The 144,179-nt window shown below is 40.5% G+C and overlaps 3 protein-coding genes across 9 annotated transcripts in view; 1 reads left to right on the top strand and 2 right to left on the bottom strand.

Moving 5' to 3' along the window:
* Positions 1 to 43,882: 43,882 nt before the first annotated feature.
* Positions 43,883 to 44,164, bottom strand: LOC111146483 (the record flags this gene model as incomplete). Its single annotated transcript, XM_022502037.1, has 1 exon — positions 43,883 to 44,164. A coding segment is annotated over one exon (282 nt), but the record flags the coding sequence as incomplete, so codon positions are not given.
* A 449-nt stretch (positions 44,165 to 44,613) lies between these two features.
* On the top strand, positions 44,614 to 117,542 carry LOC111146611 (syntabulin). Of its 4 annotated transcripts, none has more exons than XM_022502243.1 (7): positions 44,614 to 44,652; positions 46,412 to 46,616; positions 69,207 to 69,404; positions 106,379 to 106,481; positions 112,616 to 112,819; positions 114,277 to 114,426; positions 115,962 to 117,542. In XM_022502243.1, the coding sequence occupies exons 1-7, from the start codon at positions 44,629 to 44,631 to the stop codon at positions 117,064 to 117,066; spliced, it is 1,989 nt and encodes a 662-aa protein (XP_022357951.1). In that variant the 5' UTR covers positions 44,614 to 44,628; the 3' UTR covers positions 117,067 to 117,542. The 4 variants fall into 4 exon arrangements, with proteins under 4 accessions (XP_022357951.1, XP_022357949.1, XP_022357948.1 ...); XM_022502241.1 differs by having other exon boundaries at positions 44,629 to 44,652; positions 46,415 to 46,616; XM_022502240.1 differs by lacking the exon at positions 44,614 to 44,652 and having other exon boundaries at positions 46,183 to 46,616.
* Positions 117,543 to 127,036: 9,494 nt separating this feature from the next.
* LOC111146723 (estrogen receptor binding site associated, antigen, 9) overlaps positions 127,037 to 144,179 on the bottom strand; it is an 18,703-nt gene continuing 1,560 nt past the window's right edge. For 3 of the 4 annotated variants that reach the window (XM_022502396.1, XM_022502395.1, XM_022502398.1), the window contains exons 2-7: positions 140,774 to 140,871; positions 137,674 to 137,752; positions 136,785 to 136,943; positions 134,913 to 135,020; positions 130,505 to 130,596; positions 127,037 to 127,570 (exon numbers count right to left, since the gene is read on the bottom strand). In XM_022502396.1, the coding sequence (XP_022358104.1) occupies positions 127,450 to 127,570; positions 130,505 to 130,596; positions 134,913 to 135,020; positions 136,785 to 136,943; positions 137,674 to 137,752; positions 140,774 to 140,856 (642 nt within the window). In that variant the 5' untranslated portion in view covers positions 140,857 to 140,871 and the 3' untranslated portion in view covers positions 127,037 to 127,449. Of the gene's footprint in view, positions 127,571 to 130,504; positions 130,597 to 134,912; positions 135,021 to 136,784; positions 136,944 to 137,673; positions 137,753 to 140,773; positions 140,872 to 141,300; positions 141,334 to 144,179 lie in introns of those variants that run through there. The other variant, XM_022502397.1, reaches the window with a different exon arrangement.

The following is a 144,179-nucleotide window of genomic DNA, read 5'->3' on the forward strand; positions in this document are numbered from 1 at the left end:
TCTGTACGCTGAAACATGAATTCCATAAACCCCATCAAGTTGGTGATGATGTTCTATGTCTATATCCGTATCTATGCAGGTGTGTATAAGCATACTGTGCAAAATACACTGATGCTTTAACATTGTTCAATAGCTTTTGAGCATCCTTTCTAACTATAGCTGAATGACAGTAAAATGCCCTAATCACACCCTATGCTCATATATGCATCACCAACAAGCTGGGGGGCTGCCCAAATCCCTTCAGACCTGTATCTTAGACACTTGTTCACTTACTACATATCTTCCTTTTATAAATTACCTTGATAACCTACTGTCCTGACTTACCTCGCATGAAATTGTTGAAGACATTCATTTTAATTTGATATGAACCTTTGCCTTTGCATGAAATCATGGCACTGTCCATGAGTAACTATATTTTTAGCGGACAATTACATCATGTGGCTATATATGAGGTAATACTGTAAAGCTGTTAAAATAATTGTGGAGCAGAATAATACACAACATTATGAATGATATTCTGTGGAAAAATTAAGTTGCAAAACAGGAAATCCCAGTTTAACATAAAATATGTACACATACACCATACATATGTTTACATACATATATTCTTTAAGGGGCATCTGGGTGGCTCAGTCTGTTAAGCATCTGCTGTGGCTCAGCATCATGTTAAGTCATGATCTCAGAGTCCTGGGATTGAGCCCCACGTCAGGCTCCCTGCTTGATGGGGAGGCTGCTTCTCCCTCTCCCTCTGACCCTTCTCCCTCTGCCTCTCCTCCATCCCGCCTCCCCCAACTTGTGCACATGTGCTGTCTCAAATAAATAAAATCATTAAAAACATTAAAATAAAAAATAAAATACATATATTCCTTGAAAATGTAGGAATATTTGTCATAATGGCTACCTCAGATAAGATAATAAGTAATTATTATTTTTCTGGGTTTTTTACATTTATGTATTTTTAAAATTTTCTATAATGTGGTACTTTGTGATCAGAAAAAGGTATTATTTAACAAGACAGTGTATTCAGTATGTTTCTATTTTATTTTAAAAGTTATATGGGGATAACATGCACACAAATATTACTAGTATTTATCTTTGAGTGAGAGCTTACAAATGACTGTTTTCTTCTTGGTGCCTTTCTTCTTTTTTAATTTTCTATAACAACATGTATGATTTTACTTTTGAAAGTAAAACAGACCTACAAAGAAAATCTAGAGCTGGATTAACAGAAATTATTCTCTAAAGGTAGAACATTAAGTCATTGTAAAATCTGGATATTTGGGGGCATTAAATGCCTTTTCTTATCACAGATGGCACCTTGAAAAACACTATACCTGAACTCAATCATCTCTAACCTCATTATTTCTTCGTCTAAAAGAACTTTTATCCAAGAACAACTTCCTTTGGCACAGTACAGCAACAGTTACCAGAGTAATAAATATAAAGTACTGTGAAAACAAAGATAAATTTTCTAACACCCCATAAAAATTTTAAATTAAGCAAAAAATAGACTGTCGGAGAATTTCGATAAGAAAATATAAATTGAGTGATGGTTTTATGTATATATCGTCAAATAGAAATATGAAGCCATCATCATTTAAGTTCAGCTCTGAAGTTGGGGTTATTTGGACAAATAATACACTAATGAAAACCCATTTCTGCAGAGGAGCGGGTAGTCTCCTCATCACAACAGTTCCTGAAATGAATTTGAGGCACACATTTGGGGCTTAATAAAAGGAATAATAGCGTGGTCATGAACACTTTCATTTTAAAATGGTAGACGTGACTCTAGCCTCAAAATGAGAAAAAAGATTCCCTACCCCTTTGACAGGACACTGTTGCTATGGTGACAGTCCCCTAGCCTATGGCTGAGCAGCTCTGGGTGGCTTTAGCTTGAGTGGACAAGCTAAGACATATTTAAATCACCTTGCTCACACAGCAACCTGACCAAGAAAGCCCTTTACATAGAAACAAATTATCCGCCACCGCCCCCCCATTTTTTTCTTTTAACCCCATGGCTTGGACGCAGTCTCTGTGTTGAAGACTCTCAAATGTTTCTCTCCAGCCTGGACCTCTTCCTTGAGCTCAGACCTCCATTCCACAGCACCATGTGGATGCCTGATCATGATTTGACATTTCATATGCCCAAAACAGAACCCAATCATTTCTCCCATCTCCACTACAACCACCATCACAACCACATTTTGCCCCATCCTCCCCCATCCACTCAGTTATTCAGATCAAAAACCTTGGCATCATTACCACATTGCCTATTTCAACTTCTTTTAAACATTTGTCAGTGCCTGTCTGTTCACACACCTTTTATCTGATCCTGTCTATTAGAATATCAGTTCTTTCAGGGCAGGAATGCAATCTGTTTTGTTCTGATATATAGTAGGTACTCAATAGTGTCTGATATATAGTAGGTACTCAATGACTCTGCCTATTCCTATGATATCACTTTCTTATTTTAGAATTTCCAACAATATTTTTTAGGATGTGCTGTGACTATGGACAATGTACATGGGGGGTGGTGATGGCATTTGTTTCTTCATTTACAAATGGGGGAAACTAAATAAGCTGTAATTTTCCCATTTATGCTAAAATTTCATGACTCTATGATCGAAGTTCACTTGACATAAAATATTCACTTCCTATTCAATTCACCATGGGATTTCCATTTAGCTTTTTTCTTACTGACATATACAATAATGTATACATAATCATAGTTCTCAAAACACTTTTGTTTTCTTTATTTCCTTTGATACCTAAACGTTGGACCCTTACATTTATTATTTCTGTTTTTTTTTATTTGTTTTATAAATAACTATAAGCTCAGAGGGGGTATATGAATTAACCAAATTCACCACGCATTTTATTTCACTTAACCAATCTGTATTGGTTAATACTTTAAATGTTTTTATAGTCATGGTGTATATGTAGGAGTTATAATAAATGATCTTTCTCCAAATTTTTTTCAATAAATATTAATCATCACATAATTCAAGACAGTGTAACATAGTTTTCAAGTCTCCCAACGGTTTGGATTAGACTCCAGCCCCGCCCTTTCTGTAAGAAAAGAGAAAGCTTCAAGCATGTTTTAGCTGAGTGGAGAAGTGAGGACCAGCTCTACTCCCTGTCATCCTGCAGTAGCATCTAACACTTTTCCCGTTTGACTTGTTCCTTTGAGTAAAGGCATTGCCTCCAGAAAGCCCCTGCAGTTAAACAGGAATACAGAATAATCAGAAATACTTGCGTTCAAATCCCCACTCTATCTACCACCTCTGTCACTGTAAACAAGTCATGGGCCTCCTTTTCTGCATCAGTAATGTGTACTAACTACTTCTTAAGAAAAGTGTAAAATTAAATTAAATGATGTAAGTTGGTGCCAGGTATACAGTACACACTCAGAAAATGAGAACTCCTCCTTATCTGGGTTACTTGGAGAAATAATGTATCAATCTAATCACATTTTCACAAATAAACCTTAAGGAAATGGAAAGAGGAAAAGGAAAACCAAGATAGGCCTAGAATACAGTATTGGGTAAATGTTACAAACAACTAAATTAATTATAGACAGGTACTAGCTATACATATTTTTATAAAAACAGTGAAAAAATAGACTTCAAATAGTCTTAGCACAAGAAAATTACACTTTAGCCCCAGGGGGAAAAAAAAGCTTACATTTTTCTGTCAATATTTTAAGTGAATGTATTTTCCTATAATTTGGGAGTTTCTTATAGGACCATGTAGCTTCTGGGCACCCATTGAATCCTCCCACCTGTGAGCTAGTTTTTTAATATCCTCATTTCTAGAGAAATGAAAGGAGAATTTTCTCTAGTCTAATTCAAATCTAGGATCTGGGAAGAAACGACTGGGTAAGGAAGAGGATTTTTTTTTTTCCTTTTTTTTTAGTAGCCATGAAGAATGCCCTGGCTTGCATACTTACGAGTTTTGAAGAGGACTTCTGTGCCAGACAAAAGAAACAGAGAACTCAAGAACTGAAAAGCATGATTAATGTAACATCTCAAAAGCTGCATTAGATTATCTTTTAAGGTCTCCTTGATCTCCAAGACTCTATAGACATCTCCATTTAAACGTTCCTTCTAAAATGAATTCTACACAGTTTCTACAATTATCTTGTATTCTTGCAATATATCTGGGAAAGCTTGAGTTAAGTAGTTGGTGGTTTGATAACTGTCTAGAGATATTTCTTGTGTTTTTGCCTTCAGAAGGTCAACTTACAGAAGATGATTATGGAGAATATATACTGACAATGAGGAGAAACTAAGTTCTTATGGACAATTTTGTTCCATGGCAGCCAGTACTGGGCCTACTCTGACGAAATCCATTCCTGACAGGATTTTCCTTTCTCTTCTTCCCATCTTGCAGTCCACTTGAGACTTCCCACTCAGAAACTCCACATCAGTACCATATCCACCCCTCCTTCTTCCCCACTTTCCCACTCCTTTCCCCACCCTCGATCCTTCCATTTTACCTCATGTGCATATACATACACACTCCCTATGATCTGAAGGCTTCAGAATAAAAATCTAATAACATTTCCTTCCAAATAAGTGGGAATCCCTGTTTTAAAGGAAGTTGTAAACCTGCAAGGGCATGAGACTGGTTATCTTTAACCCGATAGTCCTGTTTTTCCATGGCACTTTCCAGGCACTTCCCTTTTTAGCTTCAAAACAATCTTAGAAAGAACTGAGAGGAATTCAGTGGGAAGAATGCAGGAATGTCTGATGCAGAGGACCTAGAAGACTGGATTGTGAGGAGAAGGAAGAGAAAAAAAAAACAAATTTCTAGGACCCTGTCCCAAAAGACCATAAACCAAGAAAGTGAATAAAATGCTGGTACAGACAGCAGTTTTGAGGAGAAGCTATAGGGACAAATTTATCTCTGTTGAAGGTCAAAGGAGGCTTACATCACTGATAGGACCTTGAATGGAGGCGAAGAGGGTGGGATCACAAGGTACAAACAACCACCTAGTAAAGTCAAGATTGGGTAAAAGAAAATTCCTGTTGGGATGAGGTTCCATTATGCTATGAATCTTCATTTTTCAAGAAAGAGGGTCTTTCCAAGACTTAGAAAATATAAGAGAGAAGAAATCTTAAAGTCTGAGCCTTATGATCAGACAGAAATAGAAGATAAACCAAAGGAAAATGAGCTGAGACAACAAAATAAAATGTTTCATGCACTTCACATTAGCCAAGTAACGTGAGACTGCGTTTCAACTGAACAGAGTTCTCTCACACATATTTAGAAGTCTACGCTGATATGTGCTAACCTCTAGGGACTATGGTGAGTAGGGGAGCCAGGGAAAGGAGAAGGCAGTCAGGGTAAGGACCACTGGCATGCTACTCTCCAGAAGCACTCTTCTGGGAAGAAAGCTCCCTTTAGGGGTAAAAATGAAGACTGATCTAAGAGTAAACAAATAACATATCCAGAAACTCACCAAGAAGGGCCCTTAGCCAAACTGTGGTGGCTGCCCTTTGACCCTCAGCTATGGTAAGGGCAAAATGATAAATCGGTTTCATCATGAGACTTTAGTAAAGCTGCATGTTCTGGATGGGGCTCCATGGGGGCTCTGGCAATTCTGAGCAAAGTATCTTCCCGCCAATTTCTTCAAACTACCTTCCCAGAAAAGCAGGTAGAGGGGCTGATGAATTAGTTTTGCATTTGTACTAAAAAATCAGAACGGTTTTCTTCCCGGTCTTAAGGTTTCCTTCAGCCTCTCCTAAAGTCAGTACAAATTCTATGTATATTGCGCTTGTTATTAAAGATGTCTGGAGTGGTTGTTTGTTTGTTTGTTTTGTTTTTTGTTTGTTTTTAACCCAGTCAATATTACCTCTTTAGAGTTAGAAAATGAATAGCCACGTTTATCCCCAGAATCAGGAAATTCAAGAGACACCTTGTTTAGAAGAGGCGTCCAAGGTCACTGGCGAAGTCGGAAAGAGCCATGGCTTCAGGAAAGTCTCCGTCCCCAGTTTTGAGCAGTGTCTCCTTAGCCTTCCCCAGACGACAGGCTGTGGTCGCGAGAGGAATTTTCCCGGGAGAGACTGTCCTAAAGGGGAGCTCGGGTCCACGCTGCGGCGTTCAGTGGTTTGCGTCTCCACCCGGGGCCAGGACACTGTTTACTGGGGTGGGCGAGGAGCGCGAGGCGGAGGCCGGCCCCAGGCTCGCCGCTGCTCCCGGATCCCGGCGGGCGCGAGAAGGGGGTTGTGCAAGCGGACCCTCTGGCCCGCAGCCCTTCCCTTCAACCCGCGGGAACCCGGAGCCTCCGAAGTGCGCCGCCCGCCGCCCCAGGTGGCTCGGGAAAGAGCTGCGACACCATCCGCTCGCCTCGGGAGACCCGGACAGAGCCCGCACGTCGCGAACCCCGGAAGCAAGCCCCCCGCGGCCCCCGCGCGCGGCCCTCACGGCGCCCACGTCGCGGCGCCCCTCCTCCCGGCCCCGACCCTTTCGGTCCCCGCCCTTCCCCTCACGACGTCCGCGGCTCCTGCGGCGGCCGAACCGGCTGCTGAGGCCCAGGCACCGCGGGTCCCGAGAGCGCGGGAGGCCCAGGCACCACGTGTCCCGCCCGGGCTGGCGCGGGCGGAGCGGGCCGGGCCCGGCTCCCGGAGCCTGAGCGCGCGCCGGCGGCTCCACCGGGTCGCTTGCGCACCCGACCCCGGGCCAGCCGGGCCCCGGCCTCCAGGGCGCGCGTGGATGCCTCCCCCTGGACGGCGCGATGGGCCCCTTCCGGGAGAGAGAGGGTAAGACCGGGCGTCGGCGCGGGTTCCAGTGTCAGTGATCGTGAGCGACTAGTCCTCTTGGGTCCAAGGAGAGCGGAGAAGGATACTCCAGACCAGCGTGGGTGAGGAGGGGTTATCAGGGCGCTCGGGGACCCACAGGAGGAGATCGTGGAAAATGGAGACTCTCAGCAGAGGGATGGAGGTGACAATGTCCCAGTTTCATTGGTCATTGAGGTGGTTGGTCTAGACTCCTCGTCACAGCAGGCAAGGTTGACCAGGCCGTAGGTTTTGGATCTCCTCTTTAATAGTCGTCCTCGAGAGTGGAGCTTGGAAACGGTGCCTTTCAATAAGGAAGATTCAGTGAAGAATTATTGTTATCCAGAAAGAAAGCCTCGGTAGATCTCTCAAAAGACATGGGTGGCCCAAAGTCCCCAGACGACACTTTACAGGTTTCTGGTTCCTTGGGGGATTTTTTTCATGCAAATTATTCGAAGTGAAGAGGGAGGACGGAATTTTCTTCAGTATGTTGTTGAAGGACTCCTCTGATGCGCTCAACATGTCCTCATGCAGGAAGGCATCAACAGGTTCAAATTAAGATGAGTAAATTGTAGAGAAAGAGATCGGTAAGCTTAACATGGTGCATGGGAAGAGATTCCTAAAGCTTTAAATGGAAGGAGTCGCTTGGGGAAAACGGCTTTCCAGGTATTTTTATCCTGTTCTGAAATGTGAAGCAAGGAGTGATCTCTGAGAAAGCAGGAAACTCCACTGCTAGGTTCCTTGCAGGTCCTCTGGCCCTGATCCCAGACCCTGGGCAGCAGAAGCAATGACCTGCTTGTGTCTCAAACTCCTTTCTCAGAAAAGGGCCAAATGTGAACCTCAAGGTTCAGAATCTTCAACTTGAAGTTTCTGCTGCGGCACTGCCTACCCAGATGCATTGCCAGGCACATTTTAGGGATGTTTGCTTCCTCTTCCCTAAAGGATGCTCTTGGGAGCAAAGGGAGTCAAGTAATCCCAATGCCAGGTTTTCTCCACCTGTACATTTGGAAGAATGGTAGCCCATCCCCTTGAGAGATGGGTCCAAATCAGATCATGTTTTTATTTGCTTCAGATTTTAGAGGAGCAGTATATTTTCATAATGCAGCTTTTGGTTAGTTGTTTGGCAGTGACACTATTTTAGTGCAGAATACATTTAAATACATTCAATCTTTGTTGAGCTCCACATATTTAAATCATGATTTCTTTACTTTGTTTGCATTTAATAATCTTTAAAATAATATCATGATTGAGAATAATCACAGGTGTTCTTAAATGCTGGTCCTCTAAAAAAAAAATCAGAGTCCAAATCTTCATTTTTGTAGATGAGCTACTGAGTCTATAGAGAGTAAGTGAGTTGTCTAAGGACATAAACTAACCAGTAGCAAACTTAGAACCAGCCACCTCCTAACACCCAGTCCTGTGGTTTCCCCATATTTTACTAAAAATATGTAAGAGATAAGCATTAATAAGTAATTTTACAGACTAGTGATTGGCAGGTCTTAGAGATGGGGTGAAGAGGTCTGTGATTACAAAGAAGTGTCACGAAGGAGATCCTTGGGATAATGGAATAGCTGTATATCTTGATATGAATAGTGTAGTTATGTGAATCTGCAAATGTGATAAAATATCAGCTGTGTACACACATTGGACTAACGTCAGCCTCCTAGATTTCATTTTATACTGTGGTTATGTAAAACACAGTCACTGGGGGAAACTGGGTGAAGGATAACAACATGTGGCTTACAAAGGCATTCTTCAGGGCTATGATTCTTTTTTATTTAAATAATCTTCTTGCAAGCATTAAAAGGATTGGTTGTTTTGTTTTTAACTTTGTTTCTCAAGAAATACTAGCATGCCTCGTGGACAGTTGGAAAATATCTTCCTAGACCTTACCTACCGCAAAATCCATATTTGAATGTTCAGTTTTTGACTATGACTGAATTGATAAAAGGAGAAATTAACTAAGTCACAACCTAAATCCCCCAGTTATTTCTGACCCTTTGTTTCAAGAAAAGCTAAGTTATTTACACAGACAGATCAGATTATTTTCAATACATGGTAATTTAAAAAAAAATATTTTCTTGGGGTGCCTGGCTGGTTCAGTAGGTAGAGCACATGACTCTTGATCTCAGGGATGTAGGTTCAAGCCCTATGTTGGGTGTAGAGATTACTTAAAAATAAAATCTTTAAAAATATTTTTTCTTTACCTTATTATCAATATAAATAGAAAAGCAAGAAGTTAGATTAGGAGAGAATCATGTATAGGTCTATCACTAAGCCACCTCATTTTAGAATTACAGTCTGCCACAGGATGAAGAGTAAACGAAGATAAGATGTTTTCCTTAAGGAGGATAATACTGTTGTAGGAACAGTCACTGCCAAGTGACAGATGATTTCATCCTCTTCATTCTTCATCCTCTAAATTATTTAAGAGTTTGAAAGCCAATCAAAGATAATGTAGGATGTTTGGGCTGCTGAGTCAGCAAAGTATTCAACATGTTAGTGCATGAGGAATACAACTATGTATAGATACATATTGTTGACTCTGTATTCCATCTGGGTTATCATTTTGCCTCAGCAAAGTGGCAATTGTGTAATGAATAGTTTAGAAAGAAAATGTAAGTGAATGAATAAATACATTAGGTTAAAAACACTTATTTGTCACAGTGTAATGTGCTGTTCACCCTAAAGTAATTTCGTGTTCTATGCTGAATGCATAGGAAAATTCCAATATAAAGTTAGCCCACCAAGAGCACATTTATAGAGTGCTTATATAATTTAATGTCCATACTGGGGCAAATAGAGAATGCAAACTCCATAAAACAGAGATTTTTGTTCCTGTTGTATTCCCAGCACTTAGAGCAATGTTTGGCAATAATAGGTTTTTAATAAATATTTTCAAACAAATAAGTGAATAAAAGAATACATGTATATATCACATAAGCATATTAAAATTTATGAAAAAATATTAGCATTAAATTCAAAATTCAGCCATAGGTTATTTTTCCATATGATTTTGTGAATTGCTAAATTGTGGTTAAGGTGAATTCTTCTAGTATAAGGGCAGTCCATTTCATCATTGGGAAGATCTAATTATCCTTATATTGAGATCAAATTTGAACTCAACTAACTGGAATGTCTGTATTGTCACCCAACCAGAAATTCTTAATAATGATGTCATGTGAAACCTTGCCAGATTCCTCACTGAGGTCCATATGTTTTGCCACGTGTCCCAAGTTGGCAGCCTATGGGCGAGATTCAGTCTGCAAATATATTGTGTTTTGTCTTAAAAGCCAGGGGCGTATTCACTAGTAGAAGTTTGCAGTTTGAATTTTTTTTTTTAATCAAGAGGATTTGCAAAGAAATCCCGTATTTCTGATTTCCCTAGAAAATAAATAATAAAGTTAGAGCTGAGTAGTGGTAGCTGAGCACAATCTCTTTTCTTCACAGTGCCCATTACCATTCTACCTGATAGTACACTGGGTCATTTAGCTTGTATGTGTTAATTACTTTAACTAAGAAAGCCTCTAAATTTGTGACTTCTGTCCTATTTCTCAGGTTTACTAGTCTTAATCCCATCAGAAAAAAAAGAAGAAGAGGAAGAAGAAGAAGAAGCTAGGTTTGCCCCAGTTTGGAGCCCAAGCTGATTTCTAAGTAATACATTTGCTATCCTAAGAGCTCGCAGACCATCTTTTTATTAATTTGTGCCAGAATGTTGCCTGATGTTTCACTCAGTCTCACCAATGTTTTAGAGACTCTTTAATTTTTAAAACTCAGAATTATATGCTTTTTTTCTAGATTTGTACCCTTTGGGGATCTCCAAGATTCTTGAAAGACATTAACAGTATTATCATAATCCTATTTGTAAAAAGTGAGATTATAAAGCCTGGGACATAATTTGTCTGTCAAACGAATTAAATACCTTCAGAGAAACTAGTAACATCACTTGGCCTGAGATTTACTCTCTTTTGCCAAGTTTTATTCTATCCTTTTTAGTTTGGAGATCATTTTGCATGATAGAGAAGTAAAAGAGTAGCTACAAAGTTACATCTTCTCTTAATCATCCATTAATAATAAATGAACTGCAACAAGTAGTGATTTTATGCTTTTTTTCCTCCAAAAATAATTGAAATGAATATTGTTTTCATTCTTAATATTTTTGAAAGTCAGATTTCAAAATTAGGTTCTGGTCTTTCTGATACTATGAACCATAGTTTTGCTGCATCAAACGTTCCTGGGATCAGAACTGTGCGTTTTTCATTTTTTTGCATTAATAATACTACTTATTATTATAATATTTAACTCATATTTTAAAGTGATTGAACATCACTCTTTTGTGTGATACATGGTGATAATGTGAAGGAGAGATTACAAAATAATGTATATTTAAAACTACATATAAAAATGCTCTGAAAAAAACCTCTCTAAGTTGAATTAGTAAGATGAACACAGAAGGGGAAGAAAGGGACAAGTTATCTATTTGTCTAAAACTATGGAATAAAATATGAACTTAATCTCAAAAGTGCACATATTTTCTTCCCTGGAGAAAACTGCAAACCTTTGGTGACCCAACCAAAGACAGTTACCTGAGTTTAAAACCATAAAAATCCATTTAAGTTCAACTTACTAATAGTGAGCATTACTTTCCCAAGGGCATAGCTGACATCTTTTGTAGTACAAATGAAGAATGAGGTAGAAGGTAATATTAACCTGTCCTCTCCTTTCTTCCTTGGTTTAACCTGTGCCCAGGGAAACTCAATTCATAATTTCTTCAATTTCACACCATTAATACGCATTAGTTAACTCTAAAAGGTAAAGTATAATAGTCTGAGTGAGTTGGAGCCATTAAACCTAATGACACTTAAATGCATTCATCATAGTGATGCATGTCTTTAGAAGGGCCATTATGTTTTTCCATAAGATAGAAGGGGTTTGAAAGTATAAACTTTATATTATCTAGCTGAATATTATTTTGTATTCATTTGATTCTTAAAACATTTTAAAATGGAAGATGGCTACTATAAAGTTATTTCATATATTTTAACCTAAGGGCAATGTTCCTGTAGGTCCCAAGAGTAAGGCTGAGAGGTTTGGGTCCTTTGTCCATGGTGCTGAAACCGGCTTTTCCCTCGGTGGCCCCACTACAGGGTCAGATAGAGCCAGGCAAAAGGATTGATGTTTGTCCCAATTAATGACTTATAAGAATTCAAATAAGGGTTAGAAATGAGTGTATTTTTCAGCTTTATAATCAGCATAGTAAGAAAATTTGTACCATAGGTTTGTGTATTTGAATAATGTGCAACATGGAGGCTGAAATAACAAACATTTGTTTTTAACTCATTTGAAGTACAGCTTGGGAATTTTCACAACTTTGCTCCTACACACCCTTATTTATTAGGATACACCAACATCAGTAATATTTAACAGTTGTCAATTTCTATTTGTTTTCTCAACACTTTTCATTTTAGCTTTTCTTAGGCCCATAATAATGCTTTCTCTTTGATTTGCTTTATATTCCTCCAGTACAATGAAAAACAGCATTAAAAATTATTTGAAATTAAACTTCTTACTTTAAATATGCCATGTTACCACATGAATAAGTTACATTGTTAGGTTTTGTTTCCTCTTCATGGCTTTAACTTTCTCATAGCAATTTTTTATCCCATTATGCCTTTTTTATCCCTTGATCTATATTTCACTGCCCTGAGGAATTTTTTTTTCTTTTTATACTACCTGCTTTTATCTGCCAAAGAAAATTTTGCACACCAAGGAGAAGAAAGAGGTAAAAAAAAAAATCGAAGACACATTCTTTGCTACCTTAGTGGATATTTACAAAAAGTGGAAAATTTATTTTCTCAATGTCCCCAGTATATCTTCAAGGAGATGAGGTACTATTCATGTTACCACAGATTTCCAACTGTTCAGATTTGCTAGTACACAAGAGAGGTTCCATCCCTGGGACTTATTTTTTTTTCCTTCTCAGGATATTTAAACTGGAATCTTTGTCAGACTGCATTGGTGTTCCCTGAACAAGCAGGAATATAAAGTACAACTTTAGCATTAGCATCCTACTTAGAGCAAAGGGAGGTGACCAGAAGCACCACCTGCCAGTCTCTGGTTTACCTTTAGGGGTAGCCACAGCCATTTTAACTCTGAGGTTCATTTAAACAAGTCTCCAACCATTGGCTTCATAACTGAAGCCTATATTTGCCTGAGCCAGTGGTTTTTTTGTTTGTTTGTTTTGGTTTTTTAAGTACTTCCCCTTCTCAATAGGTAAGTTTGCTTCTGATGATGAGAGAGGACTCTCCGTTTTGTGAAGGGGTTATATTTTTGTCAGAGATTTGTTGTAAAAATTAGGGAAGATGTGGTTAACTAAACTGCATTTTATAAAATGTTACTGATTTTTTTCAGAAAAACCTAGTTTTGGAGGTGGAAGACATCTGGAGGAAATTTGAGTTTCCAGATGAGCATTTAAACAGCAAAGACTTTATATTGCTTGATTTATAATTACTGTAAAAAAAATTACAAATCAATTTGTCATTTTGGTAGAGGGAAGCACTCCTTTTATCAAACCATTTAAAGCCATACTTCTGTGTTATAAACTGTGAGTATCTCTGATCTGGTTGACAAGGAAAGAAGTGCTAACTAACTACAGTGGCATTTGGCCATTCCCACACTTGCCAACTAGATAGCTGTTGAGTGAGTAATTGAGTTTCAGTGAGTTTCTATCCAGAGTTTATTCCAGACTCGATAATTTTATACTGCAGACTTTGCTTTAGAACATAACTGAAAAATAATGCTCTTGTTCTAGAAGTGTTTTAATTAAATTAATTTGAGTGGAATTTGTTAGTCGTTTAGAGGTTGTTCAAATCGAATGCTTCTAGTAGCCTATGAGAGTTTAGGCCTGCTCTCCTGGGTAGGAACTGTCACAGATTAGGACTGAAGTGTTCCATCAGCCATTACGTAGAAGTGCTGTATTATTTATTGCTAAACTATCTAGTATGTAGATTTTCAAAAGTAGCTGCCATGAATTTAATAGTCTAGTTTACAACTTGATGGAGACTCTTTCAGGTGAGTTTAAGTGTAGCTGCTTTCTTCGGGGGTCCAATCCATGTTGGATGCCAGTTAAACCCCCACCTCAGCAAAGCAGAAAAGGGTTGCTGCCTGCTGCCTTATGGCAGCTTTCTCTCCATTAAGGTGTATACTGTTTTTGCAGAAGTTCCGAAAGCTATCCCAAAGTGATGGTGATTATTGTTACAGTCTGAGGGATCTCATTGCTAACTAATAACAGAGAGCTGTCCTTAATTCCCCACACTCACCTGGTGTCCCCAAACTCATCTTATTTGAGGTCACATGGAGGAAAGAGCAAAGCAATTGTGAAAAACAGTGCCCTTGTTGTGGATGGAAACGAAGAGCAAGGTTTTCTAACCTTAGCTTCACATTACAATCACATGATGGGTTGTGGGCATCAATATTTTTTTAGTTTCCCAAGTAACTCTTAGATTTAGTCAAGGTTGAGAACCACTGCCTAAGAAAGAATCATTTCCCTGCATAATTTTTAAAAGGCCTTTACAACTGATCTCTTCTCTACCCCAGACAACAATATCAGATAGGAGAGTGGTTTATTTACTTGTAGGAAAAGTAGGGAGGTATCAAGGTTAATCCAGCAATCTTGAGTTGGAGGGAATGATGAAATGGAATTCATAGGGGTGCAAACATATTTTGCTTTAGGGGTGCCTGGGTGACTGAGTTAGCTAAGTGTCTGCCTTTGGTCAGGTCATGGTCTTAGGGTCCTGAGATTTAGCCCTGTGGCAGGCTCCCTACTCAGTGGAGAACCTGACTCTCCCTCTCCCTCTGTCCCTCCCCCCCACTTATGCTATCTCTCTCTCTCTCTCTCTCTTGCTCTCACTCTATCTCAAATAAATAAATAAAATTTTAAAAATACATATTTAGCTTTAAGATGTAAAGCCAGATGTCTTATCTAAATGCTGATGTATATGGAGTCATGTATGGAAAAGTAAAATGTAAAAGGGTGTTCAGTTTTACTTTATCTCAAAAAATAAAAAAAATTTATTTTAAAATAAATGAGATATTTACTATATCTCAACATATCTATAACTAAATATGAAAAGTAGTGTTTGAGTTATTCAGCAATGCTTATCACACTTCTCGTGTCCCTGAGACATGTCTCATCCTGAAGTTTGGGCAACACTCAAAACAGTTTCCTCATCTAGAAAAAATGGCTAGATTACTACTTTACTTAGAGGATTACTGGCTCAATGCATGTCCAGATGTCTAGCATGATGCCTGATGCACAGTTGAGGCTAGACCTAAGTTAGTTTTCCCTTTCCTTCTTCAGCCAATTAATTTTAACATTAAAACAGTCCATGTAAACCTTCAGGCAATGGGTATGAACAAGCTATTATGTCCCATTATGTTATGTTTATTCCTGTTTTGTCTTTTAAAATGGATTAATTCAGAGCTTTGCCTGGAATATGATGTGTATGTCTTTTAATTCATTTCAAAATATTTAAGGAATTCAAAGTAACTAAGAAATCATGCATAATATGCAAGGTTTATTAATTTGCCTAAATGTTAAGTGACTAAAAAAAAAATCCTTATTTTTAAATGCTGCAGAAATCATTTAAAATTGAGTTGTCTCATATTGTTAATGGTAAACTTGTCAGGGATTAATTTCTATATATTATTTTTAAAGCGTCTTCAATTCTTTTAGTTTTGTTAACATTGTCATTTATTGACAGTTCTTTCAGAAGCTTCCAACTCAAATCTGAACTCATATTTATGCATACCACTTGCCTCTTTCTAACCAAATACATATTTTTGCTTATTTCTTTATCTCCCTTAACAGAGAGAGAGAGAGAGAATGAGAGAGAGAAAGAGAGAGAGACTTTTCTACAATGTATACTCTAGGATCTTAGCCAGTTTACATGTTGATAACTGACTCCTGCCAAAGCAATCCACTGAATGCCAAACTGACACATTCTTAATTATACAAAAAATCCCATTTCCTGTTGGGTGCCATGTCCAACCTCAATTTATTAAGAAAATATTTAAGTCATTTTTAATCTGACAACCTTTGGACACCAAGCTATAAATCTCAAGACACAAATTACTTATGCTTTTTCTATTTCAGTTGAATTCTTGCTAATTTATAGTTTGTGTGTGAAGACCCTGATGCTGGGCCATGAACTTGGAGTTAGACAATTCCCACTGATACTAAGACCCCAGATTCTGAGTTGCTCAACCACAGTTTATTAAATGCACAGCAACCTTAAAATTACGTTTGTTTGTTGTGTTCTTTCTAATAACGATAATCAACTACATGATAATTTATTAATGTCAGCAAATAACTGAGAAAATAACTGAGAATCTATATCAAGTATACGCAGAAATGAGGTGTAGTAAAAAATGAATAAAATTCATTCTTATCGTTTTTTATATTTCATTTATTGCTGAGATTAAGTAGATGGCTCAGGGAAAATATAATCTAATACTAAGGAAAAAGATTTTCATTCCTATTCTTACATTACATAGTATATTTTAGCACCCACTTTATTCATTCATTTTGACTTTATAAATGAGTTTTTCAAAAGGTTTACACTAATAACTCCTTTTTAATTCAAGGGGAGGAGGAACATTCTATACTCATTTTTATAATGAAATATTTATAAAGTACCCACAGCATCTTCAATGCATATTAATTAACTCATAGGCCTAAGCAAGAAGAATGAGTCCAATTTATATAAGGAAAATAAATAAGTGACACGAGTCCTTCCAAAATAAATGAGATTGTTTTGTTTTCATATTTCAGAAAATAATATTTCTAAAACACATAGAGCAAAACCAGTTTAAAACTTTTCAAATGTTGGAATTACTCAAAGTATTTTAGGGCAAAGTGCTCTTGGCCTTATTGATGTGGCCAAAAATTAAATTCCAGTCCAGTCCAGTCCAACTGGAACGCACCAGAGCATTATTTTAAGAATATTTCTAGGAAGGCCATCTGCTGTCTTCTTGAGTTTCCTTCTAGCCTCCACTGAAAGACACCCTTGAGTTTTAGGCTGAGTGTACTTCTCAGAGGACACATCTGAGAGAATTCTCCATGTGTATATATTCCTTCTATCGCTAATGCTATGAATAATGAATAAGAAGCTTATGAAATATGCACTCACATAACCTTCCTCTCTTTAAAAAAAAAATACTATGCTGTACCCATAATGAGGAGAAAACCTAAGAAACCTGAGATAAAATTTATCTTGAACTTATATGACTTCACCATAAAGAATGGTTTTCTGCATATAAATTTGAATCCTCTCTGTCAAAAAGAATTATTATGGGGGAAAAAAACCAACATTACATATTTGAAGTCAGGAATTTCATACCTCATTACTATACTGTGAATCGAAAAGAGCAAGTAGCTCCATCTAGAAGATTTATAATTTGAGAGGTGTTCTCTAAGTCGGTCCTTTAAAAAGAACCTGTAGATGCTTTTATCCCTTAGAATACAAAGAGGAGCAATTCTGTATTGAGATTCCCTTTGATATCTACATAAACTAAACCAATCTCTCTCTTTCTCTGTGTCTCTCCCCCCATCTCTCTCCCTGTCTTTCCCTTCTTTAGAGAAAAATAGAATAAAAGAAAATTATGTTACATCCAGAATGATATTATATATAAGAAAGGGAGGGAATGAAAGAGGAAGGGAGAAGAAAAGAAAGGAAGGAATCAGGGTTGTTTGGTAAAAACTGATATCCTGGCAGAGATAAGGCAAAAGTTTTTTAATTTAAAATATTATTTGAAGATATATTTAGGAGCACCTGGGTGGCTCAGTCAGTTAAGCACTGGACTCTTGATTTCGGATTAGGTCATGATCTCAGGTCCTGTATTCCAGCCCCAAGTCAGGGCCCCCACTCAGAGGGGGGAGCCTGCTTGTCTCCCTCTTCCTCTGTGCCCCCACTCTCTCTCTCAAATAAATACATTTTTTTAAAAAGATATATTTAAACACTTATGATAGAAGTGAACTACCATTTATATACTCATTCAGTAGTACTCACAAAACAAAAAGATAATTACACAATATGCTCTTTTAAAATGGTATTATAGGAAAAACATCATCATAAGGATCAAGAGGCATTTAGAAATTAAATGAGCCAGTGTACATGAAAATGATTAAGATATATAAGATTAAGGCATATAAGATAATATGTTTAAAGTTATATTTTTCTGGGATTTTCTTTTTGTAAATACAAAAAGTCTGAATTTTAAAATTTCCTTAAAAATGCTACCTTTTTCATGTTCAGTTTTGATGTTTTTATTGGTATACTGTCTCTCTCTCTCTCTCTCTCTCTATATATATATATAGGTATAGATATGTAATAGACAATAACAGAATCTAATTTCTACATCATGGAATTTAATGTATTTATTAGAGTTCTGTTCAAAATCCTATTATCACTAATCTTTCCTTCATTTGGCTTAAGCCAATTAATCCTCTACATTTATACTGAAAATAAAAGTACCTGTGATGAACAGTCCATCATTAATAAGGGCTTGGACAGCGTAAGCATGCATGAATTTCCCATGTTTTACATACATAACTAGGATCCAGGCTCAGTCAATAGTACTTACAAAAAGACAGTTGTAATCAAGGCATAAGCACTGATTTAAGCTAACAAATACATGTCCTTCACATGGAAACTTTAAAATCAATGGATGTGCCCTTCTCTGTTATAAATAACATAGCTTCTGACTGCCTTGCATTTTCTTGGACAGACTGGGGAAGAGGAGTGGGATGAGGAAAGAATAACCCCAGAGGAACTATTCGTTAGTAGAATCTCTAACTTGCACTCCAGAAATTAAAACATAGTGTTTGAATAAAACCTTACATGGTATTAAATCAGAAATGACAACAAGATGTTTTCCACTTGAAATTCAACACACTGATATGTTTTATATAATAATACTCTATAAATGTAATTGATTGAATCAGATTTTATAGGCATTTATGCCAGGGCCAATAATTATCTTCAATTTCAGAGATCACTGGCTTCACAGAGTAGTTAAATAAGTCAGGGAAATAAGCCTGCATTTCTCCTACCTGGTAAAAATTTTGCTGTTTTCAATGTCTCTCCTTTCATAGGCACCCAAATATTTGACATGTGATGAATCTCAGTCCATTTGTACCTAAAGTCTAATGTAATTGAGTTGAATACACGTACTTATTATTTCCTCACAAAATACATATAATCAAAATGAAGGGGAATTTCAAGTTATAAATTATTGAGCTTGAGCTATCAGCATAATCTTTTTCACTGTGACTCTTTTGGAAGACTCCCCTATTTGAAAATAAAACCACATTTATCATTCAGTGTTGCCCTGACTCAGTCATCTTGAGAACCCCTAAAATGTATTCAGCTTTGCCATCAATGGTCTGAAAAAGAGGATACTATTTAGCTGCTTAAAATGATACCTTGAGGAATATGTTTTTTGGCTTCACTTTTCTTGTCAAAAATTATGGAGTGAAACCCCGTTAAAATCACCTCTTACCCCCTGTTCTCCTCACACATGTCCGTGCGTACAAAAGGGACACGGTCACACTGTCTGCTGGGTTGAGGTTTGAAAGAAAGCATGCAAGGTAAATAACAGCAACAACAATAATAATAAAATTCAAATGATCTTTGAAAATTCTTCAAATTGTTCGTAAGTTCATTATTCATCCAATTTCCTTCTAGCATCACTTTTTGTTAGTTCAATACCAGGTGGCTTGGTTGGCTTATAATTAGAAGCCTTGTAGAAAACTATTCGTATCTCTAAACCATTAGAAACACACATGGCTCCATGAGATGTGAGAAGGAGAAAAATAACAGATTCACATCTCCTATTTTTAAAAAAAGGTCTTTTACAGTTTGATACCATTTTTATAAAGCCCCAAAACAAGCGATATTAACATATTGCTTATATTTTTAGGCCTAGGTTGACTCCCAGGCCTAAGCTGGAAAATGCTTCACTATTAAAAATCTCTCTCTAGGGGCGCCTGGGTGGCTCAGTGGGTTAAGCCTCTGCCTTCGGCTCAGGTCATGATCTCAGGGTCCTGGGATCGAGCCCCGCATCGGGCTCCACGCTCAGCGGGGAGCCTGCTTCCCCCTCTCTCTCTGCCTGCCTCTCTGCCTACTTGTGATGTCTCTCTGTCAAATAAAAAAAAAAAATCTCTCTCTCCCTCTCTCTGAACTTGAATAGTTGAATTTGATTTGTGTAAATGAGAATATGACAAGACTTGACTGTTTTGCCAAAAAGTCCATTAGCCTTCTGGAATTACAAGGCTCATGGTGTCCAGCCAGCTCTCATTAAGAGTTGCCCAGGAAGCAGCAACACACACACACGATGAACTTGAGCCTTGGCATTAAAAAGAAAAGAATTTGAATTTCTACCAGGTACATTAGTTTGGACAAGTTACTTCAACACTTAGAACTTCGGTTTCCTTAATTATCAAATGTAGGTCGTAATACCCACCTCAAGCCACTGGTAAGGGTTAAATGAGAGAATTTTTATTAAGCCTACTACAGTGTCTACCAATATATGGTATCTATTAATATTATCAGTGATTAGGATGGTTCTTTAAGGTTGGGGTTTTTTTTGTTTGTTTTTAACTGATGAAGTTCTAGAACCTAGGTGAGGTTTGGTGGGCTGAGGTCCGGAGCCGATGACTAAGAAAGAATTCTTGAGACATCTTTGGTGCAAAATGGTGGTTTATTAAAGCACGGGGACAGGACCCATGGGCAGGAAGAGCTGCTGCCCTGTTATCCTGAGGAGTTGCTGATCATATACACAGGAGTTGGGTAGGTGAGAACAAAGCGGGTGATGTTAGTCTCTAAGGAATTTTGGAAGCAAGGTCTCCAGGACCTTGAGGGGCTAGCTATTGTTGGGAGAAAGGTTATTTATTACTAGTAGTAAAAATCTTCTTGTGAGACCCTTTAGATGTATATCAGTGGGCCATATGCTTGGGAATGATTCTTGACACTATCTTGGAGATCTAGAGATAAAGTTTCACATTTCTCCTATCAAGTGTCCTTGTTAGTGAGATTTGGGTTTAGAAGAAATTTAACTTTATTTAGGGCTTGAGGAACTGAGTTATTTGCCTCTGGAAATTGTGCTATTGATAAGGTAACTTCTTTGTAGATCTCTAGGACATTTGTAAACCAAGGGAGACTCCTGTCTTGTAGGATTGTGATTTCTACAAGTTAACTATTTGTTTCTCATTAATGGCAGTCAGGGGTGCCTGAGGAATGTCACACACATTACCGAGGGGAGGGGAGCGGGTGGAGAGGGGGTGCAAGGTGCCAGCTTTTGCTTTGTCCTCAGCCAGCCTCCTGCTCCCTCATCATAACTATTACTTTTTTTTTTTAAACAAACCACCAGAGGGTAGTAGAGAACAAATAGTTTGTATACATTGTTCCAGGTGCTGTCTCCTTGAAATTGCCATGTTCTTGTCCTCATAATACATCTGCCTGCCTGTCCTTTCATTTCAAAGTAAATGTATAAGCTTGAAAACGTGAAATATGCTTTTACTATTCTTAAATATCCAAATTTTACATATGACGAGGAATAGGCTGTAGTAAGCATAAGATGCTTCATTCCTGAACTATTTTAAAGGAGATAGAGAAATATACTTCTGGCTTTGAAGTGTTTTATTCATACTTGGTATTTTATATAGCTGGAAAGGTTTTGGGTACTAATTAAAACATGAATTACTGCATCTTCTTTGTGGTATTACTGAAGAATACCAAATTAATGGTAGCGAAGTTTTAGTGCTTTTCTTGTTTATTTAAGGAGTACAGGTCATTATGAAAACAATTTCAATATATACCCTTGAAATATATCTAAGGAGTTTTAAGCTGCTACGTTTTTTCACTGTTGCATATAACAATTGACTGTATATGAAAGTCAATGTATCATCATGATATATGATATATTAATATACCAATATGATATCATGATGATATGCCAATTCCTGGTAAGAATGAGGTTGGGTATTTAGACTTAAATTAGAAGGTAGGCTAAAACAAGATCATTGAGATTGAGAAGGTGGGACACGAGAGAACAGTATGTGAAACTAATGTATTTTCCAAAGTTGCAAGTTCTCAGGAAAAGCAGATGTAGATAATAATATATTAATGGGTTTGTACTGATGCTAGAGCTCTAGTATAATTTTAAGTCTATATTTTTCAGACTTTGAAGAGCGCAGTGCTTCTCCATCAAGGAGAGTTTTGTCCCCCAGGGGACACTTGGCAGTGTCTGGAGAAATTTCCGATTTGTCAGGACTGGGGTGAGGGCAGGTGTGGGGGTTGTGCTGCTGGCATCTGGTGAGTGGTGGCTGGAGACGCATGACGCAGGGCACAGGACAGCCCCCCACAACAAAGAACTACCCAGCCCAATATGTTCATAGTGCTGATGCTCAGAAACCCTGGAGTAAAGCCATGAACTTTCAAAGACTATGCTGTGTTGTTGGGGCTATTTTCCATTTCTATTCCGTGTCTGCTTTGGTCGTTTAGAGAAGAGCTCTGGGCCCCGAAGCACGGCAGTTGCCTTGGAGCTCATCTTCCCTTTTTAAAGCAGCAGATTTTCTAGAGCTTCCATTTAAAGAATGTGCCATATTCACTCAGTGTCTGACGGGGATTAAATGTGCTTTTGGAAACTTCGCAAGAAATGTACAAGCTCTCAGTAGAGAGAATTTGTAGAAAACAAAAACAGAAGAGCAGGTTTCTAGTTTTTCTTCCCCCAAATGGCCTTAGTGGTTTCAAAAATGGGAAGTGTGATTAACACTGCTTTGTATTTTAAGTCGAAGCATTTGGAAGCATGGGTATAATGCTTTCAGGAGATGAAATCTTCAGTTACATGATCACTTATTTAGAAATATGATGAAGTGTGAAGAAATTGTACCAGCAGGAAGAATCATTTAAAATTCTAAAAACCTGAAAAACAGTTTCATAGAACATGTATATGGTTACAAATCAGCTGGCATGTATGGTAGAGACTTAGGGTTTAACTGTCACAAATCCACTAACTTTTCTTGACTTATTAATAGTTCAGAGAGCCAAAAGAGAACAAGAAGGTAATTTATTTACCTTAATTAGCTGATTTGGAGAGAACATTGAGCTTTTCACTTTTAATCTATAATGACACCTAAATTGCCTATATCAAATCCAGCTAAAAAATACAACATAAATTTCAAAAACCAAGAAAGCAAATGCGTCATACTAATTTAAAGAGTTTAAAACTTGACAGTCATGGTCAGTGGTATTAGAAAACTATCCAAATTAACTGTTTAATCCAATTTATCCAAATAGGTAGATCTGTTCTATGCAATATTATAGTGTTGGATATGTGGCCCAAACCAGAAAAATCCCAATAATTTTTATGTTGATTGCATGTTGATATGACAGTATTTTGGATATGTTGGGTTGAATAAAATATATTGTTAAGTTAACCTCTTTCTTTTAATTTTCTTAATGTTGCTGGTAGAAAATTTAAAAGTATGTTTATAGCTCATTATTTTTATTGGACAGCACTGGCCTAGACCCTTCAGGTTTTAATTAAGTAGTTACTTTCATCTTTGATCAAGCAAGCATTTTAGAAATTATGGTCATGTGAGAGAAAATGTATACCTAGTTTGCTAATCATTCTATGTATCATCATTTACATAGTGTTGACCTCCCATTTCCTCATTTCTACCCTGCAGCAACCTCCTGCTTCCCCCAAAGAGGTTCTTCCAAACAACCCTTGAATACCTTCTCTTCTCTCCTCTGTTTTTCCTCTCACAATGTGCCCATTGTCTGGGGTGCCTCCCCGCCTCAATTTACCTTAGTCTTCACTTCAGTCTTCAAGATCTAACTGAGAATATTACATTTTAATAATGTTTTTTTACAACTGTGAGTGGTCTCATTCCTAAATTTCTTCAGCACTTACTCTGTACTGGTCTTTCCTGAAGTGTGTTACTCCTTACACTGGGACTGCCAGAGTAGCGTTTTCTGAGGAGAAAAGTTACCATGGTCACATGGGTTAGGGAAATAGTGAATTAAACAGTCAAATTATTCTATTTCCTGCAGGATTTCTTCGGGACCCTTATAGTTTAATCTGGATTAAGAACTTTTAAAAAGCCACTTGATATATAGCATTTTTCAGTCCTTTTTTCTTTTCTTTTTTTTTTTAAGGTTTATTTATTATGAGAGAGAGAGAGCAGAGGAAGGGGCGGGAGGAAAGGATCTTGAGCAGACTCCCTTCTGAGCGTGGAGCCCTGTGCTGCTCAGCGGGATTTTACAACCCGAGATCATGACCAAGAATCAGACGCTTAACAGACTGACCCTCCCGGTCCATTTTGACAATGGAGTGTTTTTTTTTCCTCCATGCATTTCACAGAACTGAGTTACTAGAAACACACCTTGAGAAATAATGTGTATACCGTTGCTCAGCACATACTCTTCTGTACTTTTTTTCTCTTGATTTGAGCCATTATATAAACTCTATACCTTTACTTGAGTTCTCACATTTTTATTTATTGTTTCCTAACATACACTGTATATGATTTTCCAAAGTCAGAAATCATTTTGGTCAACACTATGCAAAATGTTGCATTACCTGTTGATTTAGCTTAATACATTAAATGGAAATGTATTCCTGTTTGTGATGTATTAGTCCTGTTTGTGGTGAGAGCAATATTACGTGGACATTACAGTAAAGCCAAATGCTATAGTTCTTACTTTCAAATTTAAACTCTAATTAGTGGGAGGAGTATAGGACAATCTGCAACATACTCAATAGGGAAAACCATCAGCAGCACTAAACAGAGCCACTAAGTACCTCGGCTCTTTCTTTGAGGGCAAAAGGGGTAAATTACTGGAAAATATATACTGGAGGTCAAGTAGAAGACGAGAAAATGAGAGTGAAAGAGAGACCTTTAAAAGTGTGCTAGGAAGAAGGAAAGACAAAGTTGAATAATAAAGTATCACCAGAATTATTTTAATTACATGGCAGTGAAAAAAAAAAACTTCTATCAACTATTCATTTGGTCATATATTAACTCTAATTTATTTTTTCAAAATATGCACTCAGTGACCAAACTCAAAAGGGTAATTGATTTATTACTATTACATGTACTTGCAAATCAAAATGACAATATTTAAGCCAGTCATAAGGGTTAAACATGATAGATGCTACCTAGGAAATGTCATGTTAGGTTTGACCCGGAGGCAGTCTTACCCATTTCATCCTTTATTGTCCCTATCACAGTCAGTCTTTTCTCTGCCTTATTCCCTTGTTTTTATTCATATATTTTTCTAAACATGACTCCCCCCAAAAAATATATGTGAAGGGGACAGAGAAGAGATTGTCTTAGGTCTTTCTATATTTCTGGTGCCTGGTCCAATTCACTTAATATTTGCAGAGTCCCTGACATTGGCATTAAACGTTGTGTTGAAAAAGAAGATAGCTGTTTTCTTGATTTCCACCTCAAAAGTCAAGAGCATATGTGAAGATCCAAGTTTCCCTTAATAACACATGAGAAATATTTTCCATGACTTTTTCTATATTGTAAAATATTTTAAAAGATTTTATTTATTTATTTGACAGACAGAGATCACATATAGGCAGAGAGAGAGAGGAGGAGGAAGCAGGCTCCCCGCTGAGCAGAGAGCCCAATGTGGGGCTTGATCCCAGGACTCTGGGATCATGACCCGAGCTGAAGGCAGAGGCTTTAACCCACTGAGCCAGCCAGGCACCCCTATATTGTAAAATATTTTAATCAACTGATCAACAAGTGTGTATTTATAATCTGTTTACTGTGTTTGGGGCCAGATGCTTTGGGAAGGTAAAAAGAAAATAAACTACTTGCTTCCTTTGAATTGAGGGTTGAGAAAAAAGGAGAAACAGATAGTAGGAAACAAATGGAGAGTGAGAGTGAAGTTCTAGGGGACATACACTTCAGTTCGGAAAAGGGAAACTGAAAGTAGGCCTTGAAACCAAGGAACTCGGTCCACAAAGTGAAGGCAACTTTGAAGGCTGTTAAAGCCAGAAGTGTGTTTTATATTATGTTCTGGTAGACTTCAGAGAGCCCATGAGGAGTTTTGAGGAGACAGTCCACAAGAGTGGTCCTCTGGTAGGATGAGACTCACACAGCCCAGTCTGGGAACAGATTAGAACAGGGAGAGACAGCAGAAGGAAGACCACGTCAGAGACCTTTGGCTTTAGCCTAAGTTGGAAGGGCGCATGTCTCTCTAGGGTAGGGGCTGTGGAATTAGGCCAGAAGTAGCTTTGAGAGGAGAACAGGTAGGACTCGGTGACTGACCAAAACAGAAAATTAAAACATGTGGGTGAGATGGTTAAAAGGACCCCAAGGTTTTGAGCACAGATTAAAAAAAATAATAGTTAATGTTTTTGAGAATTTGCTCTGTGCCAGTGTTTTGTGTCCTTTGCATGGATTTTCCTGAGTTTCATGATATATCTATTGGTGTAAGTACTAATATTTCCCCTGTTTTATTAGTGAGGGAACAAATTCATAGAGGAAATACAACTTGAACAGAAATTTTAATCCAGGCAGCCTAGATTCAAATCCCATACTCTTCACATCTATGCTAGTCTCAGTCTCATGTTCTAAAGAAGAGACAGTGACATAGATAAGTTTGGGATGAGGAGCTAATTTGAAGAGAATAAGAAATAATGACTTATATTTGAAATAAAGTTTGGACTTAGGACAGTATTTGCAAGTACATGTGTCCAGGTAAGATTTGGAAATAAAAACCCTCAGCTTTCAGATCTAAATTTGACAGTATATGTCACAGAGATTTCAAAAGTTCTCTAGAGAAGAAAATACATCAGAGATATCAAAGACTGCATTTTTGCATAGATATTATTTCTCATAGGTAATGAATTTGATAAGCATTCATATTGGTTATTTCATTTTATATGACCCTAGACCAGTGCTCTACAAACTTCTTTGGTCACATACCTCTAAGACACAATTTTTGAGCATACGCCCTTTTGTATGTAACTTATTCTCCTTTGTTTTCGCTTGATAATGAAGCTAATGATGAGTTCATACTGGGAGAAGATACAGTTCTATTCTTTCCTTGTCTGCTTCTCCTTGCACTTTGAAGAGGAACTTCAATTTGCCATTCTTCTGCAGACTACTTTTTAAACCCATTTGTTTTGAGTTAAAACTAATCTGTATTATCCAGACCCAGGTTAACTGCACTCTGTTACAACTCTAGACAGTAGATCTCTCATTCGCATTGCATTTTTACATAGGTGGAATCAAACATCTGACTTTAGGAACTAAATTAGGGCACTGGTTTCATTCCACATATTAAATATCGTAATTTCTTTTTTTCTTTTTTTTTAAGATCTTATTTATTTATTTGATACATGGAGAGAGATCACAAGTTAGGCAGAGAGGAAGGCAGAGAGAGAGGGGGAAGCAGGCTCTCTGCTAAGCAGAGAGTGCAGGGCCCAGGACCCTGAGATCATGACCTGAGTTTAACCCACTGAGCCACCCAGGCGTCCCAATATCATAATTTCTTATTTGCAAATTGCCACACTGACATTTCCATACCCATAATTTTTCCAGCTGTCCTCCACTGACCATGGAACTTCTCTGCACCTTGGAGACCACTGATTGTGTCTTAACTTCTCAAGGGTCAGAAAATGCTTCCTCCATAGGCCTCTACTAGCGGCTGCTGAGTGGACAGGTATGAGAGCCCTGTAACTGCACACTCCTGTCCAAAACGCACCTGGGCTTGTCCTTCCCAAGTTAGAGGCCTTGGAGTTTTAGTCTCTTCATGCAACATCCTCACTTTTTTTTTTTTTTTTTGAACATTTTAGTTTCCCTTTCTCCTTTTAATCACTTTAGCTTCAGCCTTCTCCTATTTCATCTTATGGTTTTTGAGATATGATGTCGAGAATTTCATAATTACTTTCAGAGTAAGCTGCCATAGATTTGTATGTGGAAGGATCTATAGTCTCTGTACGTTTCTAGAATTTCCTTTGAGAATACCCAGAAATTCATGTCTTTTTCAGTTCTACTCATTGTGAAATGAGTACCTCCCTTTTATTTTATCAAAAGATAAGTTACGGGCACCTGGGTGGTTCAGTGGGTTAAGCCTCTGCCTTCCGCTCAGGTCATGATCCCAGGGTCCTGGATCGAGCCCGGAATCTAGCTCTCTGCTCAGCAGGGAGCCTGCTTCCTCCTCTCTCTCTGCCTACTTGTGATCTCTGTCTGTCAAATAAATAAATAAATAAATATCTTTTTAAAAAAAAGTAATAACAGAGTCAGAACTTCTCAATAAACATTTGCTCAGAGAGAAATAATTTGGAGGTTAGAGTCAAATGAGAATGTCAAAAATATTTACTAATCCTTATCAGGTGAGTAGGAAATAATCTAAATTAATATATCTTATTTTATTTTTATTTAGGTTACTGTTTTATCTTATTTTTATTCATTTTTTCTTATTTTTAATTATTTATCTTAGATAATTATTGTTTTCGTTAGCCTTGAATTAAAGGTTTTCCTATGCTTGGGCAGATAATCTCACAGATAGGATGGTCATATTACACTTGGAAATGTATTCTCATTTGAGCTGTAGAAAAAAACTTAGCATTGAGGGGCACCTGGGTGGCTCAGTGGGTTAAAGCCTCTGCCCTCGGCTCAGGTCATGATCCCAGGGTCCTGGGATCGAGCCCCGCATCGGACTCTCTGTTCAGCAGGGAGCCTGCTTCCTCCTCTCTCTCTCTGCCTGCCTCTCTGCCTACTTGTAATCTCTGTCAAATAAAATAAATAAAATCTTAAAAAAAAAAAAACAACTTAGCATTGAAAAATGATAAGCGTGGGGATGCCTGGGTGGCTCAGTTGGTTAAGTGGCTGCCTTCAGCTCAGGTCATGATCCCAGCGTCCTGGGATGGAGTCCCACATCGGGCTCCTTGCTCAGCAGGGAGCCTGCTTCTCCCTCTGCCTCTGCCTGCCACTCTGTCTGCCTGTGCTCTCTCTCTCTCTCTCTCTCTCTGACAAATTAAAAAAAAAAACCTAAAATAAAAAAAATAAATAGAAAAATGATAAGTGTGAATAATCAGATATCAGACAATAACTGGGGACCCCAATTTGATTGTTTGAAATAAGACACAATCTTGACATAGTTAAGTACACAGTCCAGAAAGTGTCTGATATACTCATCTTTCCAATATATATAAATGAGGAAACAGATATTAAAATAACTTGTAACTTCTACCATCATTCTGATAAAAGCCATTTATTATAACTATCAATGGAAAGAAAAAGTTAACGAATTCATAAGTAACCGTGGACCAGCTTTTTTCCTAGCCTAACAAGAAAAAGAGCTTTTACTTTTTGATTTGCAAACAAAAAATACGGTTTTGGTTTTGCTTTAAACTCGAAATCAGTGTGGAAAGATATCTACCTATTTCTTATTGAGATAAATGAAGCCAGATGGATATAGCTACAAGATGGCTCAGAATTAGGTCTATTTTAGTCATTTCATGAGAGCTATTTGGCTAATTGGCTACTTGATTCATAAACACTCGAGTTGATATAGGAGCAAAATTAACTTCTTTGTCCTTTCCATGTAGCATTTGTATTTTCGCATGACAGATGTACTTAGGATCTTAGCCGTGTAATTTTTTTTAAACTGACTTTTGAAACAGTTTTATAAGAACACCCACCTCTGTTTCCAGAACAAATTAATAATAGTAAATATGTATTTCTCCCTTCTCCTACTGACAGTCACTGGATTGCCCCTATTTATAGGGAACTGCAAAAGGGTTATAAGATTTGGAAGAGAGGAGAAGAAAAATTAAGTGAAGAACAGTAAAAGAGAACAACCGAGTGGCACCTAGTGTGGGAGGAGTTTAAATGTGGCAGGCAGAAGTCAAGAGCCCTGTGAACCTGGCAGTGGAGCTATGGTTGGTAAAATCTATTGTTTTCTCTGTACAAAAGAAAAAATTCAAATTGGGCTACTGTGAAATACAGGGCTGCTTTTGTCAACAGCATTCTGGGTTCCTCATTGAAAGGGGACAGCGTAAGAAAGGACGTAGGCACTGAAAAGCTACAAAGAGCTATCAGCTTTGAAAAGTCCCTACCCTGTTACACTGGAGAACTTCAGTTTGACAGTCGTGAATAGAAACCTTACAGGTGCTGGGGCAAAAACAAGAGGCAGCAGATCGTCAGGTTGTTTGTTATTGCCTACACAATAGCTGAACTGGAAATTCCCTTGGTTAATTTTCTCTCATTGCCCAACTGCAAGTCCATCGCGGAGCAGACCTGGGGCAAGACTGCCCTGCTGAAAGTAAACATAAGGCTCACCCACCTCATTGGAAAAGCCGTCATACGCGATCTGATGATAACTGTTCAGCAAACCCAGCACTTTTCCGTCCTTATTAATGGGTCTGAAAACACAAAGACTAATGACTATGAGAGGAAGTATATGATCTATATATATGGGTAAGACTCCTTGCCAAATGTTAAATTATTGAACTTAAAAGAGGCCAAGCAGATGAATACAGAAGATTTGAGGGGTAATTCTTAACACAGTCTCAGAACTTGGGATAGATATAAAAGCAAATGTATTAGTGTAACAGGGATGCTATTAGCTCTAATTTGTAAGTGAAGAGAGAAATTTCTGATCTGCTCAAGCAGGAAGTGGCTTTCCTAGTTTCAATGCCTTGTCTTTACCACTTAGAGAGCTAGCAGCTGTGAACACACTGAAAACACCGGATTTGTTCATATTTTTGCCACACTTCTCTTTATAGCTTCCATCAAAGAGCCCCTGTTTGTCTTTGTGAATTAAAGACTTCAGCGGAATTTGTGGAAGACTAACAATACTAAAGAAATCAGATGAGATGCACTAGTTACAACAAAAAAAACAAGCAGGCAAAGCCCTAATTTCCTGCGATCGTGCCTCAGTTTATTTTTTTAAAGATTTATTTATTTATTTTGAGAGAGAAAGACAGCTCATGCATGAGTAGGGAGAGGGGCAGAGGATGAGCATCTCAAGCAGACTCTTGGCGGAGTGCAGAGCCTGATGCGGGGCTCGATCTCGTGACCCATGAGGTTATGAGCTGAGCTGAAACCAAGAGTTGGATGTTTTACCAAGTGAGCCACCTAGGCTCCCCAGTGCCTCAGTTTAAAAGCATGGTCATTGAGAAGATCGCAAGTCCATTCCTACAAGTGAGAATCCAGGGCTACCTGAAGATATTGACTAGTCTAAAATTTGTCCTACATTTTCTACTTATTATTGAGATGGTAGACCTATTCTCCAAATAGGGCTGTCTTCCAGAGGGACAATGTGATTGGCTCTTTGTCACATCACTTCTTGAGATGTGCTGCCTTACCCATGACCATCAAGAAAGGGATCTTACGTGGTGCACTCAGTGAGTTACTAATGAATGCAGTAAGAAACCCAAAAGTAGCATCTTTCAGTAGGACCAGACTAAATGGGAGATAACATTGTGATTAAAAACTTTAGAGAGAGTCCTCATTTATACTAATGTAATTCAAAATTGTGTGTATCACATTTGGGGGGGCTCCATAAAGAAGTTGCATCTCAGTATTTAAAATTATTGGATAGAAAACTCTGACCCAGAAACAAGTAATCCTTAAATACACAAAGAGCTCGAAGTGTTTATTAATCCCATTGAAGGGCTACTACAATTAAATCATGCAGTTGCTTCCCAGTTGGCTAGAGAATGGGATTGCTCAAAGGTTTCAGGTTGAAAAGCCTCCCACAGCTCTCTAGGCCAGAAATTTGGCAGGAACAGTGAAAAACTACAAAGACAAATTCCCAAATATTTATCATCTGATTTGTATTCTGCAGTCATTTCCAGTTTCAGTGGCAACAGTGGAGAGGAAAGGATGAAGTCAGGTTACAGGAATAAAATGCTTGAGAAGGGGCTTGAATGTGCAGAAATGCACATTTCTGCAGAAGGCCCAGCGTCAAGACTGTGTCACTACAGATCTACTATCAGCCTTTCCTTACTAAAGCTCACCAGAACAAACAAATTACCTTTTAGGAAAAGACCCTCAGAAAACCTCAGTTTTGAAGGAGAACCATATTCTCCTAATTAAAAAAAGAAGAAGAAGCAGGATTTTCTACTCAAACTCCCTCTGTAAATCACCATTATCTCTGGTTCTAGCTATAAATTATGGAGAAGTGACTGGTTTGTAGTCAAGTGTAATAATAGAGCTACTCTGGCAAAATAGAATGAAGAAGTGAGTACATTTCTTATCATTAAGGAGTTGTGTGTCTGTTTAGTTTTTAATGTTTATAGAAACAGTGCTCTGCAGAAAAGGAATTCAAGGGATTCAGCTAAGGGAAAGAAAGCCTTGCCTTCTTGATTTTCCCTCGACCACACTTCTTCATTACAGAGAAAAAAAATACGCATAAGTCCTGTATTAATAAATAACATTCTTTAGTCATGTTTATGTTTGCACTTTTATTTTCACTTTATCTTCAAATATAGTTTAAAGGTAGAAATCAAAGTTTTAATATTTTTTAAAACATTTTTTATTTATGTATTCAAGAAAGCAGAATCTGTGGAGGGAAGCAGAGGGAGAGGGACAAGTGGACTTTGTGCTGAGCATAGACCCCAACTCAGGGCTCGATCTCAGGACCCTGAGATCATGATCTGAGCTGAAACCAAGAGTCAGAGGTTTAACCAGCTGAGCCACCCAGGTGTCCCTTGATGTTGTTAATATGAAGTAGGTCATGTCCCTATCCTATAAGTGTTAAAATGATTATATTTTATGTTATTATTTAGAAATTGCCCAAAAGGATGCAGTGTGGCTTACGTTGGGTGGAGTTCATTATTCTGCCTTTATTTTCCATGGCCTTAGAACATGTCCAAACACTGCTGAGGGCACAGAGTAAAATTAAAAGATCACACCTATTCCTACTACCAAGCTTACTACTTAAATGTCCCCTAATATTTACCTAAGTTCTTTGTACCTACCAAGGAAAGTCTCAGTTAATATTTGTTGAATAAATAAAATCAGTTACTTAAAAATAGTCTGGAATTCACAGGATAAGATTTGCGGCAATGAAAGTATGTATCTGCAAGGCAGTTCTTAGGTAAGCATTACAGAAACTGCCTAATTATTATTTGTTTCATCTTCATTGTAATATTTTCAAAATATATCATTTCATATAGCTGTTATTGCAAAATTAAAACCCAAAAATGAAAACCAGAAAATTCTTAGGTCTGTATTTATTCCCCATTTTCAACATTTCGTAGTCCTTTCATAGAGGTGTTTCTGAATTTAGAACTTAATGCAGGAACTACAGCCTTAACATAGGCAGAAAAAGAACAATAATTGATATGCAGAAATTATAGGTGTTTACTATGATAAATGCAAGCATATTGGTTTTAACAAACTCACACTTCTATATTTAGCATCTCAAGCATTAGGAAATTGGCTGCTCTTAAGTGTATTTAAAAAGGGTTGGTAGTGGGGCACCTGGGTGGCTAGTCCGTTGAGAGCCTGCCTTCGGCTCAGGTCATGATCTCAGGGTCCTGGCATTAAATAAATAAAATCTTCAAAAGAAAAGAGGGGTTGGCAGTGTGGAGTGTTCTAATATTGTCTTGCCCCCATAACTATTTATTATAAATATTCCAAGTTTCAAAATAGATCTGCTGAAGTCATATATACAATTGAAAAATTTAAACATTTTCCTGAGTTTATTATAACAAAAAATGCAGCAGTGCAACCATATGAGTATTTAAAACTGTAAATGCCAGTGTCTTTTTAAAAATTAAATTCTCATCTAGAATTGTTTTCTATTTTAATACAAAAAGTCAAGTAAGTGGTAGGGGAAAACAGTAGGAAAACTATAACAAGGAGTCATGGGAATACTTCAAAGAGCATTCTTTGAATTCTCACTCAAGAGAAGTGAGTCCATTAGAATAATGAAGCTAAGATTAATATTTTATAATAAATAGGATGAAACGTATGTATTTTCTCAGGCAGAAGCTTTTCAAGATACACCAATTTGGAAGTCATTATTTCACTTGATCACTAAAAAATTCTTTTGAATTGCTCTTCAGTTCATGTGATTAGCCCAAAAGCTAACACAGTTTCTGTGTTCATCTTATCCTTAATATCACTTTATCTTTCCCTAATACTATATACCCCTACAGTTATAGCAGAAAGAATTTTCAAAGCCAGAAATCATTGTCTTCATCATTATTTCACCCTTGAGACTGGAGTAAATTCATGACCCTTACAAGTCATATTTTCGAATGAGTCTGTCTGGAGGGTAGTAGGAGCCAGATGGTGGTGGTGGGAGGTGGAGGTTGGAGATTAGGAAGTGTTCTAAGTAGAAGAAACAATATTTGTGAAAGTCAAAGATAGAATACAAGAATTAGATCATGAAAGACCTTGTAAACCATATGTTAGTGTATGACTGTTATCGTCAGGGCAATGGTGAACATTGAAGGGCTTGTACTGGGGCCGGGAAATGCAGGGTCGGGTGGAGGGTGGTCAGATTTGCACTGTAAAGAGATCACTCTGCGTACTGTTTAAAAATGTACTGGAGGGGAACAAGTCTGTAGGTCAGATTAGAAATCCAGGCAACGGGAACCTGGGTGGTTCAGTGGGTTAAAGCCTCTACCCAGCTCAGGGATCAAGCCCTGCTTCGGGCTCTCTACTTAGCAGGGAGCCTGCTTCCCAACCCCCCCCACCCGCCTACTTGTGATCTCTGTCAATTAAATAAATAAACTCTTTAAAAAAAAAAAAAAGATAGGGTGCCTGGGTGGCTCAGGCAGTTGGGCATCTGCCTTCAGCTCAGGTCATGATCCCAGGTTGCTGGGATCGAGTCCCACATCGGGCTCTCTCCTCCACGGAGAGCCTGCTTCTCCCTCTCCCCCTGCCTGCTGTTCTACCTGCTTGTGCTCTCTCTCTGTCAAATAAATAAATAAAATCTTAAAAAAAAAAAAAAAGATAGAAATCCAGGCAGGAAGGAGAAATGAAAATGTTTTAGAGATAATTAAGAGGCAGAACGGATATGACTTGGGTTCCAATTAGTTGGAAGATGAATTAGGTGAAGGGGAGAGATGTTCTCTGAGTGTCGCCCAGCTTTCCAGATCTATAAAATGATCGCATTTATTAACTTAGAGAACACAGAAGGAAGATTGGCTTTTTGAGGAACTATGATAGACACAGTTTGGAATATAGTGAATTTGTGGACCCTATGGGATATGAAAGTCAAGATATCTGGATGGATTAGGGCATAGTCATAGAAGAGAGATGATGTGAATTTTTAAAATTTATGGAAGATCTGCCTATACATAGTAATTGAAGCAATTAGAAAGAAAGATATCACTTAGGGAGGGAAGGTAGGATGAAGACATGAGAGGATCAAGGCTAGAAACTGAGGAACACAAGCCATTTAAGGAATGGCCAGAAAGGATACAGTGGAATAGGAAAAAACAGGAGGACTGAGGTATGGAAGGAAAACAATGTTCAGAAGTGTGGAAGTGTTTATCTCAAAGGTCGATGAGAGGTCAAGATTGAGATAAAAACTAACCATTAGATTAAACCATAGGAGGTAATTTTTACTTTGGGACTGAACTCTACATAGAATGGTGGGTACACATACATGAGTGGATTGGTTTGGGTTAAGGGTCAGGGAGAGTATGAAGCATGTGAACATAGATTCTTTTTCAGAAGTTTGATGAATGGGGAGAAGCAACTGGGTAGTACTCCAGAGATGTGAGAGTTTAAGAGAGCCATTTATGCAGTTGTGAAAGGACTCAGCATGTTTAAATGATGATGTGAACTCCGATAGAAAAGTTAAAGTTAACCACAAAAAAGGGAGAAATTGCTAATTATCACAGAGAACACTTATTGAGTGCTTAATATAAACTAGACAGTCTTCCAAGTTCTTCACATATATTAACTCTTCTGATGTTCACAATAACCCTATGAGGTAAGTACTGTGATTATTCCATTTTACAGATAAGGAAATAGAAACCTGGAGTCTTAGAAGGACTAACTGATGAGATAACTTTAAGAGGTGGAAAGGGTGGGATCCAAAGCCCAAGTAAAGGAATTACCCTTGAAAGAAAAGGGATAACTTCCATTCTAAAGGACCAGAAATAGAGAGGATGGGGTGAAAGCCAATGAATTTGTAGATTTGGAGGCAAGAGATGGGGTTGTTTTGTTTTTTTAAGATTTTTATTTATTTATTTAACAGAGCGAGAGAGGGAACACAAGCAGGGGCAGGGGAGAGGGAGAAGCAGGCTTCCCACTGAGCAGGAAGCTGGATGAGGGGCTCAAACCCAGGACCCTGGGATCATGAGCCAAGCCAAAGGGAGATGCTTAACCACTGAGCCACCCAGGCGTCCCGAGAGACCGAGTTTTCTTAATAGCTTTTATTTTATCAGTCAATCAGGAGATAAGGGCATGGCATAGCATGAGGGTGGAGGTTGTAGGCTGGTAGATTTGAAGTGTGGGGGTTTCAAGGAGACGCTGTGGAGAATAGAAGTACATGCTGACCAAGGGGCATACAGTGATTGCCAGGCAGCACCGAGGTCCCACTGCAGCTGGAGAGCAAGTGCTAGCTGTGTCATCCATCCGCAGGTATGTGGGGTTTACCTGAAGCTCGGCTTCAGGGCGAGGTAGTACTGTTCAGAGTATCTGAAAAAGGTCCAGAAGTCTTGGCCTTGAGTCCACCATGAAGTTAAAAGATCTTGAAGGCAAACCATGCAGGTAGAGGGTATGGAGAAGGGCAGAGAAGAAGTGAGGGGTGTAGCTCCATCATTTTATAGGCACTTACTTCCACCTTCTTCAGAACTGGAGTTTAATTAGAAATGGATTGTGTCCAAAGATTAAGAAAAAAAAAAAAAAAAACAGGGAATGGATTGTGTCCAAAATTAGAAGACCTATATTTTTTCCTCTGAGTGTACAGAAACTCTATACCTTCTGCTTAATTTTTCTATAAACTTAAAACTGCTCAGAAAATATGGAGTCTAAAAATTTAAGAAATATATCTGGAAATATAGACAGTAGGGACTCTCTGAATGTGATTTACAAAATGGCTCACTTTGATTGTCTATTTTGGTGGCTGAGGAGATAAAAGAAAATCATTCTGAACCAACCATTATCTATCACACTACAAAGCACATACTTATTATCCCATACCCACTGGAGAGTGAGTCTAGTCATTGGTATTCAGTTACATGTAGCCTTAAATTTTGAAAATTTTCTGAAATTGAATAAAGACGCTGCTAAGGTTTTTTATGAAGACAGACTGTTGCAAACAGAACAGACTTCACCTGTCAGGAGAAAAATTCACTAATGAACTAATAGGTGGCAGTATAACATGGTGTTCTTGAAATTTTAAATACTACTGCTAATTAAAATATTGATTGAAGCGCCAGGTATGTGCTTGACCCTGTACTAGGTAATCAGAACTCTGAGACAAACCCATTTCTTCCAGAAGGTTACAGTCAAACAGTAAAGATTCAAGGGGAAACCTAAAGCTTCTTCTCTCTGTATCAATTCACCATAGACCAGTTTGTAGGGCAGCAGGTCTCTCAGAGTAAAAAGAAGGGTTGGGAGGTGGGAGGGAGAAGGTCAAGGAAAGGGAGGGAAGGGGAAGAGAGAAGACAGAAAAGGACAGGAGAGAAAAAGAGAAAGGAACTCTAAAGGAGCCAAAATTATTAAAGGACCTATTCATCCCTTGAAATTCATTTCAAAACTCATCCCTGGAAGCCTCAGACCCAGACTAACCTGGACACTGGCAAACCCTCAGGACATTCATTTGTCAGGATGTTAACACAATGAGTAGTGTAACAGCCAATGGCCATGCCCATGTCTCTATTGGACTGTGAGATACTTGAGGACAGGAAATACCATTCATCTTTTAATACTCTGGAAACAGTGCCTGAGCCAGTGCCTTGCTCAGAATAGGAATGAAATAAATACAATCACGTTATTTATCATGACTTCTACCTTTTTAATCTTACTTTGGGAACAAAAGTCCTGTCAATATCTTCTCCCATGAAAAATTCAGTTTCTTTCTATCTCATAAGTCACCTGGGGAAAAACTTAATGTTTCTCTTTAATAAAAGCTAAAATAAAAATCTTCAAGATATGGAGAATATGAAAAAAGCAAACAGGAGGTAGAAATGGCGGTTGATCCTGAGGAAGAAAGGGTATCTATTAAGCTCTACCATGTGCCTAACATAAATGATAGGCTTCGCATATATTCTTATCTAATCCTTACAACAGTATTATGAAGTAATTACTGTTATTAAGTCCATTTTATAGGTGAGAAAATGAGGATAAGAGAAGTTGATTTTCCCAAAGACATTAACTGGTTACAACATAACCTTCCAGCCAACCAACCTTTCCTCCTCCCTCCCTCCCTCCCTCCCTCCCTCCCTCCCTTCCTTCCTTCCTTCCATTTTTTTTTCTTTTTCTTTCTTCTTTTAATTAACATGCTCTTATCATATGCTGAGTCCTAGAGGGATTAAATTATTTGTCTAAGACTACCAGTCACAACGAGGCAAAAAAGGACTCACCAGCCCTATGGGATACGAGAATCCATGTTCTTTATTAAACTTTTTTTTTTTTTTTTTTTTAGTACAGTTGTCTTTGCAGACTTCCAGAAACTCGTTTCACTTTCCTGTGGCCCCTTGAATCAGCATCACCTTATAGCAGGTTACTAGCTGTGCTTCCATTTGAAAGGGACACAGATGTTTTTCTATCAGCCTCTGAGTTAAGGTCATTTCTCAACCCTTGAATTTGCTGTTCTCTAGCATACCACTGGCAGCTCTTACTGAAATATTTGGCTGGTCCAGTAAACAATAGGGCCAGGAACCTGGGAAGCTATCCTTGAGCTTCTGAGTTTCTGGATGCAGCCCCAGCTGTTTGTCAGCAGTGGTAAGGAGGACCAAGACCCTCATACCCTTGCCCAATCAGAGGAAAACAGAGGTAACTTCTGGGAAAACAATGGGCATGGGAGCTTACCACAGCCATCCAGAAACAGCCATCCAGAAACAGCATCATGAGGCCCCAAGTGAGAATTTTATTCTTATTTTAAAAGTCCTGTTTTTGATGCACCATAGATAAGCCTGAAAACAAACACCCAAAGATGCTAACAGGAGGAGTATGGATAATTGATATTAGGACAATGAGATTATGAGTAATATTTTTTTTCAAAATTTTGTTGGCATGGTTTTTGTAAAAGAAAATATTAAAAAGAAAATATTAAAGCTATCTTTTTAGAAAAGTACTGTTTTCTTCTTTGATGGAACAGTGCTCTAGAAATAGCTAAAGAAGACACAGGCAGATGAAAAAACATCAGCTAGGTTCCCAAATTCTGGATATATTTTGCTACAGATTTTTCTGCAGTGTATTGGAAATTTAGCAGGGGCTAAATTTACTCATTAGGTCACAGGATTTCAGGTGATGAGGGAAGAGGGTTCACAGCAATGACCTAGGAGGTGGAAATAAAGCAACCCCTCCCCCCACCCCACTCCCAAACTCCCCTGGGGCTTGGTGTTTCTTTGGTTTCCCCTGGACTTCTGCAGCTGCTGTCATAGAAGTTGGCCGCTAGGGGCGCTCTGCTCCATCTTGCAATACTACTGGCGCCCTTTGAGTAGACAATCTCAAAATCCTTCCTCCTCCCATCTTTTAGTAGAAATAAAGGCAAAATTATAAAAATAAATGACTAGTAATAAGAAGAAGAACACTTAGTAGAAAGTTGAGCAGAAAACAAGCACAAAATCATGGAAATAAATGATATAATGGAGAATAGATTCTTTTATCTTAGTGTAACTCAAATCTAGCCACAGATCTCGTTTCTGGGAACACAGGTTAAAAATTTCTTTTCTAAACCAAGACTGGTGTGGATGCTGAATGAATCCTTCAGAGCCTCTAACCTGAGCTACCTGCTCTGCCCCTGCTTCATATGAAAAGAGTCTCAGCCTCATCTTCTCCTTAGGGAGTTCTCCCACTGGGCTCAGGCAGCTTTTAACCACCCTGTGCTTCTCATGCTTCTGGTCTCCTGGTCTCCTAAGAATGGAGGGTGAACTTTTCTCAGCTCAGAATTCAGCCTCTGGATTTAGGCCTTCCTATGCCTACCTTACAGATAACTTTCTTTGCCCTTTCTACAAGTCTGTAAGACCCACACATTTGCTGTCTTGTCTAGTCATTTGAAGTTTTTATTAGGTAAATGTCAAGACTCAGTTTCTCCCATCCAGATGACAACCTTTAGTCTCATAGTTTCCAGTGCATCTTAGTTTCAGTCATTCTAATCTACTGTCCCAATAAGTATATACGTACTTGTTCAAACACGTGTTCCCAGTTTGTTCAATACAATCACCATCCCTATGTCTTTGCTAGTATCTCCCTCTATTCTCAAAAATGGGCAAAAGGCCACAAAGAGCAGATGGCATTTGGGGAGGATTACCTCATGTTTGCTACCCCATTGGGTAGGTGGAAGACTATATCCGCATCATCCTTTAAAGTCCCCAACCCTCAGCGTCTCCCTGTTTACCTGGACTTTCCCTTAATTCCTGTTCTTCATCTGAAGGATGCCTCTCACTGAAGACTCATTTGCAGAGCAGAGATAACTGACACACTCTGAACCCACTGGTAGTTCTGGCAGGTTACCCACTGCCCTCTCTGTCCCCTACTCTCTGGGCCCCCTCCTCGGGGAGTGATCTTGAAGAATTCTACTTATCAGTTTTACAGCATTCAAATCCCTTAACCATATAGTAACAATAACACACATACAGTAAGAGGAGGATTGATCACTCACACACACTTCTAAGGGAAAATGGGAAGCTCTCCCCGGTAAGAAAAATATGGGTCTCCACCCCACCACAAAAAAATCCCAGGATGCCCCAGAATGCAGTTTCTTCTCCTCATGACGTGTTGTGAAGCACGTCAGCTGCTTCTTGTTGCTGTGCAGATCACCCAACATTGGGTCACTGAGACAGAAGGCAGCGCTAGCTCCCACAGCTGATAGGATTAGGAGATGGTGCTTTGTCAGCCTTGACTGAGTCGAGAGAAGCCCTCAGCATACGCAGGTGAGCTGTGAGAGAGAGCGGATGTGGGGGGCTGTGATGGGTCTCGGTTGTATGGTGCAGACGTTTTCTCCTTGCAGTGCATTTGTATGTATTATCTTTTCTGTTAAGTTTGCATTTGGGGGGGGGGGGTTCCTATCGATAAAAACCTGTTCTTTATCATATCTGATTTCAGGTATTGGCCACATGCCCCTCACAGGATTTTTGAGAGGCTCAAATGAGATTATATATGTGAAAGAGCTCTGAAAATATAAAGTTTTGTGTAAATGAAAGACATTATTCATTTAATTATAAATTTTACATAAAGAATTAAATAATATATCTCATATTTGGGGGCATAATTACCCATACACACTCTTTTCCCCCCAATCTATAACATTCTATCTCCTATTCTTTCCGAGACCTGGGCAGGGATACTATTTATAATCTTGAAGGGCTCTAGCCTTCTAAAGCAGTCAGTATTCTCTAAAAACCAGCATCACATTCATTTCTAAAGGAAAAACTGCAAAATTACAAAACAAAACAACAAAATAAGTAACTAGAAACAGAAATGATGCATTAGAGTATTTTAAAGCAGATGAAAGATGAATATAATACACTATATTAGATTATATCTCTTTGATGGTGTAACACAAACGTTATAAGACATTATTCTTAATGACATGAGAAACACTTGAATGAAACTAAAGGCGGCATAGATATTATCATTTGTACAACTTGCCTTATAGAACAGCAGAAAAACAGGCTTAGGTTCCAAAAGTACAGAGCTAAGAGACGTTAGAACACTAAATCATCAGCCTTTCCCTCAGCAGCGTTGCTATGGTGACAGCAGGGCCACCACACAGCCTCTCACTGCCTGCACTTCTGCAGTAAAAGCTTTCACTGAACACATGTTGGATTTTTTAGGCACACACCCCATCATCAAATACAAAGACATATTGGAAGCAGCTTTAGGAGTCATTTGCAAAACAGAAGTTGGGTCTCTTTTCTTTATGCTGTACTGATGAGACCCTATGGGCTTCGAGAATTCAGTCATTCATGCCTTTGTTCATTTGACTATAGTGTACTGAGTGCCTACTGTATGACAGGACCCGTACTAGGCACTGCCTATGACTCCTGGTAGAGACAGATAAATAGGGAATTCTGATAGAAGATCATATCAATTCTCCTGGGGTACATTAAAAACAGGTATTCTGGAAATATGCAAGGACAACCTTGGGGGATCAGGGGAGATATCCTGGAAGAAGCTGTCTCTAAAGTGAAATTTATGTATCTTTAGGAGTCTAGTAGGAGATTAAGGAGAGTGAGGTGGAAGAAATGCTCTAGACAAAGGGATTAGCATGTGAACAGTCTAAAGGAAAAAGAAAACATGATACCTCCAGAGAACTGAAAGTTCTACTGTTTGAGTTAGTTATCCATGTGTGTGGGGAGGCAGAGTAGCCAAGGGATGGGGGTAGGGGATGGGTGGACAAGGAGTGGCAACAAATGAGATCAGAGAAGTAAACAAGACTAGATAGTGAAATGCCTCTGTGCTACATTCAGGATTTTGAGTACTACCTCGGAGGACAACCGAGAAGTCATTAATGAGCTTTAATGAAGAATCACGGCTTTATTTGGCTGTTCTGAAAGGCCTTGTGGAAAAATTTAAAAACTGGCAAGAAAGGAAGAAGAGGCAAGGTTGGAAGCAAGACAACTCCAGTTAGACCACTATTGCAATAATCTGGGATGTTTGTGGTTTAGATTTTAAATGAAGATCGTAGAGTTAAACAGTGGACAGAAGTATTCAGATTCAAGATATTATTATTAGAGTAGCTTGGGGATGACTTGTGGTTTTTGCCACATGAGAGAGATGAAAAAGTCAAGAATAAGGTTCTGATTGGGACAGCTCAGTGCACGGTGTTTCTATTCTTAGGCCCCCAGACTCAATTCTCAGTTCTCAGTAGAGAATTCAGAAACACCGTTTGCCCTTAACAGTCTATTCCTGTGCCATAGTATATGTCCTTGGGCTCATAATTTTGGAAATAGTAGATTGTAGGAATCATCCTGGATCATCACTTTCCTGAAGTCCTTATCTAAGACAGTGCAGGTATAGAAAGTATGAATTAATCACTCCTCCCTCCAAATAAAGAATTCTAAGATTACCAAGCTCACTGCTTAAGAAGTCTAAGTAGATTGAAAAGACATGAAGATGTATGGGATAAAATTTCCTTAGGGATATAGGAAAAGGGCATATTGATTTCACTATTTTCAGGCTCTCTCTCGACTCATGTTGCTTATTCCTGGATTTGAAATTGGAAGACTCAGAAAAATGCTGTTTGGAGGGCAGACAAATGGGGATGGTGGTGGCTCAAATACAATTTTCAAGGATTATAGTCCTCTTGTGTACAACACTGGGAGTAAGATCTGACTGTTTCCCATCCACATTGCTGCTTAGAATTTCCTCCAGTTCTGAATGAAGGGCATCTAAGTTATCATATATGTTGAGTTCCATCACTAGAGAAGATTAACTACAGCAGGTGTCCTAAGTAAGGCCCATGACCCAGCTGATGATCTCTATTTTAACTCCTCAGTTGAACAAATCTGTCTGCCTCACAAATGCTTTTTATGCCTGTCAGATAGGAGGCCTCAGCAAATACTGAAGGGTGACCTGGACGTGACTTAACGACCCCTTGTAAAGTTCTGTTCAATAAACTGGGTACAGTTGTTTTCTTGCCCCATCTAATCCTCACAGCTACCCTTGAGGTAGATATTATTATCAACCCTCAATTTAAGGAGCATAAACTTTGAAGTTCAGAGAGGTCAAGAACTTTACCATAAACGCACTCAGCTGGGAAGGAGTCCAGTGCTGCCTCGCAACCGGGTTTCTGAGTTCAAACGTAGTGTCCTTCCCCTAGCAGCATGCCCGGGGCCCATTCCCAGCCTCTGCAGGGCAGAGATGGAGAAAAGGCTGCTCTGAAGCTTAAAATAGTCTGGCTCCCCCAAGCCCTTGGGAAGCGGCCTCACGGTTCTTTCCCTGGCCCTTCTGATGCAAATCCCCCGAGGAGAATCGGCCTCTGAGATCCCAGAACGAGATGCTGTGTCAGTCCTGCAGCACGGGCTTGGCTGGGGTCCGGGAGCAGGGGGACCCGCCCCATCTCTCTCGGGCGAGGTAATTGTGGGGAGCCGTATGTTGACTCAAAACCGAGATGGCAGGGAGGGGCCGCGAGGGAAAAACTTTCTCCATTTTGGCCCTCGGTGATGTCGCAGTTTTTCTCCGCTCTGCTATCAGACGTGTACCCGCTTCAAACCCGACCCCAGGTGCCAAAGAGAGGGGGTCGGGCACTTCCCGGCTGGAGATGCTCGCGGCCCCGGCCAGCCCCCTTGGGGTCGGGCTCCGCAGAGAGGGAGGGGCGCGCGGCGCTAGAGGGAAGCGCCCGCGGCGAGATCGGGCGGTCGGGGTGCCCCACGAGTCACCCGGGGGTCCGGCAGGTGAGGGAGGCGGCGGGGAGGCGGCGGCGTAGGGGGAGCGGCGGCCGGCAGCGGCCGCGGCACCACGTGTCCGGCCGGGGCGGGGCGCCGGGGCGCGCCCTCGGAGCCGAGAGAGCCGCGGCGGTGGCGGTGGCAGTGGCGGCGGCGTGTCGGCCCGGCAGCAGCCGCCGCCCGCAGCCCGCGCCGGCTCAGCGCGGTGTCCTCGCTCCCGTGCCCGCAGGTGCCTCCTCCTGGACGGCGGCAGCGGCGGCGCGGGGACCCGGTGGGCAGCAGAGCGATGGGACCCCTTCGAGAGACCAAGGTGAGGAGGGCACATTATGCGGGCGCGGGTGGCAGCGTCCGCGGGCACCGGAGAGAGAGGAGGGAAGTGGGCACCGCGGGGCAGCGGGCGAGCCAGGTGAGGGCTGGAGGGGTGGCGTTCAGAGTCGCGGGGGATGGGGACAAGGAGGTAGTGGGGACGTTGGGAGGGCAGAGGAGCGTTTGCTCAGGTGATGAGACCCAGGAGATGGGAAGATGGTACTAGAGGAAAAGATTTGAGGGGTTGACATGAGGATTAAAGGATTGATTTTGGAGGGTTAATCCCGCCTCCTGAAATTGGGGATTTGGGATCTGGCTCTCAAATGATGTCCGGAGTGTGATGTGAATAAAAAGGATTGGGTGTTCTGGTGACTGAGAAATAAGGTCCCTTGCATGTCAGCGACCCAGCATTGGTTCAGGGTCTGCAGTGTGCGGAGAGTGGCTGACGTGGGATACCTGCTGGGGGACTGATGTGCAGAACAAATCCCGAGGCTGGGTGCGGTTTTCGCCCGGGATGGGGGGGACGCCCGAGCTACCTCAGGAGTTCCCCGCGGCGGAGGCTTTCCCTTCAACTCCTGCACTCTGCAGACCTCCCAGAGGTGTTTACTTTGGCAGCGACCCTTCCTGGTAAGCGTTGTGGAAATGGGCAGGAGGTCATGTTTCCAAATAGTATTTGTTATCCAATGGAAAGGCCTTTTTCAGCTGCAGAGGTTGGAGGGAGCGGTGAGTTTTTTGCAAAGAGCTCCTCCTAGGAATCCATTTTAATAAGGCAGGGTGGTGGTGACCCTGAAAAACACAATTTAAGATTCCTTCTGCTTCTAGATGATATGCCTTGTTGCCTAAGGTTTTAGCCTCAGTTTCCTCATCTGTAATAGGGATTTAAGTTGGGGTCTTCTCTATGGCCTGGGTTGTAAAGGTCAAATGGGATAATGGTTGGGAAAACTCTTTGAAAATTGGAAAACCTTGCCAAAATATTACTTTTTATGCATTTTTAAAACCAAGGTATCGCCCTCTGTGTTTAATGCTGTGTTTTTTTAAGGAGAGAGAGAAAACTCTCTTCTCCTGGGTGTCTTGTAAGGAAAACAAAAGCCAAACATGGTGTAAAAGGTGGAGCCATCTTACTGGGTATTGGATTTTTGTTTGCTTTTCTGTTGGCAACAAGCCTTGTGTACCAGGATATTAATGAATAATTAAGATCCTGGCCAGAAGAGGAGGGATTTGAAACATAAGTCCGCATGATCTATCAGGAAAGAATTGTTCCAGGTATAGGGGTCTACTTAGTGAGCAGACAGGAAAGCAGAAATCAGATTGCCACAGCTAATTCAGGAAGAGCAAAATGGAAGTCTAGAGGAAATCAAGGAATAAGCCAGAGTGTGCTTTGAGTAATAAAGAGCCTTTGAGAGAAGCAGAAGCTTGAATGTGATAGAAAAAGCCAGAGTGGGAAGGTGAGTTAGGCATAGCATAGGTGAATGGAATGGCTTTCCTGCTAATGGAAAGTGTTCATATGTGTGTGTGTGTGTGTGTGTGTGTGTGTGTGTGTGTGTGTGTGTCCACACTCAAGTATGTGCTCTTCAGTAGATTGGAAGGATTAGGTCAGTGGCAGAGTTTCAGTGTTCATTTAAGCAACCGAGATAAGGACTGCTCTGTGAAGATTCAATATTCAGAAATGTGATTTCTTAGACACTGAGTCCAGAAGGGACAAACAGAGGTTAAGAGGGGGAAACAAGTTTCCTTTTGTTTTGTTTTTAATGTCCAATTTTGAGAAGGAGCAGAGAGTGCAGCATCATGAGAAGGAGATTTCCCGAAGCCGAATTCCCCGTCTGATTCTGCGGCCCCATCTGCCCCAGCAACAGCACAAAGTGTCCCCAGCCTCTGAGTCTCCCTTCTCTGAGGAAGAGAGCAGAGAGTTCAATGCCAGCAGCTCTGGGCGCTCGGCGAGGACCATAAGCAGCAACAGCTTCTGCTCAGGTATAGTACCCAAGGAAGCCCCCCCTGTCATGGAGTGTGAGCTCTGCTGGTGCATTGTGAATGGACCGGGGTGTGCCCCTTAGAGCCCGGGTCTACACTTCTGTTATTAGGATGAATTGTGCTAGATCGCACCTTTTTGGCACTTTTGACCTTCACATACAGCAGTTTCATATGGTTCGACCCTGATGGACATTTGCACCTGTTTTTCTATGTTATTCTAGTTTATAATTTACCACATGAAATCTGACTTTGGTTTCAATGACTAGAAAACGATTCCTTAATAAATCTGGGAAATGAATTAGCTTGCATTTTTATAATAGCAACCTTTTTAAAGCTGTGTACTTCTGATTATAGAATCCCCAAAGACAAAACAACTCCTAATGAATGAGGTCAAGATTAAGGAGGTTTATATCCCAGGGCCAGCCTGACCTTGTAGTTTAGAGGAAAAGAGCACAGGCTTTGTAATCTGCCAGACCTGATGGAATCCCTGACCTTTTCACCATTTACAAGCTGAACGACCTTGGGCAAGTGGCTTAACCTCCTTCAGCCTCAGTTGTTACATCCATAAAATGGGATGGTAACATCAACCTTGTACAGTTGCTGTAATGTTGAATGAGACCGAAAGGAACTCCTAGTACCTGGCTTATAGAGGTGCTTAATCCATGATGGTTCTTAAAAAGATAAACTGGCGATGTCAGTTTGGATGCATGGTTAAGGAAGTCTCCTTAAAGTTATGAGCACATCTGGTAAAGGCACAAATCTCTTTATAGCTTCTGAAGGTGCCACCATTATTAATGACAGAGCCCATTACAACCCATTAAAGCACATGACTTGGAATGACTTTATTCTTTGAGAAGTATTAGAAAATTGGGTAAAATTTAAAAGAATGACTGTCTTCTGAGTAATGAAGAATGTTTCATAGTGGATAATTTTTAGGGTTTATTTAGGGAACATTTAATTAGAAGGCTCACACATGTATGCAAAGGGACATGTGGATCAAGATGCTGTGATTAATTCCCGAGTTTAGCAAGATACAGTATTCTAATATTTTTAGTATCAATGTATTTTTTGAGGTTTCTTTAAAGTCCAGCTTTGGACTCCTTGCATAATTTCATGAAATAATTCTATCCCATGCATAAATTGTACATTAGGAATACCATGCTGCCAACTTTTTTTTCTCTGTAAAGCCTCAGATTTTCTGCTTGATTCTGAAAAAAATTCTATCAAAATGCTATACCTTAAAGCTTGTTTCTTGCCATTGGTATTACATGAATCTAGTTTAAAATGGAGACCCACGGATGGTTTGCTTGATACTCTTGCAAGAAGAAAACACAAAGATACCTAGAACCTGGAACCATGTTTGCAGAAGGCAGTGCTGTTGCCTGGACTCCATTTTGGAGCTCAGGATTCACTCTGTTTGAGTGTGGATGAACCCAGGGGATGTCATTTCAAACTGACACGCTTTGTTTACATAACTCCATTCCACATTTTTCCTGATGTTTTCTCCACATAATCGTTTTCTCTATGACTGACTTCAGGGTGAGTAGTGTTAGGAAGAAAAAAAAAAAGATGGTCAAAACAAAAGAAAAACTCCACATATATTTTAGAAAATATATTAGGCAAACCAATAAGATTATTAACTTTGGTTATGACTCACTCTGCCCAAGAGCCATTCTCAGATGATCTCTCCTCCCCAGGGACCTGTCTCCCACTAAGGCCATAATGCTGTACATGAAAATCGAAAGTAGATATTGATCCTTCTGCCATTAACTAGCTGTGAATTGAGTGGCAGAAGTGCCTAATTATGAGCATCTGTAAACCTGTCTTTCCGTCTTGAGCCTCATATCCAGTCTCGGGATGGATGACTCTGTTCCTAGGCGTCATCTTTCTATGTTGGTGCTTCCCCAAGGTTTGGGTCAGTGCCTTTCCTTCTTTGCTTTCCTCTCCTTTGGAGCCCCCACAGGCCCCAAGACAGCTTTGAGTGCTGCGCTGACTAAAATTGACAGGAACCCCCTTTGGGGGCGTGTTAATGATGCTTTAGGAGGTCAGTCGGTGGATGGGAAATAAATGGGTTTGGTACTATGGGGAGCATTAAAGCTGCAGGCAGTGAGGTAGAGAATGTACAACATGTCCAACCAGCAGGGGGAAATAGCTCGTTTCAATCCAGCCACTTTAACACTGAGGCTAGAATATGTATTGTCTGCTTCATCGTGGCATTTAAGTTAGAGAACAAGGTACAGGCAAACATTAAAAATGCCATCCTCTGCTAGGATTAAACTAAGATAATTTAGAGATCTCCTGTAGCTTCATAGCCTCACAGTGATCATTCTGCGTTAGCTTGTGCTCTTTATAAATCATCACGTTCACTAATGCGAAAGGGGACGTGCAGAGTTAGGGGGAGTCTTACGATCAGGTAGTGAAGTTATGGAGGAACACAATGCAATTTAATTTGAAAAGTACATTTTCAGAACTGCAAACTAGAGAATCTGTCCCCAAATTTGTATCAAAGGCATTAATTGTGAAGTACGTCGTATGTTCTAAGATCTTCAGTTTTTAAAAGAAGGATGTGGTGAGCTTATATGGAATTAAATTTACCTAATATAAAGAATTATCCTTCATTTTGAGAGTCCGGCTTTCCTAATTCCTTATATAGTATATTGTATTTTTGTTTTATAATGTCATAACAAAAGTCATGATGGTCGGTGGCGGTTAAACTTGAGCAAAACAAATGACAACTCCACGTTGGTGTGTTCTCCCATTATGTTTTTCTTTTAATTTTACTGATCTGTGAAATGAAAAGACCGGGAACCATGTATTTTCAAAGTGACCTGTCCATTTTTCCTACTCTCTCCATTCCCTCCCCTACTCCACTGCCTTCCCCTTATCTTCCCCTGGGAGTCTTGACAAGGAACATTTAATGACTTGATATTCTATATGCTAATTTGTATGTTGTATCTCTCTCATTTCAGAGAAGGGAGTTGTGTGTGACCTTTTGCAATTCATTTGGGGTGTATCCCCAAAGAGCGTTTCTTTTAATAACTTCTTATTAACAGACTTTCTTTGCAGATATGCCTGATTTGTGCACTTCCTCGGCACACACGTTTTGTACTCCGACATCATTCTCCTGATAAAACAGTCTATCCTTTACAGTGTGTATTTAGTCTTCGTCACTGTGAACTTAATTAGGCATAGTTAAGTCTGTATGGTCTTGGAGGCCAGGCCCTATTCTGTGTGCATGGCAAGTAAAATGTTATATATTCTTGGTAAATATTAACTAAAGTTAAAAAAAAGAAAAGAAGAATACATAAGGAAGTACATTTAATAGTAAGTCAATAGAAACAAAACATGCTTTCATGTCCCCTCTTTTATTCTTTTTTTTAACGATTTATTTATTTATTTATTTATTTTTAGGGAGGTGGGGAGAGAGAGAGAAAGAGAGAGCAGGGGGTGGAGCAGCGGAAGAAGGAGGGAATCTCAAGCAGACTCCCCCGCTAAGCGCTGAGCCCCCCTCCCCGCCCCCCCCCACCGCCCACTGCAGGGCTCCATCCCACAACCCTGAGATCTTGACCTGAGCCAAATTCAAAAAGTTGGACACTTTAGCCACTTAGTCAGCCAGGGGCCCACCCACTTTTATTTTTAAACAGTTCTTGTAATCAGGGGTTGAGAAGATACCATCCCAGCATCTTGCTTCCCCCAACACTCCTGCCCCCTTGTTTCATGTTTTAACACGTGTTCAAACCCCTATTTGTGATTTGTGTCCTCAGTGTGGTCCACTGAATGAGTCCCCTGTCCATTCTTCTCCTTTTCGCCTTGTTGGTAGTGAATTGGGTTTGTCGTCATACCGTGACTCCAGCCGCCCTTGACAAAGCTCAGGACCTGGATAAATCAGTCCGTCCCCTCTGTCAAACACCTGACACAGCAGCATGCTGTGCATTCCTCTGTCTTAGTTGAGGTAATAATCACCCCTTGAGGCCGGGAGGCAGATGGATTGCCGGGTTTTACTCTAGTTCTCCTTGGGGTGCCTTGTAAACATGGCAGGTGGAACAAATTATGTGTAGAGAACACTGGTGGTTTTATGGGAGACCAGTGATTTCTCAGTTATTTCCGTGTTGCTAATGTGCACACACAGATACATGGGCAAGTTTGTGACTTAACCCATTAAACACATGTACCGGGTCAATCCCCTAACTGGTCAGATTCTAAGAGTCTCTGCAGCTGAATCCTGAGTAAGGTGTTTGTGGAAAGTATTTTGGTTTTTACAGTGGCTGGGAAGAAATTCTTCTTCGAGTGCCAGTGACCTGGAGGTAATCATTGTTGCTGTTTGTGGGAGGAACAATTAAGGCAAATTACAACCTGACTAGTGCCCTGCTGTGACATGACAAGACCTCCAAAAATTTGCCAGGCCTTGCCAAACAGAAATATTTCTGCTTTGCTTTTGTCCAGTTGAGGAAACTTGGCATCTGCATAGAGTAAACCTTTGAACATAGTAATCAGAATGGAGATGAATGGCTTCAACTAAAGTGAGCTGCAGTACGGAATTATTCTATAATTGAATGACTGCCAACCTGCTGTGAAGAAAAAAAACAAAGACCCTAAGACTTTAGTATCATTTTAATGAGTAGGGGACCCAGGCACTGTTGTGAAATATGTATTTCAAGTGCTTAGCTGCTTCAGCTGCAGAAGTAAGTACCCAGTGATACAGGTTACAAATGAAGGGCACAAGGGAAATAGTTCTTTTTTTTTTTTTTAAAGATTTTATTTATTTATTTGACAGAGATCACAAGTAGGCAGTGAGGCAGACAGAGAGAGGGGGAAGCAGGCTCCCTGCTGAGCAGAAAGCCTGATGCAGGAATCGATCCCAGGACCCTGAGATCATGACCTGAGCCGAAGACAGAGGCTTAACCCACTGCGCCACCCAGGCGCCCCAGGAAATAGTTCTTGAGGGTGTGGTGACTGCAACAAAGAGGGCAAGAGCATAATTTTTTGCCATTTAATAACAGAAATACTTAGCAGCGGGGACAGCGAATGGTAATCACGATGGGATTAGAGCAAGCCTGAGAGCAGATTTATGGTACTTAATATGAGAATACTAAGATGGTCCTAAAATAATGGGAATTGTTTCTCAATTTCAGAGAATGGTGTTTGTCTACTTGTGAATCCTCAGGAAAACTTGTTTAAAAATGCAGATACCTTGGCCCTGCCCTTACCTATCATCACAGGATGGGAGGACCCAGGATTCTGTATTTTATAGGCTTTCCAGATGACTCTTGTGTTTCATGAAGTCGGAACCTCAGTCTTTGTGGTCTGTGTGGGTTTGGGAATTTTGGAAGAGGGATGTGAAGGGTAATCCCCCAGTGGCATCACAAGATGAGGAAAGATCAAAGATGATAGAAGTGATGGCCAGCCAAGCTGTTTAAACTCAGGGCATGGCGCAAGGAAATTGCCTCCACATTCCCTGGAAATGATAGCTTCTCAACTCTGTATTTACAATTGCCATGTCATTAGTCTTAGCATTAATATTCTTTATACCCACATTATTGGTGTAACTTGTGTCCAAGTGGTAGACAAGTAAAGGGGAAGGAGAAAGCATTCTCTTCCTTTATTTTCCTGTATAATCCTCTCTCTCTGGATTTACCATCCCTAGCACACTTCTCTTATGTATTTACTTTCTTTGGTATTAAGATGATTTGGGGTACACTGAAAGCAGGTATACTGGATCCACTCTTGGTAAATACCCAATGGGTTCACTGAAAGAGAAAAAAAGAGGAACCATAGCCTAGGAGCAACAGGACAGCCACTTTTTTGCAAGCTTCCACAAAAATGGAGTATCCAGTAAGCATTTATTAAATGCCTGCTGAGGATCAGAATCGTGCTAAAGCCATCATAATGAATAAAACACAGAGGTTGAAAAATCAATTACTGCCTTAAGCCTGGTGCCAAAAAATAAGTGGGATAACATATCTTTAGGTGCAATTCCCACACGACTACCTTGACTCACCTATTTTGTTTCCCTGTCCTTTTTATCTATGCACACTACACACACTAATTCCTCATAATTGGAATCTATTGCTCCATTTATTTATTTATTTTTAAAGATTTTATTTATTTATTTGACAGAGAGAGATCACAAGTAGGCAGAGAGACAGGCAGAGAAAGAGGGGAAGCAGGCTCCCTGCAGAGCAGAGAGCCCGACTCGGGGCTCAATCCCAAGACCCTGAGATCATGACCGGAGCCAAAGGCAGAGGCTTAACCCACTGAGCCACCCAGGCGCCCTATTGCTCCATTTATTATCAACATTGGCCTCTCACATTTCTCAAACCCAAGCATTCAAAGAAGTAACATAAATTAGCATGGCACAGTGGATAAACATGAGCCTTGGCATCACAGACCTGAGTTCAGAGCATGAAATGAGACTAGCAAGGCCAGGCCACAGCAGGAAATGTTTTTGATGTTGCGTTAACCCAACTGGTGAGATCAAGGATCTATGCAGAAAATAGACTAGTAATATAGAGAGTGAGTCCATGTGGATAGATGACAATAGAGAGGACTCTAGACCTGGACAGCATGTGCTCCTTCTAACAGTATTCATAATTTTAAAAATTCAGGTTTTCGACAAACTCTGCCAGCTAAGTACCATAAATAGCCAAGTGTGGCTCATGGGCTGCCATCTGGCAATTCCTGAAGATCTTGCAAAGTCATGGAAGGGTTTTCAGCAAGAAAGAGTTGTGATTGAGAATTGAGAAAAATCTTTCTGGTTACATGTTGGACAGTAGAGGGAAGGAAGCAGGAATGATGGCAAGATGCCTGCCTGGTTTGAAGGCCATCATGGCCATCTCGTTAAGGACCATAAAATGATATGGGAGAGGATTTGAGGGCTAAAAATTATGGGTCTTCGTCACCAATTGCAAGTGGAAGAGTTAGATCTAAATTTCCACTGGATGAACACTAATGGAGTAGCAGGACTGGGGAGAAGGACACTGAGTCAGGTTGATGAGCCAGGTTAAGCTTTGTTGCATTTGAGATAAAAGGAAAGGTCTGGAGCTCCAAAGAGAAGTCAGAAATGTTGGTAGCTGAAGTCCAGGGAATTGATTATATTACCCGAAGGCAGTGCCTAGAGAAAGATTAGAGGCCCATGGCTAGACCTCTGAGATAAAACAAGAGTAGACAGAAAAAGGAAACCAAAGCACCAAGAAAGAGTTCAGAGAGGAAGGAGGAGAGTCAGGAATGATCGTGTCTCTAATACTAAGGGAAGAGATTCAAGAAGAAAGTAGCCAACAGCTTCTGATGTCACAGCAAGATTAAGGAAGGGGTGCACTAAAAAATATTCAAGGATAAAACCACTAGGTTAGGCAGAAACAATCCCACAAAATTGTAGCGATGGCTGAGATGTGAATGGGAGGTGACAAATAGAGTGTAGACAACTTTATAAAACAAACTTAACTGGGGTGGGAAAGAGGAAATGGAAAGGATGAATACCTACCATTTACATCGGCATGGATGGAACTACAGGGTATTATGCTAAGTGAAATAAATCAATCACAGAAAGACAATTATCATATGGTTTCACCCATATGTAGAATATAAGAAATGGAGCAGAGGATCAAATGGGAAGGGAGGAAAAACTGGGAAGAAATCAGAGAAGGAGCCAAACCATAAGAGACCCTTGACTTCAGGAAATAAACTGAGGGTTGTGGACAGGGAGGTGGGTGGGAGGATGGGGTAAGTGGGTGATGGGCCTTAAGGAGGGGTATGTGGCATAATGAGCACTGGGCATTATACACAACTAATAAATCACTGAATACTACACCAAAAATAAAAATAGTGTTGCATTTATAGCAAAGATAGGACATTTATCAAATGACAGGTTATTTTGATAAAGTTTTTAGGCTGAGGGGAAATAGACAAGAAAGAAAAAAAAAAAGGCATACACAGACACACACATAGGGGGCAGGGAGAAAGAGAGAGAAAGAGAGATTAGCGGAGAGTAAAAAAGTGTTAACTTTGTAACATGACTCGGGTGGACCCAAAAAGACATGTATAGGAAGAAAAGAAAGGCTGGATGTGAATATAGGTAAATGTCAGAGCCGGGGACGTAGCTGAAGGATACATTTCAGTTAGATTAGGTGCCCCTTGATGCTTCCTCTGTCATACCACATGACCAACCTGGTTTTTAAATTTGATATTTAGTTACCTGAATCCCCAGTAGACTATAAGCCTCATGAAGGCAGGAACAGTAGAGTTCCCTGCCCTATACCAGACACACAGCAGTTGCTTAATAAGTATTCACTGAAATTTGGTAGAAGGCACAACTATGAGAATAGGAAAAGTATTTTCACTCATTTAATAAAATTTATTGAGAGCATGTACTGTCTTCGTAGTTGGGAGAATGAAAAACTAGAGCAGTACCCGATAATCAACTTAATGGGCTTATTAAGTGAAAGAAACATTCCTGTCCTTGAGAGTTCAGCATCTCTAAATGTCAAAAAGAGTAATCTCTCTAATAGAACCATGACTCCAGTGCTGTGGGTAGCTAGGAGAGAGATCTTTTGCGAGGAAAATCAGAAAATGCTCCACTCACGAATTGGCACTTGTAAGCCATGAGAAAAACCAGCAGCCCAGTTTGGAGTGAAGAAGGAAGTGAGCACAAAGCCACACACCCACATTTCCCAGGACTACACCTGGACATGAGCCACCACCCCACCCTACTGGGATGCTTTTGAGAAAGCGCCAGTCTCCTCCCACTGACCCAGGGGAGGGAAACCCGGTGCACTTCAGGTATGCAAGGCTACTGAGTATGCCTGCGTTGGCAGGTGGCTTTGCTGGCCCTGGGCACACAACTGCTCCACACCTGCCCTGCCTCTCAGCTTGGCTGTCTCCTGCTTCGGAGACAGAGTGCAGCTCCTCTCCTGCCAGAGGAGAGAGACACCTGCCCCGCTGCTCCTCACGAGGCTGGACAGAGTGCCCTAGGTTCCACTGCCTGGGGTCACACCCTCAGGCTGACTGTCCTTTAGCCGCCATCTGTCACCATGCAGAGCGACAACAATACCATTGAGTATATTCCCTGTGCGGGACCTTTGATGCCTGTGACTTGTTCATTCTATAGCTGGAAGCCTATAACTCCCACTTCCCCTTCACCTACTTTTCTCATCCCCCCATGCCCTCCCTTCTGGCAACCACCAGTCTGTTCTGTGTTTGTGGGTCTGAATGACTGCTCTCTCTTTTTAGGGAACCCAAAGCAAGCTTTCTAGTGCAGACCAGTGCTCAGCTGTGGGCTCATCTGGCCCGCACCCCCGTTCCTGCAGAAACTCATCCTTCAGGCTTTTCCTGGCTCAGTGTGACTTTTCCTGGGGCCCCTCCCCTTTTCTGGCTGGCTCAGGCTTTCTTCTGTCTTCTTTGGTGTGGGGGCTCTTAGAGTTCACTTTCCTCGCTGACACTAACCTAACTCTCAGAATTCTTGAGTCTGTGGACCCTAACCCACCCTTCTATTTATTCTGAGGTGTTTGTGAGGATTATAATTTTAATGCTAATTATTGTACTTTTTAAACTCAGAATAAAAATGTGCAAACACATTGAGTGGATGTAATCACATCTATAGGATTTATTTTGTTTTGCTTTTTGTCAAAGCAGGATCATGCTATATTGATCTGTGATCCTTCCTGTTTGTTTGTTAAGTGAATATTTATCGAACACCTGTTATGGGCAGGGCACTGTCCCAGGAGCTGATCTAGAGTGAGGGACAATCATGACAGAAGTCTTGCCCTCCAGGACCGGGTGTCCAGGCAGTGCCCGTCCATGTCATTGCTTGTCGGCACAGCAAAGTCCCCTCACTCATTGTGACGATGGCATGTGTATCACCCTGGAGAAGGCCAGGATGATATACATGTCTTTGGCCATTCTTCCTCAGACGGATGTTTTGTCTGTGGGCTTAACCTTCAAAATTCAGAATCTTATTTTATGAATATCACTGGAATTAGTCTGGTATATGAACATATTTCTCTGTCACTCTCTTTGCTCCCTTTTTTAAACAAAGTAAATACCATGATATATTACCTAAAACAATTTTTTTTTCAAATAGAAAAAACCCAAATGCAGCAATTGCAGGAACTGAGTATTGTTTTTTCCTTAACTTTCATCCATTTGTATCCCTTACTCCTTCCTATCACTCTGTTCAAATTCTCCATGTGAGAAAAATAGAACAGAAAGGGAGAATATTTACATTGCTACAAGACAGCTAACTATAGTTCAGGTGTCCTTAGAGTGGTTTGCAGCGCCCTGGTTATCAAGTTTTCAAGAGATTACAAGATGGCTTCTTGATCTGTGTCTCTGCCTCTCACTCCTCTTTTCCTCCTGATCCTTCTAGTTCTCTTTCCGTCTCTCCGTCTCCCTCTCTCCCACTTTCTTCCACCAAGGAACCCAAATAAATAAATAAATAAATAACAGAGTCTTTAAGAAGGCGTGGTTTAGAAACTGCAGATAAACTCATACTGCTAAGGAGAGAGAAGGTCAGAGATATTAGTATCATGCCTATGTCGGAAAGACCATAACCCCACAAAGGACAGAGCAAGAGAAACGGAAGCTTACAGGACAAGAGTCCCTCCCCAGACCCCCTGCCAGGCACACCTGTCTTGGGGCAGTGACACAGCCACCCTTTTCCCTAGTTTCCACACTAACTCCTCCCTCACCAGAGCTCCTCCAGAGATCCTTTCCTCACAACACATTAACTAATGGGACCAAGATGTTTTCCTTTCCAAATTCCTTCCCCTCTGGTTGCTAGCACAAATACAACAACTTGAAGTTTGGTTAAAAAAAACAAAAACAAACAAACAAACAAAACAAGGAGAGGGCCTTGTGAGTCCTATGAAGAAATGGAGGCTTGCCTCCCTTCACTTCATCCCCCTCTACTGCTGAGGGCTGCACCAGAGTGACGTGTGGGAGCACTCGAAGCTCCAAAATAGCTCAGAAATCCCAGGAATGTTTACATGTGAGATGATTATTTTGTCTCCAAGAAACCAGGGAGACATTCATTAAATAATTAGTCCAGTCTCCATTTTTTTAGATGTAGGTGACAAGTCTTGGTGGAAGGGCTTCATTTGCATTCATTCCTTCCCCAGCTCATTTCCATCAGCTCACACATGCAGTCACTCGAGTATACACACCTTTAAAAGAAAATAAGCTGCCTTTGACCTCTCATCTCATCATGTTTCTTTGCTTCTCTTCACAGCAAAACTCTCATCATTTGCTCTTGTCAAGGATGTGGGTGACCAGGCTGGCAGATCTTTCTCTTGTCTGCCCTCATTTTCCTTGACTTCTTGGCAGCACTCAACACAACTGAACTAGCCTCTCCATTAGGAAGGATTTTCCTCCTCAGCTTCTGTGGTTCCAAACCTCTGAGGTTCCTTCTGCCTCTGGAGTCACTCCTTGGGCACCATTTCTGGCTCCCCGCTCTCCCTGTCCCCATAGTGTTACACTGACCTCTTCTCCAGTCCTCCCCAAGGGCAGCCATCTTTAAGTTGCTCAGCCATAGGTTGGTGATGTTCCCGGCCTGTCCTATTCAGCTGCTGTATTCAGCTGCCTACTTGATATCTTCAAGGTCATTGTTAATTTGTGTCTCAAATTTAACATATCAAAAACAGAATTTTTTTTTGTTTTGTTTTTTAAGAGAGAAAATATGAGGTGAGGGAAGGGCAGAGAGAGAAGGAGAGAGAAAATCTCAGATTCCACATTCAGCACAGAGCCTGATACAGGGCTTGGTCTTGCAACCCTAAGATCATGACTTGAGCTGAAGTCAAGAGTCAGTCATTTAACTGACTGAGCCAGCCGTGCGCCCCTCAAAAACAGAATTCTTGGCTTCAACCCCTACACATTCATAAACCCATTTTTCTCCAACTCAGGAATGACCACCGTGGAATAATTGCTTATGCAAAAAAACTTAAAAACATCCTTGATCTCTTCCTATTTTTCATTATCATGAGTTAAATGCTTTGGATTATTTTTCCAAAATATATCCCAAATCCATCTACTTTCTTCAATTTTCCCTGCTACCAGCGAGTCACACCACTGTCCTCTCTGATTCCCACCATGGCAGGGGCCTGTGCAACTTACTTGCTTCGGGGAGTTCCTTCCTAAACCACAACATAGGGGCTAAGAAGGAGGCTTTGGAGTTAGGCTGTTTGAATTCTTACCATGGCTCTCCCACTTACTGACTGCAACCCAGGCAGGTGGTATAAATGCTAGTACTAGTTTTAGATGCCCTCTGCAAAGCAGGATGATACTACTGCCTGTCTCAAAGGGGTATTAAACTCCATTAATTAAGACTTGTGTTAAGTGTTTGAACATGCCTGGTACTTAGTAGGCACTCAGTAAGTATTAGCCAAACATACTATCACTACTATAGTCTGTTCTCCACAAACCAAACTGTTGTCATCTGCTTAATGCACATCATGGCTTCCATCACACTTAGGATTCCTGGTCTAAGATCCCGCATGTGCTCAGGCATCTACGTCCCTTCAGCCTCCTCATCAGTCCTCTGTCCCTCTCAGCCTTCCTGGCCTCCTTTCAGTTTCCTCAATGCACCAAACTCCTCGTTGTTCCCGCTGCCTGAAATTCTTTTCCTTGCCTTTTCCACGATAGTTCCTTCTCATTCTTTTGGTCTCAGCTCAGGTTACCTCCTGAGCTCAGGTTACCTCCTCAGGGCCTTTCATAACAACCCGTCTAATGAAGTGCCTTTCCACCCCCCACCTAGCTAATCTATATGATATCAACCAGTTTTGTTTCATTAACAGTACGTCACCATCAAATATCTTCTCTATGTATTTCTTGTTTTACTTGTTTATTAACTGTCTCTTTCCACCACCAGAACGTAAACTTCAGGACTAAGCTCTTAGAGAGTCTTGATCATCATAACATCCCTAGTATCTAGAGAGCTACTTGCATGTAATAAGAAATCAGTAATTATTTGTGGAAGGAATGATTGGTTGGTTGGATGGGTGGATGGATGGATGGGTGGATGGATGGGTGGATGGGTGGATGGATGGATGGATGGGTGGATGGATGGGTGGATGGATGGGTGGATGAGTGGATGGGTGGATGGATGGGCTTCTTGCACTTCAACATTGGCTTTTGGGTACTGTCACATTGCATAATACTGAAACCAAATTGGTGTAGAGCCTTATAGACTTGTGAATTCTTACTCCAGAAAGATGCTAAAATTAGGTAAAGGAATAGAAGTTCAACTTTTCCTGTTCAAAACCTAGAATGCAAAATTATGGCAAAAATATGGCAAGCACTATATGGTTACTGCGTTGAAGCAAGAATAGTGGAAAACTACAACCAGCTAGAATTTTCTTGCCTCAAATTTTTGTGGCCTGTTTATTATGGGATGGCTTCTCTCTAACAGCTTCCTTTGTCTGTTTTTAATTTGAGCCTTCCCAGAATTGCTGCTGTTTCCTCTGGAACAAACATAGGTAAAAAATTTTAGAAAGAAACTAGCTTGTAATGGTGGGGAAAACAAGGACTTGAGAGTCAGAAAAACCTGAATTTGAATCTTGAGTCAGTTTACTTAGTAGCTGTGTGACTGTGGAATCCTTAACCTCTCTGAGCCTCAGTTGTCCCACCTATAAAATAAAATATTATTGAAAATTAGTGTTGGGGAACCTGGGTGGCTCATTGGGTTAAAGCCTCTGCCTTCAGCTCAGGTCAAGATCCCAGGGTCCTGGAATCGAGCCCCGCATCGGGCTCTCTGCTCAGCGGGGAGCCTGCTTCCCCTTTTCTCTCTCTGTCTGCCTCTCTGCTTGCTTGTGATCTCTGTCTGTCGGATAGATAAATGAAATCTTAAAAAAAAAATTAGTGTTATGTGATAGCTACTTAATAAATACTACTTTTCTTATTTTACCTACATCTTTTCAGTGCATTTGAATGGTTTGTGGTAAGAATTTCACAGGGTTCAGATTAACAATGAGTTTAGGCTGTGACATTTTATGTCTTTTTCAGACTGTCTTAAGAAATGTCAGTATCTGGAGCAGGAAGAATACAAACACCTATACCAGTGTTTAGCACGTAGTAGATAATAAATATTTGTTGAATGGATGAGTAAGTGGTCTCTAAGTGCTTTGGTCATTCATGAGAATCAACTAGATTTCCCAATAGTTTAAAGTAATGTTTCCTTAGAATAGCAATGATTTTTCCCCCCAGAGTATGCAACGGAAGATTGAACAGCATCAAACCATAACTGAATGTTTCAAGACATTATGGCACAAAACCACGTTTTCTTCCGCCTGATGTTATTTTTAAGTACATCTTCTGGAATTGTTTAGTTCAGCATTTTGGAAAACAAATGAGCTCTAAGATCTAAATTCAAAAGTGAACCAGAAGTTCTAGAACTGTTTCTTGGACTTTGAAGAAATATTTTATTTGTGAACTTCAGAACCTCGTGTTTTATTCTTTTATGTAATTGGTGCACAGATACTCAAGTAGATACTTGGTCATCATAATTGGCACCAAAAGTTTGATGACACTGGCTGGTAGGCACTTCAGTTAAATATCAAGAAATTATGTAATACATGCACACACACGCACACTTCAGGCAATCTTAACATTTTAAAAATGTGTATTTTAAAAGTATATATGCACAAAAGCATATATATATATATATTCATTTTGCAAAAACTATTCATTGCTTTCAAAATTTTACCAAAAAGCATTACAAAGTAATGGGGAAAGAATAGATTTCCTAAATTTTTAAAAAATAATAATAACATTAATATTTAACATCACACTGCATTTTCAAATGAATGCCAGATGGATTAAATTTATTTATTTGGGTTTTATTTTAAGATTTTATTTATTTATTCATTTGAGAGAGAGAGAAAACACCAGCAGGGGGAGCAGCAGGCAGAGGGAGAGCGAGAAGCAGACTCCCCGCTGAGCTGAGAGCCTGATGTAGGGCTCCATCCCAGGACCTGGAGATCATGACCTGAGCCAAAGGCAGATGCTTAACCACTTGAGCCACCCAGGCACCTGAGATGGACTAAATTTATATGAAGAGTGAAACTATAAATATCTGGAAGAAAGTATTAGTAAATATTCATTTTTTTGGAGTGAAGGATATTCTAAGTATTAAAACATTGGAAGAGGGACACCTGGGTGGCTCAGCTGGCTAAGAGTCTGGCTTCAGCTCAGGTCATGATCCCAGGGTCCTGGGATCGAGTCCCGCATTGGGCTCCTTGCTCATCAGGGAGCTTGCTTCTCCCTTTGCTTGCCTCTCCCTCTGTCTGCTGCTCCCCCGGCTTGTGCTCTCTGTCTCTGACAAATAAATAAATAAAATCTTAAAAAAAAAAAAAAACTGGAAGAAAGCACAAAGGAAAATATGGAGAAAATACAAAGGGTTAAATGTCAAAACATTATAAATTAAAAACTATATAGGGATTTCTTACATATTGATAAGAAATCCTTAACATCTTAGTAGAAAATTGTCAAACTAACAATTCATAGAATAAGTTAAAAAGGCCAGCAAACATATGGAAGACATTAAGCCTCACTAATAATTATATATGTGCAAACTAAAACATCAAAAATACGTTTTTCATTATTAACTTGGCAAAAATGCAAATAAATAGTATTTAATATTGTCAGGACTTTTCTAAGTAGGGTATGTTCATTCAATAATAAGGAGAATTTAAGTTGTCTCAAACTTCTTTGAAAGCTTAGTAATTCCATTTTGGATATACATTCTATGAGATAATAAAATATTTGACCAAAGATGTATTTTTCACTTTTTAAAAAAGATTATTTATTTATTTATTTGACAAACAGAGATCACAAGTAGGCAGAGAGGCAGGCAGAGAGAGAGGAGGGAAGCAAGAGAGCCGAGCAGAGACCCTGACTTGGGGCTCAATCCCAGGACCCGGAGACCATGACCCAAGCTGAAGGCAGAGGCTTTAACCCTCTGAGGTACCCAGGCGCCCCTGTTTTTACTTTTTATTTTTGTTTTTTGAAAGAGAGAGAGCTTGCATATATGTAAGTGGGGGTTGGGGCAGAGGGAGAGGGAGAATCCTATGCAGGCTTCACACCCAGCCTATGAGCCAGATGTGGGGCTCGATCTCACGACACTGAGATCATGACCTGAGCTGAAATCAAGAGTCGGACACTTAACTGACTAAGCCACCCAGGTGCCCCCAAAGATTTATTTTTAAAATGTGTTACTGAAACAATTTCAGTAATAGTGACAAAATTAGAAACACCCTAAAAAACAATATAAGATAGAATTGATTTTTAAATAATACGTTTACATCTATTTTAAATAAATACTCGCTCTAAAATGTTTTTTTGAGAAATTTAATAAAACATTTTGAACCTTTTTCAAACATACTCAAAAACATAATATTACAATGAATCCCCATATACTGCTTGTCTACTTTGTCCAGCTTAAGTAACTACAAGATATCCTTGTATTTGCTACATCTATTCTTCTTTTCTTTTTTTTACTTTGCAGAAGCATTTTAAAAAGCAGATCTCCAGACATCATGTCATTCCATGTCTACTTGCATACCTCAGCCCTGCATTTCTTTAAAAACTGGACATTTTCTCACATAATCATAGTGCCATTTTCATTACTACACAATTAACATAATTCCTTGGTATGACAGAGAACATCGAAATAGCCCCAGTCGTCTTGAAGGTGTCTGTTTGCTTCCTCATAGCATTTAACCCAGAGGCCAAGAAACTTTTTCTGTAGAGAACAAAACAGTAAATATTTACGACTTTGCTAGCCAATGATCTGTGTCACAATTATTCAGCTCTGCCATTGTCGCTTGAAAGCCACAGTGAACAATATCTAAAGGATTCAGCATGGCTGTGTTCCAATAACATTCTATTTACAAAAGCGGGCGGCAAGCAGAATTTGCCTGCAGGTTGCCGCTTGCCAGCCCTTGATTTGACTCATTACTCTCTGTTCTCCATATATTTTAGAAGGTGGACACTAGGTTTAAAGCTTGGTTAGATGCAGGGGAAATTTTTATAGCAAGACTACTTCATGGGGAATGCCGTGCGTTTCATCTGGCATCCCGTCAACATAATGTCTGTTCTCTACCACTGGTGATGCTGAGAATGGGTGCAGTTGGGTAAGGCCTGATCCCTTCACTGTAAATTCTCTGACTATTGTCTAATTGTTTCTTCCATTATGTGTATTATCTAAATCAATTGTTTCATTAGAAATAATTACAAAATAGTGACTTTCTGTTTCTATTATTCCATCTATTTTCATTAACCAGAAGCTTCTGTAAGGAAGAACTCTGCAACATCAGTGAGAGATTTCAGTTATACTGAAATATAATTTGTATAGGACTTTTTTTTTTTTTTAGATTTTATTTATTTATTTGACAGAGAGAGAGAGAGATCACAAGTAGGCAGAGAGGCAGGCAGAGGGGGGGGGAGGCAGGCTCCCCGCCGAGCAGAGAGCCCGATGCGGGGCCCGATCCCAGGACCCCGAGACCGTGATCTGAGCCGAAGGCAGAGGCTCTAACCCACTGAACCACCCAGGGCCCCGAGGAATGGTTTTTCAATCAGGATTTATACTAGTTCTTTCTTTCCTTTTAATTGCCGAATTTCAACACAAAGAATGGGTCCCTGGGTCGCTGCCAACGATTGCCAGTGCATTGGGATTCTTTAAGGTGGAAAGGGTCTTTCTTTTTTGTCTTTAGTTTTTTTTGTTTTTTTGTTTTTTTTTCTATAACCATGAGCTCACAGATTTTTTTTTTTAATATCCAGTGGTTAAGTCAGTTGCATTAATTATTTGTTCTTTCTGATGCTCGAATTATTGTCTGTGGCCAGTATGAGCCCTTTTGCATTGGCTCCTGTCAGTCTTCAATAGCTTCTTTCTTTATAGCCTAACAAGTTCCAGGGGAAAGTGCTCGGTAGCAGGGTAACGAAACTGAATATACTACATGTGGAAACAGCACAAAGCAAGTGAGCAAGGAAATTATACACATAATTAAAAGATCAATAATATTTTTTCTGGGTACTGCAGTTTCAGGAAACCGTTATCCATTTATGTTCTCTTTCCTTCTTTATACTCTTCTGCACTCAAGCTAGACCCTTTGCGTTAATTATTACTTTGACAATATCAAAGATTAAATGAACATGTTAACAACCCCAACAGATTTCTTTTAATTTAGCAAGTTCCTTTAGTGCATTTAAAATAAGATACAAATTATTTTAAAAGATACTTACACGTTTTTTCAGAATTGTCAGTAGAGTAATTGTACAGTTATTAGCTATATGGCATGTTCTCAAAGAGCTTGTCATGTAAAGAGAGAGGAGAAATAGATTTAAAAACATTTTTTTAACAACCTACAGGCTACAACAGATGCCTGTTTCTCTCATCTCTCCTTACAGATCTTAACTTTTTTTTTTCCTTAACAACAATTTGGAAACTATTTAGTAGGTACATTTCTTATAGCGCTTGAGAAGGGCTGCAACTTCTGGGACTTCCTGGGTCTATGAGTATTCTTTGTGTGTCCTTAAACTTGTATGTTGACAGATTCAAAGCAAATGAACAACAAGAACAAAAATGGCCTATTCCTTAGTACATATCAAGGACGAAATGTAACTTAGTCTCCTTCACGATAGATGATGATCAAAAGTAGACTTAGTAAGGGCCAGTTTTACCCGTGTCCCACGAGGGACCGTCCTGGGCCCATTGAAGTGGGATTTAAAATTATTGACCCCAAAAGGAAGTTATCCTATATTTTCAGATGGATCACAGTGTGTAAAACATGAAACATGATCCTGTTATAGGGTTATTGGGTTTTTTTAAGATTTTATTTTATTTATTTATTGGAGAGAGAGAGAGAGCACGCGCTCGAGCAGGATCGGGGGAGGGGCAGAGGGAGAAGGAGAAGCAGACTCCCCGCTGAGCAGGAGCCCAATGCAGACCTGTGTCCCAGGACCCCTGAGATCCTGACCTGAGCTGAAGGCAGGCGCTTAGCCGGCTGACCCACACAGCCATCCCTGTTTTATGTTTTCCTTTTTTTAATGAAGTTATACTTACCATGAACAATGAAGAAGTGTAAAAGCTCAATAATGTAAGCACCAAAGTAGTGGGTGTGTGTGTGTGCACGCGTGCGCGCGCGCGCGCGTGTGTGTGTGTGTGTGTGTGTGTGTTTTAAAAGAAAAACTCCTCTCTCTCCAGAGACTGAAAGTCTTCCACATGCTCTACCTAAAGCCTTGCTGCAAAGCTTCCCTCTGCCAAAACCAGGCCAAAATGTTCTTATTTTTCTCAGGCATTTTTCTGGAAATTTAAAACATTCTACACTGTTTTGGGTAGGTCATTCAGGATTTCTGTCATTTCCTCTCTGAAATAGTTTCCTCATGGTGTCCTATTAAAATTTTTTTGTCATTGATAATTTCTTTATACTAACATAATAAAAACCATAATTATACATATTGTAATTATAAATCCATGGATTCCATAGGACAAATTGAGCTAGTAGCAGCAGGAAACAGGAGGCATACTCAAAGGGTTTAACCAAAGTGGGCTTTATAAATAAATCTGTTTAATACGTGCTTGGTCCACATGTAGTTTGGCACATGGTAACATTAGACATGAATAACCAAGGGGCATCTGCTTGGCTTTAGTCTTCTTGGAGTCTTGGAGCAAATGTGAAGGAAAAGTATTTTATATAGAATTTCGGGAAGGAGTATTACTTTCATCTGGACTAGGAGTCTGCTTCCAGCTGTGACCATGAAGTTAAAAGGGAGGAGGAGAAGAGAAGGGAAGGGGGAGGGAAAGGGTAAAGGAGCCTTAAACAAGTCTCGTTGAAAAAATGACCACTTTTTCAGTGTCACACAGAGGAAAATATTGCAGGTGTCTCAGGTTACCAGATGACTCCCTGGTCCATGTACCTTTGTTGCCTTTGCTCTGAGGCTTACTTTGCATAACTTAGAGTTTGTTCTCTCTAGTAGGAAAATCAATGACCCTGCCCTTTCCAAACTAGATACCTGGTTAGTGTTGATCTCATGGGATGAAACTGCTGAATACCCCAAATTTCTCTGGTAACACACTGATTTTCTTGAGTATGGATTTGCTTTGACAGGCTTGCCAGCCTATAGGAGTTGTGCATTGTAAGTGATACTTACCCAGCTCCATTTGCTTATTTATAAGCTCCATTAGCATGGGCGCTGAGCATAATGTCTGTGGGCTGGTTCAGTGCCAAGATGTAGTTTAACCAATGAAAGATCATGTCTTATTCCCATTGTTTCTCTCTCAATATAAAGCACAATACTAGACAGTTAAGAGATGTTGGGGGAACACCAGTTTATGTCATTATTTAGATGCTGTACAAGGTGCCACAAGTTAAAGGTTTATTTAGGTCCTCACCTTCTCAAACCCTTCCCCTGGAGATACTAGCCGTAAATATTGATGATTTGTAAAGCACACATTCCAGGTTAAAAAAAAAAAAAAGTTGCTGCTTCCTTCCCTAAAGTGCCACTCTTCTAAGTAATTTCAGGTCCCAATTTCTAACCAGACCCTAGCACTTAATTCTTGACATTATTAAAAGCATGGCTTATACATATTCTTTCTCATTTAACTCTGGCTAAATGATAATAGAACCAACAAAACACATTTGCTTTCTATTGACTTAAATTATAATTTTGACAGTGTTTCTCAATACTGGAAATCATTTGATTTTGTCCTGTTGAGTCTGAGTGTTTTCAAGAAAAATTGCTTTTCAGGTTAGAGACTCCGAAGCATGGACTTTTATTTATTTGGGCCATCTCTCTTTCAAAAGAAGTAATTTATGGAAGTGACTCATAAGGAAATAATTTTGAAGGCAATGGGTAATTTCGAATGATTAGACCTCATTTGCTTGGGTTTATCTGCTTTGGGATCAGAATCAAGAAGGAGGACCTCCTGAGGCAATGTGCAGGCCTGTTGAGCCTTGTAAGACCTTGTAAGAGTGCTGGAATCTGAGTAATTAGCAGCTTTGCACCTTTTGAGGGGAGCTAGGCTTTTTTTGGGTTGCAGCATGGGACATGCAAATGTCACAGAAAAGCAGGGACAATAAGTGATGAAAGAGCTGACCCATAGCAGTCAGGAGAGGCTCTCAGCACTCTCCTTCATGGCCAAAGTTTCTTCCAGAGTTTGGTAATAACAGGGAACTTGAAAGAGAATAGCAAAGGCAGAAGGCATGAGCAGTACACTAAAAACTACTCCCTTCCAGAAATGCACCATTGAGGTCCTGTGTATACTAATAAGGCCAATAGTCCAAAAAAAAAAAAAAAGAATATTCAGAGAAATGAATCATCTTACCAGTGCCAAGTTCACTTTGTTCCAGAAACTGGGGCTATTTCATAATAAAATCTGAAATGGAAGCCAAAAATGAAGCAAAGGCCATGATTTTTTTAGATGGATTCTAGTCATCTTTATTCAGGCAACCAGTATATTTTATTCATGCCTAGTTCTGTTTCTGTCTTTATTAAAGGTGTGGAGTTTGAGAGAGCCTTTCACAGATGCAAATTATTTTTGTTCCTTTATTACACATAAAAGTGTGATAGTCTTAAAAATTATTAGTACTAATAGTCTCTATTCTTTTTTTTTTTTTGTCTAATGAGTTACTAAAGTAGCTCTGCCATCAAAATATTTCTGTATAAAAAAGAATTATTTAGTAATGAGTGTTTGCCACTAATTGACTCTTTGGAGGAGACATACTTTTAGGTAATATTGATTTACCTTAAATTCCCATACAATTCTCTTCATCAAAGTATACATGAATTAACCAAGCATCATGAATATTTAATAACTATGAAAGCATTTATAGAAGTCAGCAGTATGACTTTCCTGTTTGCCTCATAAGCACCTACTCAGGTCACTTCGTATCATGCATATTAGCTTATAATAATGATCATAGTAATAATCTGTAACTTGAAAGTTAAGGGGATATTTGTAATTTGAATATCATTTTCATTTTACCATTTATCCCAGACAGCAAGATACTGGATTGATATATTGTGGAGAGGGTGTGTATGCTAATAAAACAGGATACATAATAAAAAAAACCTTTTTGTCTGCTCCTTTGAACTCCAAAAGCCAGATTTCATACCTATTAAACTCTCTTAACTGGTTGATAGGCCAACTGTCGAAAACTGGGTGAGGTCAATAATATTCAAGTAACTTTTTTTCCCCTAACACAAACAACTCTGAAGGGTTCCCAGTAATACCCCTGAATTGTCTGGTGAACTTTTTGTTACTTAACTGCATCAAATAATATATGGACAGTTTTGACCCAAAAGTATACTACCTGAAGTGTTGAAATGGACAAACCTTTAAGTGTTGACAACATGAAAGTTACAGAAGTATTTGTGGTCCAAAAACTTCAGAAGGTTTTGCCTTAACATATGTTTCATGATAGCTGCTATTTTCTTTGTAAACAAAATTGACCAACATATGGAAAATAAAAGGAAGGGCATCTGCAGGCATCAGTCCAGGTCCTCATAAGCAGAGTACATGTGTGTGAGTGCGTGTGTGCATGACTTCTCTCTGCCCTTGTTGATTTCCTCCTCCTCATTAATCACTTACTGATTCCTGTCTTCCAGATGACACAGGCTGTCCTAGCAGCCAGTCCGTGTCTCCCGTGAAGACGCCTTCAGATACTGGAAATAGCCCTATTGGTTTTTGCCCTGGAAGTGATGAAGACTTTTCCAGAAAGAAATGCACAGTTGGAATGGTTGGTGAAGGAAGCATCCAGTCATCTCGATATAAAAAGGAACCAAAGTCAGGCCTTGTAAAGCCAGGTAAATGCACTTACTTTTCATGTTTTTCTCAGAACAGTATGACTGGAGTGATTTCACATTTGAAATGAAACACCTGTACACCAGGACAGGGAATATCATATTGTTGCTGTACCAGTACCCAAAAACATCTCCCTTTTTTAGGGAGGTAGGGCAAAAAGTGGAATATTTTCTGTACTGATTGTTAATAATTGAGTAAGTATAGGGGCATGTGTGCATTACAGAGGCATGGGAAAAAGGAGCAAAGTTGGAGACATGTAAACTGGATGGTCTAACAGACATTTAAACTATCAAATTCTAACATAAATTTTAGTAAGAAATTACTTGATACTGTCTAAAGTGCCCACAGATTATGAGAAGAACAGGTTATCTTGATGGAAAGCTATAGGGCTGGGCAGACTAACCTAGTTGTTTTATTTGCTTTTAAAGAATTAAATGTGAGTCCGATGTTATATATATAATATAGATGTTCCACAGTACAAAATATGAGGTGAAATGGAGATTTTTATTGCAATGAATAAGGGAGATGGAGATTTTTATTGCAGTGGATAAGATACCATGAATGCCAGAAAAGGTCGATTCTCAGAATTTGCAATATATAAATAAATAAATTGTTTTTATATTGCAGAAATATGTGCAATATATGAACAAGTATAGTTTTAATAAACCTAAAGTTATAACTTTAGAGGCCGTGAGCATTGGCATTGAAAGACAGCTTATATATTGCATTATTTTCTTGAAAATCCAAGTTAATGCTATATGTATTTATGAGCCTGTAAAGACAGATAAGTGACTTGCATGAGTTCTCATTTGTTATGTTTGTCTTCTCAGTTTTTTTTTTGGTGATGGCATTATTGTGCGATCTTTTTGTTTTGTTTTTTTTTTTTTAAGATTTTACTTATTTATTTGACAGAGAGATCACAAGCAGGAAGAGAGGCAGGCAGAGAGAGAGGAGGAAGCAGGCTCCCCTAGAGAGCAGAGAGCCCGATGTGGGGCTTGATCCCAGGACTCCGAGATCATGACCTGAGCCGAAGGCAGCGGCTTAACCCACTGAGCCACCCAGGCGCCCCTGTGCAAGCTTTTTTCAGTGGAGCCAAGGCTTGGTCCTATGTCCTCTTCCATCTCTGTCTGCTTTTGTTCTCCTGAATAATTGATTTGCACAGCATATCTTAATGAATTATTCTTCATCTTGCTTTTGGTCAACCAAAGACCATGTTGTCTTGTTTCAGGGTAAAATTTAAACTTTGTGAAAAGGAAATCCCCTCTTTCCTAGGCACCTGATAAATGGTAGTCATGATGAGTTTGTTAACAGTCCTTTGCTTTGAGATAATATGGAAAAGAAAGGGAATGATACATAGTGGGGAAGACAGCATATAAAAGAGAAAGATGGTTATTGTAAAGAGGATGTTGGCTACCTTCAATACTTAAGACAGAGACAATGAGTTAAAGAATGTCATGAGATTAGAGCCAACAAATGAACTATTACCTTGTGTACCCAGAAGGAGAACTACCTCCCTCCCTCCTCCAGCCCAGTGGTTCTTTTTTATTTTATTTTGTTTTATTTTATTTTTTATTTTTAAAGATTTTATTTATTTATTTGACAGACAGAGATCACAAGTAGGCAGAGAGGCAGGCAGAGAGAGAGAGGAAGGGAAGCAGGCTCCCCGCTGAGCAGAGAGCCCGATGCGGGGCTCCATCCCAGGACCCTGGGATCATGACCTGAGCCAAAGGCAGAGGCTTTAACCCACTGAGCCACCCAGGCGCCCCAAGTGGTTCTTTTTAAAATTGAGATACAATTCATATACCATAAAATTCACCATTTTAAAGCATACAATTTACTGGTTTGTAGAATATTCAAAAGGTGATGCAAACATCAGCACTATCTAAGAACATTTTTATCATCCCCCAAAAGAAGCCCCTGCCCATTGCGCCCCTCCACTCTCCCTTCCCCATGGCCCATGGCAACAACTAACCTACTCTGTCTCTGTGGACCTGCCCATTCTGGACATCCTATAAACGTGGAAACATACAGTGTGTGGCCTTCCGTGTTTGGCTTCTTCCAGCTTACATGTTTTCAGAGTTCATCCATGTAGCATGCATTTGAATTTCATTCATTTTTATGGCTCAATGATATTCCATTGCATGGCTGTACCACACATTAAAATGGATTCTTTTTTGAACAATTTTAGGTTTACAGGAAAACTGAATGGAGAGTACAGAGAGTTCTCACATACCTCTCCACCCCTGCCACCTCCAGCTTTTTCTTTATTAACATCTTGTTTTGGTGTGGTTATACCCCCATTTTGTTTATCCATTCACAGATGATGAACATTTGTGTTGTTTCTGCTTCTTGGCTCTTCTGAGTAATGACGCTGTGAGCAACCATGGCAAAGTCTCTCGTGAATCTGCTTTCGGTTCACTTGGCTATATATCTAGGAAAGAGATTACTGAGTCATATGGTAACCATGTTGAACTCTTTAAGGAACTGCCAGACTTTTCCAAAATGACTGCACCATTTTACATTCCCACCAGCAATGTATGAGGGTTCCACTTCCTCCACATCCTTGATGATGGCTGTTCCTGGCTTTTTTATTATACTTAATCTCATGAGTGTGAAGTGGTATTTCATCGTGCTTTTGATTTACATTTCCTCGATGGCTGAGGACAATGAGCATCTTTTTCTGTGCTTATGGGCCATTTGTACATGTTCTTTGGAAAAATCCTCTCACTTTTCTTTCAACCTGAGAGTACTCAACAGCAGAATCTGTTTCTTTAACATATGGGATGTATTTAAGAGCAGGAGCCTTGTCATCCTCTTTTTCTATTCCTAACACAGAGTCCAGTGCATTGTGGGGGCTCGACGGCAAAGGTAGGTTATGAGATTGAAAAAATAAAATGATGCAGGAAAGAATGCCAGCTTCATGAGTTGCAAAGAAAAAGTGATTTCACTGTGCAGGTGTAGTAGGGTTTGAATGCAACTTAAAATTATTTCATATTGGTTTCCCACCCACCACTTTATTTTGAAAACACTTTACAGTGGTGACAATACAAGGAAACAGGGACATAGGAGACAGGTATGGTGCATCAAGAACAAACCAAGATTAAATGGGAGTTAAGATTATCATTGCTCATCCTTGTTTCAATGATTGTAAGAGGAATAATCATTTGTTAACATAAGACTTAAAACCCTCCGTGTTGTGTGCAGAATTCACACTGAGCAAGTCCTTTATCCTATAGTAGGTACTCAACTAGCTAAGGACCAACCACTTGTCTTACTGAGAATGTTTAAGGTCCTCAGTCCTCCTGAAGAAAATGTAGACAAAAAAGAAAAAAAAAATGGAGGGAGGGGAGAAAGAAAGAAGAAGGAAGGAAGGAAGAATGGAAAAATGGAAGAAAACCAAAACAGTTCTTCATGTTGTTGTTTTTAAAATTTTTTTAAAAGATTTTATTTATTTATTTGACAGAGAGAGATCACAAGTAGGCAAAGAGGCAGGCAGAGAGAGAGGGGAAGGGAAGCAGGCTCCTTGCTGAGCAGAGAGCCCGATGCGGGACTCAAACCCAGGACCCTGAGATCATGACCTGAGCCAAAGGCAGAGGCTTTAACCCACTGAGCCGCCCAGGCACCCCTTCATGTTGTTTTAATTCATGGATCCTTTGAGAATCATGAAGGCCGTGAACCCATACTCTGGAAAAATACCTATATGCACAAAATATCACTTACTATTTCTGAGGTTCCTCGGACCTACTTTATTAGCAATTATGGATCCTAACATAATGACCCTTGCCCAGAGGCAGAGCCTGAAACACCACTTTGGTCAAACACCAACTTTTGTCACCAGAATTCTGATTTCCTTGCTCATGAGCAGACATTATCACCTAAGCAGTCTTTACCTCATGGTGTTTTTATTTATTTGCCTTTAACCAAGGTCGAAGGGATCCCTAAAGCTTCTTTCTTAGTTGCCTAAAATTCCTAATGTCATCAATGAAAAAGTTGCTTGCGCTTTTGAGGGGACCCAATTCTGTACAGCAAGCTCTTTGCAGAAAAATCTGCACTGTGACCTATAGTTCTCTGAACTTGTGGCAGAATAAACCTGTCAGTCTCATAAATATGAGGAGAGGAAATGCTGGAAACGAGGCCCCTGGATGACTCCACAATTTGTAAAATGCAGAGACATCATCTGCTAAACCACAAGACAATGCTGCTCTCAGGTTAAAATGTTCTTCCTCCTCCCCAACCCCAAGTGACCATCTCCACCAGCCCAAACTGATCCTGTGCTCTCCATGTGCGCTCTACTTTTTTAAAATAAACCAACTCATTAGAACCAATACCAATTTATTAAAATAGCAAGCAATTAGTGTCGCTCCTATGGACGTTCTGGGCCTCTTTAACATTAAATCACCCAGGCCCATTTAATTTTAGGTCCATTGTTCTAGATTCTGGAAAACTGCTCTTCACCTCAAAAAGGAGTTCCTGACATGCCCCTTCAGTCATTCAGATAGAGCGAAGAATGCTCACTGAGATCTGGTACAGGAGAAGGGAGATCTGTCGCAGGATGCTGGGGAAAGCTTAGAGAGGTGGACCGAAAAGCCTGCACCTTTCCAGCTGGGCACCGTTCATACACAGCATGCCCCCCTTCCTTCCTCAGGCCGGGCTTGCTCAGGAACTTCTTGGAGGCAGTGAGCCTTCTGTCACTTTGGCTTCCATCACTTAGTGCCTAGACAGGTTTAATTAAAAATGGCCACCAAAGCGCAAAAGAAAACATCCCCATGGTCCATCTGGATAATGGCTTTGCATGTCCATGGTTTCCTTTTATCTGCAAGTCAGTTCAGCAAACACTCAAGACCGAATCTCCAGAGCCTGATACAGTGCCTGTCGGTGTCCAATAAATACTTAAATGAAAAATACAGTGTACACCCTGTGCAAGGAATTATGTTTGGTGTGGGAAGAGCGTCAGAGGGACAGGGCAAAGAAGACCTCAGGGTCATCCCTGCGTTTAGGGAGCTTATAGCTGAAGGCAGAGTACCGTGCGATAAACCTGGCCTATAGCGTCCGTGGGAAAGAAAGGAACGAAGGCATTCTGTCTGGGAGCTCTGAGGCGCTCCCAGGGACTCCTCTCAAGTTTGCTCTGCAGCCTTCCTGACCTTTCCACCCAAAACTGCAAGGCCTGATTCCATTACTGCTCCAGTACATTAAATGACATTCCAAGGGCTCCTATAATGCTGATCTACTACTTGTCTTAGTCCAAGGAAGAAAAAGACCTCCTGTCATTATTTTACGAAAAGAAATACTAAATCCTTTCTCCACCAGGCTTCGTGGAGAGCTGGGGAAACAATTACATGATTTAAACAAATAATCAGAAGACAAGAAAGGGAGAAAAAAACACCAGCTGATCAAGGAGATAGATAAAGAGCAAATGGTTAGGGTCACTATAATTCAAAAGAAATCCACTTTTAGAAACTGAAATGTTGAAATCTGCATTTGAAAGATGTCACTGGGTGCCATCAGCGTTCAAACTAAGGTAGTATTCCCTTGTCATCTGACACCCCCAGGGCTATGGAAATTGGAGACCTGACCAGATGAACTATAATAACCTCACAACAATAACAGAGGCCTGGTTGCTTTAAAAAGACTATTTCCCACATTCAGAAGCATCTTCTGGAAAACTCAGAAGGCACCAACCAGGTTCCCTAAGCAGGTAGAGGCTCTTTATCCCACAGCGGATAGCTACAGATGTTCCTGGGCTTATCACAAGCCTTTCACTTCAAAGTTAGTCCTGGGAGATAAAAGAGAGCTAGACAACTTACCTGAGAGAAGCCGTTCTTAAAATAACGTGAGCTACCTGGAGGGGAGTTGAGAGCTGAGACACGCACAGCTTTCCCGCCAGGTTACCCGGCTTGGCTTGTCCTTGGGGGAAAAAAGTGTGTGTCAGGGTGGGGAGCACCGTGTCCAACCTACTGGGTTCAAGTCTTCATGCCACCACTTCATAACCAGGCGTTCTTCAGCTGCTTGTTATCTTCCCAAAACCTCTTGTTTGGCATCTGTAAAATGGGTTGTTTCGAAGATTAAATAGGCTAACGAATGGAAAGTGCCCATCATTAGACCCGCCACAAAATAATTCCTCGGTAAATGTTCGTAGTGGTCCTTTGTAGCTTCTAAAATGTACGTCACAAATTCCATGCACTTTCTTTATAAGAAAACCTTTTAAAAGTCTCCTACAGAGTCTGTGTTTATTTAAAAACAGCATTCCAGCTTGTCCTGGGCTCCTAGTTCACATAAAATGGGAGCAGTGTTTCCTCTAGGAGGACACTGACGACAGTATGAAATGACAGCTGATGCCTTGACAACAAGGCGATGGGAAAATATGAAAGAGCAGACAAAAGACCGGTTAAAAAGCTCCGTGGCCTCTTAAGGGTTTAAGTGCTTTGTAGCACTGTGCGAAGTAGTTAATGTTCTAGAAACACACTGAGTCATTGTGATGGTGGAGTCAGCAGAAAATGATGTGTCTGAGGGCAGAAAAATGCCTCAAGCATTTTAGAAATATTTTCATAGAGTGGAAAAAAATTAAAATTTTAGTGCTAGAAGATTTTGGTTCTAAGGAAACTTCCAGCCTTCTTAGCAAGGCGTTGTTTTTCTAATAGCTTATAGTTCCAATCAAAGGTCTTGCAGCAGCAAAGCCCATCCTCATATAAAAACTATGATCTATTTTAGATACTGAAAACCTTATGAAAGTATCTGGAAGGATATATTAGATGTAATTTGTAGGGCTTTAATAACTGTCTGAAATTGGATTTAAAAATTATTGGCTGGAGGCGGCTGGCTGGCTCACGCAGTAGAGCATGAGACTCTTGATCTCAGGGTTGTGAGTTCGGGCCCCATGTTGGGCGTACAGATTACTTACAAAAATAAAATCTTTTAAAAAAGTATTTTTTAGCTACCATTTATGGAGCACTAACTGTCCCTGGCAAAAGTCTAAGCATGTTACTCTTTAATCCTAACATCCATAGGAGAAAAGGATACTATTGTCCTCTGTGTTGCAGATGGAGAAACTGAAGCCCAGAGAAGTTAAGTAACTTATCCAAGGTGGCACAGCTTGTAGGTAGATATTAAACAGGACAGTCTTGCTACTAACTCTTAACCACCGCACTGGTTGTAAGGCCTGTCTTCAAAGAATCATTTTAATTACAATAAGGGAGCTTGACTATTGAGAAAGATTGTGTTGAATAAGATAGAAATTATTTTTCTTTAATGTCTGTAAAGCCCTAAAAATTCTCATTAATTTTCATAAATTAGCTGATACAGTCCGTATGTAGATTATGCTGGCTGTTGCTGATAACAGATTCAATGAACCTCAGTGTAACTTCAATAAAGTCCACAGAACTGAACACATAAGACTGGGTGCAGATCAGTAAACTCTGAGGATATGAACATCAGAGGAATGTTCAGGTCTCCAGTGTTCTCCACTTCATCATCCTCTAGTCCTTTCCTACGTGTCAAGATGTTTATTGTGCTGCCCTGCATATCATGAATACTTTCCTAAGCACAGATCATTACACTTTGCCAACGTAGCAAGAGCTTTAGTGTTTATACTGAAATGGGTCTCTGAACCTTTCTTTCACCCTGAGAGAAAGAATGCTCACCCAGGCTATAGCAGAGAATGTTTCGTGGTGGACTCTTGTACGATCTATCACTTCTCCCCAGCAGAGACCAGACCAGTAAAATAAAGCTTAAGTGGGATGAGTGTTTATCTTTACGGCAGGGCTACGTATCTACTCCGAGCATTTCTCCCATCTGTGCTTTTGACGGTGCACCCATCAGTGTAATGGTGCCAAATGGTCCGTTAATGGTTCCCCCTAAGAATTAGTGAATTATAATCCTCTTCTTCCCAAAGGTGACTGCCATCCAAATCGTGGGTCTGTAGGATTTATTTCATGTACAGTTCTAGCCACTGGTTTGGGGGCCTGCCAAATGCTTACTAAGTGCTCTAACGTGTTGAGAACGAAGCATTACTGGTCTCCCATACATGGTAGACGTTCCAGCAGACCACACACCCACTGCGGAACATAGTTACCCACTGCCAGCATAAGAGAAATAAACCTAGAAACTTATTCTGTACATAAACTTGGAAACTGAGTTATAAATCATGCAGATATATGCTTTAGATGGGACCTTTTTTTGTGCTAATTGGGGTGAGTTTATTGAAGAGACTGTCTGCATGCAAAGGGCATAATTAAGGGGATCCAACAAGGCATGGTCAAATGCTTGGCACCGGCAGGAGCTTGGAGACATTCCCACATCCCGAAGGGCTGAGGACAGGGTAGAGTTACGCAGAAGCCAGAGGGAGAGAACTCTGAGGCCACATGTGGAGCAGCTGTGCACTTTGGTAGAGGAATGAAGCCAAAGGATAGGAAAAGAGCCAGAGGGGTAAATACCCTGCTCTCTGTCTTCTCTGCTGGTATGATTTGTTGTGTGATGTTTTGGTGTACGGCACGGTTACTGATAAAAAGTTATGTGCTGAACTACATAGTATGTTCATGTGGGTAATTCACTGCGTTAACATTTTTTATCCCCTAAGCTTGTATCTGATAGCCAAGGCTGCAAGTCATGCTTAACCGAGGTAACCCTTCAGGAACCTGGCTGTAGTGAGCTTATACTGGGAGATGCAGGGACTAGAACGTTTATGGCATTGCAGAAAGTGATGTCTATGTCAGTCTAAGTAAAGGAAAGGAAGCATATCCTCACTTTATTACATATAAGGGGTTTCTGTTAAACCTAGGTTTGAATCCTGGCTGTACATTGACTAGCATTCATTCAGTCAGTCAGTCAGTCATTCAACTAACAGTTATTAAGCATTTACTCTTTGTTGATGCTGTTGTTCTGGACATGAAGGATACAGGGAAGAAACAGACAAGATGCCTGTTCTCATGGAGTCTGCCTTTAACATGGGGAGATGGCTGATACACAGGCAGACAAACAAGAGGAGTTCAGATACTGACAAGCAAAGCCAGGAAATGCTATATAGACAGTGATTGAGTGGGGATGAGGCAAGGGTGTGTCTGGGGTGATGACTTTTGAGCTGAGAACTTAGCCATATTCCTTCATGTTTAGGGGAGGGTTAAAGGGCGGGGTAGGGCGGTGAGTTAGGAAGGTAAAAAGCAGTAGTAGCAGGTGTCTGTATTGTTAGAGTACTGGAAAGCCATTGGAGAGTTTTTAAGAAGAGAGACATAATTTAAATACTCGAGATCCTTCTGGCTACTCTGTAGAGCTTGGATTATCAAGCGGTGCAACAGGAAGCAGGTCTACATTTAGATAGCTTAGCCTAGGAAGGAGTTAGTGGATACAGAGAAAAGTATAGGGATACAGTGTATATGACTGAATATAATGTCCCCCCACTTCCCTAATGAGAATAAAAAAGTTTTAGTTCATTTGTTAGCTCAAGTAAATCTTTGGAGATATGGATGAAATTGTATCTGATTTTTTTTAATGTGTTGTCTTAGTTAAATGTTCTTACTTATACTATATTATTAATTTAGAAACATTGATTTTTTTTAAAGACTTATTTATTTGAGAGAAAGAGAGAGAGGGAGAGTGGTGGGATGAGGGGCAGAGGGAGAGGAGAGAATCCCAAGCAGACTCCCTCTGAGCACAGAGCCCGATATGGGGCTCCATTCCAAGACCCCAAGATCGTGACCTGAGCCAAAATCAAGAGTCAGATGCTTAACCTACTGAGACACCCAGGTACTCCTAGAAACATTGATTTTTTTTTTATTCATGGCTAATATAAAATCTTTTATTCAGTTCTCCTCCCTAGAGCTACTCTGCAACTCCTCTGACTTTTCTAGAGCACATCATTTTCACCTTCATCTAATTAATTTGATATGAAATAATTTTGAATCAGTGTCTGGTGCTCTCGTTGGACATTTTTTTTTTTAACGATTTTTATTTATTTATTTGAGAGAGATCACAAGTAGACAGAGAGGCAGGCAGAGAGAGAGAGAGGGGAAAGCAGGCTCCCTGCTGAGCAGAGAGCCCAATGTGGGACTCAATCCCAGGACCCTGAGTCATGACCTGAGCCAAAGGCAGCGGCTTAACCCACTGAGCCACCCAGGCTCCCCTCGTTGGACGTTTTTTAAGCCTACAAGTATTGTGAGGGTATCTGTTAAATTATTATTAAAAAAAAAAAAGACTCTAATATACAGAGGTTAAAACCAGACAGAGGTTTATTTGTCTCTTACTAAACAAAACCTAGGGATTTGAGTGACCCAGGCTGAGAGGCAGCTATGTCAGGTCGGCTGTCATCCACCAGGCAGTGGGGAGGGGGAGAGGGACCAAGGGGCACTCAGTCATGTTAAGGTCAGGACACGGAAGTCATTTGCAATTATATCCCAGGATGTTTAGTCAAATAGGCACCGGTGACAGCGGAAGAAGGAAGAATGAAGGTAGACATTGGAGGATAACCTACAGGTTGTCATAGCACCTGAGGTACAGCATGGAGAGACCTGATTTTTCTGTTTTCCTGTTCTTGAGTTCAGTTAGCAAAGGGGATGGGTTTTTCTGACCTGTACAATTTAACCACTGACTATGTTGCTATTTAAAGTGTTCTTTAAAGGCTGGAAGAGTCTGAGGAATTACAAAATATTTTTTTTTTTTTAATTTCTTGGTCTCCTTCCTTTTAAACAATCCCATCAGTTGACCTCCAAAGGCACCCCAAACTAGCACAGACTGAGGTCAATTCAGACTGATGTGTCTTTTTCAAATGGCACTTTTTGTTCAAAGAAGGTAATTATGAGCAAGAGCTCTGTAATCAGAGGCTTTGGAAAGACTCTAATATATGGGGTTTCTTCTTTTCTGAGAGGTAAATTGTGGGAGGAGGGTTACAACACCTTATATTTAGACACTGAATAGGGTGGACCAGGCCACTTGCAGAGCTGTGGGGGAAGGGAAGTTTGAGGGCAGAAGGGTTTCTTTTATAACATAAAAAAAAATCTTTTCTTTTTCTTTGTAATATGGAAGAATAACTAATAATTAGCTCTTGCAGGTTACTGTGAGAATCACAAAGTGTGTTGGTTATATAGCAGAGCAAATGCGTACTGTACGCATGAAGAGGTCAACACGCATGTCATGTATCTTTGCAAAAATCATTGTTAGTACGATGTTTGCAGTGATGGTGTTTGCCTGGCATACACCATATGTTCCATAAATGATCACTGGTGTCATTGCTATTAAATAAGAAGTGGGGCAAGTTAACAGATAGCACGGTATTAAGGCATTTGAATGTCCACTCACCATCTCCTCTGCATTGGTCTGGTTTTATCAAAGATACGTCTTTTGTAAGAATTGTTCTGATATAATGGAGGGCTTTGGTGGAAGCTTAATAAATGTGTTTACTCTAAGCAAACCCATTTGGAAGGACTATGGTGAGGGTTGTCCCAGAGAGTCCTGGATTCCCTTTTCTCCCTTCAGAACAACAGATCTCTCCCGTTCCTCCCTCTTGGTCAGCACTGTGAGTTGCCTTGCATTTTGAAATAGCTGGAATTCATGGAGTACACCAGGCATTTTTTTTCAAAGCTTCACATGCTTGCCATTAAACTTCGGAATATGTGGGGGTTTGAGGTAATTTCTTCCTTGCCCATTGGGATACAGTCGTTATAGAAAGACTAAGTGTTTCGCTCCAATGTTGTCAGAGGATTAGCCCTGACTGTTGTGTAGGCATTTCCTTCTATTTGACAATTTGGTATTTCTTTAAATGCTTTGTGTCCATTCCTGAGGGCGATGGTTTCGTTTGAAATGCTGCAGTCACCGGGGAGAAGCTTCTCTGCTCTTCCCTGATAGGCCAGCCGTCCCTCTGCCTCCTGTTGCTATGGTGCCCAGCAGAGTAACTTCCTTGCCCTGCTCTGTCTCCATGGATACCCCACTCTGAGACTGTACTCCACGGAGAGATGAGCTGCTCACACTGTATTTCTGCACAAGACATACCCCAGCCTGTGGCGGGAGGCTGTTTGCAGAGGCAGTGTTTGCCATGAAAGTCTACGGAGCTTACCCTCTAAGTAAGTAGTATTAGTCACAGTAAGTAAGTAATTATATCGAATCACAGAGGATAGGCGCTTTCTGTATAGATGCGTGTGTAAAGTTCGTTGTGGCGGGCTAAAAATGTAGACTGAAAACAAATTTTCCACTCTGCCTCTCAGATATTCCGAAGGCAGAGTCTATACCTAAACTTTTAAACACACACACGTCTATTGTTTTAAATACCCCTTGTCATCTGTGAGTCTGTTTGTGCAATTTGGAGCCAAAACGAGAAAAACGGATCGTGGACTTTGACATTCTAGAAGGCTCATCTAACTCTGAGCATTGCACTCTGCATTTGTAAATGCAAAGCCTGGTCTTACTCAGTCGTGTGCTGTGGGAATAGATGAGCACAACCACAATTAATGCTAATTGGCCCCGCACATAGTTGCCATGGGCCTCTGTGTGGGCTGAGACACGACGTATTTATTATCAAGAGAGAGCTTGCTCATGTGCTCGTGTCTGCCAGTTCATGGAAATTATTCAGAGCACATCTCTGACCAGTTTTAATTTACTTTTCTCACATGGCATCCGGTAGAAATTCTGAAACTCTTCATGTTCATGGAATTGGGATGGAGAAGGGTGTTCTTTTTTTTATTATTATTATTACTATTAACTGATTTGATCTAACACTTCCTCTTTACTCTACATTCCAAGAACATACGGGCTGGGTTTGCAATGTTGTAAAACACGAGTCATCTTAAAGCGATTTTCATCTGGTGGGCAAATGATTAATGCCTGTGGTGTTAAAATTAATTAGTAGAAACAAAGAAAGACAATACATATGGTGAACCTAACTGTAGTTCAATAGCTTTGAAATTGTGTAAAATTTAGGTTTTTAGACTACCCACAGTAGATAACAGCGTCTAGCAGCTCTACACAAAAAGCACAGCACGTGTTTTTTGGTATAAGAGAAATTCAGTTTCAACACATACAAGAATGAGCACAGAATATTTTCCTAGGTTGTAAATGTCTCTTATTTTCTGTACTTATGTCTGACCATTCAGCAAAGGACAACTGTTAGTCATGACTCAATTTCAACTGCCCCAAATGGTGAGAAGGTGCTACCCTTTCAGGATGTGAAATAGACTGTGTGTGACTAGTCTGCACCTGACTTTGTCCTTGAGGTCAGGCTCTGGGTCATTGTCTTAATATTTTTTAAAAATATGATTTCCATCCTTTAAAGGAACAACAGACAAATAAGGGGGCATGAACTCTGTTGTAATCCTGGTTTTGGAGACATAGAAACAATGTTGATGACACTTTTCCCAATGTTTTTCAGCCAATTGGTAGCATAAGACCCCATTTTCCCATTTCAGTGTGCCTTCAATAAATTCTCCTGCCCATCTCTGCAGACCAGCGTAATGTAGGATTTTTTTCCAGCCTCAGAATGTGTGAATCCCCTCTATAACTGTTTCCTCATCTGTAGAGTGGGATAATAATAGTACCTATGACATAAAGCTGTTTTGAAAATTCAGTGACGTAATCGATGGCGCATGACCTACCATCATTATATTACGTTCCTATGAGCATCAGCGTCACCATTTTGGTAATCTCTGTGGTTAAGGAAGGCGATAGCTCAGAGCTTGCACAGTTCTGTAGTTTGATTCCATTCCGGCTATCAAATTTTCTGTCCAATACTTACTACTAAGAACCTAACTGTGTGCTTGGTATTCTGATGGGAATTATGGCATTCAGTGTACATAATTATGTGCCTCACAAAATGTGAGATGTATATAACAGTTTTCTCTTTTCCAATGTGTGTCTTGCTCTTTTTGTTAAATGACTATGCGTACATATAATCAAATGTTTGCCTATTCATTTTGCTGCTACTAATGGATGTGTAGCTTTCCACGATGGATATGTAAGATAAAAGGAATTAAATATCAGCATAAGTTGTTAGTATTTATAAAAAGTTAAAAATGTGAAAGTTAAAAATCTGGGTTCAAAGTTTAAGCTCACCTCCTTTCCTGAAAGGATGTCTGTTCAGAGGGCCGTAAATGACATACTTTGAAGAGAGACCAGTTTCATTAAGTTGAAAGTTTGGGGAGTGATGGGAGAGGAAAAGATGGGAAAAGATTGATTAATCTGTATAAAAATAGACCCCATGCTGGGATTTTTTCCTTTTGCACTAATCCTGTGTGACATCTGAGCCAAAAAAAAAAAAAAAAGTAAAAAGCCAATGCCCTATGCACAGAGCCTGATGGTGCTGATTTTAAAAACGCACAAGGAATTGACCCAAATTACATTTTGCAACTTTATTTTTATTTTTATGTCATTTTCATTTTCCATTTCTTCTTTCTGGCATATCCTCTCTTTCCATCTGTTGGCCCTGGAAAGAACGTGGCATGTGGAACAAGGACTATACCAATTCACTTGAATGGAAAAAAGGGGAAGACATTTTTATGATGTGATTTAAAACGAGCTCTCTGGAGTTGGGGAACTTGGGAATCCACGTATGTGCAAATAGGTAGCTAAATATATGATGCTAAACATGATTTCATATGCAATATCACTCAGATAATGTTGCTAGAATAAGCTTTCTGTTGTCAGGCTTCAAGGCAAACAGTAAATCCTTAACAACCTCCCCACCAACACGGTGACCTTCTCTCTGTACTGTGCTGGTCTGTGACCAGAATAATGCCCCACTTTCTTTTCCATTGTTGTGGGTCATACAGTCACGTGCTCGGATGGTGCAGTTGGTTGAATGCTTGGTCGGCTCTTGGGGCTGCAGGCGTGAGTCGTGGCTCCCATCCTTTTGCTGACACGTGAGGAGCATTTGGAGCTCTGGGTTCTGTTTGCCGAGTCCTTTTTCAGCAGACAGAGTTTGGCAGTTTCAGAGGGAGGGATGCCTCCTTGTCTTGTGGGGCAGCAGCACTATTCAGGGAAACTGGATCTTCCTGAGGGGTTGGCTTCTTGAGCTCACCCCTGTGGCTGAGATAGGCAGCTCCGCGAGCCGCTGCCAGGAAGATCTGATTTCTGCAGAGACTGTGGGCAGGCCTGACGGTTCTTGAGAGATGGAGGCTGGGCCTGACCCTGATACAGCCTGACATCCAATGCTTTCCCCCTCAGTTAACGGAAGAAGGGAAGGATCCAGGCCACAGGCTGAGAAGCTCTAGGGCGTACGGAGCGGTGGGTTAGGATCTGTCAGCGTCATACCCTGCCAAGCCTCGCTTACCAGGGATAGTAGAGCAGTTTTGTCTGCATACAGCTGGGGCATTCTTGAATTTTGGATGGGAGTCTCCAACTTCACATTTCCACCCTACCCTTCTCTCTTCGATCTCAGCCACCGCTTAATAGAACCAAACCAGGAATGCTACTCCTTTGTTTTTTCAACAAGTAGTTATTGATAAGCCAGGAAGTGAGCCCCATACTGGGATGTAACAGTAAACACGGGGCCCCCTGTAACAAGGGCAACATGTTTCTGGGGGTAGTACAGCATCCCACCAGTACACAGAGGAGGACTGTGGAGCCCAGAATTTGGGAATCTGGAAGGCATCCCAGGGGAAGTAATGTCGTACTGACACTTACAAAGGGGTAAACCAGGCTCTTAAATGCAAAGACAGTTTGGTATCGGAATTTCACAGGCCACGGTTGTCAGTTTAAATACTGTGTACTCCCTTAGTGTTCTTTTATATTTCTATTGTTATGGTTACCATGTTGTATTTAATCATTATTTTTTAAATGGCTCTTTTTTCTGCTGGGGTATGAGCCTTTGTAGAACATGAACAATGTTTGCTTTCTTTCTTTATCATTTTATTATCTTTTATTTTAAATTCATTATAGCTGCTTCCCTATTTCTTTTTAATATTACGTATACAATGTGACACATAAAAAGAATATATATACAATACACACGTAAGCCATTCACTGTAATAATAACTATATAATAATAACAATAATAAATATTTGTGACCCACCTTCCACTTTTAGAATTGCCACCCCCAAAGCTGCCTGCATGATCTCCCAGATCCCATTCTCTGCCTCTCCCAGAGATGACCTCTATGGTGAAATGCATGTTTTATCATTTCCTTGCACTTTAAGGACAATCTTACTTACATTCTTAATTATGTGTCCCTAAAAATATGTTGGAGACACAAGGGTAAATTTAAAAATCCTGGAGCCATGTTTTCTTTGCTTTCGTGTTCTCCATAATTAGCAGAGTGCCTAGAACTTAGCTCTCCCTAAATGTGTGTGAATGAATGGGTATGCTCCAGAGCCCGGAGAATATTTGTGTGGTGCAGCATGTCAGGGAGATACTGGAATTCAACTTCGGTGAGCTTGTTCCTTTTGAGCCTTGTTAGTTTTGCCTCTATGGGGTGCTTATAGATACGGACTGCAGAAATTAATTACATATTATTTTAATTGTTTGGGGATGTTTTCAAAGTACCATCTCCTCCTTACCATTTATTTCCGTTTTACCACCCAGCAGTTATTCTCCAGTGGTCCCGAAGAGAATGGCCTCAGTATTTTTGTGATGGACTGCTTTACTTTTCCATTCCATTTTGGTTTTTCCAAGAACATTGTGGGGCGAGGAGGAGGAAAGGGATGGAGAGAAGAGAGAACACTGAGTACACTTGAATTTAAAAGTTAACTTGTGGAGGGCCGGGAGTGGGGCAGAACAGCCGGGCAAGCAAAATGTTGGCCTGGGAATGCATGTTCTGTGCCAGATGTCACATCGAGTTGAGATCCTGGGGAAGGTTTCATTAAACAAGTCCATGGAAATTCAGAGCATAATTTGTGTGCAGAGCATAATCTAACTGTGAGTGTGCTTCATTCTTTTTAAGTGCTAAAAAAAAAACCACACACGAGGATCAGTGCAGAACTTTCTCAGGGGGGACATTCAAAAGCATTCTGTTCAGAAGCTTGAGAGTTCAGATCGTTTTTAACTGATAAACAGTGGTGTGAGGTGAAAAGCTGCAGCTTGCGGCTGGAGGCTGAGCTGGTTTGCAGAATACCTTGTCTCTCTCCCCAACCTGCACCCAGCTGCAAAAGGTCACGGTGGAAGCACCGGCTCCCTAGATGAAGTGCCCTCCCTGGGCAGGTTCTCTGCTCAGCGGGGCCTTGGACAGCAGTCTCTGGGCAGAGCGTGGGAGCTGCCCACCTGCCCTGCACCTGCTCTCCTCCAAGTCAGTCCTCTGATCCAGAATTCTCTCTGTTGTGCTGCCAGGCTTTCTCCTGGAAACATTTCCATGTGCCTTTATTATTTCCTCTCCCCGAGTCTCACTGTAGTTCCTTGAACACATGTCTGAATTAAAACAAACCCGTCTAGGCTTTCCATTTTTCCATTTGCTTTTGTTTCACCACTGTGCAGATGCCAGAAATGGCCAGAATTTACCCAGTTTATTTGTTATAGTTTATTGACATTCATGCTTGCAAATAAAAGATATTTGCATTAAAGATTACGCAGTGCTGGATTAAAATCTAGCATTGATCTTGGAGCATCTCAGTCCATTCTGATTAGATTGTTTAATTTTTCACATGGTCCTCAGGCACCAGGAGAGATATTTTTTCTTTTCATTTGACCGAGATAGTTCCTGTTTGGTTCGTTTTTCCACACTGTGCAGAAAACATGCATATCTTCATTCAGTTGTTCTTTTATGTCCATACACGGCAGTCAAGCACGGAGCACGGGATGGTGTTACCACTTCACTTACTTTCTGCTTTTCCTGTTTTAAATTCTTTCATATTCACCTGTAGTTTTAAATGATTTTGACCCAATGCAGTTAATTTTCTGGACCTAAGAACTAGGTTCAAAACTAGAAAGGGTTTCCGCTGCCGGGGCTCTCTCCCCTTTACCATATGACCCACCTCCTACCTGTAATAGTCACCTGCTCTGCCTTCCAGCTGCCCATCTCTTCTCCAGACACAGCTGCCACAAAGGCACATAAAATATCATGTTCATATCAGCACCCCATTCCACACTCCTCATGGCTCCCTCTTGCTTCCAGAGTCAGTGCCCTTAGCAGAGCGTGCCCATTCTTCCACTCTCCACGTACAGTTCACCTTTGTGGCTCCTTTATCTCCTCTGATCACTGTGCTCCAGCCAAACAAGGGATTCTGTATATTCTGAATATTCCTCATGTTTTCCTTCCTCTGTGTTTCCATGCGCACCATCCCTTTCACCTGAGATCTGCTCCTTCTGCTCCCTCCGACACTTCTTCATATTCTACCCAGTGTTCAAGACGTCTTAAGTGGCTTCTTGTCTGTGACATATCCCCTCCCCTCGTCCCCTCAATCTAGCTGGGAGTAGTTCTTCCTCTGTGTTCCCTCAGGACCCCTCTGTCTTGCACTCATCATGTCTTCTCATATCGTAGTTGTTGGTCTGCGTATCTCATCTCCTCCTGAAAGGATCTTTGAGCAGTAGGCTTCTCCTTCTTCAGACCCTCTTCCCCAGCCCCACCCCCAGGGCCTTTGCACGTGCAAGGTTTATTGCATGTTTGAAATGGACTAAATTGAATGTTACCATCTTGGTTTCCAGTTCTTAGATCTTTGGGAATTCTGATCACGAGGTACCAAGCTGAGAGGATATGAAAAAGAAAGCAGACTCTGGAGTCAGACAAGCCCACTCTGCTGTTCACTAGCTCCAGACTTGGGGCAAATCTCATCATGCTCAAGACAGTTTCCTTGTCAACACCCTGTGTGTTCTGAGAGGAAGAATTCAACGAAATAGCAGACATAGAGTTTTTAGCACATTCTGCTTTTGGCAAATAGCTGCTCATAACATTAGTATCTGACTCCGTCCTTTGTTGTGTTAGTTATCCCTTCAAGGCCTGTGGAATCCGTAGTCTGCTGTTCATGTTTTCATTCGTGTCATTAATAAAACATGTTAAATAGGTTAAGGACAAGGACAGAGTCAGGTGACACATTACTGGACATTTCCCTCGAGGTTGACAGGCAATCCATTAGTCAACATCCTGTGGGTACTGGACTGTGCCATCATCCCGTGAGTATGTCAGCCTTGGTCCTAAGACTCTCCTTATTGTGTGACGACATGCCTACCGAATTCCACATCTGTGATTTACGTGGCAGCCTGCAACCCTAACTTGGTCGGAAGAGGAAGGGAGAATTGTCTTTCGTACCTGGTTCTTCATGAGCTCTTGCTGGCTCCTACTTGCCTCTACAGTTTTACAGCAGATCCACCCCAAACTTGGCAGTTAGTGATTTTTAGAATTTGTCTTTTTCTCTGCTTTGAATACATGTATACTTTTTGTCCATCTCCAACCTGCTACTTCTCTTCCTTTGTAATTTCTCAGAAATTAGTGGGGTTATTTCCATAGTCAAATCTACAAGTTTTTTTCAGTACCTTTTTTCTCCTCATTCAATAAATATTCTTCTGAATCTCCTATTTGTCAGGCACTGTGCTTGGCCTTGAGGAGACAAGGATGAATAAGATAAAGGCCTTTCCAGGTTGCATGATTTTTGCTTACCAAGTTTTGGGCCGGAACCTTGAGTTTTTTTTTTTTTTTTAAATAACATATAATGTATTATTAGCCCCAGGGGTACAGGTGTGTGAGTTGCCAGGTTTACACACTTCATAGCACTCACTGTAGCACATACCCTCCCCAATGTCCATAACCCCACCACCCTCTCCCAACCCCCCTCCCCCCAGCAACCCTCAGTTTGTTTTGTGAGATTAAGAGTCTCTTATGGTTTGTCTCCCTCCCGATCCCATCTTGTTTCATTTATACCTTTCCTACTCCCCAGAACCCCCACGTTGCCTCTCAACTTCCTTATATCAGGGAGATAGTATGATGAAACCTTGAGTTTTAAGAGATTTGGGCATGTGGGGTGGAGATAGGAGTGGAGGGACTATTTTTTCCTACTTGTATTTAATACTAGTCCATCAATCCAACTGAAAGAAAAAGGAAGGTAACTCAGAGAGCCTTTCCAGGAGCCATTGCTGAATGACAAGAGTGGAGGACCTTGAACAGTGTGAAATCTGTCAAGGCCACAGCCCCTACTGTGTGCTAAAGGCTGCTGTAGACACTGGGATACAAGGACGAACAAGTCCTCAAGAAGCTGATGACATGCGGGGAAATTGCAAACAGACATCGCACTGCAGTGTGATGAATGTTTCTTATATTCTGGGTAGGCTGAGGAGCCTAAAGGAGGGGCACCTTCTTCCCTTCCTGAAGCAATTAAAGGTTGAGGCTGGAGACCTGAAGAACAGGTAGTAGTTAGCCAAGCCCAGAGGGATGGGAGAATAATCCAGGGAGGGGAGTTGCGCTGCCTTCAGCAAATGATGGTGGTTGCATTGGGCCGGGATGCAGTGGCAGCTGAAGGGAGGCAGAAGGGCTTGGAAATCACGCCAGGGAGTATGGACTTGATCTGAAGGACATGAGTGCCATTAGAGGGTTTCAACAGCGGGGTCACCTCATGAGATCTACGCTCTGGAGCAGTGTGGAAAATGGCGTGCTCGGGACCACGCTGAGTAGCTGGGACGCAGTGTGGGGCTGTTGCGGTTAATTCCGGGTGAGAAACGCTGATGGCCTGGGTGTGGAACCTTCCCGATGGGAAGAAGCAGACAGAACGCAGAGTTACTAAACAGCTCTGAGCGGGTGGCTTGCAGTTTATAGTTAAATATTAAAAAACAAGAGCCATTTATGATGGTGCTTTTCATACTTTAGTGTGTGTAAAAGATCACCTGGGGACAGTTTGTAAAAATGTGGATTATGGGAATGATGTAAGGAAATTTCAGTCCGCGAGTCTGGACTATGAGTCATTGTGTATTTCCAGCAAATAGCCTTGGTGCGCAGATGCAGGTGTCCTCAGACCACACCATGAAAAACCCATTTCTATTAGATGTTTTCAAATGGCAATACTTTTTTAAGTGCATTCACAATATGTTCACTTTTCATTTAAGAATGAAGATTCAATCCTGTTATCTCTGTTGAAAATATGTGAATGGCTCAGCCCCAAGGGTTAATGTGTTTAAAAAAAAAAAAGGCAGTCTCCTTGCCAGTGTGGTTCTGTGTTCACTAATTGTTTGCTCTCCATAAGAGATACAGAGCAGAGCAGAATGGTGATAATCTTGTTAAAACCTCTGCTGCAGATTCATTGTAAATGAATTTTCAAAGGTTTCGGCGTGCCCTTTGCAAGAGCCAGCAAGCAAGCATTTATGGTAAAGACCACATTTTCCCCAACTCTCGAAGTTCCTTGCAGGTGTGCCTTCTTGGTGCTTAAGGCATATTTTAATGCATTTATTATTTGGTATTTCTCAAGCCCGTATGCCTGAGTTTAAATCCCAGCTGCACCCTTTATGAGCTGTGTAACCACAAGCAAGTTACCTGTGCTTTCCTTCTCTCATCTGTAAAATGAGATAAAACTGTACCTTGTCTCATGGACTTACCGTGAGGATTAACTAAGAATACATGTAAACCACTTTGAACAGCATGCAAACATGGTAAACCATTTCTGACAAAAGCCCAGTAGTTTGTAAAAACCTTATGTCACCTGCATTAGACGTTAGTCACGTAATAAACACTTTACCTTCTTCTTTAAGCCACGGTACTTTAAAACACACACACACACACACACACACACACACACACACACACCACACACTCACGCATTTATAGTGCCCAAATGCAAGAATTCTTAGGGAAGTGTAAGTGTTTAGCAATACATACAGAACACATGGCTAAGTAAGTAGGACAATCATAGCAATGATGAGTATTTCTTGTGCACTTACAGTCGTCCACAGTCGATCCTTTAATTCTCACAGTGATCCCATCTGCAAGGCATGCTAAATCCCTTCTTGGAGTAAGGAACTCAGGTGCAGAAAGATCAAGGGACTGCCTGCGGTCACATTGTCAGTAAAAAGATCAGATGTCTGAACTCAGAAGCTACCCGTGCTAGACCCTGCTCTTACCTACGGGTCTTAGGCATTGTCAGTTATGTGAAGCATGGTTAGTAACACTCGGATTTATGCCAAGTAAACTGAGAAATTGACTCATCCATCTTGAAGGAGAAATGTGTGAAAATGATTCCCGAAATGTATACAGCGGTGTACAGCTGTGTTTAAGTCACAGTCAAGCCCGATGGTCTGTTTCTCGGAGGTAGCCATACAGCACTGTGCTATGTACTCGGGATCTCAGTCGGGGTGTCTCAGAGCAATGCTTCTCCAACCTTCTCAAGGGCTTGTTAAAAACCCAGATTACTGGGCTCCACCCCTGCCTCGGGTCTGAGGTGTGGTCCGAGAACCTGCATTCCTAACAAGGCCCCAGGTGATGCTGATGCTGATTTGGGACCACATTTTGAGAACCACCATCCTAGAGGAATGAGAAGACTATTGGTGAATTTGGGAGCAGAGGGTGATTTAAAATCTATGCTATAATTGTCTGACCTGCTTCACAGACCTAGTTACTAACTTCACAGAGACACTAGGAAGTGACAAGTCATCAGCTCTACCATGGAGATACTTAGATGAAAATCAAAAGATAGAAATTTTACTTTAGCTTCAACCTTTCCAAAGTAGGGCAGTGGCTTTCTGATTTGGAAACTTTTACACAGTCTCTTCCCCTTCTCCACAACAGTGGTGTCTTTTAAAAACCCAGATCGTTCCCCTACCTGTGACTCAAACCTAGCATTTGGCTTTAGAACAAGGTACTTGACCAATTCTGGGCTGTGTTAAGGAAGCCACTTGGGTCCATTACTCCCCACCCTGGAGCAAGGATTGTCTCCCACAGTGAGGTTATATTCATAAAACAGTAGCTCTGGGCCAGCTTCTCATGTTCATGGGCCCGTCTCATTGCTGAAGCTAAGGGGCAAGGTCATGGAGATAACTTAAGCAAAACCTAAAATAGTATCATGGACTTCCTGATCTTTTAGGGCTAGTCAGGGTCAGAATGACCCAAGAATGAAGATCACCTCAGGCGTGCTAAGATAGGGTAAACCAGAGAGTCCAGTTTTACTTTTAGCTCTTGACTCCCCATGACAATGAGAGGGAAAGGTATAGAAAGACAGATGGTCCACAGAGCATTTCTTTTTGTCTATGGAATATATTACATAAAAGTGGATTTACTCTTCTGGGTTTTTTTTTGTTTGTTTTGTTTTGTTTTTCCTTAGGGAGACTTGTGCCTCTAGAAAGACAAATAATTGTTTATCAGAATGGAAACTCCGGCTAGATGAGTAACTGGAATAAACCCAGTTCATTTTCTCATCATCAGGAGAATGAAGAAATAAATTATGGTATAAGATACAGTGGAATATTATATAGCAGTCAGATGAATGTACTACAGATATATGGAAAATCTTAGCAATATGATTTTGAATCTAAATCATCCCAAAAGATGATACATATCATAGTAGCCTGTTTATTAAAAAGTGAAAGATGGACAAAACAGAAAACAAAAAAGAATCTACTTTTTAGGAATACTTATAGATGTGACTATTCTTTGTAAAAATGAAAGCAAGGAAATGGTGACCAGGGAATAGAAAGCGGAGGTAGGTATAAGTTAGTGTCGACATTTTAGTTGTTGTGATGGGTGGTGTTTCTTCATTTACTATAAAATTAAATGTAAAGAAATAAACAAAAACATAAGTACAATAAATAAATACTAAATAAACATGAATACTGGCTCATACAAACCGGTCAGTAAAGAACTAAAATAAAGGTAGTCTTGCATGGACCAATGATGAGAGTGTGTCAGGAATCAAAGAATTTGATTAATCCAATTCTGTGCACCCGTGACTCCTAGGTTTTCTGCAGAGAAAATAATGAAAAGTGACTCTCTGGGCCCCTGCGTGGTTCCCACACAGCACTGTGACCAGAAGTCTTTGCCATTTTCTCCCATGTCTCATTTCCATTGGTCCAGTTGGTTCTTGATACATGAAGATCACTGAAGGAGGGTATCAGTAGGCCACGGAAGATCCCAGCAGTCACTTCAGAAGAAACCATGGCTGCGGTATCACTAGGGTAGGAAAACGTGTGGTTCCTCTTCTCTAATCTACACCTCTCTGAGGAAGGTAACATGTTGACATGTTTTCTCCAAGAAAGAAATGTAGGGATTTTAGAAAATAAAAAAAGTCTGTGTCCAGTACGAGACACTTGTTGCTAGACACAAATTTTGGGGCCCGTGGCTTCGAGGGATGTTCAACTAGGGGCCCCTGAGTGGCACAGTCAGGCAAGTGTTTGACTCTCGGTTTTGGCTCAGGTCGTGAGCTCAGGGCTGTGAGATCAAGTACCGAGTCAGGCTCTACACTCAGTGGAGAGTCTGCTTGAGACCCTCTCTCCCTCTTCCACTGCCCCTCCCCCCATGCTCACACACACTCTCTCTCTCTAAAATAAGTAAACTTAAAAAAAAAAAAAAGAATTTTGACTATCTGTCCCCTGAACTGCCTTCATCACCTCATTCGCTGCTGTTACTTCTCCCTCCAGGGCTGCTGCCTTCACATGCGGCTCCCTTTGCCCTGGACGACTGTCTCCACCACTCCTTGTCTATGGGTTGAATAGTCATGGGTAGTTTTGAAAGCCAGGTAGTTCTGGGAGCCTCTTCCATGGAATCTTAGTCCTACCAGCAGGAAATAATATTTCCCTTTGTTGGCGTCTTTTGAACCCAAGTTGTGTCCCTCCTAAGGGATTTGCCCCTTTCTCGACAGCAGGATCATTGTCTCAACTGGACACCTGCTAGGGTGCAGAGAGCTGTGGGGCGTTCCAGTAGGAACACATGAAATCTTGCCCGGGTGGAGCTTGTCTCCCACGGTGTGGTGACCCACAGCCTCTACGAGAAGGTTCGGTAGTTAGCTCTCTATGATGTGCTTCAGGCTTTCATGTGAAATTGGAGAGTTCGGTCAACATAGCCCAGAGCTGAGGATTTACTCACTGATTTATAATCTCAAGGAAGGGGGCAGAATCCTTACCACTCTCTGTCAGAACCATCTTCCGTCTGTTTTCATGCTAGTTTTGTTACTCACATCCCAGATGATAGCCTCCCCTCACTCCTCGTTCCTTCTCCAAGTCCTTTTCCCTGGTTTGGTTATACATGTTGGGACCCAGATGTGATTCAGCAAGGGTGATCATAAGAAGAAAAATAAAAATAAAGGCAGTATTTTAAAGTGTTAACTGAGGGTTCCTGGGTGGCTCAGTTGGTTAAGTGACTGCCTTCAGCTCAGGTCATGATCCTGGAATCCGGGAATCCAGTCCCACATTGGTCTCTGTGCTCAGCAGGGTGTTGTGCCCTCTGACCTTCTCCCTCTCATGCTCTCTCTCAAATAAATAAATAAAATCTTAAAAAAAAAATTCTCTAAAGTGTTAACTGGGTGCCAGGCACTACTTTTTCATATATTAGCTTATATAATCTTTTCAACACTCTATGAGATAAATACTATTCTCTTTTCCCTTTTAGAAAAGAAAGCAAGGCACAGAGAGGTTATGTGTCTTGCTAAGGTCACACAGCTGGTAACTGAGGCTACTAAACTGTCACCTCATAAAAAACAAATAGAAACAACTTCACAGAGATTGAAAATGCAAGGGTAAAACTGAGAGGTGATATATCTTGCATGAACCAAGGGGAAAGGAAATCGAGATATTAGAAGTGGAGCATGGCTGAGTGTTGCCAAGGTCCAGTGATGTAATTACCTGGCAGACTGTTCCAGTATAGAAAAAGGGGAAGGTCAATGCTGCTGAGAAAGTCAAGGGAGAGGGTCCAGTGCAAGAGGCTGCTTCAGCGAAGGTGTGGACTGTGGCACCCCTTCCTGCACCCCTCCCTGTCAGGGCCACAGCCTTGCGGGGGTGGCCTGTGAGTGGAGAACACACACCATGTGGTGCACCCTCGAGGCTGCTGCACAGGATGGGGAAGATGAGAGGAGGCTGCCAAGGCTGTTAGGTCTTGAAGTCAACTAAGAAAATGGCTCTTCTGACAGAAGTGAGGTTAAATAAATAAATAAATACATAAAAGAGGGGCATCTGGGTGGCTCAGCTGGGTAAGCATCCGACTCTTGATTTCATTTCAGGTCAGGATCTCAGGGTCCAGGGATTAAGCTCAGAGTCTGTCTCAGATTCTCTCCCTCGGCCCTTCCCACTGTTGGAGCACTGGCTTTCTCTCTCTGCCTGTCTTAAATAAATAAATAAATAAATAAAATCTTAAGAAAAATAAAATAAAACAAAATGAAAAACCATGCTGTTTTAGTGCTGTTGCCATTCTCTGTAGCAAGTGGTAGATTATGTCATGTCTTCCTAGTGAGTGGGTGTTTTTGTTGCATTCATGGTCTGGAACTGCCTGCAGACAACACCACTTTACTGGGAGTGGAAGGTGAGATGACTTCAAAAAAGACTCATCCTTTCCTTTTACGCTCTGGACTTGAAGTCACAGACCTCATTCCTAGCCCTGCTCTGACTTTTCAGTGTTGATGACTTGTCAGTCCCCATTTCTCTCTGCCACCCCTGCATCCCCTCCTTCCTCCCCTGTTAACTCCCCCCACAATGTCACCCCTGCTCTGATCCCACCCCGCCACCTCAAGGATGGCTTTTCCCTGATTTAGGTCTTCCTGCCAGACACGGAGGCAGGCACTTCATTTTGATAATCACTGGATAAACACTTCTCCTTAAATAGAACCAGCTAGCTTTTTTAAAGGGGCAGAAAGTCAGTTCAGTTCAGTGAACTTGCCAAGAACTTAAAGATAAGGAACTTGTAAGAGTCTGGAAAATTCTTCAGGGCAGATTTACTTCTGTTATTACCAGGTTCCCAGAATAATCAATTAAGATGAAGTTCATGGCCACAATAGATGTAACCCTCCCCAGACCTGTTCAGTGGAAGACAATGGGAGACAGTTGCCTCTGTGCCCATCTGCTGAAAGGTTGGTGCCCAGTGCTGATTTAGCATGGGGCAATGGTGGATGGTTGTGTGGTGGGTTTGGCGCCATTCAGCATGTCAGCCATGTACACATCGACCACACTGAAGGCAGCAAGTCAGGGCTGATGGGCTAACCCAGACAGGGAGTGTGCTAGATTGTGAGCTGATTCTCTCTGCTGAATGGTATTTGACACCCCCAGCTCCAAACTGGTCACCCATCCTCTTTATTTTTTTTAAATATTTTTTTAAGATTTAATTTATTTATTTGAGAGAAAGAATACAAGCCAGGGAGAGGAGCGGAGGGAGAGGGAGAAGCAGACTCCCCACTGAGCAGAGAGCCTGACGTGGGACTCCATCCCAGGACCTCAGGATCATGATCTGAGCCGAACACAGATGCTTAACCAACTGAGCCACCCTGAAGCCCCAGTCCTTCCTCTTTAAAACGGGATTATGAGGACTTCAAACCATGGGCCAACTGCTAAGTATCTCCCTAGCTTTACAAACCATCATGTGTACACGAGTTTGGCTGGATCTGGGCCAGTTTTCAAACAAGCCACGTTTTTTCTATGTCCCTGTCATCCCTTACAACTCTTTGAAGATGGATTTAGCCCAGAAAGGGGCTTCTGGAGATCTGTGAGGGGGCAAGTCACTCTGGAAGGTAGACTCTTTTCTAGGTGCTTGGTCCTTGACAAAGGTGATGTCTGGTCCACCTCAACTTCTGCTCACTCACCTTCAGCTTTCCGTTGAAGAGAGTCCTTGCAATCTGACTAGACCTGGAGAAAGATTCCATGTATTCTTTATTTTTGGATTCCTCTTCAGTGTGGTCTGTGACCACTGGTTCCATAGTCATCTGTGGTAATGACTGAAAATGCACATTCCTGGATTCCCCCCAAACCTTCTGAACTGGAATTTTTGTGAGTATTAACCAGACATACACACTATTACTTAACTTTCCTGATGATCTTTAGGTAGTAAGATTTAGGAATCATTGCATTATTAATAATAATTATAAAGTGAGTATTTATGAGCCTGTCAAGCACTTCCCACACATTTCACTTTTCATTTATTTCAATTTCACAGCAACTCTCCAAGATAGGAACTGCTCTCCACCTAGAGTGGGGCCTGACGCATAACAACATAGCAGATGCTCAATAAATTTTTGTTAAACAAGTTAATCATTTAAAAAATACATACATATATACATAAATAGGAAAACTAAGGCTTGGTGAGGTTAAAATCGCCTGGACAAGAACACACAGCTGCTGAGAGATGGAGCCAGAGTTTATAGTGCCTTCTTTGGGTAGAGCTTGTTGGTGTGTGACTTTGAAGGCTGGCGCCTCCTTCTGGTGATGCTGGGTAGTGTGGGGGCAGTGGTTATAGAAGATTCCAGAGGCACCTGATTGGCCTTGGGTTGAACTGACGGATCTCTTGCCTAGCTTTCTCTTTTTGGCCATCTGTGGTAAGATAACAGGGACACATATTTATTTATTACTGATCACGAGAACAGGCCCAGGGAAGTTGGGTGGTCATTCACAAAACCAAACAGCACCCTTTGTCTTTCCTGTACTCTACTTAGGTTGGCCAATGCATAGTGTTAATTTTCGCTGATGGTGATGCAAAGGGAGACTAGATGTATCTGGGGTTTCTGTCAGAAATGTTCACTCCCCCTGCTTTTTGGAAGTTTCTTTAGATCGCTTTATTCTTTCTTTCATCTGCTTTCTTGGTCAGCAGGTGTATTCCCTGTGTTTCTATCATCAAGACAGGTAGTTGAACCAGCCCAAGATGAAGGAGTGAACAGATAGAGATGTCTTTGACCCTCTCTGTCCTCTTGGGCCTCGTCTCCCATGCTCCTTCCCTTCTTTCTCAGACCTTCAAAGCTTCCTGGCTCAGGATACTGGCCTTTGGTAAGAATAGGTCAAGCAACCTACGTGCATTTTCCCTGGGACTTACTTAAAGTGGGTTGTAACCCAGGAGCAACTCTATAAAGACATTTGGAGGAGGCCATGGAGAGTTTGTTTTAGGACCACAGATTTTTGAGACATACTCTGTTGTGCACACACACACACACACACAGTAAAAAATAGAAACATAGTCTCCACTGATAAATGGCTGAGGAAAAACCTTTTTTTTTTTTTTTAATTTTATTTATTTGTCAGAGACAGAGAGTGCACAAGTAGGCGAAGTGGCAGGCAGAGGCAGAGAGAGAAGCAGGCTCCCCGCTGAGCAAGGAGCCCGATGTGGGACTCGATCCCAGGACCCTGGGATCATGACCTGAGCCGAAGGCAGCGGCTTAACCCACTGAGCCACCCAGGTGCCCGGAAAACCACCTTTTGTAAAGAGCGTTTGTAAGAACGTTTGACTTAAGTAGGATAAGGCATGTTGTATTGTGGGTCTTTTTAAGGGAAAGATGTTTAAAAGCTTTTTCTGGCCTTCAAGCCACTGTACCAGTAGTTCTAACTAGAAATTATAACAACTAACATAGATTGAGTGCTTGCTACATGACAAGCACTGTTCTAACTTTCTTGTATGCATCGCCTAATTCCTGAAATCCCTTAACGATGCTTATTATTAATATCTTTATCTCCATTTCACAGATAAGGAAACTAAGGCAGAGAGAAGGTAAATAATTTGCCTAAGCCTTTACAGAGTTAGTAGAAGAGGCATGATTCCTCAAACCCAAGTGACTTGACTCCAAAGCCCTTTTAACACTACTTTAAATGGTGTGATTGCTTTTTACTATAAAATGCTTTTTCTTTAAAAATTTTAGATCTTTTTCAAAGGAAAAATTAATTGCCCATTATTTTAGTGTATCCTATCATTTTTTTATAAGAAGAGTAATAAGCACATGGTTAGAGGAGCGAAATGGCTCAGAAAGATATAAAGTGAAGATAAGGGTCTCTTTAGATCCCTACCGTCCCATTCCAAAGGGAAACCACTATTAACAGATCTTTTTTTTAATCCCTCAGTGAAACTGTTCTGTGGATGTAGCCAGTTATATATTATTTAAAGATTTATTTATGAAGCAGCAGACATGCCGCACCCACTATTCTGCATCTTGTTTTTCTTATCTAGCCACATGGCTTTGAGATGTTTTCATTCATCACGGACAGGTTCATGTCACTTCTTGATAGGTATTCTCCTAGGTGGCTGTACCACCTGACTTCACCAGTCATCACTGATGGGCATTTAGGTTGTTTGTTCAATGCTCATGTGCGGGAGAAATTTCTCCTCACACTCTTCTTGACTCTTATCAGAGTGTTTTTCTCAAACCTTCAACAGAGCTAGTATTCTCAAACTTAGATTTTTAAATTTTTTGCCAATCTGATAACTGAAAAAAATCTCCTTGTTTACATTTACATTTTTTATGTTACATATGAGATTGAATGTCTGTCCGTGTGTATTGGTCATTTATTTTTCTCTATATCTACCATCTGCTTGTTCATGTCCTTTGCCCATTTTTCTGTTAGGGTTTTCTTTTTTTTCCAATTTGTATGAGTTTTTGGTAAATTAAGGAGATTGCCATTTGTCTATCTTCTGTTGTAAATATTTTCCTTTGGTTTATTATTTGTCTTTAACTGCTATTTTCCTATAAGGAATTTTGCTGTTATGTAGTCAGATTTTTTAAATACAAAACTATCTTCCAAATACTTTAAATTTGAACTTCCTTTTGTTTTTAATTGTGTGTGTGTGTGTGTGTGTGTGTGTGTGTGTATTAAGATTTTATTTATTTATTTGACAGACAGAGATCACAAGCAGGCAGAGAGACAGGGAAGCAGGCTCCCCACCGAGCAGAAAGCCCGATGCGGGGCTTGATCCCAGGACCCTGGGATCATGACCTGAGCCTAAAGCAGAGGCTTTAACCCACTGAGCCACCCAGGCGCCCCTAATTGTGTATATATTTATGCTTTTAAGTTTATGGTGGCTCCATCCATTAAACCTCAATCATAATGAAGGTAAATCCTTTCTAAATTATGATACAAATGAAAATGCATTTATACTTTTTCAGAAAGTCTTCTGTTCTGAAATGCAAGAAAACTTGCGTATATATATCCAATCGGTTTATTGATCTTTTGATCAAATATCCCTTTTCTAAGATAAATGCCTATAGGGGTTCTAGAGAATAGTTTGCAGAAACTAAAACAAAAATCCTGTTTACTTTGTGAAGCATTTCTTGGATTCACTTGCTGGGAGCCCCAGAGCTTCGCAGCTAAGAGTCCGTTCTACAGAATCTACTTTAAAGAAGCTTTTTTTTTTTTTTTTTTTTTTGTAAATAGTGTCTTCTTTAATTACATGTGTCCACTTCTCCAGCTGCTCTTTAATAGCTCTGCTTGGCTTCAGTGGAAATGGCTCCTCTCCTCCCTAGAGACCTTTAAATAAAAGATCCGTGTATCTGTGTGTGTGTTGGGGGTGGGGGAGAAGGGATGGGGAACTATTTTTTTGTTTTTGTTTTTTCCCTTTTTAATTTGTTGCTCTGTTTGAGGTAGGGATGTAGGTGGCCAACCTGAATTAATTTGATAGCTTTGTGGTGACAAAGGATAAAGAAAGGTTTGGGGTTGCTTCAATCAGTGGTTTAGAATGGCTTAACACAGCTTAGTAGACTCTGTTTTCAGAGGCTTGTGATGTTCTGATGTCTGAGGACTCCATAGTCTCCTGAAAGCAAAAATAATAATGTCCTAAGAGACCAGTTGGCAGGCAGTGTTTCAAAAAAAGAAATCTAGTTATCAGTTTTTGCACATACTCTTTTTGTTTCCATTTTTCCTTCCTTCTCTCATTCCTGGCCTCACCATCACATGCACAGAATGCTTATTGCCCTAACATGAAAAAGAGTCATGTCTCTCAAGAGAACCAGCGGTACTACAAGCAAAGGCCACCAGAGTTTCTGGAGGCCAGGGAGCAGAGCTCACTAGTTGGAGAATGCCTTCTGCCGCGGGATGTGCAGTCACCAAGACATTGGCATCAGGAAGTAGAGGTCATCAGGTTAATCCACTGCTTTCAGTCCTGGAATCCTGCTCCACCAACGCCAGCAGCTGATCAGAGACAATACTGATGAGGATAACTTAGGCATGCATTTAAAACTCCCTTTAGCTGTTCAAACACAAGTCTGCGACAGCAAATACTGTGTCCTGCGCTCTTTCCGAGTATTCTCTGTGACATCAGATTCGAGGTTAGTTATCTACACACAGGCACGTGGAGACAAACACGCTCTTGACCACAAAAACTGCTTTAGGCTAATGCCATCCAAAAATATATGCGATGCAATATGAAATTTCTTGAAATTGAGCATATCCTTTGGCTTAAAAATTCTTTCAGGCATTGATTCTAAAGAATAGCAGACAAGGGGGCACCTGGGTGGCTCAGTTGGTTAAGCGTCTGCCTTCAGCTCGGGTCATGATCTCAGGGTCCTGCATTGAGCCCTGCCTTGGGCTCCCAGCTCAGCGAGGAGTCTCCTTGGCCTTCTTGGCCTAAGTACAAGTCTTGCCTCCACCTCTTGATAGTTGTCTCCCCTTGTGCATGTCACTCAACTTTTCTGCCTCATCTGCAACAGGGACTGATAATTGTCCCTACCTCATAAGGTCTGTACTATCATGGGAAGTAAATGAGTTGATAAGTAAATATGCTTAGAATGGTTTCTGGCACATAGTGTTTGTTACTCATAATAGAAAAATTGAACATAGCCTATATACTCACTGATTTAATAGAACACAACACAGGGGCACCTGGGTGGCTCAGTTAAGCATCTGACTCTTGTTTTCCTCTCAGGTCGTGATCTCAAGGTTGTGAGATCGAGCCCCACTTCATACTCTACACTCAGCACCGAGTCTGCTTGAGTTTCTCTCTCCCTCTCCTTCTCCCTCTGTCCCTCCCCCTGCTCTCTCAATCTCTCAAATAAATCTTAAATATATATATAAATATATCTTAAATATATATTATATATATGTGTGTGTGTGTGTGTGTGTGTGTGTATATATATAAACCTAAAATGTAGTATATTTTCAAGATATTCACATATTAAAAGAAAAGCAATTAGGCTACATAGTAACGTATTAACTAGGAATGCTGAGTAATTATACACCAAAAGGTTAACTTTAGTTATTTTTTGGTGATGGAATAATAGACCGCATTTTGTTTTGCGGATCATTGCTGTTTTCTAAATTTCCTACAAAGGAAATGTGTAATAAAAGTTGTCTTTTTAACCCCTGTAGGAGAAGAATGGCTAACATTTATTGAGACCTTACAAGGGATCAGGTAGTTTATATGTGTGTGTGTGTATATGCATGTGTTTGTAAATACACACACACACACACACACACACACACACACACACATTCCTTGCTTACAATAACGTTAAGAGGCAGAATCCATGATTATCATCTCCGTGTAACAGATGGAGAAACTGAAGCGCAGAAAGGTGAAGTAACTTGCCGGAAGGGCCCCATCTAGTGAGGAGTAGTGGTGGGATTTGAACCCGGGCTGTCTGACGCAGGGCCTGTGTTTTTAGGTTAGGTGCTGTTTGTGTATGGTTTGAATAATATCGATGATACTTGAGCTACAATCCCCACAGCACTAACCTAGTTGCACACGCTGATTAAAGGAAACGAGTACAGAGAGCCTCTCCTTCCTGGAGTCTTTGTTGCCAGCTGGAAGGTAAACTGGTAGGGGACTTTCAGATCTCCAGTCTTCCTCTTAGTTATCTTGCTTAGTAAATGGAAAGAGTTTGCGTATCAGATAATGTAGTACAATTGACCTTTCTGCGTATCCCTTAAGAAGAGTGTATTGACTTTACCTTGCATTAACCAAACTGAAAATACATTTTAAAACATTGCAAAGTGAAATGGTGTTAAGTAGCGTCGATGTTTTTCTCTATCCTCTTACTCAGTCCTGCATGCAGCCGCTGGGTACCCTTCATGAATCTTCTAACCTCTTCCAGAAGGTAAGATAGAGAAGTATAGAAACAAACGTTGGCCCCGCCCATACCTAGGAGTCAATATGTCAAGTTCCAATAGCAGTGAGGTGGAGAGGGAACTCGACCCTTCAGTTCAGAGTACATAATTACCACAGATCAAAGGCATCTTGAGGAAACAATGGATTTTCAGCGGTTGTCTGGTCTGTTTCTGTTGTAGAATTTCTGTTTTTATTCAGGTAGTTAAGTTATAACTGGTGGGATTTTGCGTTTCTTTTAAGGGATGAAAATTGGGTGTTTCGGAGTCATAATCTTACGTTAGAAAATCATCTCTCGAGCCTGGTGGCTGCACCCACAGGATCTGTTTTTTGAAAACTGTCTGCCTTTATCACTTAGTCACTAACCTGATGATTTCCTAGCAGACAGGGCCGGTGGAATTAGGAGGTCAGGACTAGCATATTGCCGGATAGCACTATCAATCATGAATCCTTGAGACTGTAAAAAACTGGGGTTTAGCTAGTGCGTTACTCAGAGGGAACTAATTACATTTGGGGAGCCCGTTACAACATTAGACAGAGTCTCTGAAATCCGGAAGGAATAGCCACTCTCAGTCCTGATAAACTGCCTAATTCTCCTGGACTTCTGTTGGGAATTAGGATTCACTGCCATCATCTGTGCTAAGCGGCCATTTTTGGTGTCTTTTCCAGAAGAGGATGAACTTCCAGAGAGGTGCTGGGAGTCCAGGAAGGGACTTCTGTCTCTGCCCTGCCATTGCCTTTCCTTCTAGCAAAATTAATACAACTTGTCAGCGAGAGGATCTGTTCACCAGTGGGCCAGTCTGGCCGCATCTTGTACCAGTGGGTCCTCTTGGGCATTAGGGAAACAGGAGTATATAGTGTATCCAGGAAGCTCCCCAGTGCCCTCCTTCTTCCCACTGCCCTTTTTTTTTTTTTTTTAAGATTTTATTTATTTGACAGACGGAGATCACAAGTAGGCAGAGAAGCAGGCAGAGAGAGAGTGAGGAGGAAGCAGCCTCCCCGCCGCGCAGAGAGCCCGATGCAGGGCTCGATCCCAGGACCCTGGGATCATGACCTGAGCAGAAGGCAGAGGCTCTTCCCACCCAGGCGCCCTTCCCACTGCCTTCTTGAAGATGCAGCATGGTGTGGAGAAGTGGCATGGAGACTTGCTCCTGACCAGGATTTGTCCCCCACAAGCCTTGGGCAAATCAGTTTTGATTTCTTCAGTAGTAGAAAGCGAGATTGACGTCTGCTTTACAGAGCTGTCAAGATTAACAGATACAAAGAATAGAAAACTTGTCCTAGAGGGTCTGGTGCCTAGTAGGCACTCAATAAATAGTTATTATTTTGATGATAATTATAGCTTACTGCTTGTTAGAAACTCAAAGGTTTTTTAACACGGAGGACATGGGGAGATGGAGAAGAGAGGGGAGTTGAGGGAAATTGGAGGGGGAGATGAACCATGAGAGACTATGGACTCTGAAAAACAATCTGAGGGTTTTGAAGGGGCGGGGGGTGGGAAGTTGTGTCAGCCTGGTGGTGGGTATTGTGGAGGGCACGTATGGTATGGAGCACTGGGTGTGGTGCATAAACAATGAATTCTAGTACACTGAAAAGTAAAAAATAAAAAATAAAAAAAGAAACTCAAAGGTTTTAGGTCATTCCTATTTTTCTCAACCCAGAAATGTGAGCTGGCTCTGGGTTCTAGACCAGAAGAGTCACGAACTGTTGTAGGAGTTGAGAGATAAGGTCAAATAAAACTGTACACCTAGATTTATTTTCCAAAAGCTTATAGAATTTTACCTTTTTTAAAAATCGTCTCTTCCTTCTTCCCATTTGTTCTTTTTTTGCCTCTTCCACTCTCCTTCACTCTCCAAGGCAATCCATGGAATAGTTCTATTATTACCATTTCAGAACTCTGTATGTTTTTGTTAGAAATGAATTTATATTAATTATTCTGCCACGCAACATGTTTCTAATTACATAACAATCTGTAGTCTGTACTCAAAATGTAACATGATTTTGTAAACTAATGAACAATCTCCCTCCTCCTCCCCCAACTACAATGTCACACATCCCTCTAACCCCAGTTTCCATCACTGTCACTGTGAACTTTCTTCATTCTGCTTGGAAATGTTCAGTTCTGGCTTTTTGTGAAGGATGTGTTTTTTTTTGTTTTTTTTTTGTTTTTTGTTTTTTTAAGATTTTATTTATTTATTTGACAGAGAGAGACACAGGGAGAGGGAACACAAGCAGGGGGGAGTGGGAGAGGGAGAAGAGGGAGAAGTAGGCTCTCCAGTGAGCAGGGAGCCCAATGCAGGGCTTGATCCCAGGACCCTGGGATCACGACCTGAGCTCAAGGCAGACGTTTAATGACTGAGCCACCCAGGTCCCCCGTGAAGGTTGTGTTCTTAGTAGAAAAGCAGCAGGGGCGCCTGGGTGGCTCAGTGATTTAAAGCCTCTGCCTTCAGCTCAAGTCATGATCCCAGGGACCTGGGTTCGAGCCCCGGGTCGGGCTCTCTGCTCAGCAGGGAGCCTGCTTCCTCCTCTATCTCTGCCTACTTCTCTGCCTACTTGTGATCTCCATCCATCAAATAAATAAATAAAATCTTTAAGAAGAAAAGCAAAGCATCAGAGCAGTCAGAGTCACTCATCAGAAAGCAGGTTCAAGGACATGTCTGGAACCCTCCTCACTGTCCTCCCCGCTGCTTCTCCCTGGCTGATTCTCTCCAGACCTAAAAGGGCCAGATTCAGGAATGGCTAGCTGACTGCAAAAGCCCAAAGATACACTCTTCTGGAAAAACGACTCTGGGACTGACAGGCATGCTCTTCCTTCTGCCTTAAGTTTGGGCCAGAACGTTCCTGTGGCCGAGGGAGGGCTGAGGACGCACAGGAAGAGCCCTGCGTGTCTGTCCCCACCTCGGCCACCAGGGAGTGTCCACAGGAAGATCGGTCCTTATGAAACCAGCCCCGGTGGGCTTCTAAGCTGTGTTTATGAAATATTGTCCTCGTTCTCGCACCTTCTCTTGTTTGCTTTGAGGAAAGGGGCTGAGAGCCGGGAAGCTCTGGAATCCTGCCAGTTGCTGAGCTGGAGTGTGCCCCTGCGGGGACCTGGGGGCCTGGCCAGGCAGGGAAGTGGCCAGCCTGTTCTCAGGTTTCTTTCCTTCACGCCTCTCTCTCTCCCCCTTGTTGTTTTTCAGGTAGTGAAGCGGATTTTAGCTCCTCCAGCAGCACGGGCAGCATTTCCGCTCCTGAGGTCCATATGTCTGCCCCGGGAAGCAAGCGGTCCTCTTTTTCACGCAAGTAGGCACGGTTTCCTGCTCTGTAATTATTAAGACGCTTTACACAGGTGACTTTACCTGTCCTTTACGTTCCTGTGGAACCACCTGGATGAACTGTCAGTTCATATTTTGTTATTACTCAGTGAGCAGTTTTTGTTTTCTATAATGATTTGAAATTGGCACTTTTCACTATCTTCCCAGCTGCGGTCACAGGGCTTGGCCAGGGTATGTCTGCCCGTGGCCGTCTCTCATCCAGGCCTTGGCTGTGTGGCCACTCACCCTTCTCTCCCATCCCCTTCCCTCACTCATCTGTGTACTTACCTGGTATCCAGCTACCAGTTTCCACTTCCTACCTGCCTCTCCTTCATGAATCTTTCATCTCAGCTGTGAAGCCTCTGACTTCACCATTTCTTTCCACTAGCTGAGTTTGCATTTTATCCTCGTGAAAAAGACATAGTGAGCCCTGATTACTCCCAGTGTTCACTTGGGGAAGGGGTGAAAAGAGAATAAAGTTCATAGACGTGGTGGCCATCACCACAAGAGGTGTGAGAGCAGAAGTGCTACAGATGTGGGCTCTGGAGCCCGAGCTGCCTGGGTGTGAGGGCCCGCTCCACCCCCTACAGTCTGTGTGGCCCTGAGCAAGTTGCTTAACTTCTCTTTGCCTCAGTTTCCTCATATAAAATAGGGCTACAGTCATACCCACTTCGTAGGGTTTATTAGTTCATACATGTAGAGTGTGGGTCCGGCTTAGAGCGTAGCAAGCATCAATAGATGTTCGCCATGGATGCTATTTGGGTTGCGGGAAGAGAGGGGCTGTGGGAAGTCATGAGCTACCGTTCACATTTGGTGGGAAAAGTGGTAAGCCTAGGATTCTCTTCTACTATCAGTGACCTTATTCATTCAATAGGTATTTACTGAGCATCTACTATGAGGGTCTAGAGATAGGGCAATAAACAAAGCTTCATGGAAATTATATTCACTAGTAGGAAAAGAAAGACAATAAATACATAAATAATAAAATTATTTTTTAAAAAACACACAGAGAAAGGCCACTGAGACTAATAGGATATATGGCATGTTTAAGATAGGCTGTTTCCAAGAGACCTCTGTGATACAGTGAACTCTGAGCCAGGGACCCAAACAGTTCAATGGAGTGAGCAGCAAGACCTCTGAGGATGATTTGTCTTTAGATTTTAGGCAAATCCCTTCACTTCCGTGGGCCACAGTGTCCAAGTTTGTAAAAAGAGGGTTGGACCACATAATTTTTAAGGTCCCTTCCTTCATGGAGAAAAACTGATTAGTTACTAAAAAGTTGCATTCTTGGGATTCAGCAAGCAAATATTTCCTATTTCTCTTCAGTGAGCAGAACATTTAGCCAATGTTTATAAAGGGACCTCTGAGACACCATAGTGCAGAGTTTTACTGTTAAAAACAAAACTGAAGCCAGACAAAACTGTGACAAAAGAGTGAAGTCCACAATGAAAAAGCACAGTAGTTCTAGCCCCAAACATAATCTATTTTGGAAATAAAGTACCTCTAGGACCACAGAATATGAATATAAACATTTTCTGTTTAAATCAGTTGTGGCTTCCTCTGAGAATAAACCATTTATCTAACCCATTCAAGAAAATTAGCACATACATATAGTACAAGTCTCAAAGAGCAGAGAACAAGAGGAAAAAAGAAATGGCCTGTCAAAGAAGCCAATTTTATTAAACATTTCAAAAGAATTTGTGTTTGTGGTTAAGTTCCAAGGTAATGTCCACAATACTGAGTGACTTAGAGAAAATTGTCTAGTCTGGAATCTATGGTTTCTCCAAGTGACTAAAAACTGATATGTGAAACCTAAAATAGCTAAGTAGAATTATGTGCAAATCAGATACATGCTTAATAGATGGAAAATTGGAATTGGCAGTGTTCTATCTATTATATTAACTTTTTTTTTTTAATCAGGCCCAGGCACAGAGCATAGTCAGTAGATTTATGTGAGGTGGTATCTTGGGCATTTCACGTAATTTTTGTGTTCTACAGGGCTGTGTATCGAGGACGACTCCCCTAGATGGGTTGGGTATCCTTGTCAACCTTGTAATAGCTTATGATCCTTTTAAATGGCTTGTTCCTCCTATAATAAATGAATTTTCTCTGTGGAGAATCAGTTTCTGGGAGGAAGGTGAGCAGAAGCATTGGATGAAGGGGTGGGAAAAGTAAGTGACAGGTGGAGCTGGTGAGAATATTTTTGGTGGGATTTTAAAAACAAGACTTAAGGATTTACAAATGATCTCTTCTTACAGAAGGCCAACTCTGCTGACATTTCTGAGAAATTCTTTCTCTCTCTTTTTTTTTTTTTGAGGATTTATTTATTTATTTTAGAGAGAACGAGAGAGTGAGGGAGAGGAAGGAGAGAGGAAGAAGGAGTCTTAAGCGGACTCCAGGCTGAGCTCAGGGCTCAGTCCCATGACCCTGAGATCATCACCTGAGCCCGAATCAAGAGTTGGACATTTAACTGAGTGCATCATCCAGGTGCCCCTGAGGAATTCTCTTTCTTAAACTAAAATCCTAATCTGACCGAGCGCAGATAGAAGTGAGAAAGAAAAAAAAAAAAAAGGTTTGGAATTTGGAGTCAGAGAGACATGGCTTGAGTTTAGCCACCAGTATTTATTGGCACATACGCCAGAGCTCCGAGCCTTACTGCTCTGGAAAATGGGGTAATAGTGGCATCTTCCTCACTGAGTTAAATGAGCTAACGTATGGGTGCTTAACATGATGCCCAGAATTTTGTAAAAGGGTCATAAGTGGATATTTTCATCAGTAATGGTAAGAATAATATTGATGGCCATGAGGATGAAATGATGACGGTGGTGGTGATGATCGTTTTATTTTGCTCGGGCTACTGTCACAAAAGAGCACAGACTTGGGGGCTCACACAGCAGGAAGTCACCCTCTCATAATTCTGGAGGCTGGAAGTCCAAGAGCCAGGTGTCCGCAGGATTGGCTTCTTTGGAAGCCTCGCTCCTTGGCTTAGAGATGGCCATCTTGCCTCTGCTTCATCAGCGGAACCTTCTCTGTGCCTGTGTCCACGTTTCCTCTTCTTAAAAGGACACTAGGCGAATTGGATAGGATTTAATTGGATTTCATTACCTTTCTTAAAAGCGATGTTTCCAAATACAGTCACATTCTTAGGGACTGGGGGTGGGACTTCTATATTATGAATTTGGAGCGGGGCACGGTTCAGCCCATAACAGTGACCGTGGTGATGACAATGATAATGGTAATGTTGCCGTGGAGTAAAGGACAGCATCAGGCGAATAGACATTCTCCTTGGCCCCTTGTGAGGTTCCCTTCTTCTCTTTCTCTTCATTTCCATTCACTGTATTCAGGTGTGCAGGAGGGGGCAGGGGCAGCAGAATTCTGTCTCCTCCTTGTGGACTGCATTCTTCTTGTCCACCACACCGAGGGGTTTAGTGTGGGCTGAGGAAAGTAGCATCGCGTTTGCCCGGCCATGGCCATGGCGAACATGGACCCCTGGCCTCTCCTTGAAAATGTTTTGCCATGACTTTGTACTTCCATGTGTTAGCCTTTGAACTGAACTAAATGTCAGGAATAAGACTGATACTTTTAAGCATGTAGTTTCTTTTTTATAAGTTAGCTATTATATTCTAACCACTCATTTCCTGAAATATAATTGAAGATTTAATTGTACTTTAGTAGTGTTTAGTACTTGAAGGGATTTTGCTTCATTCAGTATACCAGATGAGTTCTTCAAAATCCCCATCTAATTTCATTTGTATCTTAATGACTGCTCTGCAGTAAAAGTCAGTGGTGAATTCTTCAGGTAATAACCACATCCATAGCCAGTACCTACATACCGTTTACAAACCCCAGACAATATATTCTCTTTGTGTAAAGTGAGGAGACATTTCTTCAGAGTTAAAAAAAAAAAAAATCTGTATTTAAATCTTAGTTCGGCTGTGCATTTTTGGACCAGATTTTCCCCTGAACCACAGTTATTTCACATAACTGAATACTTAATGTAATGTAAATGAGAGGTAATAATTGTACCAGCTTTATAGCATGGTGGTTGAAATTAAGTAAAACTGTGCTCTCAAAGCATCTGGAACAGGGCTAGGGTCTCAGAAGGTCGTTAGTGAAGGTTGACTCAGAAGGGGATTGCCCAGGTCAAACTCAGGGCTAGCTCTCTACTTTCAGCCCTGGCTTGTAGTGGTTAATCCTGCCTATTTCTCACTGTCACATTCAGAAATAGTCAGGCCAGCTGACTAGGCTCAGAAGTGAAGTGTGGAGAAGCGGATCCAAGCCAGAGCCCGTGTTCTTTTCTGCTGCTCAGCCCAGCACCCCTGGGCTGCTGAAGTTGATTTGTCACAAAGCCATCAGTCCATCTGTTCCATATAAAGTGTCCCCTTCTCACGAAAAGGAGGCAGAGACTATCTGGATGATTTCAAAAGGAAAGAACTTTTTAACTTTAGAATTTGGTGATGTTTCATTTATATGTGATTTACTGGGTTGACAGCTAGTTGAAATTACATTTGATTTTAAATAAGTACAGTTTTGGAGCCAAGTTTACCCACACGCACACGCACATTTACACACGTTTCTCATTGACATGCGTCCGTTGGGTGCAGCTGTACTTGAAACTGCAAGGGCAGGGGGTTGGTCAAAAAGCAGTACTTCTGTATGAAAGTATCTTGTTCTCTTCTGTTTCCTTGTAATGTCATCAAGAAATATTCCTGACACCGAACTGTTATCCTATTTAAGTAATTTCATCATTCTCAAGTTGCTTCCTTACATAGTGGGTGTCAAATCTCTGGAAGTAAATGAATAGGGAAGTCCAAACAAGTTGATCCTGTCATACTATCCTGCAGCTGAATCGCCCTTCACATCTTATCAAACGCACTCGCATGCATTCTTTGATTCACATCAACTCTGCGAGGGAGGCAAGAAAGGTTATTACAGATCCCCTTGTATTAAGTAGCTTACTTGCCTAAGTTCCTAGTAAGTGGCAGTGCCAAGGCTCCAACCCAGTTTATTCATTTAATAGTCATTATTTCAGGAGCTCCCACCATGTGCCAGCAAGTAGTGGGGACAGAACAGACTATGCTCCGGCCCTCAGAACGCCCTCATCTAGCAGGAAGGACACACAGTGTGTGTTTGTGATGCCATGAGATAAATTTCAGAGTACTAGGGACCACTAAGGAGCCCCATGTACATAAGTCTAGAGAAGGAAGAATCCAGGAAGGCTGCCTGGAGTAGGTTCCCATTGGTCTCGAAGTTGGAGATATCCCAAGGCTTAGCATAGGGAGCAGGAGGACATTCTAGGCAGAGAAAACTGTAAGTTCAAACACATAAAGGTGATGGAGAGCTTGGATCATCAGGAAACTGTAAGTTGTTTGGACTTCTGGAATACAGAGGGAGGAGGGAGGAGTGGCAGAGGATGGGTTGGATGGGGAGGTGGGATTGGACCTCATGAGGCATGGGGGCAGCCATGACAGCCATTGAGGACAGTGACATCCAGTTCCATTTTGGAAAGGCCACTCCAGTTGCTGAGGGGCCAAGACGACAGGCCAGGAAGCCAGAAGAGGGCTGTTCCACTTCAGCAGCTAAATGATAAAGGCTGTGTTAAGTCATTGGGGGTGGAAAGAAAAGGAAAGAAAATAGGTGGTTTAACTATAGACTTGAGACATTTGTGTGGGCTATGTTCATCTCTCCTCTTTTCTCTTCCTCCTCTGTGGGCAATCCCCTTTCTCTTTATCCTCCAAATGAACCACCCTGGTTTTCTTACCCCAGCATGAGCCAAACCCAAACATGTTGAAGCTGAAACAGGTGTCCTGGCACAGCCTCCAGAGGGGATCTCAACCAAATCAATATTTGACATGGGGTGTGCTCTTAACAGCCATTTGGGATTAATCCAAAGCAAGCTTTATGGTCAGAAACTATTTGCACGAATGGCAGGCGATGAGGTTGTCCATGCTAACGGCAGATGGAAAGAAATCTCGGGCAGGTGGGAAGAGGGCTGCTCAGAAGGACAGTTTGCCAATAATTATGTTGCCCTTTCAACTCTATGCATTGGATTTCCTTAGTAGTAACTAGCATTGGAACCCTGGTCGCCCCAGGCATGTGAACATTTTACATGCTTTCTCCCAGCCGAGGGCCCCATGGGCGGAGTAATGGAGCTTCATCATACAAGTCTGGCAACAGCCCGCCCTCCCCACGGGAGAAGGACTTTCTGTCCATGCTGTGCAGGAATCAGCTGAGTCCCGTTAACATCCATCCCAGTTACGCGCCTTCCTCCCCAAGTAGTAGCAACTCGGGCTCCTACAAAGGAAGCGACGGCAGCCCAGTCATGAGGTGAGTGGGCTCCAGGGTCTGATTTTGCTCTCCTCGGTAAGTTTTCTTGCAAAAACTTAGAAACTTAAAAAAAAAAAAAAGGTATATAACTCTTGAGCCTTATTCTGTGGTAAAGTCACTTCTCTTTCCTTTCCCCAACTCAGCTAATCCCTCAGGGCAGCTGCAGAAAGAACACAAAGCATAGCTTAACAGTTCGGCTTAACAGTCCGAGGAGTGACAGGCCAGGGAGGAAAATGGCACAGGGGCCGTAGGGGGGGACCAACGTCTTTCCCTCAGAACAGGAAAGAGTCATTCAGGGGTTGGTTCATTCATTCAAACATCAGATAGGGGTTGAGTACCACATTGTGCCAGGCACTGTGTAGAACACTGGGAACGGGACAGTGAATGGCAGAGAGGGACCCTGGGCTTACTGCCCGGAGGACACTAAAGACATTGCTCATCTAATGATAAACACATTTAAGGTTATCCTGTGAGTACCGGTTGCTGTATGTGTTTTTAAGAGGTCAGGAGGGGATCCAGCTCAGTCTGGAGGGATCAGAGGAAGCCTCCCTGAGGAAATGATATTGAAATGAAATCTGAAGGTCAAGCAAGGAATTAATTAGTCTGGGGGTGGGGGCTGGGGGGCAGGAGGTTCTGGAGAAAAGGACCTATGCAAGCTAACGGGCCACAACAGAAGCGCTAGAAGGTTGGAAGCTGGACACGGGTCATCTTGGACGGAGCGCATGCTCAGGGGGAGCAGAGCCAGTGTAGCGGCCTGGATGGGCTCCAGAGTCGGGGCAGATGCTGCCAACTTTCCTCCCTCGTCTTCTTCCTTCTGGGTGGTCATTCTCGCTCATCGCTCTGGTCAAGCAGGGATGCCCCGAGCTTGGCCAGGCCTGAGAGAGGCTGACATTCCAGCTCAGGAAGTTTTTTCGAACCCTGGGCACCTCTCTTACAAACCACACTCTGGTGACGGTGCAGTAGCCTTTACCCATTGGAAGAAGGAAACTTCCACCAGATCGGCACCCTCACCCAGGGATTGATCAAGAAACAATTTGAATCCAGCTCCTAACAATCAGAATGTTTAGGCAGTGGCACACTGTGTGGAAAGTCAGGACATCTCACTCTCGCCCCCCCACCCGCCCCACTCATTGTCCTCCGATCTAACAGTGGGTTACTCTGAACCCACAGGCAGGCCCGTGCACAATTGTGCATTATTTTGTATGAGCTCATCCCTAAGCCATAGAGAATCCTCCCTCTCCACTGTCCCCACCTTCTCCACAAACACCCTCCCCACAGTCTCCCAAGTAACGTGAGGTCCTAAGTTGGCAGGTAGGTTCCAGTCCCCCTTCCCAAGTGAAGCACCTTTACTGAGGTTGAAGACCCCCGGACACCGCTGCCATTCCTTCTCAGGCTGTTAGCTGTGCCCTAACTGTTCTCACAGAAGAAGGAACATTTCATTGCTTGGATTGTTTCAGGCGCTCTGGAAGGTACATGTCCTGTGGTGAAAATCACGGTGTCAAGCCCCCAAACCCAGAGCAGTATTTGACACCTCTGCAGCAGAAAGAGGTCACCGTGAGGCACCTGAAGACCAAGCTGAAGGAATCAGAGCGGCGGCTTCATGAAAGGTGAATCTGTGTGTCTTTCACCCCGATGCAGGACATTTTCTTTTCCCATCAAGTAAAATCCAAGCCCACGCTCTAGAGAAATAGACAAGAAGAAAAATGATTTCACTGAATTTTTGCCAAATTCCTTAAATTGGTCTTTCAAAAGAGCCATTCCATGTTCCTGCCTGATTTGCTCCTTCAGGAGGTTGAGGGACCCTTTCAGGTTAGAGGGGATCCCCTGCTTTCTCTAGGTGTGTACGGCTTTGACGTGAAGTGTTGGGCGTGAGCGTGGCTATTTTTACATGGCAGGAACACTGGCAGGAACAGTCCCCTACTTCCAGCAGAACGGGTCACACAGAGGGGCCCCTCTCAAGCCCTGTTTCTCTCTCTGAGAGTGTGGATGGCCTGTGTATTGTGATTCCTGCAGGCTATTTCTGAGCTGAAGGAAGAGGTTCGTTATTCTTGGCTAAGTGTTAAGGTAAAAAACAAAAAACCCAAAAAACAGCTGGTGCTTAAGAGATCTTATCTCAGAAAAGACCTTTGACATCTTGGGCAGGCCAGATTTTCTGCTTAATGATTTTCCCCTGGAACATTCTGGCATAGCCACACCAAGCTCTGACCAGGGTAGTGTGAACTCAGGGTGAGGGTAGCATGAGTCAGACCTCACTTTCTGGAAATCTTTGTTTACGATTTGGGGAATCTACTGGAGAGGTTGAGCAGTCATGGCAGGGAAGCATGGGAAGGCAATGGAACTGGAGAATAGTCCGATCTGAACTAAGAGAAGCAAAACTGACCATCCCTTCATACAGATCACGATCCTGACTGCCTGGTCTTCATATCCACGGAGACTGTGAGGACTTGTATTTACACTGACTGTGAAGAAATGAGAGGTCAGGAAGAATTTTTCGACAAAGATCTTGAGATAGGGTCCTGTGAAGGATCTGAAACAGTGAGATGGATCTTCTTCAGTGTCGGATGGCTCCCATATCCTCTTCCCTTGAGAAGAGTCAGAATAATCAGCTTTTCACAAAGTCTTTGCGACATGCAGCATTTTTTAATTTAAAAAATTTTCAGATTATTCTATGATCAGAACAACGCTGCAGGGCTAAGACTTAACCAGTCTGCCTTGTGTCTGTGGTGGATGATTAAAAGTGAAACGAACTTTCCTTCCACACGGTGTAGACGTAGGAAAGGGTAGGCGATGGATGTACAAGCAGGCAAAGAAGCTCTAATGCATTCCTATAACAAAATTTCAAATATTAAGTACTGAACAGAGGATGGTGCTTATACTTGCCACACTGCCTGACAGGTAGTAAGCCCTCAGAAAGAAAAACCATTTTTTATTCTGATTCTAGTTATTCTCATTTTGGCTATTTTACAAATAAGGGGGGACAGTTCCTGGCTAATACCTGTGAGGAAAAAAACCCTCAAAACTGATTTAACCTCTGCGTTTCAAGGGGAAGAGCATGGGCTCTTGGCTGAGTGTGGGCATGGCCGTCTGTCTGCCCGGCTGAAAGCCGACACTTCCCTTAGCCCCGCTTGTCTTCTCCCCGCAGGGAAAGCGAGATCGTGGAGCTCAAGTCGCAGCTGGCCCGCATGAGGGAAGACTGGATCGAGGAAGAGTGCCACCGCGTGGAGGCCCAGCTGGCCCTGAAGGAAGCCAGGAAAGAGATCAAACAGCTCAGGCAGGTCATCGAAACGATGCGGAGCAGCTTGGCTGATAAAGATAAAGGCATCCAGAAATACTTCGTGGACATAAACATCCAGAACAAGAAGTTGGAGTCTCTGCTTCAGAGCATGGAGATGGCGCACAGCGGCTCTCTGAGGGACGAGCTGTGTCTGGACTTCCCCTGCGATTCCCCGGAGAAGAGCTTGCCCCTCGGCACCCCTTTTGGCAAGATGGCGGATGGGCTGGCTCTGGAAGAGCAGGTCGTGGAGGAAGGGGCTGACCGCGAGCTGCTGGTGGGAGGTGGCAGGGCCGATGGCACAGATCTGTTTGATGGGATGGTGACAGCCGCCACCGGCGAGGCCCCCGACCTGGAGCTTCTTCGCTCCCCGCGTGGTGCCGAGGCCCTGGAGCTGCTCCCCCTGGCGGGGGGTCAGGAGGAGGGCGGCGTGCTGGTGGAGCAGGCCGTGCAGACTGACGTGGTGCCCTACAGCCCCGCGGTCTCCGAGCTCATTCAGCATGTGCTCAAGCTCCAGGACCCCTGCCCCTCCAGCCCGGCGTCTCCCGATGAGTCCGGGGCTGACTCGACCGAGAGCTTCCCGGAGTCCTTCTTGGCATGCCTGGTTGATCTGACGCCAAGAAATCCCAACTCCGCCATCCTTTTGTCTCCCGTGGAGACCCCATCCGCCGCGGGGGGTCCGGCGGCCCCTGCAAACCGCCTCATGAGAGAGCTGGATTTTGCAGGCTCCGTGGAGGAGAGACTGGACGTCGTCGTCCCACTGCCGCGGGGGGCCGCCGGGAGGCAGTACTGGAGCAGCAGCTTCCTGGTGGATCTCCTGGCCGTGGCCGCCCCCGTGGTCCCCACGGTTCTGTGGGCATTCAGTACTCAGAGAGGGGGGACAGATCCCGTCTACAACATCGGGGCGCTGCTACGGGGCTGCTGCGTGGTCGCCCTGCATTCGCTCCGCCGCACCGCCTTTCACATCAAAACCTGAAGAGAAGTTGTCACCGTGTCCCAGTCTGTCCCGTGTCCCGTGCTGCCCTGGGGTGGGGGGGGAGGGGAGGATGGGGGGAGACAGCGGGTCAACCTGTGGCGGTCTGTGCTCTGTCGTTTTGCTCCTCGGTATTTGATTTGCACTATATTTAGTTGACACCTGTTCGCTGTCTAAAACGAGAGGTATCTTCAAAGGCATGGAGACGTGGTTCAAGTTCAATGTCCCACCAGGGGTAGAGAAAGCATGCTCCTGACCCTGCCGTGTCGTCCGAGGTACCTGTGCTTCTCCTAGTGGTTCAGGAAGAGAAAATGCAGAGTTTGCACTTTCAAGACAGCTTCTGTAAGGCCGGCATGTTCGCTCCTTGCTTCGCTTTGTGCCATTTAAAAAATGTGTAATTGTTACAGCATTCCAGTGGTCTTGTGCACAGCAGGGGACTGTAACCAAAAATAAAACTGTACTCGTGTAATTGGTTTGAAGAAGTCTTGAATAGCTCCTTAGTGTCTTACTTGGGGTTGATAAGGTTTGAGTGTTTGGGGTTTTTTTACTAAATGTAGCTCCAGAGTCGTAAAATGGCTTGTTTGTTCCTAAACCTGTTAATTGATGAAACTGTATGTAAGTTCACAATGTATTAACTTATTTTTTGCTTATTATATAGTGTTTTATTGGGAATTGTTTGTAACCATACACTTCAGCATGATGAAAATAAAGATTAGTGTTTCCATTTAAATAAATGTTTTATCCTCCTGTAAAATAATTATCTGTTTAGTTTTACTCCTGTATATGGTAAGAAAGACTAAATGGATAGGTCCTTTCTTCTTTATCAATAGGGGTCTGTAAAATGGAATTAACTTAAGGAATGAGAAAGGGGAAAATTATTAAAGAAAGGTGAGGTTTCCTACTGTCTTTAAAAAAAACTTTGCTTCTGAATAAAAGTAGCTTTGATTGTTTGCTCTGAAATTACTCATACTCTTGTTTGGTCATATATTTATTCACTAAGGATGTGTTGAGTATTTGTAGAAAAGTTGGGTTGATTTTTTTTTAGTATGTTAGGGATACAGAGAGGGAGAACATGCTAATACTGTATGCTTCCTCCCCTTGGAATGATAGGATGAAGGTGGGTGGGTGGCTGGGAAGGATGAGATAATATTTGATTTTATATAACCTTATTTATTCCCCACACTAACCTTGTGAGGTGGGTATTAGTCTGTTTTACAGGTAAGGGAGCTAAATCTCAATGAGGTAAACCACTCACAATTCCATGGTTCACCTCAGAAGCCAGATGTTAAGTGTCTGCAAAGCAAATGTTTTTTTCCACTATAAAAGAAAAAAGAGATGGGCCTAAGTTTGCACCCAGAAACTCTCCTCTAGCACTTACCACTTTTAAATATACTGTGTTTTTACTTGATTTACTTGATTATTGCCTATCTCTCCTACTAAAGTATTAGGTTTCTGAGGGCAGGGATCTGTGTTCTGTTTTGTTCACAGATGTATGTCAAGAACGTAGAACAGTATGTGGCACATAGTAGGGCTTCTAAAAATAGCTTTTGAATGAATTAATTCATCCAACAAATACTTACTGGGTGGTAGGCACTTTAACAGATCAGCCATCAGGACTAAAAGAGGCAGACAAAGCTTCTGCCCCCAGGGAGCTTAGGTTCTGTCTATAAAACCCCAGAACATGCCTACAAATGAAGAAAATCATTTTAGATGGTAAGTACCTCTAAGCAAATAAAGTGTCTCAACCAAGAGTGACAGGGGTAAAGGTAAGGAACAAATCTCTGAAGAAATAACGTTAGTACTAATGGATTAAAAAGAGCCACATATGTTAAGATACAAGGAAAAAATGTTTCAAAAAGAACAAATGCAAAGGCCCTGAGTCAGAAAAGGGCAGGACATGTTACAGGGGCAACAAGGAGGCCCGAGTGACTAGATCGCGGAAAGAAGTGAGGGAGGCGGGCTATCAGAGAAGTGGACAAGAGGCTAGTCCGTATGGGGCCAGGTAGACCATGCTAGAGTCGGTCTGAATTTATCCCAAGTGCAGTAAGAAATATGAATAGACTTTTAAACAGGACAATGACATGATCTGCGTTTTGTTTTTACTTTTTTTTTTTTTTTTAAACTACTGCTGTGTGTGGAATGCATCGTAAGCAGGCAGGAGTGGGAGCGGGGAGACGGCTGGAATCGTCTGGATGAGTGATTATGACAACTTGGTGCTGGAAGTGGACCTAGAGATTAAGTTGACTAAAGATAAAACTCGAAGACCGAACTGTGGTGATTTGCAGAGAGATTGATCGCGGGGAGGCGATGCGATAGAGTTAAAGGTAGAGAGAAATTAAGGATGACTCTCAGGTTTTTATTTGGGCACATGGGTCAGTGATGGTGTCATTTACTGAGAATGGAAAGAGAAACATGTTTGGGAGTGTAAGTTTGAGATGTTGAATAAATATGTATGTGGAAATGCCAAGCAAGTCATTGCATATATGAATGTGGAAGCCATAGGCATTGTCAGGGCTAGAGTCATAAAATTGGGATTCCTCAGCCTTTACAGATTATTTAAAACCATGAGCTGGATGAAATCATCCAGAGTGTGGAAAGAAGGAAAGAAAGCCAAAGACAGACCTAGGGCACGTCCACGTTCAGATAGAGATAGAGGACAGAGAACCAACAAAAAAGCTGAGAAGAGGCAGTCCAAAGGTAGGAGAAGAACCAGGGGAAGGTGGTATTGTGAAAACCAAGAGGGGACAGTGATTTAAGAAAGGAGTGGTCAACTGTGTGGAAATCCAAACATGGAGCTGAGTAACATGAGAACAGATACATGTCCACTGGCTTTGATGAGGTCTTAGCAACTGTCAAGATCCTTTTCTTTGGAGAAGTGGAGATGGAAGCCAGATTGAAGTGGGCTGCAGAGTGAATCCAGGAGGAAAAGTAGAAATCAATGTGTACTGCTCATTTTTTTAAAAATAAGTTTTACTTTGAAAGGTTGCTGGGACGTGAGTGTAATTACAAGGAGATACGAGTTACAAGCATTTATTTTTCAATATGGAGAGGAGATAGAACCTTGTTTGTGTGCTTTTGTGGCTGAGCGATGGAGAAAAAGAAATTTAATCCAGAGGAGGAAGGATTCATTGAAGGAGAGAAGCCCTTTAAAAGGGCAGAAGGGATGGGACATCAGGCACAAGGATGTAGGTGTGGAGAGAGGTGATTTGTCTGTGATAGGGCGTGTCTTCTCTTGGAGTACACATGCGCCTCAGGACACACATGGCCACTTAGCACGCTGTAGAGCAATTTGGCTGAAATGGAAGGGAAACTATTTCTGGAGGTGAATAATCGGAAGTGTCCCAAAATAATGAGCCATGCTGACTCAGGTCCCTTCCTGTAGTCCAGCCCCAGCCTCAACCAATACCTCGATGCCATTATCTTCCTTACAGTCCCTCCTTGCGACTATTTTTGGCTATTGCTAAATTAAAGTATTTTTACCTTAAGAAAAATTATGAGCTTGTTTTTGGGATCCCTTGTTGCTAGAGAAACCAATATAACACACAAATTCAGCACTGTTCTTCATTGGTTCAAGACGGATGGAAAGATGGGCTCTGGTGAAGAATTCTCCATAAACCACAAATATTTATGTTGATTATCACATTGGAGGCAGCTGATCACAAACAGTGACTTGCTTTGTCATAATGATTTGTATCCCTCTTTCAGTAAACCAGAGGAGTCAAACAAAATGACCTCATCTGAGACATGGGACACTGGATGTCCTATCCACACTGAAACAAATGTGGACAAAGGTGAAACAAGACATCCTGGACCCGTTGTTCTGTTTTTCTTTTCCTCACCCTCTGCCTCCCCGCCCTTCCTCCTCCTTCTTCAGGGTTTCAGTATGTATAGTGTGTGGAAAATTACTGCTTTTATTCAGAGCAGTCTCTCACAAATGAGTCCCTTGGAGTAAATAAAAGATGGAACGTAGCTTGCCTTTCGGAAGCCCAAGGCGTTGGCTGGTTTTGTGGACAGGATGATGTGATCTCAGAAGCGCTCAAAGTTGCATTCAGTAATTCGTGTGCCTGTGATGCACAAATAGGCAGGAAAATGGAAAAAGAAGAACAATTCCACCCTATTGAACAAATTGCTGTCCCATCAAAGCAAATGTTAAGCATTTCCTACAGTTCTGTGTGCAAACATTCCAATTTATAAGAAAAGATTTTTTTTTCCCCCAAAGGGATATGCTGACCTTTCCAAGCTGAGCTGTTCAGAAAGGGGGAAAAGCGCATTGCACTCAGATGCCAAGCGTTTCTGACATTTGTGGCAGGAGAAAAAGGAAGTCTGTGATTTGCATCTATCACAGGCCCTGCCTAAGTAGTGGTTAGGTCTGATATGTTTTTCTCTTGAGGACTTTTCATTTTAAAAGGTTTAGGGGCAGTTTCCAATTTCCATTTTGGCACAGTGAGCACGTCTACAAAATTCATCTATTCCCTGTCTTACCAGGCAAAGTGTGAACAAAGAAGCAGTACCCTAGGAAATTAAAAATAATGGTTTTTAGCAATCAAATCTTAAAAGAATGTCAAACTCCCTGTTGTCCCAAACGAACACAATTAGAAAGTCCGCATGGAATAAAACAGGTGGCTATGAGGTACTATTTTTAAACCACTGGAGGACGTGCTGTGCTGTGACTACTGATTCTCTTGCAGTCACAATGGCTGTGGTGACTAATGGTTACAGCAGTCATTCCAAACAGTTTTTAAAATCTCTGAAAGTTTGTATCAAAGCTTACTCAGAAGAGTTTGTATTAAGATTGGAATACTTCCCTACTGTTTAAGTTTTGTAAATGTGTCTCTCTTTTTAAAGATGTTTTCGACATAAAAATCCCCATACGTATTGGGGCGCCTGGGTGGCTTGGTGGGGGTTAAAAATCCCCATACGTAAGCCACATGAAAGTGAGGTTTGGACACGGGGGTGCTGGGCTTGGAGCCGTGCCATTCACCTCCCACTCGTCCCCTGCAGCGGTCTCAGCATCACCTCTTAACTGTGAAGAGGATCTCGCCCCCCAGATCGTATCAGCGCCTGGGACTCTGCAGCAGCCGAGGGCTGCTGCTGGCCTGAACACCCCGTCTGCCTCCCTCTCGAATGCTCTTAAAGGCAGGCATCCTACCCGCTGCTCCTCACCGCCCCGGAGTTTCTCCCCATGGTGATCTTATCTGACCCACGGTCAGGGAGAGTTTCACTCTCATTCCCTGAAAGTGTTTGATCAAAGGGCTTTTGAATACCTTTGAAAAATTGCATTTTTGCCAGACTGGCGCTGTAACGAACGGGAATATGAAAACCGTGAACAACGGCAGTGTTTCTGCAATCCGATGGTGCAGTAAGGCCCTCCTTCAACTTCCTGTCAATCAAACAACTCGCAGTGTTTGACGTGGTGCGCCAGCCTTACTGTCTACAGTAAACAATAGGTGCTAGCATTTTAAACTGACCTTTAATTCTTCCGAACCAGCCCATTATTTCTGGCTTGTTGGTTATACAGAGAAAACGAGCAACGAAAGCGGTCGTCATAATTTCCACATCTCACACTGAAAGCAGTCCATGGAAAAAAGTCTTGAAAATGATGACCCATGTAATTATCTTACTCCATGAGGGTTCCTTCTTATCAGCTATGAGGTTCACATGTGCTGTGAAGCTTTAGAAAGAAATACAAAGCACCTGTATCCTTCTGTACTTTAAACTTAAATGAAGGAAGTTAAATATATCTGTAGCCTTACGTACATCTTAGTTCATTTACCATTAAAAGAAATAGTCAAAACACTTTTTAAAAAATTTTCATAAGCCAATATATCTAATGATGATGACATTTTTCTCCATAAAGTAGGTAAGCACTGGTTTTATTTAGGAATAATCAACAGGTTTGGGAACTGCCTTGATATATAAATGAAGGATTGACTATTTTAGCAAATGAAACTGATTTGGGGAAGAAGTTAATATCTTATAATAAGCCAAAATTGACATAAGAGTAAGAAACCATAATGATTTCCCTCAACATACCACCAGCTTAGAGTATGTCCTTAGAATTTCCTATGCATGGAAATGACTTTTTCTGTGCCATTTACACTCTCAATCAGATCCTAAAGACACACGTTCAGAAGATAACCAGACAAAGTCAGGGACACAGTTTGTGGCAGGACAGTCTCTGGGTACAGCTGTGGTCTGCATATACACAAAACCTGTGACCTCGGGCAATGATCAAGTGAACAATGATCCAATCAAGTGAGCTAATTGGCCCATTTTTGCAACTGTGTGAATATGAACCACATTTCATTTTGTCTTGATTATAATATCTGACCCAAGTAAACTGGAAATACAGTCATAATGGCATTGACATTCAACAACAGTTGTTATTGACATGACAATAAAAGCAAACCAACTTCCTTATTAAATAAGTTCTTAGAAAACACACATAGGTGTTTTCTACTATAATTTGTTAACATCATTGTCACTGAATTCTTTAAGAATTAGAAAGGAAATTCTAATGGTGAACCTTTGGTAGCTGGCAGTTTCTAGCAAAGAGGACTTTGAAATCATAGTCCACGATGAATACTGATTAACCACTAAGGTAACCCGCCCTCAAAGCTTGCTATAATTAAGCGCGCAACCGCCTCTCTAAGCTTTGGTTTCTTTTTATGTGAAATGGGGTAGTGCCTACCTCACTGGTTTGGGAAGATCATTGATATAATTAGGCTCTCAGATACTGCTGAACACATAATGCTTTCCCTTTCTTAAACTTGCAGTTCACCATAAAGGTGTTTAAAGATTAACATGGTAAGATCAGCCAACCTCTCCCATCGTCCACAGGGTGGGGGCTGCCAAGAGTGCACAGCAAAATGTGGAATCATAACAACTACCATTTGCTGAGTGTTTATGTATGTGCCACGGGCACTATAATGAACACTTAAGAGTCTCAGTCAATCCTTAAAACCATCATCTCCATTTAAATGATGTGCAAACTCAGGCAGTTTAATACTGCACCATTTCTACAGCTGAGAACTCTGAGCTCTCAGAATTGATGCAATCAGATCAATATATAGGCAAAGCACCTGTGTGAATATCCATGGAAGTTTCCGGAAGGGAAGGCTGTAATTACCCTGGTTGGCCACAGACTTCTAGCCTAAGTTTCTGTGCAAAAGCTCCTGCTTGGTGAGTTAGCAGGTGTCAGTAGCAGGTATGCAGGGTAGAACTCCAGGGAGTGAGGGGAGGTATGTATGTAAGAGGGTGTTCTGGAATAGTGTCTGTTTCTAGCTCTGGAAGATCAAGGCTTTTGGTGAAAAGAAACTATTACTCTCAAAACTTACCCTGGTTCCTTACTGAGCATGCCCAATAGCCACGACTAAGGGGCATGGAAAATAAAAGGTGAGAAGCAAAATTAAAAAAAAAAAAAGGAGCCACAAACTAATCCTATTAACCTTGGAACACCGTTGGTTTTACTGAAGCAAAGTAAATTATATGAAGATAAAAAGATCTCCCTTTTGATATCAGGACAAAGTACCTCAAATTTTAAAAATCTATGTAAACAGAAAACAAGTTTACTAATAAGTTATTCACTACTAAAATAAGCTCTTCATGAACTCACCTTCCTCATCCCTCCAACTCATCTGAGAAAATTCTTCCCATAAACAACCTGTAAGCCCTAGTGCACAGCTACCCCTAAAGTGGCTTCAGCCAAAACTCACCACGGTAACTGTTTGCTTACACACCTTATGAAAGATTTCTTTGGAACAAGGGGCTCAAGGCTGTGAAAATCATAGCAGTAGGTTAGTTTAAAGCTGAACTATGTAGGATTAAACAAGATGTGTGTTAGCTGTATCTGGTCCAGACCATCCCTTTGGTGATTACATCATTAGTGACAAAACAGGCTTTTTGGAACACTGGCCACGGTCAGATTTGCACCTCCCGGTAGCGTACACAGAACTGTTGGAAGCTCCATCTGGATGCCGGTTCCTACAGCTATCCCCATCCTCCCAACCACTGATCTTCATCTAAAGAATAGTTGCCATCCTGGTCAGAGGTGTGTGCATGTCAAAACTGAGGAATTTAGATGCTGAATTTTAAATTTGCAGATCTAAAATGTTGATTGAATTAAATATGCTACTAAAAAAGAGCCAAACATCAACTAGAAGATATCCTCAGCTACACCTTAATGAGAGTGAAACCATACATATATATATAGAGAGAGACACACACACAAAACACAAAGTTTCACATTCTGCTTATCACTTGGTATCTCAGTACATGAAATGCACAATTCAGATAATGGGCAGCATTTCACTAATTCTATCTATGCCTACCCATATTTCTTCTTTACTTTTACTAATAGGCTTCTAAGACTGACAATTCCTAATTAAAATTAAAAGAAAACAAACTGTAAATTTCAAAGCTAAAAGTCAGCTGGTCAGCATGAAGTGTTTATCATATCATATATATTTAACTTACTTCACAACTTCTTTGGGACTATATTACACCCAGCTTAACACAGGAATTCAGTTTATATACCAACAGAAGTTTAAAAAAAAAAAAAATCCCAAAATTGCTATTTATTCTTTTCCTTAAAAAAAATCTTTCTTTCTAATTAATCATACAAAGAACAATTTCTAATCAGTCTTCACGTCTTTTCTTTTTTTTTTTTTCCAGTCTTCACTTCTAATCAAAAATAAAAAAGCCAACAAAAAACAAAATCCCACATCATGAAAGTCATGACCAAAGTAGACTTCAATACTTCTCAACTACTGGGGAAAAGCAGTAAAATTTATTGTACTAAAAGAGAAGTTACCCTTTATGAATCCCAAATTTAGAGAAATCATGTAGCATTCCATAACTAAAAATAAATAAATACAAGTAAGGGAAGGGAATATATTTGTTACTAAAAATTTGAGTCTAATTCTATTTAATTGGAAGTTTATTGGCAGAAACTCTAATAAACATGATAACTGAAAATGTGGCTTGGGACTATAAAAAGCAGATTTTTACCAAAGTTAAATGTCAACTGGATTCTACAATCACATTTAGTCTAGGAGCTTAGGCTAAGGACTTAGGGTGATCTCACTGTACAGGTTATGATTTTACTATGAAATATTTTAATTCAAACATATCAGCAGTAGTTAGCCTGCAGAGTATCTACGACACTTAAAAAAAACCCCACAGAATGTTAACTTTGGGCAACAACTTTTATGAAAGTAAAAATCTTTAAAAATTCTAAAGCCATAGAAAATCAGTCTGAATGTATTTTAATCATGGAGAAAAAATTAATGGGATTTAAACTATCAAATCTATTTTTCTCCTGTGAATATAGTATGTGTCTATTTCCTTCAAAATATTTTACAGCCAGTCAACACCCCAAAATAAAAATATTATTCCTATCTCAATTTAAAATGTAATGAATCAGTATTATCTCAGCCAACAACACAGTAAACTGCATTATGTCAGATATATAAAACTGGCAGAGTAATCATCTGAAAGCTTTAAAATATTAGAACCAAAGGCTTTCTATGTTTGTAAATTAATGGCTTTTGTGGGGAAAGGGACTAAGGTACTTAAAACACTGTAACATCTTAAAATCTACAACTAAAGGAAAAAACTACTAATGCTAATTTTCTAAAAGTCACAAATTATAATAACACAAAACAAATTTGTCATTTTTGCTGATTTTCAATGTTTATACATGCAGTATAAACTACAAATATGTATACCATTACAACACCATCTAAAAGAAAACAATGATGTATAAAATCTTGATGATAAATAAAATTATTGCATTTAATGTCATTTTCTTAAAAAGCAAAGTCATCAAATTCCTTAATGTCATATTAAACGTAAACAATACCAGTTCAGACTAGAAGAAATGTATGCCAATACCAGCTTCTGAAAACAAAAATAAAGAGGTTAAAGCCCTACCAGTTTGTCTGAATTAGGTCAGATAATCATGGAAACAAAGGAATATTTAAAATTATTTATTTTATCATTATGCACAATGAAGGAAAGCATTATAGAGAGCAGAGTTCTTTCCCACCATAAAATTATTTACACCCATTTATTTAGCTAGAAACACTAGCTAGAAGAGGTACTGGTATATTCCATTTGTAATAATTTCTCTACAGCAAACAATTGTCGTACACTTGGAGCATGTTGAAAAAAATATTGCCTCATAGGTCTTTGTTTTTTTGAGTCTCAATCACAAGAGCTCAAGGTACTTTGAGAGAATCCTGGTCTCCTAGATGGTCTGATGAATGCATTAAAATCAAGCAATGTGTTTGTATTCTGAAAATAGTCTTAAATCCATATAAATGTTGCTTGAATTGTGGAGCTCATATCTCTCCTACTGGCACTATGACATGTGAAGGACATCCGTTATGAAAGCTTCACGCCAATTTTGTTCTGTTCCTTTTTCATTAGCCGCTGTGCCTCCTTCTCCATTTTCTTCCTTTGTTGTTCTGCTGCTCTCTTTTCTCTGTCTGCTATCTTCTGCTGCCTGAAAGAAATATATTCCTATTTTTACTTTTAGAAAATACCATACAGGTAAAATGGAGAATAAATTCCAGAAAGAAATAGCAGTGCCTTTTTACCAACATCAAATCTTCCTTCTCACTGTTTTGAAAATTTCAAAGATTTTCAAAAATGGTATTTCTTTTAATCCTTAGAACATGACTTACACAATAAGAGTATTGTCTCTATGTTACAAAAAGTAAAATGAGACTCAAAGGCTAAGTGACTTATCCAAAGTCACAAGATTAAGTACAAGGAGAAGAACCCACATCCTCTAATCCCTCTACTTCGGATTATTTTCACTAAAACACTACCTCCATTGGACTATACCTTTCTGATACCATTCTGAAAAGATGTTGAGAAACCATTCTGATGTTGAGGACTAAATCTCCTGTTATTATAATAGTTAGAAAAACTCTGCTAAAGGAAGTCAAGAACACAGATGTGCAGAACACAATGCCCAAAGAAAACAGAAAAGCAGCACAAGCCTCCCAACTGGAAGCTAGAAATCTATTTAAGGATTAGCATTTGGCCAGCTCTCCTGAGGAAGGGGCAGAACGGTGGGTACTTGCTGATGACACATTATGAGATCCTTCCCTCCCCTCCAGCTCCTCCCTGACTCCACAAGCTAGAACCACTAGCCTCTCTTCTGTTACTGATCGACTTGTGTGGGGAGTGGGAGTAGCAGGGTGACGAGATAGGACAAAGAACAGAAGCTGGTCCTGGATCTGAGGCTTAAGATATGAGAAAGTAAGTGAAGAAGCACACAAGGTTGAGGAAGGAAGCTTCCTCAGGTCACAGTTGCACATGGGATGGGCAACATCAGGTTATAAAACAGAAAAATCTGGTGTGGATTAGCTATGTATGGGACAGCTCAAAGCAAGCTCTGGTGAGCAAAAAGTATATATCATTCTCATCATAGGTGCGAATGAGCAGAGGTGCCTATGACCAAATTTTGAGAAGTGGAGAGACTTATTTTAGGCAGTGTTTTGACCTTCACCAAGAATAGGTTAAAAGAAATCTACTTTTCACTAGCTCTGATCACTTCCTAGAAAAACTGATAATCTGCCCCCAAAAGTCAAAATGCTGGTGGCAAAAGGGAGCTAGGAAAAGAATTATCAAGAGCAGGCTAGCTTACAGACAAACAAGATCTCCAAGCTTTCACCGGGTCACTAGATAAAGTATAAACACCAACAGTTAATGTTCCTGGAAAATGAGGGAATTTAGAGATGACTACAGACAAAATCTGTTTTCTCTCTCCAGCTATACACCTGGAATCACTGAAGTACCAGAATCTCCTTCCTTAACTTTACTGATTCCAGTACTGGGCAGTATTAAAGTGGCAATGGGAAACAGACAGAGTGAGAGGATATGGAGTGTGACTTCACTTGGAAACGTCGCGGTGTTCTTCTGGGGGCAGTAACAGCACACGAGTCTTCCGTGTCTCTCTGACTCTAACTTATGCAAGTGGTAGCAGGAAGCATGTGTATTAAAGACTGATAAGCTCCCTCTCCCAAGCTGTCATGTAACACGGAGCACTAGGTTTAGGGTTTTGTTTTTAGTTTTTGTCTTGTTTCGTTCAGAGTGCAAGAAAGTAGCGTGGAAAAAACGTTTTGGTACAGTGAGTATTAAGATACTTGTGAGCTCATCAACTCTGTAGTGCTGTTGTTAAGATGAATGGATTCAGAATGAACAGACCCCTCCCTTATCCTATGGTTAATGACACAAAAAAATCACTAGAACCCCCAAAAATGTTCTAAAACACTTGGACTTCTATATCTAAGATTTATCCAAAAGAGTGAAAGAAATGGATCTTTTTTTGATGATCCATGCAACATAAATGTTGCTGTTTACAATTTTCAAAGTACTCCTTTTACAGTGAATAATGATTAAATAAAAACTAAATATTTAAAGCTCTCATAACTTTACTGACTGTTAAAATGTGACACATCCTTATTCAAAAAAAGCTGAAAATAGGAAGGACAAGACCAAAAAAAAAAAAAAAAGTCAGCCATAACTCAACTACACCCTCTGCTGGCTCTTCAAGGTAATTGTAGTTAATTGATGAAGACAAGAAGGCAAAATACAAAAATGAAATCAGTTGTTTTGTTATTTATTTTCTATCCCTATTATAGAAACAATCTTTAAAAAAAAAACTTACATCACTGTGTTTCATCTTTAAAAATAAAAAATGATTTAGATACATTTAAATATCACCAGTGATGATGGTCACAAACTTTTTTAGGGTAAATACTCTGTTTACTCTTTGACCTAATGCAACAGTAACAAGAATTAAGTTTATTGCTCATAAAAACAAAGAAAAAAGAACACAACACCAAAAAAACAAACTTGAAGACCTCAGGAATAATATTTTCTTCTCGGTAGAATGGATAAGACCTGACATAATTATTTACCTCGTAGGGCTTTATGAGCGCATCAATTGAACTATATATACAATTGTAGAGTGCTATGTAAGTTATTTCCATTTGAATGTGCAGTGCTGGATACTATTCTACCCCACAGGGAAACAAAAATAGAGGTATAAGTTCTGATCTAGAGGAATATATAGTAGTGGCTCATGTTTCAAGAGATAACTAACTATGCTTTATAGGGAACATAATACAAAGCAAATAGTATGTATGATATGATGTATAAATATAGAAGATCTCATTTGCCATTAATCTTATTACTCTTTTGTTCCTCTAAAACTTTAAATTCTTGGTTTCTGTGACGTTTTAATCATATAAAATAGTATATACAGTCTGAAATTTTTTTAAAAAATCCTCTATTACCTAAGCTTGAGTGAGAAAGAATGAAGAAAAATACAACTTTTGGCATAATTAGCTTTCCTGACCTCAAATGCAACATGAACAAATTGAGTTCTTCTACTCAAGCTGCAATGTAAGTATGACTAAAATACCTCAGAACTTCTTCTGCTTGCCAGGCCGCATCTTCTTCTTCTTCCCATGCGTTGGTATTTTCCTGCCAGGTATCTAAGTCACCTAATTCAGGCTACAACAAAGTACAAAACAAAATTATGATAGTAAAGAGCTCCTCTTTCTCCACTTAGCAGTCCAGGGGAGTGTCTTTTACAACATGAGTCAGACTTCGTCACTTCTCTGTGTCTTCTTCACGTCCTATATAAGGCCTGGATGACCAGGCCCTGGGTCCGCCTGGAACTGAGCTGTTTCCGGGGACACATGACTTTCAGTACTCAACGGTCCTGGGCAGGTCCAGCTTTCTTCCTATTTTATGTTTTATAATGGTTGTTTTTTTCTGCCTACTTTAAGTTGGAATGGACAAGAATAGGAAGTTTCTTCTTTCCATTTCTCTCTTTTCAGTGAGAGGAGAGGGTAGGAGTGGGGGCAAGAGAAGAGACTGACTGGAGATGGAATTGGAGATGCCTAACTACTCTGTGCAAAGATGAACCACAGCACCCGAAGTTTCCAAATCAGCACAGCCATTTTCATTTAAGCATAAGTAATTTATAGATTTTTCAGTGGTCCTTACTAGGCGGGCCCAAGGCAAAACAACAAACTGGACAAAATTTACTCTTCACCAGAGTAATTCCATATTTTTTTTTGTTTGTTTGTTTTGGCCTGTCCTACTTACCTGACCTTTCACTGGCCTTTCACTACTTCTTCCATTTTACTTTCCAATATCCCCCAGGCTGAACCTCTGAAAGTTCACTTTTTCTTCCACAAACCAATAAAAATGCTCATTCTGGAGTGTTCAGTTAGGTGCAGAAGTGACTATGAGCATAAAATAAGTGGCACCAATCTATGAATAGATTTAGTATACTTTTGAGCACTTATACTTAAAACTGAAATAAAATGTGTGGTTTTCTCCTCCTAACCATAAACGTAATACCATTCTCTGTTAAAACTTTCTAGTGTATTTCTGATAACCTCTTTAATATAAGTCTCTAAAAGTAGAATACCAAAATCAAATAAAAAAATTTTTTTCAAGCCACTGAACCAAAATTCAAATGACCCTCTTGAAAACCTATACCAGCTTATCCTACTGACAGGAACAGGTACAAGTCTTCCTTCCCTGTACCTTTGTCAATACTGGTAATAGTCTTCTTTCCTCTTTGCTAATTGGTTAAGATTTGATAATGATGTCTTGTTATTTTACTTTGGATATCTTTGAGACGTAATAAGATCAAACTTTTCTTCATGTTATTAGGCTAAGTCTATTTCTTATTTGTCAATGTATCCATTTTTCCACTGAGGTGTTTGACTTTCTGTATACAAAACATTTAGACATAAAAAAAGTGAACTAAAACCACAAAGAGAGTGATATCTGATCCTTTAGTAGAGACGGCCTTTCAAATTAAAAAGTTTTAAAGGATAAGATAGGTAGGGCTGCTACATAAAAACTAAACACAGGGCACCTGGGTGGCTCAGCTGGTTAAGTGTCCAACTCTTTTTTTTTTTTTTTTTTAACATTTTATGTATTTTTTTTTTGAAGATTTTTATTTATTTATATGACAGAGAGAGATCACAAGTAGGCAGAGAGGCAGGCAGAGAGAGAGAGAGAGGTGGAAGCAGGCTCCTGCTGAGCAGAGCGCCCGATGTGGGGCTTGATTCCACGACCCTGGGATCATGACCTGAGCTGAAGGCAGAGGCTTTAACCCACTGAGCCACCCAGGCGCCCCAAGTGTCCAACTCTTAATCACAGCTCAGGTCTTGATCTCAGGGTTGTGAGTTCAAGCCCCACAGTGACTCCATGCTGGGCATGGAGCTTATAAAAGAAAAAAAAAAACCTAAACACATTGGCCCGTCAAAATATCCAAACCAAATTATAAAGCCAACAACAAATCAAAAGATTACAAAAGACGACAGAAAAAAGTTAATATCCTTAGTATAAAAAGCTATTACAACAACACGAACGATTAAACTCCAGAAAAAAAAACCAGAATATGGAATTTAAAAGAAGAAACTAATTGGTAGAATGGGTGTTAAGATATTTTTAGAGTAGAGCACAATGTGCGGTAGATTACCATTCTCGCCTAAGCAATGCCCCTTATTTCATCTGCTGAGAGGAAAATATGTGGAAATAGCACTGAAGACATTCTCCATCTATCCTATTTACCCTTTCAACTCTGTAAGGAGGTATGTATTTACAACTTCATAAGCTATACTGGTGTTATAAAAACTTGTAAGTAAGTGGGAAACATTTACTAATTCACTGGGTAAGTCTGAACCGCTTTATCAATTAGGATCAAACACATATGAATAAAGTAGAAAATTTAGAAATATGAAATAAAAAATTAAACATGCTGTGCTACTTTAGAGGAATATCTATGGTGCTATTGTGTTCTCATAGCATAATGTAAATGCACAGGAGGAGGGGCACCTGGGTGGCTCAGTTGGTTAAGTGTCTGCCTTTGGCTCAGGTCATGATCTCAATGTCCTGGGATCGAGCCCCACCCTCTCTCCACTCATGCTCTTTCTGTCCTCTCAAATACATAAATCAAATCTTCAATACAAATAAATAAATGCAGATGAGTTACTAAAATTTGCATTATTTATGGATGATCATTTAATACTGCACTTTCCCCACTAGAATTTATTTTTTTGAAGCAAGGACTCTGCCTGTTTTTCTCACTTTCCACTATAGTACTAGTACCGAGCACCCTGTCTCACATTAGTAGGAATCATTTTTGACCAATGAATTAAAAACATACATAAACATGGGTCCCCTGGAGAGAAGGGGCCTCTGAAGCACCTGTACAGTTTAAACAAACAAGACAGACAGACAGATGTGGTGGTTTAAAACTGTGTCGCAAATTCTTTGGCACTCCTTCCTTCAAGAGGTAGAGCTTAATTCCTCTCCCCTTGCATGTGGGCTGGATTTAGTGACAGTGCGTCACTTGTAAGACTAATCATAAACAAGCGTTGTGGCTTCACCTCTGCCTGCCCTCTCTTTTTCGGGGATTGTTTGTTCTGGAACCCTCAGCGGTTATGTTGTATGGAAACCCAAGCAGCCCTATGGAGACGTCCATGGCAAGGAACTGAGGTTTCACGCAACCAACCACCATTAATTTGCCAGGCCATAAAGTGAGCCCCTATGAAATGAACCCTCTAATTTCAGGCAAGCCTTCATAGGACTACAGCCCCAGCTAATGATTTGTCCAGAAAGTCATTAGAAACCCTGCGCCAGAACCACCCAGTTGAGTCACTCCTGGACTCCCAATCCATAGAAACTATATGAGATAAAGAATGTTGATTGTTTTAAGCCACTAGCTGTGGGGCTGTTATATAATAATAACATAATAAATTCGTCAACAATTATTAATCAGTAATCTTGCAATCAAAACATAATTAAGCTTAGATCCGCAGAGAAGTCTGAACATTGTAGGTTTTTTTTTTAAGTTATAGAGAGTTCTTTGATGATCATTATGACTACCTGGAGTGCCAGACTGAAAGTTTTCTTTTTAAATATTTTATTTATTTATTTGAGAGCGAGACAGAGAGAGAGAGAGAGAGAGAGAGCACGCACAAACAGTGGGGAGAAGCAGACTCCCCACCAAGCAGGAAGCCAGATGCAGGGCTCCATCCGAGGACCCAGAGATGATGACCTGAGCCTAAGGCAGATGCTCAACAGACCGAGCCACCCAAGTGACCCTGGACATAGGTGTTTTTAAGAAAATTCAAAGCTAATTCTGAGATACTTCCAATGTTGATTACACTACTTTCGTCCTTCAAATTGATGCATTTAAATCAAACCTACTACAAGTCAAAATATACTTTAAATGTAAGTATAGCCTACTAAGGAAGCAATTCATGACTCACTTAAAAATAGCCTGCTTTTAAGTTTAAATTTCAGTGGTAATCTCTTTAAAGGTCACTTTTTAAAAAAAATTTATTTTCTTTTAGAGAGGAAAAGAGAGAAAGCGTGTAGGTGTGCACACAGGCAAAAAGGGGAAGGACAGAAGGAAAAGGAGAGGGAGAATCTTCAGCAGGTTCCATGCCCAGCACAGAGCCCAAGGCGGGCTCAATCTCACAACCCTGAGATCATGACCTGGGCCAAAATCAAGAGTCAGACACTCAACGAATTGAGCCACCCAGGTGCACCTAAAGGTCACATTTGTTAAGTAACATACTGTATTTATCTTTTATGTGTACAGTGGGACTCTGATATTAGTAGCTGATGTAATTTACAATCTCTTAAAAGGATAAGACTGGCAAAACTCAAGATTAACGTCTCTCATCTGCCAAGCCTGTTATGAAGCACAGAAGTACAAATATAATGTTCACTTTGATTTTCTTCTTTCAAGGAAACAAAACAAACCCCTGCCTATATATTATTAACATACTTACAGATTGATGAATAAAAGGCATATCCTGTGTAGCTGCTAATCTACTAGAGAAACCTGTGCTACCATCTGGGATGCCAAAATTTAATGGTTCCCTCTTCTTAATAATGATCTGAAAGATAATTGAAATAGAATTATAGGAATATTTTATGCATTATATAAAAATAGACAAGATAATTAAGTGACCAAAGTATTCTGTAATTATTTCAAATATGCCCTACCTTTCTTCTTTTAAAATTTATAATGTTAAGATTTTTTTTTTAAGTCTGTAAAGACTATCAAAATTCCTAGGCAATTGTCACACAAATCACTTACATACTAAGAAAAATTCCATCTTCCTTTTTCTACAAAAAAAAAAAATAAAAAAAAAAAAAAAACAAATTTTCCTCTTCTCTCTCTAGACCCACAAAATATAAGTTCACACTTTTAGTCACCATATTAAATAAGAACACATGTCACATCCTACAAAGTATGGCCACTCTCTTCATATGGTTATCTATGAATCCATTTGCTCTTTCAAGGCAGCAGTGGTAACTTTGTAGCTTAAAAACATTTTCAGTCTAACTAATTGATGAAGGTACTATTGTAATATTCTAGGTTCCTCTTAAGACAGCAATTACTTCCAAAATATAAGGTATTTATTTAGTAATACACACAAACTCCTTGAAAAATACACAATTTTACGCTCTTTAGCACCGAGACATTTGAGCAAATTAACAAAATCCTGAGTACAGAATGTAAATGTTATCAGCCTTGAAATTATAAAAACAAATTAATAGCTGAAACTGGTGGGGAGGCAGAAGTGGGTGAGAAACCCTATTAAGGAATGGTGGAATAAATAATGTCCTCATTTTATAAACTGCATTTTTAAGAAATATTTTCTATGCACAACTGAACAAGAAATGGAACCCTAAGCATGCTTTTTTTTGTTAGTTTGTTTTTGTTTTGTTTTGTTTTGTTTGTTTTTAAATAGCAGGGTGACTAGTGAGGTAGACTGGAATAACAGCATCGTAATGTTAGGAAGAGGGGGAAGGGCAGTGAGGGTAGTATGAAATAAACCCCCATCTACCACAGTATGAAAATCAATGGACAATGTCTGTGATTAATAAATCAAGGCATAGCAACATAAACATATTACATACAGATATGATTTTTAAAAAACATTATAAGCCCAAACAGGAAAAGTTATCAGTGGTTGTTTCTGAGAATTAGAAGTGTCCAAGGGAAATGATGGGGCAGAAGTCCTTTGCTTCTCATTATAAGCTCTTCTATTCTTTGATTTAAAATTTTTTTTAAAAAGTACATGTACTAAAAAAAAAAAAAAAAAAAAAAGTACATGTACTATTTTTGCTAAAAAGAAAGGAAAATATTCAGTCACTGTTCTTTTTCCAATAATTCCCTCCACCTTTAATTGATCTTCCATACCCAATTCAAAAGGGATTAAGTAAAGTATGGATGACTATCATAAGCCCACAACAATTATTCTGAGAGTCCTGCATCATTTTATAATGATTATCAATAATGGAAACTACACTTATCAGTTTGTAGGCATCACTAAACTGTGAACTCTTTTCAGGTCAGAACTTTATCTTAATCAGCTTAGTCTCTATAGCAGAAACTGCAGTCTAGAATTTGGTCTATGGTTGGATTTCAGTAAGTGCATATATAACTTTAAAAGACTTGGGGGTGCAACTTACTAGATCTACATCTAGGTCACTTGAATATGTAAGCTTGTTTAATATGTTAGAAAACACAACAAACTGATTATCAGAAATAGGATTTCTGAGAAATACTAATTGTACTGTCTGATTTAAATATAGGAACCTGAAAAGCAGTTTAATTATTTAACCTCCCAAACCACAAATCTTTTACATACTTTCTGAGTTTTCCTTATAGTTGGTGTCATGTCCTTAAAATAGTCAGGTTCCAGTTGTTCCAAAGCATTTTGTTGTGTTGCTACATTCCCATTGCCTCCTTCAATCTTTACACTTGTGGGGGCATCTTCATCCCAGGAAGTCCACTCTTCAACATCGGTCTACATTGAATCCATCAACAGTGTCAACCATAAAGGCGTAACCTAATCAATATCTCATTCATCATTCATTAGAAAAATAGGCTTTCTAAAATACTGGTTTTCAAACTTTTTGACCAACAGAAAAATATAAATTTTATAGAACATACCAAAACTAGATCAAAAGTTTATAAAAACACTTTTACTAGAAGTTAGACATTAAAAACAAAAAAATGAAACAAAAGCAAATGCTTTAAAACCTGAACTGACATTTAGAACTATAGTCCAAGAAAGAACATTGAAACTTGCATCCTAAGCCTAATTGGGTTGATTGCCTGACTTAAATAAAAACCAAAAAACAAAAAACATTCTTGATAGAATTTATATAAGACAGAGTCTTAAATATAATCTTCAAAATGTCCATGTTTATTCCATAAACAATCAGTAAATTTCAACTCACATGGAATAATATAAATGTCATAATTATCTAAGACTTTAAAATAGTTATAAAAATACTTTGACAAGCAAAAGCAAACACTCTTGAATCAAATCTATGGAAAAATAAAATAGGAAATTTCAGCAAACTAAACAGAAAATACTATGAAGAACCAAATAAAAATTTTAGAATTAAAAAAATGTAACAACAGCAAAAGCCTGACCTGACTACCAAATTAACTTCATGACATATTAATTAATGATCTGCAGTCCAGTTTGAAAACCATGGTTCCACACTTATTCAAACTTAAAAAATTACCTGTTTAGGAACTGATGAATAATCAACTGTAGTTGGCAGAGTTATTTGGTCTCCACTTAATTTCCGTCCTCTGCCAGATCTAAAATAAAAATGAAATAACTTATTTCAATAATTACCCAAACAAGTCAGGTAGAAGCACAATGGACAGTAACTGGAGGCTTATAAAAGATCTTTTATAATTTTACAATTATTTATTTTAATAATTAAGAATTGCTCATTAACATATGAAAAGAAAAGGCATGCATCAAATATTTTTTAAATGTGTTTAAAATCTTGGAAAGGACAACAAAACTGCTTTTTGGCTTAGGACTCAGAATTATAGATAAACTCAGGGAGAATATAAAAACAAAAACAAAAATGCAAAGTGATTTCAAACTATATTCCTTTAAACCACACTCTGTTGGTGAAGCTCTGGGACACTTACCCTTTTTTTTTTTTAAGATTATTTGAGAGAGAGAGAGAACACACTCGGGCACACAAGCAGGGGGAGGAGCAGAGGGGGAGAATTTTTAAGCAGACTCGCCATGGAGCTCGGTCCTGTGACCCATGAGATCATGACCTGAGCCAAACCAAGAGCTGGATGCTCAGCCAACTGAGCTACTCAGGCGTCCTCACCTATGCCGTTTTAACCAGAATGGCTTGGTTTTTGTCTGTTACACTGATGTAGTTTTTTGGTAAGATTACCTATCAAACTATTAAAAAGTTTGAAAATCACTGGGTTGAACTAAACTGTAATTGATAAGGATTGGTAGGAGAAGCACTGTATTAAACAAAATAGGTATCATAACTCAGGTGCTAAGAGCATAGAAACGATGTAAACCATAGTTTTAAAAGTTAACTTCTACTAATTATGAGTCTAGTTAGAATCAACTAGCCTCTTAGTTTCAATATCCTCACCTGCAAAATGTAGGTATTCAAACCTAATTTTGTAGAGTTGTTGTAAGGATTTAACTAAGTGACATATTTAAAGCAGCTACACACTAGCACTGCCCGGTATATAAAATGACACTAAAAAAATGGTAGCTATTATAAATGATTATTCACTTGCTTCATTTCAGATAATTTATACAGCATCTACTTAGAGGAAACTGGCAAGGTAGTTATTTTTACTACAAGATTAGAAATCATATTTTATTTAAAGGATAAATAGAAAATACAATCTACCACTAAATTTATGATGTAGACGTGATACTTTTAGAGCACACGATCTAGGTTCCCTCTGACACGTAAGAAAAGTTATTCTAACAACGAATCAGTTTTCTTTTTAAAAGTGAATATACAATAAATCCTAAATATATTATTGTGAAATTTATAGTGTGGCAACCACTGTCCTTAAATTTTTTTAAATCAAATGCATTCTTTTTCCAAAAATATTTTAGTTTTAGAAAATACATATGTGAAGAGAAAAATACCCATAATTTATCTTCTGTTAACCTCCAGCCTCCTGGCAATTAACACCCATTCTTATCCTAGCTTACCTTTCTGGCCATTTCTGAGCACTTAGTTCACTATTTTCCCTACTCCCCAAATCTTGTCCTCTTCCTGGATAAGTTCAATAACCTAAATTTTCTGTATCTTTCTTGACCTTTCTTCCTCCAGTGGTCAACTTCATTCTATTTCATCTACTCATTCCCTTTGCCATACTATGGCCCTACTTTTTGAAAAATCCCAAATCATTCTACTTCTAACAATAAATGTCCTTAATCCTCAGAGTTTTAATAGTTATAAAGGGCTACTTAGCCAGAGCATGTATTTCCTGGCCTCCTTTGAAGCTAGATGGCCACATGACTAAGCTCTGGACAGTAAGCTGAGAAGTGTTTGTGTGCAACTCCTAAATCAGGGCTCCTAAAAAAGAGAGCTGACAGCCTTCTACTTCCTCTTTTACTATACCCTACTCTGTGTGTCAGTACTTTTTTTTTTTTTTTTTTCACAGTACCCCTGGCCAAAGCAAATACCTAACAGTTTCACTGATTACATAGTTACACCCAAACAATTTAATACTTATGTCCTAACTACACAGTAGCCATTTGCAAAACTACTACATATTTAAAAAAATAATATTTTTATTTCATTCTTAAAGAGCCACAATCATTAATGGCACATATGTGTGGGGCTACTGGATACTGCACGGTTCCTCAAAACTCAAAATCAGATTGGGTACTACCGTCCTCATTTTCTGTTTCACATTAATTTTAGGTTCAGTACTTGCTTTAATTACAACCTAAATCCTAGCTTTGCAAAGACAGGTCACCAAAAATACAAGTAAACAAAAACTTATCTCAAACATTCAAGAATATCTGCCAAAGTAATGCTGCATGATCTAATGTTCCAAACGTGAACTACCTTGATCTAGTAGTTTGTGCAACGTTTAACAGATGTTGATTATCCCATTCACTGTGTTTTGCTAGAAATTTAAAAAAAAAATCCTGATGATACCCCTGTGAGTTTAATGTGAAGCCCTGAAGTGCCTCAGCACATAGCTCTAGGGTATAGTACAGAACTATAGCTCTAGGGTATAGTTGTGTGACAAAAATAGAAGGAATTCAAATCTTTGGATGACTTACTGAAGAAGCAGAATGACTTATCTGACTAGGACTACATATTCCACATTCCACATTCTGGAATATTTTTTAAGAGACAAAAAAAAAAAAAAAATCTATTTTGTGTGAGGTTTTTTTGCTCAAGTTATTTTTTAAAATATAAAAACAATATTCATATTATACTATATAAAGAAATATTTATTCCTAATTCCACCTAACCATCTTAAAACATTCTGGTATTATGAAATAATTCTGAAATAATTATATATGTAAAAACTGTCTTATTACAATGAAAGAGATTTGATTTTTCTGAAATTCTATAGGAATAAGAATATGATTTTAATTAAAGATGTAAGAATTCAAAAAAAATGAAAAGAAGTGAAACTCTACTTTCTAGATATGAAGTAGAGGAAATACACAAAACATCAGAGATTAATGAATAAATGCTATAATCAAGTTATTTAGCTTAAATATAGTTTGAACTGCCTTTTTGTAATTATGAAGGCATCCAAAACCAGCAAGAAGATAAACAAGTCAATCTGAACATAAAATTTGTTTACCTGCATATTAACCTCTTTAGGAATGAGAACACTGTTGCAAGGCAGGTGCAAACTTTAAATAATCGAAACTGTGTGATAGCCATGGTGGGAATCAAAACCTGTGGAAAAAGCACAAAAATAAATGCACTTAGCTGATTTCATAAGCTGTATTCCCATTCTAAATAATACACTCTATAATCCCATTCTGATTTCATAAGCTAAATTCCCATTCCCAAGCTAAAAGGTCCTACTATGAGCTGTGAAAATCAGACATTTTTTACTTTTCTTTAGAAACCACAAATATAACATGTAAATTTTATTTTATCTTAAGGATTTTATTTGTTTATTTGAGAGAGTGAGAGCACCTGTGAAAAAGGGGTGGGGAGAAGCAGAGGGAGAGAAAGAATCTCAAGCAGACTCTGTTTGATCTCACAACCCTAACATCATTGACCTGGGTCAAAATCAAGAGTCAGGCACTCAGCCAACTGAGTCACCCAGTTACCCCAGACTCAGCAAATTTTAAAAATAAAAAGTAAATCATGGGGCACCTGGGCGGCTCAGTCGTTAATCGTCTGCCTTTGGCTCATGTCATGATTCCAGGGTCCTGTGATCCAGCCCCACTGTTGGGCTCTCTGCTCCACAGGGAATCTGCTTCTCCCTCTGCCATTCTCTCTCTCTCATGAATAAATAAAATCTTTTAAAAAAATAAAAATAAAATGTAAATCATATTGACAATTCAAGAAACAAGATTTTTAAGTTTTCAGTAGTTGAGAGGAAAAACCCTTTTTGAAATATTGTCAGAATATTTTTAACTGAACTTCAATTACCTATTTATGTATTATTTTCTATGAAAAATAAAAAAGCATAAAACAGTATATATTGAGTCTTTGGTACCTTTTGAAGTTTGAACCATATGAACATAACAGTACTCTTCAAAATATTGTTAAACAGTTTTAACTTTTAGATACATTTTATTATGCCCATTTTAGTGATGAGGAAATTGAATTTAGAGAAGTCAAATAACTTGCCCAAAGTCACAAAGCTAACTTGAAAGTAACAATAGAGATCATCTAGTCCAGTGGTTCACATATAATGGGGATCCTTTACAGAAATAATGATACCTGGGTCTAATTCCAGTAAATCAATTAAATCATATTCTCTAAGGGGCAAGTTCCAGTTAAACTAATAAGACTACAAAAGAGACAAAATATAGTCAACAGAAAAGGGAAGGGGGCGGGAAGGCAGGGAAGAACAGAAAACAAGGTAAAGAGGAACAAATACCAGATGGGACAAGAATAGGTAAAATATACCAGGCCAACACTAATCAAAAAGAAGCTGAAGTGACTATTCCAATGTCAAAGAGTAGATTTCAGAGAAAATATTAGCAGGCATAAAAATGGTCCTTTCATAATGATAAAAGGGTCAGTAAATCAAAAGCATAATCCAAAATATGTTAAGTCCCTAACAGAATTACGCCAATATCATAGAGAGGTGACACTACCAGAGAGTCTATAGATATTAAAAGGCTATTGAGAAAATATTACAATCTATAGGCATATAGATCTATATTTCAGTCTGAGTAGTAGCAACACCAGTATACTACATATACTGTTTGTATGTTATGCCTCATATAAAAGCTCAAACAAAAATATATAAACAAAACAGAAACACAAAGCAAGGAAACATAGTTAACTCTTATACCTGATCCTAATTACTCTGTGGAGCCACTACTGCCATTCCCTTCAAAGTGTGAAACACATAGCTAGCTCTTTTATTTCTAGAATTACAAATACAGAAAGGCCCAGTAGACTCTTTGCAGTAAGAGTTCCAAAAGGCTCCCTTAGCAAAATGCTCATACATTGAGGTTACAGCTCCACGTGAGTTCAATGATGTACTGAATGCCTGTATTTGGAGTTGACTTACTGAGAGGATGTAAACAAGTGACTCTTAAGGTATGAACCAAAAAAATTTAAGAATTTCGCTATTTGAGTAACTTAAATACTTCTGACCAAAAAAACCCCAATTAACGGTTTACTAGGTTTCAAAAAATGCAACAATTTTGACTTCTCCTTTCTCTTAGCCTCTTATGTCCAAACTGCCAAAAGACCTTATTCCATTTCCTAATACTGATCATATTCTTTCCTATTTCCACTGCAATCTCCCTAGCATAAGCCTTTATTACTTCTTGATGGTTGGTTTTTTTTTTTTTTAATATTGATTTATTTGAGAGAGAGAGAGAGAATGAATGTGGGAAGGGGCAGAGGGAGAGAATCTTCAAGCAGAGTCCCTGCTGACCACAGAGCCCTATGCAGGGCTTGATCCCACCACCCATGCATGAGATCTTGGACCTAAGCAGAAACCAAGTCAGACGCTTAACTGACTAAGTCACCCAGGTGCCCCTACTATCAAGTCTTCTTAATTCCAGTATTTTTCTCTTACCACACCTAAATTCTCTATTTTGTACATGTTTCCATGTTCCCACAACCAACGACTCAGATTTAAACCTAGGTCTATTTAATTCAAAAGCCAAGAACATCTCACTAACAATAAACATTCTTACTAATTCAGTGATGATATTATAATTTCCAGACTAAATTTTCCAACCAGCTGTAGTGAAATGGGGAAAATGCAATCAAGTTAACTATCAAGACTTCTGATTTTACCAATTACATTGGTTTGCAGACTGGAGTATTCTTTGGGACCCACAGTTCTAATTCAGTTCAACAAGCATATATATCTTTAGCACCTACTATCTAACAGATGCTACCCTGAGGAATGGGAAAAACTACTGACCCAGTACAGAAAAACCCTTGTTTGTTGCTCAGTTGTCACAGGCTAGTGACAATGCAAGGGAGTGAGGAGACAGAGCCCCAATCAGTCTGGCTCACTTTGGTATGCCTAGGTCTTAGCCAATGCCAAGCACATAGTAGGTACTCAGCTATTTGTTGAAAGGAAATTAACATTCCTTGGGCACTCAGTATGTTCAAAACATAGTTCTACACAATGTATCTTCTATCATATCACTGGAATCCTAAGAACAAAAGAGGTAAGTTCCACTACACCCGTTTAATAAATGAGGCTGACAGTGAGGCTCCAGAGGATTTAGTCACCCAAGATTTAAAGAGATTGAGGCACATGACCTCAGGGTCCTGGGATTGAGCCCCACATTGGGCTCTCTGCTCAGGAGGGAGCCTGCTTTTCCCCCTCTCTGCCAGCCTCCCTGCGTACTTGTGATCTCTCTCTGTCAAACAAATAAATAACATTTAAAAATAAATAAATAAAGAGATTGACCCAAAGCCTAGGCTCTCCCCACACTCCATCCTCCTTGATAAACCTTTTTATTTTATACTCATTGCCTCAGTTTGATTTTTGGAATGCCCTCCAGGTAGCCAACTTCAGTATGCATCTTAGGCTACTTTGCACTTTG

Source organism: Enhydra lutris, unplaced genomic scaffold (assembly GCF_002288905.1).
Source record: "Enhydra lutris kenyoni isolate GAN:26980312 unplaced genomic scaffold, ASM228890v2 scaffoldscaffold14, whole genome shotgun sequence".
Taxonomy (NCBI): domain Eukaryota; kingdom Metazoa; phylum Chordata; class Mammalia; order Carnivora; family Mustelidae; genus Enhydra; species Enhydra lutris.

Excerpts from the sequence above, each read along its gene's own strand:
- LOC111146611 (XM_022502243.1), top strand. The coding sequence starts at position 44,629 with ATGGGACCCCTTCGAGAGACCAAG. Across the intron at positions 44,653-46,411 it reads GACCCCTTCGAGAGACCAAG|AAGGAGCAGAGAGTGCAGCA; the intron begins GTGAGGAGGGCA and ends TCCAATTTTGAG. Across the intron at positions 46,617-69,206 it reads CAGCAACAGCTTCTGCTCAG|ATGACACAGGCTGTCCTAGC; the intron begins GTATAGTACCCA and ends CCTGTCTTCCAG.